Source organism: Pan troglodytes, chromosome 12 (assembly GCF_028858775.2).
Source record: "Pan troglodytes isolate AG18354 chromosome 12, NHGRI_mPanTro3-v2.0_pri, whole genome shotgun sequence".
NCBI classification, from domain to species: domain Eukaryota; kingdom Metazoa; phylum Chordata; class Mammalia; order Primates; family Hominidae; genus Pan; species Pan troglodytes.
The window spans coordinates 114,571,826-114,716,004 of NC_072410.2; the positions used below are offsets into that span (position 1 = coordinate 114,571,826).

Consider the following 144,179-nt stretch of genomic DNA (forward strand, 5'->3'; position numbering starts at 1 on the left):
ATATCACTTCTCAGTAACCTTTTTCATGCAATTTCAGGCTGTTTCCTGTAAGCTGGATTTTAGAACATCCTAGGCCTTTAGGATATTAGGCTTTATGGAATACGTCAGGTTCTAGAAAAAACGATCATGAGCAAGAGTAATAATGACTCCTCACTAAACAAAAACAAAATAAAACAAAACAAAAAAAGAAACTTAGGACAAAAGTTTCTCAGTGAATACTCTTATTGTTATGCTGTGGCTATGACTCTCTTTATCCCTAAGGATGTTTTGCTTTAAAATTTATTTTTGTCTGATATTCATAGAGCTAATTTCATTTTATTGGTAGTAATACTTGCCAGAAAGACCAAAAATCTTCAAGCTATGAGTTTTGTTTTAGTTAATGCAAATTTGCATTGATTTGAGTAGAAAGCCTATTTTTCATTGTAAATTCTCAAAGCCTTCCCCTGCTCTTAGTCCAGTCTTCTCAGCACCAAGGGCGGTCCCTGTGTGTTTTTGGGTGTGGGATTTACTTCCCCTATACCCTTACAATGAGGATATAATATTTTGGGATCCCAGACTTATGGAAGAAGCCTCTCCTATTGGACTCTCTACTTTTTAATGGGACCTGGGCTTTTTCATAAAGGCTGTGAAAATGAAAGTTCACCAGATTTGCTTTTAAGGCAGAAATTATTTCATTGCTCTTATTCCTCGTTACCAACTTTCCCTTAGATTTTGACCTGATAATTCCTTATTATGTAATAAAGATGTTTTTAAGAATTTTAAAACATTTTAATCCAGAATTTTTAGTGTTTGATCAAAATACTCAGCCTTGCATGTTACTGGAAACAGAAATCCTAGAGGTAATTTTTTAAACAAAGAAAATTTTGATAATGGTGAAATTTTAGCATCTACTCACTCTGCACATGCAGGGAACTCATTTAATTGGTATGATGCAAATATACACTTTGAAATTGGCATGATGCACTATGGGATCCTGAGGCTCCATCATGTTCATTTTAGTTCACTTTATGAGAGAGAGAGAGACTGTTTCACATTTATTGGATGGTGTTTCCGAACAATTTCAACAATTGATTTGCATTATACAGTCGAGACAATAAAATTGAAAATAAATTAAAGCCACTTAAACAACTGTTTTGTGGAATAAATATGTAAAATTTGAATATTTATGATGGTAAATCAGATTAAGTTGCTGAATACTTTTTTCTAATCTTTCATCAATGATGCAAAGCTCTCAGGAGTAAGTTTATCAAGTTTTTGTAGTGTGTTTTGATTAAATATAAATAAACTAATCACATTTTTATGGTTACAAAATAGTTCATTAAATGGGGAGGCAGTGATTGCAGACTTTTCCTCTGGAAACACACAAGTTAGCAATGTAGATTTGCATTCCACAAAGGCTAAGAAATGATAACAGGTTTTATATAGCTGATGAGAAAGCTTCGTGTTGACTTTTAATAACCATTACACTGAAAACTAAGTGTTAATGTTTTGAACTTTTTCCAGAGAACCTTGAGTTGTTGAACTCATTAATTCTTTGGGACCATCTTACTGATGTTCAAGTTTGTGAAACAGGCTTTCCCTTTAAGATTTGTTTTCCTCAAAATACAATGTATGATATTTGGGAGAATTTGTAAGTTTTTTACTAGGGAATATAAGAGAAAACCCATGATTTATTTTAGTGTCCTTTTACCTTAGACTATTGATGCTTCAGTTTTGAAGTGGATTCTGCACTCAAGAAATGTACCATTGAAGAATGGGACTGGTGGGAAGGTGAGGAAATGGAAACTCTGCAGTTAAGTAACTTGTCCTTGGTCTTCTACCTGATAAATGGTGGGACACTTTTCTGCTCTGCCAAATGACACCTTCACTTCTTGGATCCCCTCCAACTTCCTAAACCCCTTCCCTTCCCTTCCTTTCTCCTCCATCTCATGTCCCTAAGCAGACAGAGGCACCCAGGTAACGACTTCATCTTTTCACCCATATCTTCCTATGCACATTCCATACTTGAGATCAATTGCAGCAGTGGTGGTTGAAATTTATTCATCTAATCTTCTCTTGTAAATTTCCCAGGTAATCAGTCCATCCATGATCCTAGCAGAGCTGTTCCCTGATGGGGCACACTTATTAGAAGAAGCAAGTGAATGTAAAGGAGGATGGACTATAGAGGAGACTGCGGTGCTCTCCCCAGATATTTCTTCAGGGCCAACACATCCATTGTTGAGTTGTGACAGACAGGAGCTGGGGGTGGCTTGCCTCTTGCTCTGGGAATTGCCCTCAGCCATAGGGAACTGCCTTACTCAAGGGTCAGTCACCTTCTTGAGGTTGGCTCATGTTCAATTCCTGGCTGATACAGGAATGCAAAGGACCAGTCCTTGTCTCAGCTTGGAACAAATCTGAAGGCCCATCACAACTTCAGAGATGAAGGGTGGGAGCTGCCTCCACTCCCACCTATCCCCTTGTAGCTTCTCTCCATGGCCAGTGTCTTGGAGTGTGCCCTGCACTCCATCCCCCTAGCGCTCCTTGGCTTTGCCTCTGTATGAAGACCTGTTCTTCAGTTTCTACTGCACGTTCCCATCAGCATTCAAACTCCTCTCAAGTAAACCCAGGACCCTTGTTTGACCTCCTGTGCCTCTCAAGCTCCTTACAGGAGACCTCTGCTGAGATGCCTCACTCTCTAATCCTCTCCAATCAACGCAGGTTGGAAGCCTATACTTCATGAAGCTGCTCTGTGAAGGTTACCTCTACCTTAACAAATCCTGTGCAAAGTTCATTCTCTACATCAGTGGTATCTTTCAGCAAAGTCTGGCACAGAGCTCTGCTCCTTTCTTTTAGAAATAGTTTCCCCGATGGATTTGTGGGACACAAACAATCTTATGGGTGCTGTTCTGCCCGGGTTCCCTGGCCACTCTTTCTCTCATAGTGACTCCCTGCATTAATTTCCTATTCCGCTGTGAAAAATCACCACAAACTTAGTGGCTTAAAACAATGTGAATTTGATATTTTACCCTTTTGTAGGTTAGAAGTTCAACAGGGATCTTTCTGGGCTAACACCAAGGGGGTGGCAGGGCTGTCTGTGTTCCTGCTGGTGGTTATAAGGGAGAAATTCCTTCCTTGCTTTTTCCAGATCCTAGAGGCCACCTGCAGTCCTTGGCTTGTGACCTCTTCCTCTATCTTCAAAGCTAAGAGCCTAGTGTCTTCTCTCCTCTTTGGCCTCTGCTTCTGTCTTACATCTTCTTTCCCTGCTTTGAACTCTTCTCCCTCCTCTTCTAAGGGCCCTTGTCAAACAGGCGCCCACCCAGGTGATCCAGGATAATCCTCCCCATTACAGCATCCTGAGCTCATCTGCAAGGTCCGTTTTCCCACATAATAGAATGATTCACAGGTGCTGGGGATGAGGACGTGGACATGCCTTGGAGGGGTCATTATTCAGCAGGCCACAATCCCTCTCCCTAAATTCACCTCTTAATTTTGGAGCACCCCAAATTTGGTTCTCTGCTCACTTCTCTTCTCCATCCACACTCTCTGAGGAGAAGAGCTCACCAGGGACCGTGGCTGTAAATGCATTCTTTGAGCTGGGGTTTTTCAAATTCTATCTCCACTCCGGACATCGCCCCTGAGTTCCAGGTTTGTATTTGTATCCACCTGTGTGCATTGTCTACCCAACAATTCCCGTGGATGTTTAATAATGATCTCAAACTCAAAATATCTACAAAAGCCTCTGAATTTCTCCCCCAAACCTGTTTTTCTGCACCCTTCCTATCTCTGTTAATGGCTCCACCATCCACTTTGTTACCTGAAGAAAAAACTAGGAATCTTCTGGATTATTCTAATTTACTTTATCTACCTCCTGCATCTAATCTATGAGAAAAGTACCTCAGCTGCCATCACTGATTCCACGCTTCCTCCACCTCCTGCCCGGGCTTGAGAAGCAGCCACTCAACTGCTCTCTTTGTTTCTGCTTTTCCCATCTGAGGTCTACCTTTCACCCAAGATTGAGGTTTTTGTTGTTGTTGTTGTTGTTGTTTTGAGATGGAATCTTGCTCTGTCACCCAGGCTGGAGTGCAGTGGCATGATCTCAGCTCACTGCAACTTCTGCCTCCCAGGTTCATGCAATTCTCCTACCTCAGCCTCCTGAGTAGCTGGGATTACAGGTGCCCACCACCACGCGCAGCTATTTTTTGTGTTTATAGTAGAGATGGGGTTTCACCATGTTGGCAGTGCTGGTCTCAAACTCCTGGCTTCAAGTGATCCACCCACATTGGCCTCCCAAAGTACTGGGATTACAGGTATGAGTCACCCTGCCTGGCCCCAAGAGCTAAGTTTTAGTAACTACTTTTATTAGCAATAATTTAAAACCTTCCAAAATATACAGAGAGTGATAAAGTGAGCATCCAGGTATTTATCACCTAGATTTAATGTTGTTAACATTTTATTTTATATCATTATCTTTTTAAACAAAGAAATGATCACATGCTTGTGAAGCCTTCTACTTTTTCCTCCTTAATCCTGTCCCCAGCTCTCACCAAGGATAGATGGCATTGTGTGATATGTTTTTACACTTTACATAAGTGTTTTGTATTCGATGTTTCTGGCACTTGATGTTTTTAGAATTATATTTGAAGTGTATACATGTTAATGTACATAGATTGGCTTCATTCACTTTAATAACTATCATTATATAAACATAGGACAACGTAGTTAATCATTTTCCTGTTGTTAGGCATTTAATGGTAAAATTCACTGCAGACCACTGCAGGGAACATCTATGTGCCTAAATCTTCGTGCACAAGTGTGAGAGACAGTAGAAAAATTTGAAATTTTAATGTAGCTAAGTTTATCAATCTTTTTCTAAAATGTTAGTGCTTTCATAACTTGTTTAGGAAAGCTCTTCCCAACTCTATGAAGGCATTCAATTAAATCTTCTAAAATTTTACTTTCTAAATTGAGGTCTAATCATTCTGGAATGTGTGTGTGTGTGTGTGTGTGTGTGTGTGTGTGTGTTAGATATGGTTAGCCAATTGTTCATCACAATTTAATGAATATTCTAGTTTTTACCCACTGAATTTTAAGGCTGCTTCCATAGAGTACCATGTTTCTAAAAGACATAGTACAGCAGCGGTCATGGAGGCATACAGCCTGGCTCCAAAATCCGGCTCCATGACTGATGAGGAGGTGAGTGTGCCGTCTTTGACTGCTTACACACACTCTCTGCATCTCTGCCCCAGTTCCCTGCGCTTGTAAAAGGAGAAACTATGAGTAACTACTTTTTGAGTATTAAACGAGCAATACTGCACTTTGATTCCTTCATGCAGAACCTGGCACTAATACTCCGTGAATGTTAACTATCTCATTTAAAGTATTATACTTTTTATTTTAGGCAAGTCTGCTTTGGGGTTCTCTATTTTGTATCATTGGTTTAGTATACCATATCTATATCAATGATGAGCAATTCAAGTACTATAGCTTTATAGTAATCTTGATACCTGAGAGTAAACGTAGCAAACATTGCTATTGTTCTGCTTGCGCTGAGAAAAGCAATATTAAGATTTTGATTGCAATAGTATTGAATTTATAGATTATTTTGAGAGAATTGCATAGATTATTGAGTCTTTCCACATGTAAACGTACACTTATCAACTTACTTTGTCTTCATGCCTTTGAAAAATGCTCTCTATTGTTCCTCATAAATGTCTTACCCATTTTTTGTTAGGTTATTTCCAGGCAACTTATAGTTTGTTGCTACTGAAGAATTTTTATGTTGTTACTTAAACATTATTTTATTTTGTTTAACTTAAAAATAGTGTTTGTTTTTTACTGCTATTGATTTTTTGTTTTGTTTTGTTTTGTTTTTGAGAGAGAGTTGTGCTCTTATTGCCCAGGCTGGAGTGCAATGGCGTGATCTCAGCTCACCACAACCTCTACCTCCTGGGTTCAAGTGATTCTCCTGCCTCAGCTTCCCGAGTAGCTGGGACTACAGGCATGCACCACCACGCCTGGCTAATTTTGTATTTTTAGTAGAGATGGGATTTTTCTGTTGGTCAGGCTGGTCTCGAACTCCTGACCTCAGTGATCACCTGCCTCAGCCTCCTAAAGTGCTGGGATTACAGGTGTGAGCCACTGCGCCCAGCGTATTACTGCTATTGATTTTTAAAACTGGTTTTGTGCTCCAGCAACTTTATATTTAATAATTTACTTGTGGTTTTCTCATACTTTTTCTAACATTTTTCTCGATTGCTTTCCACACATTTATATTTTTATGTATAACTGTGCGATAATAATTATTAATGTTTATAGAGGTTTTTTTAAGTGCTAGATACTCTTCTCAACACTTTGCATGCATTAACTCTTTTCATCCTTGTGACAACTCTATGAGGTATGTTGTATTATTATTCCTATTTTATTGGTAGTGGTAAAGGAAAAAATAATTCAGACATTTGTTAAAACAGTAAAGAAGACTTTATTTGGGGTGATACAAATAGGTGTCAAGACTGTGGCAATTGGGAGAGAGATAGGGCTCAACCGTGAATACAGCAAGACATTTGGGGCTTTATGGCCAAGGAGCAGAGTGGGAGTGGGGTGGAGCGTAGATAGAAAATGACTAAGAGGAGACATCAAGGGTAGGGGATTCTTGCTGAAGGTAGGTGGAAGACTCAGACATCACAGGTGGAAGATGAGGAACTGATCACATATGGAGGGTGATCAGATATCAAGGCAAGGATTCCCAATAAACTGACTTAGTGGAATTCTTGCTATGACTGGAAGAGGTGGGCTAAAGGCAGGGCCCAAGGATGAGGCTCAATTGAAAAGAGGGCTCAGAGGAGCTTGACTGAAGTTTGGTGTGGAGGGAGTCTGCCAGTAAGCAACTGAGGTGCACAGAATTTAAATCTTGCCTGAGATGACACAATAGTAAGAGCCCAGCTAGGTTTGAAATCCTGATAGTTTGGCTTTAGGGTCAATGTTTCCCACCCATCTCATGAGTAGCAGTGGCATCTGTAGGGACTATTGCTTTGTGACATGGTTGGGCTGTGTCCCCACCCAAATGTCATCTTGAATTGTAGCTTCTGTAACTCCTACATGTTGTGGGAGGAAGGAGGGAGATAATTGAATCACGGGGATGGTTTCCCCCATACTGTTCTTGTGGTAGTGAATACGTCTCATGAGATCTGATGGTTTTATAAGGGGAAACCCCTTTTGCCTGGCTCTCATTCTCTCTTGCTTGACGCCATGTAAGATGTGCCTTTCACCTTCTGCCATGATAGTGAGGCCTCCCCAGACATGTGGATTTGTGAGACCATTAAACCTCTTTTTTTTTTTTTAAATAAAGTGCCCAGTCTTAGGTATGTCTTTATCAGCAGCCTGAGAATGGACTGATATACTTTGTTACTGATATTGATGGGAAGGAGGTCAGTTTGCACTATTTAGGATGATATTGTGGAAAGTTTGGCTAAATACTATATCCGTAGCTGAAGAAATTCTTATATATTGCTCAGAAGCTTTTTTTCTTAATCTTAAAGGAATTTTGAAATTTATTGAATGCTTTTTCTGCATCGAATGAGCTAACCTTATAACTTTTTCCCTTAAATCTGTTAATGTGGTGAATTCCACTGATACATATTTTTTATATTGAACCATCCCTGTATACCTAGGAAAAATCATAAGTCAAAGTAGAAATAAATTGGTTGTATATCTTAAATATCTTACTTTAGCTTTAACGTTTGAAACATAGTTCCAAGATTTTTGCTTTTGTTTTTTCCTTTAAAAGAATCCTTGAAAAGCTATTGACCAAGTATCTTTGTGAATACAAAGCGCTCAATTCTCATTAATAATAATAATAATGATAATTAGCATTATCCTTTGCTTAGAAACAAAGATAAGAACAGAAGTCAGTGATTATTTGCAGCATAAAGTTAACATAATGTTTAGTTAATCGATGTTGATTTTGCATTTTATCATCAAAACGCTGAGTAAAGGGCAAAGAGCTTTCCTCTAATGTTTCAAGATTTGTTGAATTAGTTCCAATGTCTACTGACCATCATGTGGAAACTATAAAGGGTGCTCTCTTGTTGTTTCTTTTCTTTCATGGAAATTGTACAAGCTTTCTGGGTGTGTAGGTCTTGGTGATATAATAATCAGCTGAAGGGACTGGTTGCTGTGTGTTTGGGGTTTAGAAGACCTGAATAGGAGGCATCTCTCTGCTGTAACTACTCCTATTTGTAGTGTGTGCTTGGCTGTAAAGTAGGGGTGACCACGCCACCACCCAGCCCCACCTGCAGCTTTTGCATAGATTGAATGAGATTGGGCACTAATATCCCTTAGAAACACTCTCCAAATGGGATACGTCCCCCTTGCCTTGGGGGTGGTGAGGACTAGGGAGGAAAGCCAGCAGCTTAGCTTCATGGCTGAGGACAGTTAGACCGAGGGGTGCTTCCGTCCACACTCCGACCGTGACTTCTCACAGCAGCTCCGCCTCTGCACAGTCTCTGCTCCTGATCAGGCAGGGACTGAGCCATGCCATATCACTCATTTTGCAAAACGTGTTCTGAGACTCAAGTCCTGGTCAGGCTATACTTGCTCCTTTGGTTGGGGTCAAATCCTGTGAGTTTTCCATACTCTGGGATGATCTCTCTGCTCTCTCCCTACTCTTCTTCTCCTCTCCCTCTAAAGCGCATTTGCTGGTGCAACTGTGGCAGGGTGTCCTTGTGTCAGGAGTGCCACCTTTGAGCTGCCCCCTCGCTTCAGGGCCCCAGTTCTTCCTGGGCCTGATTCCTCTCATTCTGACAATGTTCCATTCTCATTTGGCAGCTGGGATTCTTATAAAGGGGCTCAATTGCATTAATGCCTATGTTCCGGTTTTGTTTGTTCAAAGGGAAAAAAACTAAAAGGAAACGCATTTTCGAGTTGCACATCATGATCAGGCACAGAGTCCAGATACACTTGGAGTAGCAAGCATCCATCCTTGTGGAGACGCACATGAACCAGGACTCTCTGCACCCACCCCTCTCAAGTTTTATTTTCTGACGGCTGGAATGTTCCAGGACACCTGCCATCATGGAGGGTTATCCAGGACCTGGAGGATACCTGCTACCTGTGAGCTTCCTCTCAATTGTTTTATTATAATTTTTGTTATTACAGGATTAATTTGTTTTAATGGGGACGTTTGTCTTCTCGCTGTTTGTGTACGTCATAAATCTGAAGGGGAAAATACAGAAACAGAAGGGCGTGTGTCTTTACAAGTGTGTTTGGAGGCAAACCAAATGGTACATTTCTTTTCAGATGCTTTCTGCTTTGCTTTCTGAGTTTTGGTCCAGGACTTTTGGAATAAAAATAGGATGCCTTCTTGTTATAAGGACTGCTAGTGTGGCTCCTCCATGGGCTGGCTGCATGCGTACGAAAGCCAGCTCCTGGGCTTGGTTGTGTTGACTCATGAGCCACCAAGGGATTTATGCCTTGGCCCTAAAGAATAATGTAATGCAGGTTTTATTACAGTGAAAGCTTAACATTGATGTTAATTTAACAGTACAGTCAACTTTCAGTTATCCATGCTGTTGAAAGATGGGGTGGCATGGATCATTCCAATTAATGAATGGCCTGGATTATTCTTTTCCCTTCAATTCATCAGACTTGCTGCTCTCATTTTGCTACAAGGGACTAATGTTGAAATGATCATGAAAGTCGATTTCTGGGAAAGCAGGTAGGAAGGTCATGGTGTGCCGTGGATTTTGTGAACCCCTGTAGCTGTCCCAGGCCAGCTGCTAAGACTCGGTGGAATAAGTGATTCTCCATGGCTCAGTCTAACCCAGGTGTCGTGCAGAGGAAAATAAAAAGTTTTAATGCAGACCTCAACTGCAATGTGTTGTGGTTAAGAGAACAGTGTAAATTCTCTTCGGAGTATATGCTGTTTTCTTTTTAAGCAAAATTCCTTCTTGGGATGAAAGGCATAGTTTGGAGGAAAACCATAAACGGAGATAAAAGTACCCCATTTTGCACGAAGAAATGAGTAATTGAGGGTGGAGATGGGAAGGAAAGGCCTGTGGAGGTGAGCAAACATCTTTTCTTACAGAGCTGATGGGATTCTTGAGAACAAGGGCATCTAAAAGTCAAGGTACATGTCCCTGGCAGTGAAGGCCCCTGATGTAACAAAAGCCCTTTATTCCAAATCTTTGGCCAAGTGTGCTGCGAACAAAACCTTAGCATTCATTGGTGTGATGGTGTTTGGGGACAGGTCAGCTGGAGCTGCTCTGGGTTTGTTGTGAGGCAGAGGAACGACAGTCCCCAATGGGGTCAGATGAGGTGAGGTGTGGGCAAGAGCCACCCCTGGCAATATCAGTGACTCGAATTAAAAGGCATCTGGGGAGGACTTGGAGCTGTTCCCTGGGCATGCAGGAGGGAGGTCAAAGCCATTTCATGCAAGTCATCAAGGACAGGGTGAAGTCTGTGGATTTATGCCTTACATAGTCTAGACAGCCAACCAACAGGAATGGTAGCCAGTTAGTTATTTGCTGACTTTAAGCCTGACTTAGAACTATGCGAATGTCTAATGAATCCTAGAACCTTGTATTCAAAGTGTGGTCCTTGGGCCAGGGCAGAGGCGCCACCTGGGAGCTCATTAGAAGAGTGGAATCTCGGCTGAGCGCAGTGGCTCATGCCTGTAATCCCGGCACTTTGGGAGGCTGAGGCGGGCGGATCACCTGAGGTCGGGAGTTCGAGACCAGCCTGACCAACATGGAGAAACCCCATCTGTACTAAAAAATACGAAATTAGCCAGGTGTGGGGGTGCATGCCTGTGATCCCAGCTACTCGGGAGGCTGAGGCAGGAGAATCGCTTAAACCCGGGAGGTGGAGGTTGTGGTGAGCCAAGATCACGCCATTGCACTCCAGCCTGGGCAACAAGAGTGAAACTCAGTCTCAAAAAAAAAAAAAAAAAAAAAAAAGAAGTGTGGAATCTCAAACCTTTGGAGGCCCGGCTTCATGTAAACAAGCCAGCAGCCCATCCCTGGAGACTCCAGCCACACGTGTGAGCCTGAGAAGGGCTGGCCTGGAACATACCACACACAGTGCTGGGGAGAGGTGGGTGTGGAAGGGGGAAGTGAGGGTCATCCTGGGGCAGTCAAATCAGGATTTTCAAATGTTTTCCTGGTATGCTGAGTGGCTCCCCTCTCCCCAAGTGCTGAGACGCTGGCCTCCAGACCAGTGCTCCTCATGCGCATCCAATCCTCTCCTGGATTCCTCGGTTCCTCTAGCTCCTCTCTAGAGGTCCAGCCTGCAGGGGGAGATATTTGTTCTCATTTCTCTTTCTTTTCCTCCCCCTTGAAATCCAAGTGTGTTTGTGTGGTTACCTTTACTGTTTAGCTCACAAGGCATCATCGTAAGAGAAATCCAGAAGGGTCACCAGGGACCTTGGACTCTGATGAGTTCTGACGTTGGAGTGGTGGTGGTGTGGCCTTGCCTTGGGATCAACTTGACCTGTCTTCCTTGGGAAGGGGAATGTGTTTCCATCAGTGTATTGTGTTAGGCAGGGATATTTCTGAATGCATGGGATAATGTTATGGGTGTGTGTTGTGTTGTGTTGTATTGTGTTTCCCATGTAGCTAAATGATAGGAAGCAGTTGAATGACTTTTGGGGTGCCTGCTCAGTTCATTGTTTCTTATTTTGGGGAGGCTTCATGGCCCACTGGGCAGGCAACTGTGGATATGTCTGTACTATACGACCCTTTTCTCCTGACAAAGGCTGATTCAACCTGGCCTTATGTGGGATAATCTGACACTTAGGGGACCTGAGACTTGGAACAAAGGGCCACTTTGATTGGGAATGACTGCAGCTGAGTCACAGTAATCCTGCGATCTGACTTCTGTCTGTGCATCATGTGGAATAGGACTGTATTTGAGAAAATAGCATCAGACTCTTCATGTCCTTTAACTAGGCTGGGTGCCTGTATTTTTCATCCATGGAATATATGAGGCATGTTTATTACATGCTGGTTTCTGTGCTAGATCCTAGGGCTATCTAGCCTTGGCTCTCATGAAACTTACTATCCAGGGAAGAAGATAGACTCTAATCAAATAACCACTGAAATAAATGTAAAACCATAGCTGCGATAGCTGATGTGAGAGAAAGGGTGTGCAGTGCTGGGAAGCAGTGTAAGAAGGAGAGTTAACTTAGGGAGGGAGACCAGGAAGGATCCCTGGGAAAGGGACAGTTGGAGGGAAGTCCAGAGGCAGACTAGGGACCCCTGAGAAGTGCCGGCCGGGGTGAAAGTGCTCTAGGAGGGACGAGTGTATGCAAAGCCATGTGTTAGAAGAGATGAGAGCGGACCAGCCTGGCTGAAGCCAGGGCACCAAAGGGGAGGGACTCTGGGTGAAGTAGGTGGGGACCATTTTAAGGACCTTAGCTGCTGTGGTTGATTCCTACTAGTAATGAGAAGCCTTGAAAGTAATTTAAGCTGAAGGTAGTGGCTGGTGGTGACTGATGGGATGTGTCCCAGAGCTAGGGAGGATTGGTAAGAAATAAGTAACTAAATATATAAAATGATTTTTGTAACTTGGAGAGAAAGATGAATGCAGGGCCAAATCACCCACCTTTAAAAAGGATCAAGGCAAATTGTGGGAATAAATCTGAATTGCGCCCCTACGTATTGATGGCTATGAACACACTTTAGAAAGGGGATAGAAGGGGCTGGGCACGGTGGCTCACACCTGTAATCTCAGCACTTTGGGAGGCCAAGGCGGGTGGATTGCCTGAGGTCAGGAGTTCGAGATCAGTCTGGCCAACATGGTGAAACTTCTTCTCTACTAAAAATACAAAAAAATTAGCCAGGCATGGTGGCATGCACCTGTAATCCCAGCTACTCGGGAGGCTGAGGCAGGGGAATTGCTTGAATCAGGGAGGTGGAGGTTGCAGTGAGCTGAGATTGCGCCACTGCACTCCAGCCTGGATAACAGAGCGAGAGTCAAAAAAAAAAAAAAAAAAAAAAAGGACAGAAGGTTGAAATGCCACATGCTGTAACTATAGGCTGTGGAAAAGACACACAAATGGAGAGTGCAGTGAGAGACAGCTTTCTCAGTGTTAGCAAAATCACAACTATATGGGCTGCATTCTTCTTTTTTAAGTAAAACGGAAAGAAATTTTGTTTCGCCAGGATATCTGCAACTTTATTTCTCGAAGCAAAAGTCAAGGTCTGATAATCGCCTCAAGATGATGGTTTGTGGCTTAGTAGAGCCTCGCGGCACCCTTGGCTCTAGTGTTTCCTTTGCGCTCCCTCTTGCAGTCACCTCAATTTACTGATTTCATTAGGAGATAAGGGGGACAAAGATGGGTTATAATACTTGAGAAAAATGTAAAACCATTAGCAGGTCATTGTTGAAGTCAGAACATGCCCTGTTAAGCTTCTTAGGCAACCCGTGGCAGCCAATGATACGGGGATTAACCTGTCCGGTGTGTGTGCGTGCATGTGAGTGTGCAGGCCTGCATGCGTGCACAGGCCACGCGCCCATCTGCCATGAGGAACTTACATACGATAAGCTCTGTCAGTGAAGTGATGAATACATGGGTGATTGACCAAAACAGTTACTTTTTACTTGCCTTTCTGTTTTCTCTCATTCTAAGTTTGAGGCTCCAGTTAAACATGCATCTGTTTGGCCTTAGGGCTGTATTTGGGTGGGCAGGCAGGAGGCTCTCTGAGCTTGGTTCTGCTAACCAGCTGGGTCAAAAGGTATAATTGGATATGACGGTTAATTTTGAGAATCAACGTGATTGGGCTAAGGGATGCCCGGGCAGCTGGTAAGCATGACTTCTGGGTGTGTCTGGGAGGAGCTGAGACTGAGTAAAGAAGACCTGCCCTCCCCAGTGTGGGCAGGCATCAGCCAGCCTGCTGACAGCCTGAACCCAACTTAAAGGGGGAAGAAGCAGGGGTTCTCTCTTCTCGGATAGAGCGGGGACGTCCGTCTTTTCCTGCTGTCCTACACTGGTGCTCCTGGTTCTTGGGCCTTTGGACTGAGACTGAACCACACCCCCAGCTTTCCTGGTCTCCAGATTGCAGACGGCAGATCGTGGGACTTCTCAGCCTCCACCGTGTGAGGCACTTCCCAGAATAACCCTCCTCTTCTCTATTTATAATCTATCCTATTCGTTCTGTTCCTCTGGAGCACCCTGGCTGAAACACTGGATGACCACCGCAGCTCCTGTGTGGCCCGCCCAGTGGCCAGAAGGTGACACAGTGACACCGTGGGGTGTGATGTGGCATCTGAGAGGCTGCCTCGGTGGCTGCTCCTCAAAGCTGAAGAAGCGAGCAGAGGGTCGGTCTCGCCTCATCTTTGCCCCGCGGAACGAGATAAGGGATGGGCCGGCTAGCTGGCGGAGGGCGTGTCCTCACTTGAAGTCTTGAGACTTAAGAAACAAAACTGAAGATATGTTTTAACACTGAAGGTTGTTGGTGCTTGTGGGAGTTTAAAGAGCAGGAAGGGAATCTTCCTCCGTCTCTGTTGTCCTTGTTTATTTTTGGTGCAGGCAGTGTAACAATTTGCCAATACCTGATATGGACGTTTCAGAAGATTGTGGGTTGAGGGGTTTTCAATACTTGTTTGAAATTGTTGAAATTGTCTGAATTGTTACGATAATTGTATGGAAGCATTATGCTCAGAGGAAGGTGGGGAGCTGCTGTGTTTTCGAGGGCAGGGCAGGAAGAAACAGGCTGCAAGTACAGCAAGCAAAGGGTGAGGCGGGTGGACAGTTGCGGAGTCTCGGGTGGGGGCTGAAAGCCAGGCCCCCTCCTCACCTTTCTGAGTGGGGCTGGCTGAACCACAGGGCCACAACCGTGGGCTTCCTGAAGGCCTGCTTTTCTTGAGGGTGTGATTTTATGAAATAAAATTATTTCAATTATTCAGCTAGCCATTCATTTACTGCTTTTAAATTTGTGAACTTTGGAGCTGAGATAATAAAACCTAAGACTGAACCTTCACCTTTAGCAGCACTGTATCTTCTAAAAATCAACACTGATACTAAAATATGTGGCTTCTAGTTCTGCCCAGGTCCATGTGGCTTTGAATAATTACCACTCTCGGCGCTTGTCCATCTGTAAACGGGGAATAATAGCACCAAACCTGTTTCTCTTGTGAGAACCAAAAGATAATATACATATACAAAATGCGCTGAAAAATCTCCAGTGCAATGCCAGCCTGAACTGAGAGATTTATTATTAGGCACATAAGAGAGTAGGCATACAGAGGTCTAGAAAGCTCACCTGGGCTGGGTGCGGTGGCTCATGCCTGTAATCCCAGCACTTTGGAGGCTGAGGTGGGCGGATCACTTGAGGTCAGGAGTTCAAGACCAACCTGACTAACATGATGAAACCCTACCTCTACTAAAAATACAAAAATTACACGAGTGTCGTCGTGGGCACCTGTAATCCCAGCTGCTTGGAGGCCGAAGCATGAGAATCACCTGAACCCGAGAGGCAGAGGTTGCAGTGAGCTGAGATCATGCCACTGCACTCCAGCCTGGACAACAGAGCGAGACCCTGTCTCAAAAAAAAAAAAAAAAAAAAAAAAAAAAAAAAAAAAAAAAAGAAAGAAAGCTCACCTGTCTTTATTTTATTTTTTGCATTATGGACATTCTGTCTGTGAGTCTTTAGTAAATATACGACTATGCAGGTAAAGTCAGGGCAAGAGTCAAATTTTACATAACAACTTGAAAGCACTTTCTGGGGATTTGTCTCCTAATAATATACGACTATTTCAGTCTTCTGTTTGTGTTGATTTACCGGAGTAGAGTTGCCAGATAAAATACAGGATGCTAAGTTACATTTGAATTTCAGATTAACAACAAATATTTTTTAGCATGAGTATGTCCAATATTTGAGACATACTTATACCAAACAAAGTACTTGTTATTGATCTGAAATTCAAATGTAACTGGGTGTCTTGCATTTTTATTTGCTAAATCTGGCCACCCTATACTGGAGGTCCTTACAGCAGACACCTGAGAGAGAAATCCCATTTTCACATAAACTGCTTTTTTTCATCTTTTTTTTTTTTTTTTTTTTGAGACAGAGTTTCGTTCTTGTCACCCAGGCTGGAGTGCAATGGTGCGATCTCAGCTCACTGCAACCTCCGCCTCCCAGGTTCAAGCAATTCTCCCAAGTAGCTGGGATTACAGGCGCCTGCCACTACACTTGGCTAGTTTTTGTATTTTTTAGTAGAGATGGGGTTTCACCATGTTGGCCAGGCTGGTCCTGAACTCCTGAGCTCAGGTGATCCACCTGCCTCGGCCTCCCAAAGTGCTGGGATTACAGGTGTAAGCCACAGTGCCTAGCCTTTTTAATCTTTTTTAACAGAAATGGGAATCAATGAATTTATGTTGGCATGTTTGGTAATTTTTTTGCACCTCTCTTCTTTATTTGCAAAATGGAGAGACTATAGTTGTCCTCAGTCTTGGCTGCACATTGAAATCCCAAGGGGACCATTTACAGCTTCTAATGCCTAAGCACCAGAGTCCAAATACATGAGGATCTTGGGTGGAACCTGGGGGCGTTATATTTTACAGCGCCTCCAGGTGATTCTCAGGCATGCAAGGCTGAGCCAGTGGTCTCTTCGGCGACGCTGTGGGGGTTAGGTGATGTAGCATCTGTAAAACACTTCACAGACTATCAGACATGCAATTAGAATGCAGCAAATGGCCCATGCCTTGCTTTGGGAAGAGGGTCCGCAGAGTAGGAGAGGAAGAGTAGGAAGAAAAGCGCCCCAGGTGGGTGGCAGGCTGAGCAATGCCCCATGCAGGAGTTCCAGGTGGATCTTATGGATCTGTGTGACTGCAGCACAATTTGGCAGGTGGGGGTGGGGGAAGAAATGTGGGAAAGGTGGGCAGAACCAGTCATGGAGGCTTTGAACTTGGGCTTCATCTTGTAGGTGATCAGGAGCCATGGGACAGGATGCACATACTTGAAGGAAAGCATTTTCTAGGGGAAGCCAGGGTGGGGAAACCTCCTTACATCCGTGCAGGAGTCCCATGTCTCATGGGCTGATGCGGGTCACGTGGGGTTTGTGGAACATAAAATCCCCAGGGTCGGAATCTTGTCTTGCTCTATGTTGTATCCTTAGCACTAGAACCACGCCTGGTACATAGTAGGCACTTGGTAGAGGGTATCGATTGGGAGAATACACGAAGGACAAAAAATCCAAACGAAGGAGAAGCTCGGCAGAGGCAGCGGGGGACTGCAGGACCAGCCCTGTCAAAGCAGAATCCCACTGAACTGCTGGTGCCCCTGGACAAGCCATATCCCTTCTTGGCCTCTGTTTCTGTCGCTTAAATGGAGGGCAGGGTCCTTCTAGCTCTAATGTCCACCAATAATTAAATGCTTCTGATCCTGAACGAGTTCATGACCTTCTTACTGATGCGCCAGGTCCTAGGTGGAAACTCCATCAGAAGCCTTCGTGTTTCCCTGAGTTCTGGAAGCCCGGCCCCAGGAGGCAGAGTTGGGGCAACTCATCCTGGCTGCTGGGAAACCCAGGCTTGGATGGAAGGCAGCTTGCCCCTGAGGCTGGTGACCTTATTAGCAGTGGTTGGACCAGATCCTCCAAAGTCATTTTCACAGTTGTAGGTCCAAGTGCTGTGATGGTGGGAGGGAGGTCTTCCCAGGCAAGGAAGGGGCACTGGCCGGGGTGGGGAAGTCGGGCTCCTAGTCCCAGCTGCTGTGCCTCCCCTCTGGGCAAGCCATCTTACCTGTTTGCATGTTAGTTTCTTTAGTTGTAAAACGAGGAATTTATATTAAGTTAACTCTAACAGACCGTTTTCGGTTTTCAACTCCTATGATTTTGTAGCATGCTCTCGGGTTTCTTTTATCTTTATCTCCGTGTATCTTTGTTTCTAAAAGATCCAGGCCTCGATGACACCTTTTCCTCCCTAGTACTTTCAGCCCACGAGAGAATCTAAAAGCTGACTCTGCACCTCCGGGTGCTGCCGAGCCTTTTGCACAGAAAGAAGAGAAAGCTGGATAGTTTTTTTTTTTTTTCTTTTGCTTCTTCGTTAACAGATATTTTTAGCTTTTCTAAAAGCTTCTCATTCTGAGCCTTAAAAAGAAATAAGAACCTGTTCCAAAAATGCAAATTCTCTGGCAAGAAGCAAGAGGGGTGTTTTCAATCTTCCCTGAACGATTGTTTTCTCTCCCACAGACCCTCGTGGTGCAGCAGAGGGCAGCTGGGGTGCGGGAGGAGGTGGGAGGGTGAGGCTGCGGCCAGCAGGAGCCGGGCCTCAGGGTGCCAGCCTGGACCGGGAGCATGTGCTGGGGGCTTGCTTTCCGCAATCAGGCACTTTTTCAAGTTGGTCCTGAACGGTTCTGGACTGGATGGCAGGCTGCTGTGTGTGATTGAGAATGTTGCCTGTCTGAGCCCTGAGATGAGCTGAGGGTTCCTCCTCCCCAGCCAGCGCCAGCCTCACACAGCCCTTGTAAATCTGAAAGTGCTGTTGGTAGCAACCAGGGATGGGCAGAGGCAGCCCTGTCCTGAGGGTGACATGAAAGTGAGAGCAAGCTGAAGCTCCAGTTGGCTTAGTCTTCAAAAGTGTCACTTTCAGATTATATCCCTCAGCTTTAAAATGTCCTTCTTTGAAGTCCATCCTGCTCCGCCCACTATTTGTCCCCGGTGGTCACTTCCTCCTCTGTGCTCCCATGGCCTGGGATTCACACCAGGAAAGAACGCCACGAAGAAGGAATGGTGAGTGGTATCTGTGTCTGCTTCCCATGGGGATGGGAAATGGAGAGAGAACTGCCCAGTGGGATTGTTACTTCGCCCGGCACCTTGCAGGAATCTTGCAATCACTTCTCATTTACATTTTTTATTCCCTAGCATCTAGCTCATAGTAGATGCTCACTAATGCACTAATGCTGGATTGCCATACCTAAGATTTTTCTTGTGTATCTTTCAAAACTAATCCAAAGGTTGCTTATATTCTGAAATAATAATCTGTCCTTGAATCTCTTTGAATAACAACACAATTTAGTTCCCATTAGGTTAAATTCAGGGAATATTGTGAATGCAGCCTTTGAAAGGAGACCTTTAATATACTTAGGCTTGCAATTATTTTGCAGAAAGTGATTATATTGGCATCTTGATATAAAAATGATGGATACCACCCTCTGTCCCTTACACACTCAGTTCCGGTTCTCAAAAGTTAGTGATGGAGATGGGAGACAGTCTGGGTGTGTGCTGGGGAGGCAGGGTGGGCAGTGAGGCAATGTGGCCACTTTCAGATCCTTCAGTCTCTTCTTTTTATAAGTATAGCTTAGCTTCCTTGTAACTGAAAGCAGAGAATGATTCTGGTTCTTAAACTGAGGCTTAGGAGACCGCTTTATCTATGCACAGTTGTTTCTAAATATTAGGAATAAAGCCAATTGGGATGAATACTTCTTACACTCACTACAGGAAAATGCTGAGGCATAGACATAGGATCTGAATTCAAAACCGTCTTTAGGACTGAGGAGAAATAACAGAAGTTCTTATGTTACTAACAGCAATGCCCGTGTTTCCTGATTCTATATCTTGTTTTGGTAGGGTGGTCAGAACATTAACATGGATATCCTTATTTGCAACCTGATTGCTTCCCAGAAACTATGTTAGTTGCTTTAAATACATCTTCGTAACAATATTCCAGAATAGACATTATTATTGCCACTTTCTGGATGAAGAACCTGAGACTCAGAGAAACTGAGGAACTTCCTGGGCCTTGTCCTCAGGTCCTCCTGAACACAGGGCTCAGGTGCCTTGCTCAGTTTCTTTGATGATCCTAACGGACTCCAGCGTCACAGATGGGAAAGCTGGCAGGGAGGGAGAGGTGATGTTTGCCCAGGAATGGGGAGTGGAAGATAGAGGACTAGATGTATAGACCTCAGTGTATTGTGCTTAGAACAAATCCTATTGTCCATTAAACTTTATCATAATCATGCATGGTAGATGATATTATCTTCCATTTACAGGTAAGAGCTTTGGCACACACCCCCAGACATTTATATGAAACCCCAGAAAGCCATGCCCAGGAATAAAAAGTAAACCGGGTGTATTAGTCTACTCTCACGCTGCTAATAAAGACATACCCAAGATGGGGTAATTTATAAAAGAAAGGGGCTGGAGAGGCCTCACAATCATGGCGGAAGTTGAATGAGGAGCAAAGTCACGTCTTACATGGTGGCAGTCAAGAGAGTGTGTGCAGGGGAACTCCCATTAATAAAACCATCAGATCTCATGAGACTTATTCACTATCAAGAGAACAGCATGGGAAAAACCCACTCCTCATGACTCAATTACCTCCCACTGGGTCCCTCCCACTGCATCTGGGAATTATGGGAGCTACAATTCAAGATGAGATTTGAGTGGGGACACAGCCAAACCATGTCACCCAGGGACTAAGGACAAAACCAAAGCAGACTTCCCTAAGAAAGCTGAAATCCAAGAATTGACAGGATCAAAATGACCCACTGGTATTTATCTGCCTGCCAGGAAAACACCCTACCTCATTACAAAGAAGGCATAATTCAGAGCCTCTGCATTGTATCATCCACAATGTACATTACACAATAATAAATTACTAGATGTAAGAAGAAGTAGGAAAAAGTGACCAAAAGTCAAAGTTTAAAAAACAGTCCATGAAAGCAAATGGATGCAGTTAGAAGACAGACTTCAAAATAACTGTGATCCATTTGTTAAAGGAAAGAGATGAAAAGACAGACAACATGGAAGAGGAGAGGGAGTATTTCAACAGAGAATTGGAATTATATAAAAAAGAATCAAATGGGAATTTTACAACTGCCAAAGGCAATATCTGACATTAAGAACAATGTCTAACATATTGCAAAGGAAAGATCTAGCATTCATTGGATGGCTTTAATAGTAAAATGGACACAGCAGAGACAGGAAAAGTGAGCTTGAATTCCTCAAAGCAAGTCATTGCATTTCCAGATTGAAGCACACAGAAAAAAAAATAAGAATGGGACAATAGCAGAAGAGATTATAAGGGAGTTGTTGGACCCAGTCACAGGATTAGCATTTATAACTTTGGGATCCCAGGAGGGGAGGAGAGAGATGTGACAGGCACAACGTTTGGAAAAACCTGATGTACAGGAATTCCTTGTTTTATTGTGCTTTCCTTATTTAACTTTCCAGCTATTACATGTTTTACAAATAATTGAAAGTTTGTGGCAACCCTGGGTCAAGCATGTCTATTGGCCCATTTTTTCCAACAGTGCGTGCTCACATTTGTCTCTGTGTTACATTTTGATAATCCTCGCAATATTTTAAACTTTATTTATCATTATATATGTTATGGTGATCTGTGATCGGTGACCTTTGATGTTGCTATTGACATTGTTTTAGGGCACCACAAACCAGGCCCATATAAGATGACCGACTTCATCCATCAATGTCATGTGTGTTCTGACTGCTCTGCTGACCAGCCACCTCATCTCTCTCCCTCTCCTAGGGCCTCTCGATTCCCCAAGACACAACGGTATTGAAATTAGGCCAATTAATAACCCTACAAGGGCCTCTAAGTGTTCAAGTGAAAGGAAGTGTTGTATGTCTCTCACTTTACATCAAAAGCTAGAAATGATTAAGCTCAGTGAGGAAGGCATGTTGAAAGAAGAGGCAGGCTGAAAGCTAAGCTTCTTGCACCAGTTAGCCATGTTCCAAATGCAAAGGAAAAGTTTTTGAAGAAAATTAAAAGTGCTACTCCAGTGAACACTGAAATGATAAGAAAGCAAAAGAGGTTGAGTGCTGAAATTGAAAAAGTTTTAGTGGTCTGGAAAGAAGACCAGAGCAGCCACAACATTCCCTTAAGCCAAAGCCAAATCCAGAGCAACGTCTTAATTCTCTCCAATTCTATGAAGCCTGAGAGAGGTGAGGAAGCTGCAGAAGAAAAGCTTGAAGCTAGCGGAGATTGGTTAATGAGGTTTAATGAAAGAAGCCGTCTCCAGAACATGAAGTGCAAGGTGAAGCAGCAAGTGCTGATGAAGAAGCTGCAGCAAATCATCCAGAAGATCCAGCTAAGATCACTGATGAAGGGGGCTCCACTAAACAACAGATTTTCAATGTAGATGAAACAGCCTTCTCTTGGAATAAGGAACTATCCAGGACTTTCATAGCTGTAGAGGAAAAGCCAATGCCTGGCTTTAAAGCTTTAAAGGACAGGCTGACTTATTAGAGGCTAATGCAGCTGGTGACTTTCAAGTTGAAGATGATGCTCATTTGTTATTACAAAAATCCTAGGGTCCTTAAACATTATGATAGATCGACTGTGCCTCTGCTCTATAAAAGGAACAATGAAGCACCTCTGTTTACAGCATGGTTTACTGAACGTTTTAAGCCCACTGTTGAGACCTAGCACAAAAAAAGATTCCTTTGAAAATGTTACTGTCGATTGACAATGCACCTAGTCACCCAAGAGCTCTGATGGAGGTGTACACGGAGATTAATATTGTTTTCATGCCTGCTAATGCAACATCCATTCTACAGCCCATGGATTAAGGAGTAATTCTGACTTTGGAGGCATATTATTTAAGGAGTACATTTTGTAAGGCTATAGCTACTGTACATAGTGATTCCTCTCTGATGGATCTGGGCAAAGTCAATTGAAAACCTTCTTGAAAGGATTCCTCATTCTAGATGCCATTTAGAACATTGGTGATTCATGGGAGGAGGTTAAGATATCCACGTTAACAGAAATTTGGAAAAAGTTGAATCCAATCTCCATGAATGACTTTGAGGGGTTCAAAACTTCTGTGGAGGAAGTAACTGCAGATGTGGTAAAGATAACAGAAGAGGTAGAAGTGGAGTCTGAAGATGGGACTGAATTCCTGCAATCTCATGATGAAACTTGGGTGGATAAGGAGTTGCTTCTCATGGATAAGCAGAGAAAGTTGTTTCTTGAGATGGAAACTAATCCTTGTGAAGGTGCTGTGAACATTGTTGAAATGACAACAAAGGATTCAGAATATTCCATAAACTGGGTTGATAAAGCAGTGGCAGAGTTTGAGAGAAGTGACTGGAATTTTGAAAGAAGTTCTACTCTGGGCAAAATCCTATCAAACAGCATCACTTGATACAGAAAAATCTTTCATGATAGAGAGTCAATTGATGTGACAAACTTCATTGTCTATTTTAAGAAATTGCCACAGCCACCCCAGCCTTCACCAACCACCACCCTGATCAGTCAGCAGCCATCAGCATTGAGGCAAGACCATCCACCAGCAAAAAGATTACAACTCACTGAAGGCTCAGATGATTGTTAGCATTTTTTAGCAATAAATAAAGTATTCTTAAATTAAGGTGTGTACATTTTTAGGCATAATATTATAGCAAACTTAATAGACTACATAACTTTGATATGCACTGGGAAAGTAAAAAATTAGTGTGACTCTCGTTATTGTGCCCTTAACTTTATTGCAGTGGTCTAGAACTGAACCTGCAATATCTTTGAGGTAATGCTGGTGTTTATAATGTAACATAGAAACTCTGAATTATGTTACATTCCTTTAAATAGGCCTGCATTTCACTCTGAGTGTGTTTTAAAGGTAATGTCAATGCGATTTACTGGCAGGTAAGATTGGAGTACGAGAAGAAAAAAGAGGAGTCAAGAGAGAATCTAAATCTAAACTCTTCGGCCTGAGCAACTGGAAGATAAATTTCCATTAACTCAAAAGACTTCAAGTGGGGCACAGTGAGGGGTGGAAGATCAAGCCTTAATTTTGGATAGATTATATTTCAGATTTCTATCAGATATCCAAGTAGAGCTATCAAGCAGATAGGTGGCTATACACATTTAGAGCTTCCTGGAGAGGTTCATAGTGGAGATACACAATTTTAGAATCCTTGGCACGTGAGACCAGGTGAGACAAATGTATACTGAAGGGAGATGAATTCCAAGGACTGAGCCCTGGGGAAGTACCATGTTAAGATGTTGGGGGATAAATTTAAAATCGGCAAAAGAGACTGAAAAGGGGTATCCAGTGAGAAAAGCAAAGGCATGTGGTGCCCTAGAAGGCAGGTGAGCAAAGCGTTTCCAGGAGTAAGGAGAGGTCAACAATGTCAACTGCTACTTTTGTGACTGCATTCCATGGTGGCTATCAGCCACCTTGCCAGGGGCAACTGCAGTGTGTGAAGAGGGTGCAGGTCTGAAGACATAGGGGAGGATGGGAGCTGAGGATTGATGCCCTTTGTTTAGAACACACTCTCAGGAAGATTTCCTGAAAGGGAAACAGAGAAAGGGATGAGAGCTGGAGGGGCAAGTGGTGTTGGGAAAAGACTTTCTCAGGATGAGAGGAGCAATATCGTATTCACGCCGATGTGAGTGTCCTAGTGCAGATGGAAAAGGAATCATATTGTGGGGAGGGGTTGTTGCTGGAATGATGTCCTTGGATGGGTGAGGTCTGGTCAACAGTTTTGAGTTTTCTGTTTTCTTCACTGCTTGCGTTCTGTCAACCTGTCCTGCTATTCACTTCTTAATGTAGTCTCTCGCTGTTCCAGACTAAACTCCATCCTCTCAATGTCTTCCCATCTCCTTATAGTCAGTACCAAAGAGTCAAGGGACTTGATCACAGATCCAATATTTTTAGATGTAACCCAGAGGCCCAGGAGAATGCTGCCTTCCCTGAGATACCCAGCTAAATGGGGCCTGAGCCACAGGGCTAAGATCTATGTCCAGAGAGTCATGAGTTAACCAGCAAAAGCTCACGAAAAGTTTCCTTAGAGAGCCACAAACCCCACTGATGGCTCCAGAGGGAAGTAATGACTTGGATATCCATGATCTCCTTCATAGAGTCTTGACTTCCTCTTGGCTGAGGCAGAGTTCCCACTTCCTGTCCTCTGCCTTCCACTCTACCCATGCCAGCCTCCCAACACTTGCCATTGATAAATCTTGTTTAATTGGTCCTCCTGACATTATTAACTTATTAGCTGTTCCACTTAGAAGAAGCTAGAAATGAACCCATCATCTTCAAATATCAAATACAAATTTATATCAAATGGGGATTGAGCCAGCTCTCCCTCAACTCTTTTGAGACACAATGAAGGAAGATGCTAGAATCACGTGGGTGACACATACCTTTTACGTCTGTCATCAGAGTCATCATTAAATTGAATAACTCTACCGAGAAAGGGGCCATAGGAAGGCAGTCTCATTCAAACTATGCTTCCTTTAAAAAGAACCTATTCTTCCATAGAATACCTAGCAGTGTTCTAAATATTGCTGTGTTTAGAAGAAGGTCATTGGCTAGCAGACCAGAGAGATGGAATGAGCATAATGAACAGAATGAGAGACAGGTTCAGAGGCGCTTGTTCGACGTTTTTTAAGCAGTCACTGTGGACCAGATCTTTTGTGCATTAGCTCACTGAATGCCCCCTGGACCTGAGAAGGGAAGTGTTGTCTATATCATACAAGTGAGGGAGCTGGGGCTTAGAAAGGTGCAGTAACTGGATCCAGGCCATGAAATTTGTGTCAGACCCAGAATTCAAATCTAGGTCAATCTGACACCAAAGTCCAGAGTGTTCCACAACTAAAGAGAAATGCTCTCAAATTTCCAATGCCGTTCATGTGATCAATGAGGTTCATCTTAGCTTCACCCCAGAGAAGCATGGTATGTTCCATTGTCTGTGGCCTCAAGGAACACAGCTGTTTTCTAGTTGAAGTTGTCTGGATACCTACCATACATTCAATAAGAGTTCAGTCAGGTCTTCATGAAAGATTCATTGTTTTGATCCTAACCCATAGGTTCAAAGAGGTTCACAGAGCCCTCAGGTACTGAGGGAAAGGTCTGCTCAGGGCACTTGATGTCTGCCTGGAAGTATAATTAGGGTCTGCATCCGGACAGGTAGGGGATGGAAAGCGGTCATTCTAAGTGGACGTAAGACTGGGCAGAAGAAAGAAAGCGTCACTCTCTCCTCTGTGCTGGCTGTTTGAAAGGCCTATGGGGAGAAATGGCAAAATATGGTTCTTGAAACACAGGGCAGTGTACACCCACAGCACCGGGCTCCTTACCCTAAGACTAGAATAGAACGTCCTTGGATGATGGATTGTCCTCCTCTTCCTTTAGCCACACGAAAGCACCCAGGAAACTGTAAAGTACCACTAAGGTAAGCCTTCCTCTGATTACGAGCATCACAGTAGTTTAAAGCCATATTATTACGTCATTGGAGATTGTACTTCAGCCATGAGAAATTTAAGGGAATCAGGTATCTCATTTTCTTTTATTTTCTTTCCTTTTTTTTTTTTTTTTGGAGATGGAGTTTTGCTCTTGTTGCCCAGGCTGGAGTATAGTGGTACGATCGCAGCTCACTGCAACCTCTGCCTCCTGGGTTCAAGGAATACTCCAGCCTCAGCCTCCCAAGTAGCTGGGATTACAGGCATCTGTCACCATGCCCCAGTAATTTCTGAAGTTTTAGTAGAGATGAGGTTTTGCCATGTTGGCCAGGCTGGTGTCAAACTCCTGACCTCAGGTGATCCGCCCACCTCGGCCTCCCAAAGTGCTGGGATTACAGATATGAGTCATCATTTTCTTTCTATGATTATCCAGACTTTTATCTCTTTTAACAGTTGTACAATTTATTTGAGTCTTCATCACTATCAATAAAGTATTTTTAATAAAGTATCTTATATATGTATAATTATTTATAAATGATATATCATTGCATTAATGTATAGTGCTTTAAAACATAAGCTAAAATTGAAATCTTAAACTAATGAGCTATCTAGAAGTCCTAGAAGTTTCTTCCTGAAATCTTAAACTAATGAGATATCTAGAAGTCCTAGAAGTTTCTTCCTGTACCTCAATGAATCTCTTTGCAAATTTCTGGAGAACCTTGGCTTAGATCTTGAACCCTAGGAGACTGCCTTCCAAAATGGCAAACATGTTGTCTTAGGGCTGCCATAACCAAGTACCATAAACTGGGTCACTTAAACAACAGAAAGTTATCATCTCAGAGTTATGGAGTCCAGAAGTCAGAGATCAAGATGTTGGCAGGGGTGGTTTTTTTGGAAGACCGTGAGGAAGAGTCTCTTCCATGCCCGTCTCCTGCCTGACGGTTGTTTGCCAGCAATCTCGTGTTCCTTGACTTGTGGAAGTGTCAGCCTAGCCTCTGCCTTCATCTTCCTGTGACATTCTCTAGTAAGGGTATAATTGCTAGTAGGGGGTATAATTTATAAAACAGCTAGCAGGGGCATCATTTATAAATGTCTCTGTGAAGCCCCTCCAACTTCGTTCCCAGTGAGAATTAGTAAGTTCTTTCTCTGTTCTTTTATAGAAAGTTTCCTTAATTTTTCTTTAACTCCTATGTATTCTATCTTATAGAATGGTTGTCCTTGCAGATTTTCTCACAAAATTAAAAGCTTATCAGAGAAGATATGTTTTCCTTGACATTTTTGTGCACTTCCTTTCATCACAAGTCCCTATTTTTCCACATACTGACCCCAAACTTTTTTTTCAGAATCTCCTTGTACGTGGTGGTAGATGATCAATAAGTACATCTTGAATTACATTGACCTTTCTGTGGAGCATAAAATCCTTAGATATAATTAATGGTAACTTCCTGGCCAATTACCTTTGTACAAATAATTGACATTCACGAATTGCCTTTGATTCTCGTGCATGTGCCAGCACACAATCTCTCCCCCTTGTCCAGTGTTATTTTTTCCCACAGTTGTTAAAGGGAAAGTGCAGGCATTGCTGGTACGTGTGCAGGCTCACAGAATTTTACTTAATTAGGCAGAACTTGGCTAACATCTGGGGTGGAGACACGTTTTCCCCACAGAAAATTGCCTTGTTCACTCCAGATGAGTCGTGTCCTGATGTCTTGGCCCGGGAGTGGGTGTTCAAGGGAATTGTGTCCCAGCCACTACCACCACGAAATGCTCTTTCTGTAAGTGGCAGGGATTTGGGATGATGCAGAAGCACCTGCAGTTCTCTACCAGCTTTGGAGGGAGTTATATTTTCCTGAGTGTCATGGAGACTTTAACTTAAACCTTCCACATCCCTGCTTATCTGCTGACTTGGCTGTTAGACAGAGGTAGAATATATGATTAGCATCTTGCCCTATTGTTGCTATTCTTACTTATTTGGCCTTTATTAAATAACTAGTTGTTGCATTGGAATAGGCTATGATTTCCCAGTTTACTACTGATTAACTATGTCGCTTTACATCAGCCTTCTGTCAACTCCAGCAGGTCTCTGTTGCTACATAGATTGTCCAATGTTAAGCAAAAAAAGATTAATTTCTTTCAATCCGTTCTTCACTTTCACATCACAGATCAGCTGGATTCACCACATAATTCTCTCGAGCTTTCACTCCAATGTTTTCTTTGTTGTTATTGTTTGTTTGTTAAGAACAAGGTCAAATTAGGCAATGAGCTGTTCTGATAATAGTAATTGGAATATAGAAGTGATCTATGCCTTCTTGACTGCCTGGTGAAGTCATTTGTTCTAGAGAGCTGGCCATGTCCATGTTGGACAAACTCAGCGTTCCCACGGCAGCATCCAAGACTGTGTCCACACTGGAGCAGTGTGAGGAAGCCACGGAGAATCTCACTACTGTTTCAGTAAAATGGGCATAAAGGGCTTTGTTCTTCTAAGAAAACATCGATGAAATATTTTTAAATGATACATAAACTTTGAGACAACCAAATAAAGTTCTAGCAAAAGTGCCTGACATGTAGTTACCCACCCTTACAAGTACATATTTTATGTCAGACACTTCACAATGATCTTAGTTAATTGTCACAATGAGCTTTCAATACTATTTGATACATGAGGAAATTGAGGCACAGAGAAGTTAAGTCATTTGCCGAAGTTCACATAGCTGGTAAGTGGCAGATCCAGGATCAGAAGCCAGGGATGGGCCAAACCTAGAATCCACTCTGTGTACTCTCCTGGGCCCACAGGCTTCCCGAAGATTTCAGTCTCCTCTGCCTATTCCGACAGGTGAGGAGTTTGCACATCCACATGGATTTTCAATATGGATTGTGTCTAGTGTGGACAGAGATCACCAGCCTGGGGCATGGCTCACTCTTCAACTCTGCAATGTACTGCCATGCTTTTGAGGAGTTGCTTCACACAATGACATAATGGAACCATTCCATTTCCCTTCTATGAATGACCTTTTATTAGCTTGAGAGAGCAGCTTACATACCAGTGATTCAGTATCAAAAAGCAGAATTATTTGTTTTTGAGAAGGCTCACCACCCACCTGCATGTTCCCTTCTGCTAAACCCCCTCCCTCAGACTTGAAGACAGGAAGTTACAGGGGATAAAACATAAGGCCCTTGTTAATTGCAAATTAGCAGTGCCAGGAATATATGCAGATGGCACCTGAGGTCAATTGCTGACAGTGTCCTATTCTGGTTATATTTTTCTTTTCTGCCATGCAACTGTGCAGTAAGCAAAGAGAGGGTGGTCTTAGGTTCTTGTTTAGTTCTGCATTTCTGCGGGATGAAATCCATGTTCTTGGCCTACCACTGTTTTTATTTTTTAAATTCGGTGGTTTTTGCTTTTATTTACTCACTCACTTTAACCAGTTTCAGGCTTTGGTAGTTTCCGGGACACAGGTGTGGCTCTCTGGACATGCATGAGGCATGGAATAGATGACACTTGCTTAGCTAGTAAATATCAGGCTGCATGAATTTGCACATTCTCGAGTGATCAGTTGTGAACCTCCAGTATTGTAATAGACCCATGGGAACATTTGTGCTTTTGCTGACACTCTGATTACATTCATCAAATGATTTTTTTTTCTTTCAAGGCTGGCATTTCAGTAAATTTTTTAAAGGTTGCATGCCAACTGACAAAGTCAATTAATTAAATGCAAAATTCAAAATTGGTAGGAAATAATGATCACTCTACCAAACTGGATGACCTGGGGGAAATAAAAAAACATTTCTGACTTCCAGCTGATGAAAGGAATGCTTTGGTTGGGACTCTGATGTAGAAGGGATTCGATATTGGCCACATTAACAGCTACTTGGAAAATAAGCCTTGCTCCAGGATTTTGACAGAAATGTAGGCTCCACAGCTTAGGACAAGTGACAGTGCAACTGGTGACACCTGATGGACCTCTGCTAGGCTACTGGACCACGTCTTAGCCTGACCTTCTGAAACATCCATCCATCCTCCCATCTTCGTGATTGTGTCCCAGAGAAGAGCTGGGTCAGACCCAGGCCTGTCTGGCTATAAACTCTTAGATCTGGAGGGAGTGGTTGGAGTGTTCTATTGTAGCAACCCGCCTTTTTCTAGGGAAGCAGAAGCCCCTGCTTGGCTCTCCCATGCTGATATTTAGCACAGCCAGCCTGGGGATGGGCATCTGTGTAGGGGGCAGTGTGACCTAGGCCACGGCCAACTCCTGAGCCTTGGTCCTCAGGGAGGCTGGAGGCAGCATAAACCTGCTGATGTGATGCAGCAGGTTGGAAATCTGAAGTCTGTGGGAGCTTGGCTCGCCCTTCCTGGCGCAAAATGAACCCATCCATGCCCACCTCTCACCATGTTAAAAATGGAACCAGTCATGACGACCCATGGGCATTCCTTGTTTGTGGCTCTCCTGTAATTAAAAGTGCTGTGCAAACTCTGAATAATAGCAGGAACACATGTTTAAAATCTGGGCTTTCCTCCAGCCGTGCCCCCCTGAAATGCCCTCTTATACAACATCCCCTTCAAGTTCCCTTTCCAACGTATCTCACTTTGCTATGTGGGTGTATCCTGCCCACCACCTCCATGCTCTGGAGTGTGTCCTCCCACCTCCTCCAGAGTTGATCATCACGGTGGGATTTCAGCCCTGGGTTCAGGCCCACAGGGAGGCTCTTGTGTTCAGAGAGCCTTCCAGCCCACTTTGTTTCTTACTACCTCTGCTTGTATAATACCATTAAGGAGAGTAAAATCTCCTGCAGGCCATTGTTGTGCAAACTGAGAAAATGTGTGCTAAAGCACATATAGGGAAATGCAGAAATGTAAGTATAGATTCCAAATGCCAGTATTGAAGATCCTTCCTGAAGGATATCAGTTCCCTAGATCTCATCCTTCCTGCAGAGAAAGGAGAGAGCTTGGGTTTGGGTGTTGGGGGTGGTGAGGTGATGGAATACTAAGCCCAGCTGCTAATGGCTGAGTTCTTATGAAGTGGTCAAACTTGGGTGGTTTGCACGTGCTTTTGGTAGTCCCCACAGCCACCAGCCAGCCTCCAAAGCTGCAGGTGGCAAAGTCCAGGCACTCCTGGCAGGGATGCTTCGTGGTCTCTGTGGGTAGGTCTCCTGCTGGGGCAATGTTGAACTGAGACTCTCCCACTCCATTTCTGCCTTGGTTCTTTTACCCCCACTTCTCCACCTAGGCATCCAGCACGCTGGACTTTCAGAGAAAAGAAGTGCTATTGTGCACGGGCAGGCCTAGGCTACACAAATAAAGAGATGGGATCGGTATAAAGGACCACACAATCTTTAGGAAAGGCAGAAATAAAAGGGTCCCTACATGTTCCTCCCATCAACTATGCCTGGCAAACAGTGAGAACTTAATAAATACTCAGCTGTTGAAGGACCAAGTTCAGAATCGGGGCTGTGGAGTTTGGGAGGGAAGAGGCAAGAAAAGCCTTTTTGGTGGAGATCAGAGTCTGCACAGGTGCTGAAAGATGGAGAGAATTTGAGAGAAGTGATGGAAGAAGCTTGGCATTGCTGGGCTGGCTCCATCGATTAAATATCTTGGAGCAGGATATGAACTGATGGAGGGTCTTACATTTACTCAAGCCCTTGGGTGAGTCCACAGGTAACAGGGCATGGGGCAGATTGCTACAATCTAGGATGATAAAGAAGGCTTCTTTACTACAGAAGACTTCTGTCAGTGGTGTGCTCGATGGACTACAGTCAAGAGAGGCTAGAGGGTATTGAGGAAGAGAGGGTATTTTCTGCCACAGGTGGGGCTCCTAAAACAGGGAGTTTGAAAATCCAGACTTGGCTAGTGTTACTCTCATTTTTTTTTTTCTTGTAGACTCTGTTACTCATTTGGCTTGGGAACACCCAAGGCCTCCACATTCCCTTTATACTGTAGTTCTTTAAGCAGATTTGATTTATTATTTTTGCCTTTGGGGAGAGAGAGATACCCAACAATCTCTAGGGTCTACACTCCCCTTCTTTAGTGGGTTTTGTTTGCCCCTAGATGAATTTGCCTGATTAGCTTCTCCCAGATGACAAAAGGCCTTTGTGGAGTGCTGACGGGCCATTTAACCCCTTGTCTTCAGTTTCACTGGCAACAAAACCAAGCTGATAATACCTGCTTCCAAGGATTGGTGTGGGGTCAGGAGATCATTGATGGGAAAGTGCTTTTAGCCTTTTCAGGAAGAACAACTTTGCGTGTCACAAAAGGATTCGTTCCTTTGAAGAGGCTTTCCTGTTTTATCCATTTAAACACTCTTTAAAGGGACTTTGAGGGTATCCTTTGAAGGGAAACTTGAGGTGGCTCCGACAAGTCTTTGAGAGTGGGATTCCTTCAGGTCATTTTCTGTAGCTAAAGGGTTGGGGTTGAAGATAATCATAGTAAGACAGGGTGCCTCTGTGGGAGTATTCCCTTGCAGGGATGGGGCAGATTATAGAGGAGGAGGAAGAGGTGGAGGAAGAGGAGGAAAATCTATTTGGGTTTCTTGAGACTTTTACTCTGGAAAACTGGAATTCTAGTGAGGAATCATGGATTCCAACAACTAAAATTATGTTTGCATGCCCAATAGTTATAGTAAGAGGCATTAGCAAAGTGCTTTAGAATGTATGGAATTATTTTTGTTGTTATCACATTTTGATCCTGTTAACAGCTCTGTGGTACTGTTATTATTGGGATCTTTCTTTAACATCCTTTTTTTTAAATGGAGGTACAGAAAGGAAACATAATTTATCATTTGCTCAAGAGGCAGATGTTATCACCCTGTTTCTGTTTCTTCATGTTAAAATTGCCCACCATGTGGCCCGGTTTCCCAAGAGCTTACGAGATGGACCCATACTGGTGAAAATGAAACTGTTATGCCAAGGCCACAAATGTATGAAAAATGACAGGAGAGACCCACCAACACGCATTATCAGAAACAGCATCAGTTCTGGCTGCTTAGCGGCCCTTGGAGCATTTACAGAGGAAAATCATTTACACTTCACAATGACCGTATGCAGCCGATATTTCTACTATCCCTATTTTCAGATTTGAAAATGGAGAATTAAGAAATGAAAAACATCTAGCCTAAGGTCACACAATTAGCAGATGGCAGCTGGATCTGTTTCCCAGGCAATCTTGTCCAGGCTGTTTGCCATGACCACTCTGTTGAATGGGCTCAGGAATTGAGGGTAGGTTTGGGGTGGGAGAGTGTGCCCCCTGGTTAGAGGAGAAACCTATTCAAAGAGAGCTATGCTCCTCTTTTCCTCCTTAGTCTACCGGATGCATCATAAGGTTCAGGGATGAGACGTGGTGGAAGTACTGGAGAGATAAGAAGCTGCTGGCTTCCCTGCCAGCACTGCCTGCCAACCTGTGGGCACGATTTGGTCTTTGCCTTCCTTTTACCTGGCATGTTGGAGCCACGCTCGGCACTGGGGTCTTTTCTCGGTGCACAGGCAGGCTGAGTTACCAGATTCAGGATCAGGAGAGCACCTGTACCCCAGACATAAGCAGCAGAGTGGGCCACCCAGAGCTAAGTGGTAGCGCAGATAATGCATAATTTTTTTGTTTTGTTTTGTTTTGTTTTTTTTGAGATGGAGTCTCACTCTGTCACCCAGGCTGAAGTGCAGAGGTGCAATCTTGGCTCACTGCAACCTCTGCCTCCTGGGTCAAGTGATTCTCTTGCTTCAGCATCCCGAGTAGCTGCGATTACAGGCATGCACCACCACACCTGGCTAATTTTTGTATTTTTCTTAGAGATGGGGTTTCACCATGTTGGCCAGGCTGGTCTCAAACTCCTGACCTCAAGTGATCCGCCCGCCTCAGCCTCCCAAAGTGCTGGGATTACAGGTGTGAGCCACCGTGCCCGGCCAATAATGCACAGTCTTCAAACACTCCCTCAGTTGCATCCTGCATCCTGTGCTCTGAAATGCCTTTGGAGAGATGAGTCCTGAGCACAATACGTTTAGAATGTGCTGGAAATGCCCCCAATCCAGTATAGAATAATCACCCTATATGGCTGCAGTTCAGCTGCTGATAAGGCAGCCCCTTGTGCTGGTCATGTTGTCTTTTTCCTAGTAGTTACATAAAATCCAAACAACTCTAAATGCGCTGCCTACACGGGCTGTATTAAGCTTGGCAAATGGAGTGATCCATTCTTAGTATGCACCAAGTTCGATTGTGTCCTTTGCTGCCTTTCAACACTCAACTTAAACTTGAAAGAAGTTTTTCTCACTGTGGGAATGAAAAAGCACCACTGGAAAAAAAAAAAACAAAAACATCTCACTGGCAAATTAACAGATAAAGGTCTACCCTGCTGAAACAATGCCAAGCAGAGGTAAACATTCAATCTTTTTATCACAGCAAAGGCATTTCTCCTAAACTGGAGCAATAATGTAGGTTGGAACACAGGAACAGTTTCTCCTTTTAAATGTGATTTTCAAGTTTGAGATCTAAAACTACAATTGAAACGGGCACTTACTTGTAAATGACTACCCTATTCTTCTTTAGATTATACCACATTTATTAAATTTTTATGACAATTTATAAAGATGGCCAAGCAATAAAAGTTAGGCCATGATAGCAGAGTGAACTATGAGGCTATTTCTAAATAGCATTTTCAGCATATTAATTGTTGCTTAGATAACAGTCCTATCTCTTCGGGGCCTCTGTTTGGGTTTAACACCAGAGCCAGCAAATTAATCCAGTCATTATATGGCTGAAAGCTGTATCATTTACCAGTTCATTATTGTTCAAATCAAAATCCATACTTTTCTGGATCTCTCCAGGGTTATGAACTAGATAGGGAAGCCTTATCATTCTGCAAAATAATCTCTCGTGGTTCTCTCTCCCCTGCATTAAAAGAAACAGCCCATTACATTACATTAATTTTCATATTGATAGGTCCTTGCTGAAGAGCAAGTTGAGGCGTCACCCTTTCTCATTCCATCCCACCACCTTCTTCTTTGACCCTGCCACCTGCCCGGCAGGTAGAGTGGAAGCCCCGATTCCTTATCTTTCTCCAAATCTCAAGTCACGGACGTGACCCAGCTTAATTTTAATCAAAATAACCATCTACCCCTCTGCCTCCTAATTTTCAGATCGTGGCTACTCAAATATGGATGCAGTTTGTGAACTTGGGTTGCTAAAAGAGTTTCTCTAAGAGCAGGTGCAGGTCTACATGCTGCCGAGTGTTCCTTCCATGCAGAGAGTGGTAGGCAGAGCCAGTGAGCTGCATTAGAGGGGGATTAGGAATCTATAATAAAAGATACTAAATTCCAGTTTCTTACAGATTAGCACATTTTAAACCAAGTGCAGCTTCCCACGCCATGGAACCAATTTTACCCTTATTCTAGCACTTAGCTCTTAACGAGTTTGATTAAACAACATTTTACCTGAACAAATAATGTTGCAAACTTGAGATCAAAATCTGAATTTTTTTTTTTTTTTAATTTAGAATACGAGCAGGGACAGGAGGAGAATTGTTGATTTCCAAGTGGGTTATTGTCTTTCCGACTCACTGAGCAGCGTTCCTTCCTTTTTTTGTTTTCTTCCTGCTCACTAGCATTTGCCACCTCCGTTTTTACCTAGTGCCCATAGGAAGTTGAATGTGGAAGGGTGCAGAGTGGAATCACAAACAACACATGTTTCAGACGGAGCATTTTTCCCTAGAATTTTTCAGCAGCCAGAGAAACACAGTGAGTATTTCGGGTACTCTCTGCATATGATCACTTCACTCCTACAACCCAGTAAGAGGCAGCTCTGGAAGGCTCCAGGGAAGGGAAGGTGCTGCTGGCTGAACACGTAGAAAGCCGAGAGCGGGTGTGTGTTTTGGAGACAGAATCTTAGCACCTTTCTGAAGCTGGCATGTGGTTATCTTAGCTGCGAACGCATGACGCTCAGCTGCTTCATTTGCCTAGGACTCCCCGTTCTAGGACACCACCTACATCCCAGCATATGACTTTACGGCAAGCTTCATTTCTTTCTGATGGAATTAATCATCAATGTGCTCTAGGACTGGGCCTTTCCACATTGGCATGTGAAGAGCATTTGTTTCTTGTTTAGACAGTCCATGATTTTCTCCATGGCTTTGATGGTAAAGCTTTTCATATCAAGCACTGTTCATTATCGGAGTTCCTTTTCTAGAAAGACAATGGGATGAAGACATTTTCCAAAAACACTATTGCAGGGAATGAGATGATGGAGAAGACGATGAGAACGCCATCCCGTGGGGACCAGTTATAATGACTTACATCAGTCTCATTGGAACCATTTCAGAATTTATTCAAATGGCAAAACACTCTTTTTAAGATGAAACAAGATTCAGTTCTGCAACCCAAGTTGGCACCAGTGTGCCGAGGCCCCATTTGATAGTTCTTTGTAAATTAAAGTATTTATAACTTCGCTCCATTTACTGCCCCAAGTTACAAGAAATGGAATTCTACTTGGGTTTCTTGATGCTGTGGTCTCTCATGTTCAGTTTGGAATGGCTGTGGGCTTTGCTGGGATATTAACTGCACCAAGGGGCTTAGACTGATGCTTCTAGTTGGCACTTCCACTCTGGGGCACTGGAGGCCAGCCAAACACATTTTTCTGCTGTGTGTTTTGCTATGAGGAAGTCTCCCTTTCAGAAATCTGCTCTGATGGGTGCTATTATTTTTATTTACATGTGGAGTGAGAATCTACTAAGAGGAAGGCCCAGCAAGATGCATATGGTGTTGGTAAAAATTGTAGACCTGGGCTACATTCATTTTAAAATTGAATTGGATTTTCTCATTATGCACTGGCCTGGAATGTGCTTTACTGAATCAGTCATTTTTGTTCGTTCTTATTTCAGTGGAAATGGAAATCAGGGCATCATGCAGGATCAGAGAATAATATATTTTGTGGTGTTTCATGCACTTGGAAAGGACAAACAAGAACTGGCCAGAATGGACACAGGCTTTTGTTCTTCAGTGCTGCCACTGTTCCAGAATCCGATCAGACAAAGTGGTATTGTCTTCTCTTTCCCTCTCTTGTTGAGAAAAGGAAAGAAAGGGGGCTGGCAGATGGTTTCATGCAAAAAGATAACGTTAAAGAAAGTACTCACTAGGTGCATTCATCTAGGACTTGGTTTCTTCAGACATTAAATGGGCATAATAATTAGGCCTCATAGGGTTGTCATGAAACTAATTGATAGATTAAAGCGAGTTTAGAACGGTGCTGGCACATAAAACTAAATACATGTTAACTGCTATGCTACTGCTACTACTACTAGTACTACTATTACTACTACTACAACTGCTAGTACTATTACGACTCCTGCTGCTACTACTAGTAGTACTATTACCACCACTACTGCTACTACTATTGCTACTACTACTACAACTGATCATCATCACCATAATCATTATTGATCATATCTAAACTGCTTTTTGGAGGCTACAGATGTTTTTACCAGAAGCTGTATAAATCCATGTGTGTCAGATGGCTTCCATTCCTTACTGGCTCCATAATTTGGGGAAATCTACTTAAACTATGTGAACCTCAGTGTCTTCACTTTTAGGTGGAGACAGTAATGGCTCCCATACTGGGAAGCGCTGTGTTGATGTGGCTTAGTGATGGTGGTTACCGCTGTTCTTTCATTCATGTGCAAGCCATTCGGTCATTCTCCCTCACGCTGTGGCTCTCACTGTGATTCACCCCAGAGGCATCCTTTGAGCATCTTCTTTGCACCAAGTATGTTGCTGTTTTTCTCATGTCAGTCTCTGACCCACATCTGCACCTTTACACTTGCCTGAGATACTGTAAATTGGAGTGAAGCTCATATCTATTAGATATTAATTAGTTATATATAGATGATTAATTTTCCTATAATGGCCATGTTTATTCTTGTGAATTTAAGGTGACAATGGGCTTCTTTTGGTTCATAATCATGACAATTATTCTTCCAAATGATCCAAATGTTAACCTGGTGATATTCTTTCTTTTTCTTGTGAGGATGTCTAAGAGTTAAGAGGTTTGATCCAAAGGAGAAAAGCAGAAGATGTAAGATAACCATTCCAACAGCAGCTTTGGGTGAAATTGATTCACATTGATCACCTATTCAACAGAGTACTGAGTATGAGATATGCTTCATGGTGTCTGTTGATTGCCCTGATTAGAGAGATTCAGAGTTAGAGTTCTTGGAGTCTTTGTGTACCTCCTTCTAACTCTTCTCTAGAGGAAAGGGACCCAGCCTGTGGCACAAGTATGTACTCAAGTACTTACAGAGAGGAGTTAGGTGCTGTTTGCTGAAAAGGCACCTCACCATCGAATCATACTTTTGTTCCCAGGGGTTCATTTCAGAAGATATAGCATGACTTTTAGGGCATATCCAAATCCCTGTCAGAATACACCAGATGCATCTTGCTTCTCACTCTCCATGTCTTTTATTTTAAAAATAGATGCTATTGTAGCTTTGGAGTCCCTGACCAAGAAGGCAACGGGGCTGGATTCTATTCCTGGCCCTGCTGCTGTTGTCTTGCTGCCTGGCAATTCACTTGACCTTTCTTCCCTTTCTTTCCCCTAAGGAAGACGCCTGCTGTGGATAGACCCCATGGGGGCGTTGGGAGGGTTTCAGGAATGAATACAACTATCTCAGGCTATAATACGATGCTGCCAGCCACTTTGAGGCTCTGGGATGAAAGATGCTGTGTGAAGGAGAATTGTTATTACATTTTGTTAAAAATATGGATCAAAGGCTGGCTATACAGTAAGTGCTAAATGTTAATTATTGTTATAATATCATAACAAAGCAGATGCCAGAATGCTGGATCCCATGAGAAAATCCATTATAATAAGCCAGTGTGAAATGTACATATTACAAAGATATTTGGCAAGAAGGCAGATTTGGTTTTGAAATCTCAATGAACAATTAAGTAGAATAAAAAATAACTTTTAATGCTATGACAAATGTAAGTGTCTTGACAACTCTTTAACATAAAAATAAGGAGCTGCCTTTTCCCCATACACAAGAGGCAGCATTGTTTCTTTCTTTTTCCCCTGAGCAAAAGATATATTTCCTTGGACATGGAAGAAAAAAGTAATATTTGTCTTTACAATGACCCCTTCAACAGCCCTCTTTATGACAGGTAGATCCGGGAGAAAATTCTCTAAGTTTATAATAGCGCAATGAGCAAATCTATTTTTAAATGGGTTCAGAATCTACTGCCTGTTTCTCTTTCCTTCTGTTTTTTTTTTTTTTTTTTTTTTTTTTTTTCCTGACGTTGTTTCACTCTTGTTGCCCAGGCTGAAGTGCAATGGTGCGATCTCAGCATCTCAGCTCACTGCAACCTCCACCTCCTGGATTCAAGTGATTCTCCTGGTTCAGCATCCTGAGTAGCTGGGATTATAGGCATGTGCCACCACGTCTGGCTAATTTTGTGTTTTTAGTAGAGACGGGGTTTCTCCACATTGGGCAGGCTGGTCTCAAACTCACGACCTCAGGTGATCAGCCTGCCTCGGCCTCCCAAAGTGCTGAGATTATAGGCATAAGCCACCGCTCCTGGCCCAAATGCATGTTCTATTTGATGGCATTACAGAACGGACTTTGATATGCATTCATAAATGCCACCAGCTTTTTTGGGCTCAAGCTTTTCACCTATTTTCAGATCTAAAGTGCATAGTCCATTATGTGATATCAGCTGGAAAAAGGAAGAGAAAGAGGGAGAGAAGGCATAGGAAGATGGATTTAGAAAGAGAGCCCTATCCTAAAAAAAAGACCGCGGTCAAGAGAACGTAATTTTTATATCCTAGTGCTTTTTAAGAATGGATCATGCATGAATTCACCTAGCATGCTAATTTTTTCCCCCAGAATATTGTGAGAAATGAATAACCAACTCTCAGGGGAAAGGAGAAGTCTGTATTTGCACTGGGCTATGTATTACCTTTGAGGAAGAAAGGGAGAGTGGAGGAGAACCGCACACCTCAGAGCAAATTTGCAGTAGATCGTGTACCCTCTGCTGATAGGATTATGACCAGATTATAATTATAATTGCCTTGGCTGTGACTCTGTGTTTATTTGCCTTGACATGGACCCAGCCACCTAACTCATTCCACACTCACTTCAGTTTTTCCCTTTGAACTAATTTTGCAGTTAAAATAACTTCTAAGAATACATCTGTTGACTGGACATGGTGGCTCATGCCTGTAATCCCAGCACTTTGGGAGGTCGAGGCAGGTGGATCACCTAAGGTCAGGAGTTCGAGACCAGCCTGGCTAGCATGGTAAAACCCCGTCTCTACTAAAAATACAAAAATTACCGGGGCGTGGTGGCAGGCGCCTGTAATCCCAGCTACTCGGGAGGCTGAAGCAGGAGAATTGCTTGAATCTGAGAGGCGGAGGTTTCAGTGAGCCAAGATCGTGCCACTGCATTTCAGCCTGGTGACAGAGCAAGACTCTGTCTCAAAAAACAAACAAACAAACAAACAAACAAGAATGCATCTGTTACAGGAAATCAACAAACTCCATATTTGTCAGTCAGTTGGTCAGTTATGTGAAGGGGAGAAGACAGGAAATCAAATATAATAACAAATAACTTGTTTGGGATTAGAGTTGGAATGTGAAAACATCTAGGCTTTTGCATTAAAACAAAGCATTCAGGATGACTCACAATAGAGGCCAAGGGAAACCACTGCCCCTGTGCCTGTGAACTTCAATGGGACAAACCTGCAAAAATGCCTGGTCTCTGGAAGAAGCAGCCACACCAGATGAACATGGGCTTGGGCTGGGACTGGGCCCCAATGGGGCTGGAGGGGTGTGAACAAGGATCCTGCCTTTCTCAGGACATGGTCATCATTTCTGCAGCCCCCGTAATATCAAGGAGTTTCATGAGTGCTTTGGAGCCATTTCTTAAACTTAAGTGGGGAGTTGAATGACAGCCTCAGCACTGCCCTCAGGATTTCTTGGGAAAATGAACAGGGCAGGTGAGATGCAGGTACGTGAAGAGAAGCTAGGGGGAAGGTGGGGGCCCCATCAGGTCCCAGCCTCTTACAGTAATTCCCAAGACAAGGGGCTGAGTAGCAGAGAGTGAAAGCCCTTGAAGAAGCCTCCGTGTCTCTACGCTGGACAGCTCTCTCTTGGCCTGCTCTTCAGCAACTGGTATAAAAATTAGGGCCATTCCTGGTGTTCATTTTAAGTTTGGATTCCTATGGTGTTCCATTCATTTTTACAACCAACCTTGCTTATGAAGGCACGTCCACCAGGTGCCAGGCCAGAGGGACGTAAAGTGAGCTGAGACCCTGCCCTGCCCTTGGCCTGCTAGATACCTAGTGGGAGGCACAGCTCCAGGAAGTCAAGCTCAGAGAAGATTCCTGCAGAGATTCCAGAGCCAGGAGAAAGTGAGGGGCTGGAGGTGAGGAAAGCTGTCAGAGAGCAGGGACCCTGATCTAAGTTTTCTCAAAGGAGGAAGTGCACTCCCCAGGAGGCCAGGTATCCATGAAAAGAGTCAAAGTCTCTAAAATATTTGAAGAGATTTATTCTCAGCCAAATATGAATGACCATGGCCCATGACACAGCCCTCAGGAGGCCCTGAGAACATGTGTCCAAGGTGGTCGGGTACAGTTTGGTTTTATACATTTGAGGGAGGCATGAGACATCAATCAAATACATTTAAGAAATACATTGGTTTGGTCCAGAAAGGCGGGATAACTCAAAGTGGGGGCTTCCAGGCTATTGGTAAATTTAAACATTTTCTGGTTGACAATTGGTTGAGTTTGTCTAAAGACCTGGGATTGATAGAAAGGTTAAGATAAAAGACTGTGGAGACAAAAGTTCCTTTGAAGTCTTGTAGTGGCTGCCCTAGAGACAACAGATGACAAATGTTTCCTATTCAGATCTATAAAAGGTGCTAGACTCTTAGTTAATCTCTTGAGGATTGGGAGGGCCTGGAAGATAAAGATCTAGCTATGTTAACAGAGATTCTTTACAGATGCAGATTTTCCCCCACAAAGGACAGCTTTGCAGGGCCATTTCAAGATACAGCAAATAAACATGTTTCGGGGTAAAATATTTTGATTTTCTTCCTTGTCTTGTAATGTTATACCAGAGTCACGTTGGAAAGTAAGTCACAATATATAGGGTCAAATAAAACTCATCTGATGAGAATGTATGGTTTGTAGGGCATGACTCCCCAGACTCCTTAAATAGGAATTTGGGCAAAATAAAAAAAATCAGAGCTTAGTCCTCATAGGCTAGGGAAGAAACCATGTGGGCAAAGAAAGGGTGGTGAGAAACCACTGTGATTCCAGGGGTGGCAGGAAGCTCTGTGCCCTGATACCATGCCCAGGCCTGGAGGTGGGGGGTGGAGGTAAAATCAGGTTCCAATCAGGCTTAGAATGTGTGTCACAGGCTCAATGGTGTCCTTCTGAATTTATATGTAGGAGTCCTCACCTCCAAGAGCTTAGAATGTGACTGTGTTTGGAGATAGGATGTTTATAGGGCGATCAAGTTAAAATGAGTCCTTTAGGGCGAGCTTTGATCCAGCATGACCCATATCTTTATTAAAAGGGGAAATTTGGATGCAGAGACGGATGCATAGAGGGAAGACGAGTTGAAGAGACGCAGGGAGAAGAGGACCACCTGCCAGCCAGGGAGACAGGCCTGGAAGCCTTCTCCCTCCCAGCCCTCAGAAGGAACTGGCCTGCTAACACCTGGCTCCCCGGCAGCTGGCCTTCAGGGCTGCATGATGACACATTTCTCTTGTGTAAGCCACAGGCTTATGATGCTTTGTTAGGCAGCCCGTACAATGGCGCTGAGCAGCTTGGGCTCTTCACACCTCTCGGTGGATCTATTCCCCTAGGCATCTGGTTACAATGCAGGTTTGGACTTGGCAGGGTTGGGGTGGGCCAGACACTCGGTGTGACTGACAGCCCCCGGCTGCTGCCAGTGCTGTGGGTCTGCTGACCACACCATGAGGAACAAGGCATTAGACCAAAGATTCTAAAACCAAGCTTCACTGAAGAAGCTCCCGGGGAGATTTTAAAAAATACTGGTGTCAGGACTCCACCAAAGATGGATGGCTTTAGAGACTAGGGTCGGGGCTGGGCCCTGGTATTCATCCTCCAGCCCTCTGGGGAGGCTGCTGAACAGGCAGAGTTGAGAATTCCTTGGCCTGGGGGACCCACTGCAGTGTGCTGCCTCGCAAGAGAGTGGGGTTAGGGCTGTGTGAGATGTGTCACCTCTGGTCAGGCCAAGTGGGGATACTGCCACAGATTGAAGCTCTTTCCAGGTTTCCTGGATTTGCCTAAGAACAAAATACGAACAGTACAATTACAATGCGTCAGTTCAAAAAATAAATTAATTAAAAAATTAACAAAACCCCACACTAACAAACCTCATCAACAAGGGGGCATGGCTCTGAAAAAATAGACTGGGACCATCACAGCTGAGGAGAGGCCTAGGGGAAGGAAAAACATTTATACCCTGGGGGAGGGAAAGAAACACTACCAGCCCCAGACACAGTCCTGCCCAAAGGCTGAGGCTTCCTGAGATGGTAGAATGTGCCCAGACTGCCACTCCAGTGGCATCCAGCATCATAAAGTGGGTTAAAAGGAAGGATCTGTAAGACACAGACTCTCTTTGGGGAGCAACACAGAGGGAAGGCCCAAAGCCAAGGGGGAAGACACGAATAAGGACACCAGGGAAAAAGCTTCAGGTACCAGTATCTGCAGCACCCGTTAAACACAGCCTAGCTCTTGCCAGATTAATACAAACCCAGGAGTGTTCCATTTGTTGCCAAAAACTCATGTTTTTCTCACTACAAACACGCCCATGAGTTATCATACCAAATTATTTCAACAACCAACAAAGCCTTTTAAATTATGAAAACCGAGATGAAAATAAGACTTCACCAGCTTCAAGATATGGTTCCTATGTGTTGAGCGCTAATTATATTCTAGACTCACATGGTACTGTCCTTAATCCTCATTTGTTGTAATAATTTTCAGTGTACTTTCTGATAGGGCTTGGAAGGGTGAAGTCACCAGGCAAAAGTCATAGGCGCTACTTGTTGCAGCAGAACTGGAAACCAGATTTGCTGCAGCTGAAGCTGGTGCTGTCACTACCACGCCATGCTGCTTTTTATAGGAGCCTCAGCCCTAGAGGCAGGCAGCCCTCTTGCAATGGGACTTAGTCCATGTTAGAGAAAAACCTGCTTGCTTGAATATAATTATTGCTTTGTTTGGGTGTGTAGATTATTCACTGAAAACAGCCTCGGGAAAACAGGGCCTTCAAAAGAGATAAAAGAAAATACCAGACCAATGGCTCTGGGCATCGGCTGACGCACCTGATAAGAATAGGCTGGTGGCCCCTGCGGAAGAACTCAAAACATTGACCAAGAAAGCAATGATTAACTTCCCACCTGAGACTGCATACGTTTCACGATAATGTTTTGATGATGTTTCCCTTAATTTTCCCTTAAAAATCCCTGATCCAGAGGCATATCTCAGAGAGGTGGTCTTTGAATGCTAGTTCACGGCCTCCCCTGCATTGCCAGCTTCTGGAATGAAGCTAACTTTCCTTTCACCAAAGCTCCTCTCTTGAGTTTTTGGCTTTCAGGCATCAAGTGTCCTAGACCTGAGTTCGTTTATATTATGATAGGGTAAAAATTATGGAAACCCAATTGTGATCCATGTTTTCTCTGATGGGTGGGCGAGGTCACCGTGCTGATAAGAGGAACCAAGCTTGCCCAGACAGCCTGCAAAGAAACAGGGAAACCGACTTGAGCTCCCCAGGGTGGGTGGTTCAGAGGAAGTAATGAACATAGTTTTGGAGACAGAGCAAGTTCCTCTAGCTCTAAGTGACATTTTGTGACACCTCCTGATAAAGAATCAAGTACTTGGGGCTTTCCTGGGAGGAGGACTCTGCACATAGAATTACTGGGTTCCCTTGTCAGAATGGGTGAGGGATTGTCCCAAGCCCATGGGCCAATCCCGGCTTCAGTTAGCTTTTAGAATATTTTTATTAAAAATGCTACTGATGGGAAAATACCCCACAACATTTCCTCAACACTATTGAAGCACTCGTCATTGGGAGTGTGCGTGGCACAGGATTTTAGAACAAAAAGCACGAGCCTTGGGTGTTTGTGTTGGGGAGACCCAGATGAGAACCCGAGGACTTAGAACTCAAGTGTGGGATCCTTGAGGAACAGTCCAGAGTATCTGGGGAGAATTGGGGAGCAGCGGCTACTGGTCCTCTTGCATTGAGCTTTGTTTGCTCTACTTGGTGACTTTCGTCTTCCCTGCTGGACTCTCAGCTGCATGGGGCAGAACCCACCCTGGCTGAGGGGAGGCTGTCAGCCTTGGAGAGTGGTGCCTGTTCAGGAAGGGAGTGCTGAGCCTCTGGCAGGAGAGACCTCCAGCTGACTGTGGGCTGGGGAGGGTGGAGCAGGGTTGGAGGGATGAAATAGGAGAGTGGGCACCAAGCAATATGTTCTTGGGGTATTGTTCAGAAGTGAGCACCACCAGATAATTTTTTTAGGGACAGACTATGTCCTTGTAAAGGGCAGGCTACTCAAGAGACACCACAACTGTAGCTGTGTCAGCTTATGATAGGCTCTCAGGAAAGTTGCCTTTGGCAATGACCCTCACCATGGCTGTATTAGTCTGTTCTCACACTGCTGATAAAGACATACCAGAGACTGGGCAATTTACAAAAGAAAGAGGTTTAATTGGATTTTCAGTTCCATATGGCTGAGAAGCCTCACAATCATGGCAAAAGGCAAGGAAGAGCAAGTCACATCTTACATGGATGGCAGCAGGCAAAAGGAATGAGAGCCAAGCAAAAGGGGTTTCTCCTTATAAAACCATCAGGTTGAGACTTATTCACAACCACAAGAACAGTATGGGAGAACCACCACCATGATTCAATTATCTCCCACCAGGTCCCTCCTACAACAATGGGAATAATGGGAGATACAATTCAAGATGAGATTTGGCTGGGGACACAGCCAAACTATATCAGTGGCCTCAAAGCAGATTTTACTGAACACATATCTAAGAATATCTAAGGGAGCTCAGGGATGGTGATCACCACTCACTTGGCAAAAATTTGTTGTTCATCCACTAAGCAACAGTCTCTGTGCCGGGTGCCAAGGATGCAGGGATCAATAATGGTTCTAGGTTGAACAAAACCTAAAATGTTAGAAAATAACATCAGATTTTGGATATCAGGACAGAGGGACTGTGAAGAAAATCCTACCACCCTTTGTGCATACAGGGCTATTCCCATCTGAACCGATGTTAAGGAAACCAGCTCTCAGAGGCGTATCGTTTGGAGTATATTGAGTTATCCATCTGGTCCAGCTTATGTAAATACCTAGCACTGCTGGGTGTCCCAGGGTCATCTCATGTAAGGATGCAAAATTTTATCTTTGGGTAAATTTATCTTTGGACACTCTGTCCACTATTTCAGTAGCAAAGGAAGTTCAACTACAAAAATCTAGTTTTCTAAAAACAGGGAGTAATCATTATTCTTTTCTTTACAATTCCATTATGCAGAAATCTATCCTGGAGTAGTTTTCAGGGTATTTATTTTTATTTTAAAAAACTACTTATAAAATAAGTGTTTTCTAGGGTCATAGTACATTCAGGGTAGGGAAAGGTAGGGACCAACTCTAGGTTAGATTCTGCAGTATTTATTCCTTTTATTTAAGCACCAATTAATGGGATAAGACCTTTATGTCTCTGGTAAAACCCAAGCAGTGCTTCCTGAAGGATTTGAGTCGTTAATTGGCTTCAGGGTTGAAGCTTAGCAGGGAAGCCACTCTTCATTACACGGGAGTTGCTGCTAGCCAGAAGCCAGATCCCGACAGGAACATCTGACATCACCTCTCAGCCGGGTGCGGCCAGTGCCCAGCTCCGGGTCCTGGCCAGAGTACGGGTGGCTGGCAGGGACGTGCCCTTCCGCACATTGCCCCGACCTCCAGAAGGCTCTCTGCAGTGGATCCTCTGTGACATAGCCTGCTTGAAGCAGGGATCTGAGCTTTGCGACAGCAGCTCGTGGCCAAGAGCCAGTCCAAGTTCTACATGTGGCCACACTCGAGGGCATGCTAATTAGGACATTTGGACTGTATTTTATTAATGGCCTTTGGCAAAAGACCACTAAGAACTCTGATGCCTATACCACTGGCAAGTGAGATTCCAAATTTGCTGTTCTCCCCAAAGCCACCACAGAGAAGCTTTTGGTAAGACTGTGAGCTCTCCCAGATGCACCAATGGCTTCAAAAAGGGGGAAAAAAAAAATCCAGCTTTCCCTTCTGAAACAGATATACTGTTGGCTGAAGAGATTTTTTTTGCTTTGAGAAAATGTCATTGATAAATCCTGAAGCTAAATGTAGAAATTCTAGAGAGAAAAATCATGATTGGATCAGATCTTTTTTTATAAAGCCAAAGAAAATGTACTGGAAAATTCCTAGTAACTGAAAGTAACTTTTGTGAAGTCAGGAACTTCCAAACTAAACACATTTACAAATCCAGTCCTCTGCTGAGTAATTCTGAGCAAAGTGATTTGAGTGTGGCATTCAGTGAAATCTTATTTTTGCTATGCAAATCAGCTAGGGCATTTATGAGTGACAATAACACGAAGTTGATCTGCAAATCGGGTATTAGCTGTGTTGAAGATTTTCCTTTTTGCCAGTCCTAGGAAAGCTTTAGTATCTCCATAGATGAATTTATTTACTTTGTCATCATCTATTTCTTGAGCTCCGGCTGGTTGATAGGCTCTGAGTAAGTGCTGGGATTTGGGCGTGAAGGAAGCAGACAGACCTGCCTTCACGCTTACGTGCTCTGTGGGGAACAGAGACTGGATTCAAAAATAAAATGTGTGCTTTATTCCACAGGCATTTATTGAGTTTCTGTGCTGTCCTATGGAGGAAGGAAAGATGACAGGGTCCAGGAGTGTGGTCAAGGCCTCTCCTGGCTGGCCAAGTGTTGACCCCAGGGTGGAGGTATAGACATGCATGTTGTGTTTCGAGGGTGGGTTTTGAGGATGAAGACCCAACTCACATGTTGCCAAATGCACAGTGTTTGAGGACAGGGTGAGGCTACAGGGAAGGAGGGCCTCGTGTTGGGAGGGAAGACCTGAGACTTCTAGAAGCCCGTGGTTTCCTCTGGGAACATTCCTGTGGGCAGCAGGGTCTGGCTGCTGATGGTCACCCAAGTGTCCTCAGCAACTCCTCCCTCCCGATGCCTGCTCAGCTTGCCTAGCCTGGCCTGCACAGCAGGAGAGGGGGCCAGCTGTCTCTTCCAGCCCCTGGCCTGCTCCTGCTCTTCTCCAGGAGGGGAGAGGCAGAAGCCTGGTGCCTGGGTGTGTTGTATTAACTCCTTCTTTATATGCCAAGAGCCTGAATTCTCCTGGCTCCAGTGCAACACAACTTGATTCCACAACTTGGACTTTTCTCTGGCTTCTCACTTTTAACTGGGTGCAGCTACAGGTGATGGTCTCAACACACAAAGACTAGCAGAGTATAAGTGTGGCCATTCAGCTGTGAGCTTCCAGCCGTGTTATCCTGGCATAGCCCAGGGTGATGTCCTTGCTACAGTGCCATTGAATATATTTGGAAAGAGAGGAGCATGAAGACACATACCCTAGTCTCTAGTTTTGCCCTGAGCTTTGGAGTCTGTCATGTTAGCTGTTGGAGTGGAGGAAGAGTCAGAATGCAATGAATGTGGTTGCCTGGATTCCTGCATTTGCCCAGGGCAGGGTGGGCTGGGGGCTGTATATAGTACGGACCAGCCCACTGGTGGGAGTCTGAGGGACTCAGGCTGGCAGGGGAGATCTCATCTGGACTCCTAAGGACCCAGAGGTTAAGGCAGGGAACAAATCTGAGTTCTGGGGTGATATGGGTGAAACTTGAAGTCCACTGAAATTTAAAGTCCAATGTCCAATCTGTTGTCCAAATAGAGTGGTCCTGGAGCCAATATAGGCATTGGTATTATGGGATCAGAGAGCCTGGAGATGTAGGCTCCAGTGATGTCCAGGGTTGGTGATCTGCAGTAATTCCTGAGGCGAAGTGGGAGAGGGGAGAAGAGGAGTTACTTGAGGCAAGTGACAAGCCACAGCTGGTATTCTTGTGGCCTGCTGTGTAGATAGGCCATCCCAGTTTCTCTTGAAGACTGGCATAGGGAGAACACCGTGTTCTGTCTGCCTGTTCTGTCATAGCCCCTTTCTGACCCTGGCTGCCTGGTGTGTCCCTAGCTGAGAATGACCCTGCCCTTTTCCTTAGACAGGGATAACCTTTCCAATTTACACCTCATTCAATCCTCAGTGTAAATGTTTGCAAGGAAAAAATCAGCTTGTTATTTCGACTGCAGTATTTATACCCACCCATAAAACTACACATGGAAACGACAAACAAATTTATTTGCCATTTTTGAAAATTTGGCCCTTAAAGGGCATTAGCAAGAACATTGTGCCATTAGCACAGATTGTTTCTAAAACACTTGAAAAGATCCAAATTCTACTGAATTTGGGGGCCAAGTAGATTGAAAATTGTATCTTAAATTCCAGGATCTCCATGTAGTTTAGTGTGCACATTAGAAAAGAGAGCCATTTAGAAACGACCTTTATCATGCAAGGAGATGGATCTGAACCTGGATACATGTACATTCGAGTATCCAGTCATCCGTGGGCCATAGAAGGGCCCTTCACAGACACCTCCTGAGGGAGACCAGAGTGCAGTGGGCTGGGACCTCCTGCTGGGGCACTAGGGCTTGGGACAGGGGTAAGGTGGTGTATTAGTCAGTTCTCACGCTACTAATAAAGACATACCCAAGACTATGTAATTTATAAAGGAAAGTGAGTTTGTGAAACTCACAGTTCAGCATGGCTGGGGAGGCCTCAGGAAGCTTACAATCATGGCAGAAGGGGAAGCAAACATGTCCTTCTTCACATAGTGACAGGAAGGAGAAGTGCAGAGTGAAGGGTGGGGAAAGCCCCTTACCAAACCATCATATATTGTGAGAACTCACTATCATGAGAACAGCATGGAGGTAACCATCACCATGATTCAATTACCTCCCACTGGTTCCCTCCTGTGACATGTGGAGATTATGGGAACTATAATTCAAGATGAGATTTGAGTGGGGACACAAAGCCTAACCATATCAGGTGAGCTTGCTCCATGGTCTTCAATGCCTGATGGTGCCTTCTGAAGCACCCATGTCCCTGGGCGAGCACTCAGTGCTCCTGCCTTCCCTTTCTTCAGTAGCTCCTCACTGCCCATGGGAAAAGGCACACATGTTTTCCAACCTGCCACTCTCTACACAAACTCCAGGCTCCCTCTATACCATAGCCTCTTGGGTTGCCCCCCAGACCATGATCTGGCAGTTTCCTTGTCTGGAATCTTCTTCAAAAGTGGGATGACTGAGTCTCCTGTGCCATGTCCCTGGGACCTGCCTTCTGCCCCAAGCTGGGCAGCCAGAATCTCCCTCCTGGGAATTACAAGAGTTGGCTGGAGCCTACCTGACAGGGGCCTGATGCACAGCCACCTGAGGGCCACAGACATGGTTTGTGAAGCTTCCCTGGCTCTGGCCACTCCATGGGGCTCAGTTTTCAGTCTTCCTTCTGTTCTGAGATCTATCTTTATAAAGTCCACTTTTTTCCTTAGCCGTAATAGGTAGTTATTGAGAGCTTATTATGTGCGTTCCTAAGCACTTTATGTATCATCTTTCATTTGTTTAAAAAACTCTTACTACTTTGATATCACAGATGAGAAAACTAAGGCTCAGAAAGGTTATGTAGCTCCCTCAAGCAAACACGGCTGGTGCTTTAATGCTTGGGCCACATGGCCTGTTTAAGTATTTCAATCACGTTGTCCATTTCTGTAGCTTGTAAGCAAAAGGACCTTACAGGATTCATCCTTTCTCATGCCTCCTCTAGGGTGACTTCATGGCTCTAGGTCCCAGCATCTCTGTGCTGGCTTTTTTGACTAGGTCATGCAGCATTGGAGGTTCCCTCCTCTGAACTCCAATAGAACATGGTCCATATTTATTTCATAGCTTTTGTTTACTTTTTATGCCTTCTTCAGTGGTAAAGTCCCTGAGTTATTTATATCCATTGCCTGGAGCAAAGTAGGAGTTTAATTCATATTTATTGAAGGAACGTGCTTTCTTCTTCCCTAGAGTGGATAAACAGGAGGGAAAGAGAAAGGAAAGAGAGCAAGCCGGTGATAACAGTAGACATCTACTGTGGGCCTCAGCTTCATCTGTGCCTTCAATACAGGGCAGGTGCATCGACCTCAGGGTGAGAATTATTTTGTGTTCAATTCCAGTAAGATCAAATAACCTGGCCTGAATTATTGCATTAAAATAATTTAGGAACTATTAATATATGTTGGTGGTCTTACCAAGTCTCAGGAGATACTAGGAAAGAGGAAGTTGGAGTGAGGAGGGAGGTGGCCACTGCTGGAGGATCTGGCTGGGGCCTGAGAGTGGGAGGAGACCAGAGAAGGAAGTGGCTCTTTCTGACTAGAGTGCCCAAAGTCTCCACTGCTAAGTGGCATCAGGGTTCAAGTTCAATAGCAAAGGGGGTGCCACCTGTGAGACTAAGGCCTGGCCAGGGAGGAGCCATCCCTGTGCTGGGAAGGGAGAGGTTGGTGGGAGGGTGTGTGGAGCTTCCGTACTGTATTTGTAACAGGAGTAAAATCAAACTTGGTCCAAGGGGACATTGCAGCGAGCCTGTCAGTCTCTACCCCTGGCATTGTTATCGAGGGGGGAAAGAATGGCTATTTTAAAGGCTGGCTGAAGTTTGTGCTCTTGGCTTTAACACTGTGGTTCTTGGTCACTGGGACCCTTTTAAAATGAAGGTTCCTAAACTCCCGCTAAAAAATCTGTAATCCAGTGGGATCTGCATTTTAGTAGGCACTCAAAGTGATTATGATGTGAGGGGTTCTTTGCAAACCATTTCCCAGAGCCCCCATGGTGAGGACACATTATTGGACAATCTGTGAAGGAGCCTTTTGGTTATTTGATCAGATCATGGTTCTGGGGGAGTCTAGTTCGGAGTGGTTGAGACCAAGAGGATGTAAGTGTTTTGCATAGAAGGAAAACAGGAACCTTCTTGGAGTAGACAGGTTGTTCTGCTATAAAGTAATTTGCATTTTCTTACGGGCAAATCCTAGAAATGGGGATTTCAGTTGAGAATTGTGGTGGGAGGTAGGATAAGAACTCTAGGGGAAAAAGCTTGCTGGCCGCTGCCAACAGTTTGGGACCACAGCCCTGGCGGGGCCAGCCAGGGTCCCCTCTGGAAGCTAAACTTCAGCAGCAAAGACATGGGGTTTTATTTCTGGTCTGTACAGCAATTCTCCTCTTTTATACCCAGCCCTTCACTAAAGGTCTGTTACACATGACAGTACTGGATGAGGGAAGTCTGAGAGTTAAAGGCCTGGATCCCTGCTCACCTGTGGAGCCGAGTGGCAGGGAAGATAGACATAACTGAGATGGTGTGTTTGTTTCTTGAAGCTGCCATGACAAAACTCCACAAACTGGGTGGCTTGACACCACAGAAATTCATTATTTCAGAATTCTGGAAGCCAAGAGTCTAAAATCAAGGTGTTGGCAGGGGTTCACTCTCTCTGAAACCTGAAACCTTTCTGAAGTGGACCCAGTTACTTTCATTTTAGGGTGAAGGACTTTAGTACGATGGTCAAGACAAGAACCGTGGAGTCAGAATGCCTGCATGCAGATCTCATCATCATGGGTAAGTGGCAAGAGCTGGGCGAAAGGCTAATCTCTGGGGCTGTCCGTGTTCTCGTGTGTGAAGGAGAATTCTCTGTTGTCTGTTCCAGCTTCTGGTGTTGCCGGCCATCCTTTGCGCTCCCGTCTTGCAGCTGTGTTGCTCCAGTCTCTGCCTCTGTTGTTACATTGCATCTGCTGTGCATCTATGTCCACATTTCCCTCTTCTTATAAGGACAGCAGTCATATTGGATTAGGGCCCATCCTAATGACCTCATTTTAACCTGATTACATCTACAGAGACCCTATTTCCAAATGAGGTCATGTTCACAGACGCCCGGGATTAGGACTTGAACAGATCCATTTTGAGGGCACACACAATTCAACCTATAACAGAGGGCTAGATGTGAGACGGTGCCCCCTCCTACCCTTCACCCTGTCTCAGAATCTTTAGAAATATTTTGATGGAGACTAAATTCCTGGTAGAAATATCAGCAATCTCTGAAATGACAGTTTGGGTATTTTTTCCAGAATATTATAAGACAAGGTGACCCCAGATGAACTTGGGCCCACTCTGGTTACATATGTGTCATGAGTGCTTAGTGAACTGTGTGTCAAATGAATTACCTAACTTCATTTGTACCATGGCCAACTCTGTGTCATCATTGCAGGATTCAAGTCTGCCTTGTCTGGGGCCAAGCTGAGTTCTCCATGCAGAGAGGTACTTAATAAAGGCTTCCAATGTTTGCGCAATGAAATGAAAGATCTGAGGGGCTGTTAGGTTCTCAGACAAAAAGATTGCTATGCAAATTCAGAGCCTCATTATTTCACCAAAGGTTGAAAAACTAAAAACAGATCTGGTAGCATAGTCCCCTTGGTTGGCAGGAGCAGTGCTTTGGACCCGGGTCACATTCTGATGTCTCCTTGATCATAAACACCTGGTTCCCAAAGCGTCCGCAGTTTGTTTCATTTTTAAAGACCAGGATGGCAAATTTAAAATTCAAATTCTTTTGAACAGCGGAGAGAATGTAGCTATAAAAGTGTTTCAGACCACAGTGTTTTAAATGAAGGTTAATTTTCTGATAAAATAGGAAATGAAGGAAAAATTATCTCCCTGCACGCAAGCATGGTTTAGAATACTATAGCTCAATTAGATGTTCTGATTGTGCAAACAATCAGCCTCATGTCTTGTTAAACTTCTCTTTTTCAAATTATGAAGCTTTTCTATACTAAGATTAGCAGGAATATTAAGGGTAGAACAGATAAAAGATCCATCTGAGCTAGAAGAAAAATTATAACTTAAGAAGGCTCAAAACTAAATGAACTTCCAAAAATCCCATGGTGTGTCCAACATTATTAAAAAATTGTCCAGCATGAAAATTAACTCCTAGACTCAGAGGAAAGAAGTTATTATTCTTTGCTTTAAGATACTGAGTACATTTTACTCAATGGAATTTTGCTTTGCACATACAGAAATACGTTATACATCATGCACGTTAATCAGACCTATGCAAGATATTGTTTGCAAAGTAGTTTTGGGGATAGAGGGTGTTTACTTCACAGGGGCTGGGTTCAGGGGAAAGGGAAGCAAAGACCATTAGAACGTCTTACGTTTTGCTGCAAAGCAATTTTGATACCATAAGTTTTTATAAGTATATGACTTCTGATTTATTCTCAAGCATTTATATTTAACTTTCACTGGGTTGTATCCAGAGCAAAGAGCCGTACAGTCATTTTGTGCTGTGTGTGTCTTTTCTACTTTCAGGGCTTGTAGTAAGGTTACAGAATGTGCTGGCACTTCCCGGAGTTTGTCTATTAAGCGAATGAGTGATGCATCATCTTGGTGAGATATTTGGTCCATTTCGCGCCTCTCTCTTCTCGTTCCCGCCCTCCACATTTGTTTCCCTGTAGCTGGGCCTCTCCTGTTCTGATGGCAGCCGTGCATCCTGGCCACATCTACCTAGGTGGCTTCTCCTGGAATTTCTTCTGGTTATCCTTCCAGCCTTTGTGTCAGCTCTGAGGCCACATTTTTCAGGAAGCTCTATCTGCCCACCAGGCCCCCACTGCTGGGTGGCTCCTCCCTGCTTCCCTGAACGTTCTGGACCTTTGCACAGTTCTGACCTTGCTGCTTCCTGGCTGTCTCCAACCTGAACTCTAAGCTCGATGGGTGTAATGTGTGGGTTGGGCTTGCTCTGGTGTCTCTGGCAGGTGGCACCAGGCCTGATATGTAGTGGGTGCTTGACTGCTGTCTGTTGCTCTTAGAAAAAGTAATAATTGAGTATATTTGGGAGTTCCCAGAGGAGACACACAGAGACTCTCCTTTGAAGATGAGATACACTCTTAAAAAACCTGAAAAATTTGACCCTAAAAGCTCCCTAGAACTGAGAGGGCTATGCAGAGGTTGCCTGGGATGAAGGTTCATTACACTGTGATTCCCAGGTTAGGATGAGGGTTGAGGGGATGAAGACATTTTAGGCAGATAAGTGGCCAGGAGTTTAGCAGATTTCATCACTTTATTTGGGCCAATGCAGTGAATTATTGAAAATAATAGTGGATGAGACTTTATGTCATCTCAGAAAAGGGAGCTAAGAAGCACTGTCCTGTGTACTTTACATCAATCCATCATTTTCTGAGGTGGATTCAGGTATTAGCATTTTATTTATTTACGTATTGAGTTTTGAAAGGAAGACTCACTCTGTTGCCCAGGCTGGAGTGCAGTGGTGTGATCTCAGCTCACTGCAACCTCCACCTCCTGAGTTCAAGTGATTCTCCTGCCTCAGCCTCCGGAGTAGCTGGGACTACAGGTGTGTGCCACCATGTCTCGCTGATTTTTTTGTATTTTTCATTACAGATGGGGTTTTGCCATGTTGGCCAGGCTAGTCTCGAACTCCTAACTTCAGGTGATCCACCACGTTGGCCTTCCAAATTGCTGGGATTACAGGGGTGAGCCACTGCATCCGGCCAGGTACTTGCATTTTAGAGTGAAGGACTTTAGTACAATGGTCATGACAAGAACTTTGAAGTCAGACTGCCTACGTACAAATCTTTTCTCCATGTATAGAAGGTAAGGGCCAGGCACGGTGGCTCATGCCTATAATCCCAGCACTTTGGGAGCCCGAGGCAGGTGGATCATGAGGTCAGGCAATCGAGACCATCCTGGTTAACATGGTGAAACCACATCTCTACTAAAAATACAAAAAAATAGCTGGGCTATGCCTGTAGTCCTAGTTACTTGGGAGGCTGAGGCAGGAGGATCGCTTGAACCTGGGAAGCGGAGGTCGGAGTGAGCCGAGATTGCGTCATTGCACTCCTGCCTGGGTGACAGAGTGAGACTCTGTCTCAGAAAAAAAAAAGAAGGTGAGATCTAGGAAAAGGGCTCATCTCTGGGTGCCTCAGTTGTCTCATGTGTAAAGTGGGATTTAAAAAGCACCATGAAGTTGTAGTATAGCTGAGATGGATGATATAAGCAAACATTTAGCATAGTGCTTAGCAAAGAATGCTCAGTAAATACCTTATTCCAAATTGAGAAACTGAGCTTCAGAGGACTTCAGCTCCTCATGTGATCATTACTCAGCTAAGGAGGAGAGACTGGGTTTTGAATGCAGATTGATCTGTCTTACAAAAGATTGGGGTTTTCCTACTCTACCGGATGGTTTCCCTGGAAACCCACTGCCAAGCCTTTGTTATGTGCACCGCGGTTTGACATTACTATGTGTTCTGAGCCTTCTTTTGACGCCTGCATTTTGCTGCAATGAATTTAGGGATTTCCCCCAAGTCATTTTGCATAATCAAGGATGGCCTGGATGTTGTCTCATCAGAGCCACCTGAAGACCATGGACATTTTCTTGGAAACTGAAACTATAGAAACTATATGTTACTGCTTCTAACTTCTTAGTTTTCAAAAGACATTCTTGGACCCGGCTGCAAAGTCCTATAAATTAAATTGAAATCAGCCACATTTATGATAGGGTTGTTACAAAGCTGTAAGTGTTCTGAATTTATGACTCTGCTCACATTCAGCTGTTCACTCCTTCTGCTTCTAGGTCTTTCTATCCTGTGTGGGACAGAATTTATATTTGTGGGTAAGATCATTATGAATCTTTTATGTACCACAAGTGCAATTTCAAATGTTTGCAAGCATGCAGAACTAGGTCCATGAGATATCTGCTATATTTCATGGATTACGGCTTTGTCTCAATAGTGGGGGAAAAAATATCCCTCAAACCCAAACCCAAACATTGAACTTTGTAACTGGCCACTAACTCTCACTGAAGAGGAAATAATTGTTGGTGAAGCTAAACTTCGACTCTGTGGATGTTGCTTTAAAATTCTCTTCTTTTTCATGTTTTAAAAAATAAGTCCCATGAATGACCATCTTTCCAAATGTCCCTTCCAGCCTTCTAGCTGAGTTCAGTGAGAAAGGAACAATTTGTCTGCATCAGAATTTCATGTGTACTTTTGCAGCAATCAGCATTGAAAGTGAGGACACAACTGAGCAGCTGGCTGGCTCTTTCCTCATTATTTTTTGGAAAGTTGACCCTGAACTTTTGTGTCATCGAAGTCAAACTGCCAAAGAAAATGTAGATATCTGGGGAAGTCTTTAAAAAAAATTATTGTGAAAATGAAACGGTTTTTGTATCTTTTGCAAACGGACAGCTGGAGACCCGGTGCAGCCACACCGGGGACTCTGGTTTTCCTGTCTCCGTGAGCTTTAGGGCGGCAGGGTGAGGCATTATGGCTATTCTGACAAGAAACTGGGAATCAAACACACCACTTGAGTGATGCAACCAAATTAAAAGGGAAAAGAGAATATAATGAAGTATCATTAAAAGCAAATAATGAGATAGATTTTAATATGCACAAACATTTTTTGCTGACTTGGTGCTTTGGAGCACGAGGCTGTCGATTTTGCTGTGTTGTCAGTAGGAAATGATTCCCAAATTAATCCAGGCAACAGAATCATCTGGAGGAACTTTAAAAAAATACACATTTAGGGCCCCATCTCAGACCCACATCAGAATTGCCATAGTCACAGCTCATGTCTCTGTTTTAAGGAGATCTGTAGACTGGTTTGGGAAACTGGAGCATAGTTTTATGGTCACACTTTCTCTGTATCTTTTTGAAAATATGTGCAGATTACTTTGGAGTTACCCTTTTATAGGAGAGAATTCTAGAGTAAGTTGTGCTTTAGGGATTCTCACCTCCCTTCTATACATAGAAAATTGAACCCCAGAAAGGTTTGCTACTTGGTCTAGGTTGCACAGCTGCTGGAGGCAGTGAGGATTTGAACCCAGGCCTTCAGTTGCCCCACCCAGGGATCTTTCAGTCCTGCTCTGTGATTTCTGTGATTTCTTAGTCCTGCTCTGAAGCAGCCCAGTGGACTATAGTGAATGCAGACAAGCCCTGCAGGTTATCGAAAATTTTTCAGTTTTCTAGGGAAACACAGTACTACTCAACATCTGTCAGGCAGTGTGTGGACTACTAGTTGAGATGGTTCAGTCTCAACAGTGGGTCCTGCTGTATTCCTTTTAATAACATACCTTTGCAAAGCTGGATTTTTGGAAGTGGCTTAGATAAAAAGTCCCTATTGTGGAAAAATCAGTATGAAACAGGAAATGAGAGTAGCAATGTCCACTCTGAGTCCAGGGATTGAGAAGTTGTGTGGGGCCCTAAGGATATATACAGTTATTAGTAAATAACTATTTTAGAATGAAATAAAAATGGCCTCTTTTCTTTCAATTTGTGTATTATTTTTCAAATGGCTTCTAGCTTCCTAGGACATACACGCTTATAACCGAAGAAGTACTTAATAAGGGGAACCATTAGAAATTTCTTTTGGCACAAGGGCACTGTGAACAAATTACAGAGATCCTAGGGCACTTTGAGCAAAGAAAGTTTGAGAACTGGGTCATGCTGCCTTCCACTGCACACACTGAATTTTTACTTGGGCATTCCAAAGCTTTGGCTTCATTGGTTTAAAAAAACTAACAAACAGATGACATCTTCTCTTCTCTTGGTATCATTGGCCTCACCATTTATTTCATGTCACTTAATTGAAGGCAAATCTATTTATGAATGTTTCAGATGACAGTAGTTTTTGTGACAGCAGCAAAACTCCTGAAAATGAGTTTCTCCTGAAATGAGGCTGTATTCAGAGTTCTTGGAGGAGGAGCAGGTTGCTGAGAGCACGAATGAATAGAGGGCAGTTCATCTAGCCAAAATATCTGCCCTACTGCCTGTTGGTCTACCATTATAACCCCATTCCTATGCATTCTGCTGATAGTAGGGTCTTCAAGAAACTCCACAGAAATGCAGAGGTTTCTTGCCAGTCAAGTCTTGGTAAGCTTTAGTTGTTACTAAAGAGTCAGACTGGAGGAAGAGGATGCAGTTTACCTGATTCTGGAGGTAGAAAATTCCAGGAGGGTGTGGGGCTCAAGGGTTGTCCCCCTAAAGGTTTGCTGAAAAATCACTACCATGAGGCAGATTAACAGGAGAAAAAGCGTACACATTTATGTCACATGTATACACGGGAAACTTCAGAATGAAGCCCCAAGCCCAGATGAGGTACAGAAGCTTCCTGAGGTTGCAAAAAGAATGTGGACTCAGAGCATGGCCTAAAACAGGTTATGGTGGTAAATTAGGATTTAGTGGAAAGACAGATTGTGAGAAGGAAAAGGAAGATGCCTGTGTGGCAAAGGTGGCCTTAGTATGTAGACAAAGCCTCTCAGGTAGTAGCCCTCAGAGAGAGTAGATGCTGCTTCTTTTCAGGCTTTTAAAGGTGACAGACTCTCAGTTTTTCTCCTAGATCCAGGAAAGACCTAGAAAGAGAAGGCCTGGCCACATCACTGGAGATTCTCTACAGATGCAAGTTTCCCCCACCTCAGTCTGCCTGCCCTGCAGCAGCCATTTCAAAGTATGGGATAAAATGGTTTGATTTCCTTCAAGGAAAACTCCAATGGAAAGATGGACAGCCTGCTTATGGAGCAGTTCTACCTATGAGTGGTTGGCTTTGTCATAGGGAAGTAGCCACATACAAGGGCCATAAAGCTGAAATAGCCACATGCAAGTGTTTGAAGGGGAAAAGCAATTGTCCTCATGGAGAGCTCTGATTCTGGAGCTAATTCAGATTTTGCCAAACGATTCATTACACTTTTTAGTTATCTCGTTTAATAGATAAAAACAACTTTTTCCACTTACTGTTTTTACCTTTCTTGAAGCCTTTTTTTTTTTTTTCCTGGTCTCATTTAGTTCTTGCCACAACCCTTGGGAAGTAGGAGGTCAGGGTTATCCTTCCTGATCTTAACAGACAGGGGCCAGAGCGGGTAGATGACTTGAGCTGATTAAGGAGGAAAAGCAACAAGACCTTAGACTTGGTCCCTTAGTCCAGTGCTCTTTCCTCTGCCACCTCTTTATGGGTGTAAGAAAATGTTAAAGATGAGTGTGATTATGAACTTAAAAGATAAACAAACACTGATTCTGGGCTCTAACGAAGCTAGGGGCCATCGCCCAATGCTGCAGTCACAGTCAGGGCCCTTGGTTCAGCCCTCATGCTCCTCTAACGCCCGTTACCTTTTTTCCTGTTTTTTGTTTTGTTGTTTGTTTTGGGACAGGGTCTCACTCTCTCTCTCAGGTTGGAGTGCAGTGCACGATCTCTGCTCACTGCAACTTTCATCCTCCTTGCTCAAGCCATCTTCCCGCCTCAGCCTCCTGAGCAGATAGGACTATAGGCAAACATCACCAGGCCTGGCTAATTTTAAAATTTTTTGTAGAGATGACGTCTCACTATATTGCCCAGGCTAGTCTCAAACTCCTGGGCTCAAGTAATCCACTCACCTCAGTCTCCGAAAGTGCTGGGATTACAGGCATGAGCCACTGCACCCTGCCCTTCCCCATTACTTTGACTATTGCTATTTATTTATCACCTATTGTGTACCAAGCATATTGCATCTTCCCTTTTAGGTTCCTTAAATACAATCTTAAAATGTGATCATTGGCACAGAATTCAGCTTTCTGAGTTACTACATTTCCCAAAACATGAGGTTGAAAGGGACTTTCTTCACAGAGGCAGGCAGTGTGTCTGTCTGTCTGTCAGAGCTATATGGGCTCTCCCAGCTCCACAAGGTCCTCCCCATTTATGTGCCCTACAGGTGTAAAATCAAAGGAGGGGCAAAATTGTTTTGTTGTAGGAGAGACGAGCACATGAAGGAAATGTCTGCACAACTGGAGTGCCGAGAGAACAATAAAGCCAATCCCATAGAGAGGAAGCACACAGGGTGTCTCCATGTCTCCAATGGAATAAATCATTTGCAAGGGCTGTGGTTAATGTTCGGTCTGAACGAGGACCACACAGCTGGGACACTCTGTACTTTTGATCTGGCCTTTCAAGCTTGGGTGATGCCAGGAAATTGCATTTAATGGACTGAATGAAAGCTGCCGTATAGAAAACGAGAAGAGATTATTATAAAAACAATAGAGACCATTTCACCGCCCTCACTGCCTCACACCTGTTTTTTGCCTGGGGTCCGTGAATCTGGGCTTTGGCAGGGAGACTGGGACTCCGGGGCCACAAGGCCACAGCCTGGTCAGCTTGTGGTTAGAGACTTTCTCTGCACTGTACTGGCTGTGTCAGAGAAGCACGACATACGTGCCTGCATTGTCTTCACTGGGCAAGTCATTTCAGTTGCAGGAAGCCATGCACCTGCACTTCTTTGCCTTGAAAATAACTCATCTGCGGAGAGTGATCAGTCAGCCTTGTCAGAGCTCAATCATTTGGCTTTATGCTCATGGCCGCACCTGACCCTTGGGCACCGTGGGTGTATAAATAGCCTCAGAAATGGTGCTGCTCTCAAGCCCTGTCTTGCAGGACTTTACCTGTAAAGGAAAGCTTTACCTTTTCATGACAGGACTTGAGAGCTTATTTCAACAAAAGAAGAGGGAGAGAAAACCATCCTACATCCCCTGAACATGGAAACATTTCAACCCTGATGACCACTGGTTCCCACAGTGGTCAGAGGGACCTGAGGAAGAGTTTCCTTCCTTCCTCTCAGTGTGGAGCTGACACCAGGGTGGAATTTCCATAGAACTTACAGCACTGGGGGCAGGTGCAAAAGCAGAAGGGTGTAGAAACAGCTGCTTTGACTGGAGAGAGGAGAAATGCTTGTTAGCTTCCTATTTCCATATGACTGCGTGTCATCAGGGCTGACATGTTTCCGGGACAGAAATTCCCTCTTGTGAGAGAAGTATTGACATGAAATAGTTCCCCATGATTGGGGCGAGTGTGCTGATGATAATAACACAGAGGTGATTTGTTGACACCATATGCAGTGCGTTGGTGCCCAGCTGTGTTTGATCCTCAAGGAATTCTTTGACATAGAGAAAGCAAGTGTCAATGTCATGTCCCATTATTCAGAGGGCAACGCCGAGTCTTAGAGTATTACAAAGCAGGTCAAAGAAAGGTGGATTTGGAGTTGAAGGGCAACCAGTTGATAGCTGCACAGAGGCTAAGTTACATGACCAAGGTCCTTATCTGGTAGAGACAATTGACTTTTGGCATCTGTGAGTTCTGCACAGAGTACTACCTATGGATATTTAAATCTTCAGATGAAGGTGTACTTGATTACTCGCTCAGCTTCATAATTTACCCTTCTTTAAAAATTCCTGGGCAAATAGCCACTACTATAAAAAGTCCCCCAGACTACTCCGGATTTCAATTTCTGATGAAGATCTTTTTCCCTTTCATGTGCTTGGCCAGATATGTTTGGGGTAAACGTTATGAAGGTATTTACTGATTGGGCCCTGCTATTTTAGGGCATACGGAAAGGGAATGAGACTTTTTCCCTTCATCATATTCTACTGGCATATAGTATATAAAAATTGAAAAGCTACATTAAGAAGGCACCATTGGCTGGGCGCAGTGGCTCACGCCTGTAATCCTAGAATTTTGGGAGACCGAGGCGGGCGGATCATCAGAGGTCAGGAGTTCAAGACCAGCCTGGTCAACATGGTGAAACCCCGTCTCTACTAAAAATACAAAAATTAGATGGGCGTGGTGGCACATGCCTGTAGTCCCGGCTACTCGGGAGGCTGAGGCAGGAGAATCGCTTGAACCCGGGAGGTGAAGGTTGCAGTGAGCTGAGATTGCACCACTGCACTCCAGCCTGGGTGACAGAACGAGACTCCATCTCAAAAAAGAAAAGAAAAAGAAGAGGCACTATTGTAGGTACTGAAAAATGATTCAACAACACATCAGGCCTGGTCTTGGCCCTTGCTATAGAATTAATATGGAAACAGTTTGGGTGTGAAAAGTATCTTAGACTGATGGACTCTGTCATTTTCCCTTCTGGGCATCAGTTCCCATTTATGCATCTATGAAGGTAAGAGCAGCTGCCAACTCCCAGTGGTTTCACACTTTAAAAGTAGATAGGATGCCTATTTGTACAAAGGCCAGTTGGGTGTTCTTGTTGCTCTCCAGACTTCCACATGGTCATTCAGTAATCGAGCTGGTAGATGAAGAAAGAATTGAAGAATCTGTTCACATTTCATTGGCTGCAATGAATAACATGGCCATACTTAATTGCACATCAGGCTGGTGAATACATACTAGTTTTGGCCAGGAAGAAGGGGAAACAGATTCAATGAACAATTAGTCAGTTTCTACTACTTCACTTTTGAAAATGAGGGGTTGGAATAGACCTTTTAAGTACCGTTTTAGATCTGAATTCAACTACTGCAAGATTCTGACATTTCTGCCCTTCATAGCCTAATGACTTTGTGTGAGCTGATCTGTATATGGCATCACAAAGATGAAGTATATTCTCAGCAATATTAAAAATGAACAGTACTAGAATGGTGAAACTGGACAAAAATGCTTCTATCAAAATTGTTTAGTGAGCCCATACACATCAATGATCAATAAAATATTTTAAAGGGATGAAAAAAACCCAGGCAGCCATAGTGAAATAATGGGGCCCAAACTTACTATTCTGCTCTAAACAAGTAGAAAATTGAATCAACTCTATGAAACAACTGTTGTCAGACCCTGGAGTATAGACTGCAGGTAACGGAAACAAATGAGGTGAACCAACAGCCATGGATTCCCGCCTGGAAGCACTTTCTCAACCTCAGTGTAGGGAGAGGATTCCAAGCAGAGAATGGTGGTGTTGCTGAGCTGAGAAGACAGAGACCAGGGCTCAAGGTGGTGGAGATGCTGGAACTGGTGGGACAGGGTACCAGAAGGAGCCATGCAGGGAAAGAGTGCCAGAGATCTGTGCTGGTTTTCTCTTGGTTCCCTTGCTGATCACTAAAGTGAACATGCAGAGGATGAAATTCCATGATGCCAGGCAAGAAGGACAGGGAAGATGTAAACTCTGTGATTCCTAGAGCTGGCATAGGTCTGGGAGATGTTCAGATTCTATCTAGCCAAAGTCAGTAGGCCTCACTGAATGCTTGGGGCATTCAGAGATACCAAATGCGTCATGCCTTAGTAGTAGGTCATAGCTAGCCCTAGAATAAGTGCACTTGAAAAGAACATGTATTTTTAGTTGTTGGGTGTAGTGTTCTATGCATGCTAATTACATCACATGTTTATGTATTGTTCATATTTCCAGTGTCTCTACTGATATTTATGGCTGCTTGTTTCATCAGTTACTGGGGTGTGTTTCACGGTCTTTAACTGTGATTGTGAATTCATTTATTTTGCCTTTAGTTCTACCAATTCTTAAATTTATATATTTTGAGGTTATATTATTATGTGTGTTCACATTTAGGGTTGTTATGTCTTCTCGTTGGATTGATCCTGTTGTCATAATGAAATGTACCCTTTGTCTGGTATTTCTGTGATTAGAATAGCTTTTTTAAAATTAATGTTTACATGGTATATTTTTTTTCCATTTGTTTATTTGAAACTTTCTGTTTCTTTATACTTATGTATGTTTCTTATAATCAGCATATAGTTGGATTGTGCTTTTTGTAAATTCAGGCTGATGATCTTTGTCTTTTACTTATGGTATGTAGTGTTTTTATACTTGATAAAATTATTGATTATTTGACTTGAAATCTATTATCTTGTGAAATGGATTTCTGTGGCATTTGAGTCAAAAATATGTTTAGGTATATTTATTAAAGCGTTTAGTTTACCCTAATCAATGTAGTAGAATCATCCTTTTAAAGAAGAATTATTCATTTTAAAGTAATTTGTGAAATGAAATATGCTATTATTAGATGGCATTTTATCCCTGATGATTGACAGGTGATTATACTCTCACATAAATATATACCCTTTTGCTTTGAAGCCTGTTGTTTGACTCTGTCCAATGCCTGCTCCTATCCCATGGAGTCTGCCAGTCTACTCTAGGCAGGGTGGGGTTCCTTCTCTTCTGTCTCTGCCCTCACATCTCTTCAATTATTGCATCTCATTACCTCTTGGCAGAGATCATGTCCTATCACTCATATCTCAGTCCCTGATACAGAGATGGTTCTTCACAATTTTTGCTGAATAAATGATTCATGCAGGGCAAGTTTTAGATTGACTCCAATGTCATGTGCTTTGACAGAAAGAGTATTAAAGATCTGCTAAGGTGAGGAGAGGCCTTAGAAGGTCTAAGACGATCCTGAATTTCTCATTCTTCAAAGGATTCTTAAGAAATTTGGGTTAAGCCAGGGATTGGACTGTTCTCTTTTGTTGACTCAAGTTCATAGATGAGGTCAAGAATCAAATCAGTCTCTTCTTTGGTAATGATAGACAATTAGTTTGGGAAAGACTTTTTTCATGAGTCTTTCCCATCATTTATCAATTTTGAAGTCTATGAGTAGCTTTGAATACAAAACTGCATGTGAAAATCATTGTGTCTACTATTGAATAATTGACTAATCTGTCACTCACAGCTCCTGAATGAGGTTCCTGTCTAATTGCACCTGCCAGTTACTGATTGCACCTGCAATTAGGCAATTGTGGGGGCAGTTTTTGTGTTTCTGTTTAATTGCCTGGGCCAAAATGGAGAGTACCTTTTACAAATCTGGCCTATTATCTCATTGTGAGCCTTTGCAAATACAAGGTGACCCCAGGAAGAGATGGAGAAAATATATAGTTTTATTTGCTGCACACCAATTAATGTCAGTAATCTAGTGCCAACATTCCTATACTTTTCTGGTTTAGTAAGAAATTTACATATATTGGAATCCATCAATATCCCAGAATAAATTTATACTTCAATTTGCTACTATTTTATTATGACACACATATCAAAAGTAGTTCTAATTCCTAAAAAGTTTCTATATACATTATACTTGTTAAAGAACTTTTCAAGTGGTTACTGAGGTTCTGTTGTTCACGAGGAAGAACATAAGACCCCTTTTGTTGTTGCCTTTTTGGTCTTATTTACTGTCTGGCAGATGCAGAGATGTGCTGTTCAGATTCCCTTTAAAAAATGGACTTGCTGGCTAGGCACGGTGGCTCACACCTATAATCTCAGTACTTTGGAAGACCTAGATGGGAGGATTGCTTCAGCCCAGGAGTTTAGGACCAGAATGGGCAACACAGTGAGATAGCTAAATATTAAAATTAGCTGGGCATGGTGGCTTACACTTGTAGTCCCAGCTACTTAGGAGGCTGAGGTGGGAGGATTACTTGAGCCCTGGAAGTTGAGGCTGCAGTGAGCTATGATTGCACCATTATACTCTAGCCTGGTGACAGAGCAAGATCTCAAATTAAAAAAAAAGAAAGAAAGAAAGAAAAAGAAAGAAAGAAAGAAAGAAAGAGAAAGAAAAGGACCTGCTTCCTGAGGCATAGAGTGTGGCTAACTCATAGTCTCCAGCTGCAGCTGCTTGGAGGTTTGCCTCAGCTTTGCTGAGTCATGCTGTTCTCAGGGCGGCCCTACCGGTTGCCCCTGCAAAGTTGTGGTAACAAGAAAGAACCGACTCTGCCCCACATGGGACTTCTCAAAGACACCCTTAGCCCTGGATCTCCCTGGCAGAGACTTTGTTTCATCATTTGTCGTTGCTCTCTGCCAGCTCCCCTGCCCAATCCTGCGTCCTCCCTTTTCTTTCTTAATAGGTGTCGGTCTCTAACAAAGCGAATCGACTCTCAACCTCCATCTGGGCATCTGCTTCCTGGAGAATCCAATCTGCAGCCACCATCAAGTAAAGATAAATTAGGAATAGCTCAGAGGATGTTTATTTTATTGAATTATTTCAGACCCAAGGCTTCTCTCCAAAAACTGTTTTCAAGGAAATCTATTTTTCTGTGAGATTATATAAGAATTGCCTCTTTTCTATTTCTTTGTTTTCATTCTTTTTTCTCACCACCAATATCAAGGGATACCATGTGTAAAATGATTTAAAGAATGCATGTTAGTTTAGAATCTAAATTTCAAAGGATTTAAGTTTCTACTTCGGTAATAATTAGTACTATTTATAGGGATTAACTCCTCCACACATTTCTAAGTGAAATAAAAGTTAGCTCTAAAGAAGTACTACAAGTTGGAAGAGACATTTTACCTTTACGTTATCACATCATCAAAGCAATGTGGCTTTCATTTTATAAATCTTATTAAGTTTGCTTGCCTTTTCATATTAGCATTTATTACGATGCTGGATAATGTTACTTGGCGAAACTTGTACTTTCTGTCTGCCAAAATCTGCATTACAAGATCTACATAAGCACCATTGTACGTAGTGTTTTCACACTCCCAAGAAATATTAATGTTTGGGACTTGAGAATAAGAAGCTGGAATTCCTTAGAATTCTAGGGAATCCCTGAAATTGTAAGTTAGTCTTTATTTTTTAGTAATATTTTATATAAATATTTTAAATTAATTATAAGTGATCATACTAATAAATAGTAAATCATTTTTAATAGTGCTATGATAAAACTTTCAGAAACTTTCTGCAAACAAAAGATATGATAGCAAATGCATGGTTTATTATGATTATGAAGTGATGTATTGCTGACAAGATGAAATATTTTCATAACTGCAAGAGTGATCTCTTTTTGATAGAACCATTCCATAATAGAAAACATTAAGAGAACTTTAACACAAAATATACGCCAAATAAAAATTATTTAAAAGTGGAAAGATATTATCAAAATATTAAATATCTAAAAGTTGCCATTCTTAAAAATAACATTTTAAAACACTCAAAACATCAATTGCCATGTGCAATAGTTTTGATCCATGTTTTGTAACAAATACCTAAGAGGCACACAGTTTTTTTCTATTTCATGTCGAGTTGGTCGAATTATAAATGTGCCTCCCAAAGCACCCTCAATTTGGTTATTAGGGGGCATGTTGCTTGTCTCCTATTTTAACAGTGAAAATAGTTTGTCTACTGGTCCTCATTTTGGTTTTGCCTTCGAAAGCCATCTTACTTTTGCTAATCTGAATTTCATATCAATTTCTGATTTCATGTAGAAGTATTCCACATTGATGTCTTATCTTTGCATTTCTCCTATTAAAGTATTCACAAAGAACTGTAGCCTCTAGTAAATATTCAAACATTGGAAAATGCTAAGGAATATCTTGGGGTATTATTCCAATAATGTAACACTTGGATCTCCCAGCATTTTTAACAGAACTACACAGAATCATGTCAGTGTTGCAAATTTAAGGATTTATTTTGCTTCCAAAATTTGTTATTTCTTAGAACACCAGTCATCAGATTTGTGTAAAGTGTACTCTGTGTATAAAGGTATTAATATTTATTTTGTTTGTAACAATGACACACCATTTGCAGCAGACAGGGCCAGAACTCACTCCTATAGTAACAGCTATGAGCAAAACCAACTGATTACATTACCTTGCGTCTCAGTTCTTTGCCCCCACCTGATTTCCAGAAAGTTTGACCCTAATGTTGGACTCTACATAAGACATTTTCTGCTCTTGTTTTTTAACTTGAATCAGTGGCTTCCTCTGAACAAATAATGTCTTGATTGCTAACTCTATTTCTTGTAGGAACATTATGATAGTTCCTCCAGCTTTCCTGTTTTCACAACTTATTTTTCTTAGGACTTGGGATTCAGAAATACATACATTCCCTGAGAAAAGCAGGAAAGGAATCCTGCATAGAAACATCGATGGCTATCTTTCATTGAGTAATGGAGTTTGTTGGGAATTCCAGCAGGAGAAGAAGACTGGGTTTTTCTCCCTTGATACTCTGCAATGATGGGAAAGAGCTCCTGCAAAAATCGGAAGTATTTACCGACAGGGGAAATGGTGTCTCTGCACCTCTTTGCATCTCAGTTGGGCTTGTGGCAATCACAATTAATGCTACCTTATGATGTCAAAGCAACTAAGATTAAAATTCTTGTTCTTTTTTGGTCAACCAAACTAATTAAAAAACAATCAAAAGGGTTGAGCTAGAAAGGGGAGTGGGATGATTAGCAAACTGAGAGTATCAAGGAGAATTGCTCTGACAGAGGAAGCATTCAGCAGAAACTCTTGTCAATGCTGTAGGGAAGAGAGGAAGAATTTGGCAATTTGGTGAGATGGGGTGGCAAGGACTGTTAGGGGAGGCTCAAACCCTAGGCATTTGCCCTTTCACGGTCCAAGCTTTTCCTGAACCAACACAGTGTCCTCTCAGCACAAGAGGAAAAAGGAAGATGATGAGTGAGTCCACACTGAAAACTACTTCCTGAGGTGAGAGCTGCAAGGTACGGAACACTCTTCATCCAAGGCATGGCTCACTTAACCTCATCCCACACAAACAAGAGCCTGCCAGGCAAGTCCCTCCTGAAGGGTTGAGAAAATATTTTCCTTTGATATAACATACATGTGTCAATAAAAGAAAAGGCAACTTCTTCTGAGCTCCACGGACATTGTCTTGTTGTAGTTCAAGTGCGACCTCATAGTCACGTGCTTGCCTACCAGGCAGACCCTCCAGAAAGGTTCTGATTGCCAACATGTGTGTGCACGAATTTTATATGTTAGGAAATTGAATTTTTGAAACCCAGTATCTCAAAAGATACTGAGGAAAATGTTGTCTCCGTGAGTTGGATGAATGGCGCTCTGGAACGGATATATTCTTTTTTCTACTTGGGTCTTGGAGCTTTTCCTCATCATTCTGAAACCAAATGTCATTGGAATTTTCTGGTAGGTAAATGTATTTTTGCACATTTAGATCTCATCCTACAGTCGCACATTTATAAAATCAACATGTATATATGAGGTAAGGCTGATATTCATTTTAAAGTGGTTTGTTGGCCCATTAATATGAAGTTATTTGAGTCAATACACTGTAATTATGAGTCACATACATGGGTTGGTAGAGTATATATTAGACAGTTGATTAAATTACCCCAAATATAACAGGCTAATTTGCCATATACTGTATTATAGTGATGCAGTATTGGAGGTGATGATATGTTTGTGAACATGTAGAAAGCACATTTTTTGCTTGCAACTAGTAATTTACTGCTCACTCAAATGCCATAAATACTGGTTTTAGCAAGGGAAAAATCATGGACTTTATCTCTGGTCTAAACTGTGACTTGAATTTTAGACCAGAAGGCATTTTTCTATCTTTGCGAATTATAGTCTAACCGGTTACTTGCATGAGTCCACCCAGGCTGTAACTTTCCTGAGCAACAGGGCCAGGAGAACTGGACCCTGGTTCTGGCTCTGGGATGACTTTTCCCTGTGGCTTTGAGCCCAGCACTTGGCCTTCCTGGGCCTCTGCTTCATCTGCTGGTGTTCAGATGATCTCCGTGTTCCTTCCAATTCATCAATTTTGCAATTCTCTGATCTGAATTCTATCTTGGAGCAAACATCTCATTCCCTAGAAGATGAGCCTCTGTGATCCCAAGCCTTATCACACATAATGTTTAAGATGCGACAAGAGGAAAGGAGGCTAACTGCAAATAAGCCACACCAGCCCGGCCCAGGGTCATTTTGTATCTGAGGCACATTCATGTAAATTATCTAACCAGACATTTACAAGCGTATTTTCCAAAAAACCGGTAACACACTGGGTAGCTCGCTTTGCACCGTTGTTTTTCCCAGTTCATGGGAATACTAATAAACACAGAAGCCCCTGGAACAGACACCTGCAGGGGCTTCCTCTTAGCCTTGGCTGTTTCCTGAGGCAGAAGAGTAGGGGCTAGTTTCTTGGCAGGAGTCGAGTGTCTCCTGCCCTTTCCTATCCTGGCCTCCAGAGAATGGTGTTCTCTGCAACGTGGTGTGAGCCAGGCCTGGGAGGGGCAGCTGGCCTGGACTGTGGATGCTGTCGACCTCTGGGGTCCAAAGAGGAAGACTCGAAATAGAACACATGCTTTATTCCAAAAGTCCATTTGTTTTGTGCCAAACCAGTTAAAAGTGGATTTTTAAAACAGATTATCTCTGACATATGATAGTTTCTCTCTAAGTGATTATATAGAACCACGAATCCATCCATCTGTTCATTTATTTGACAAATATTTATTGAGCACCTGCTAATGTCAGGTCCTCTGCTCAGTGATAGCCACAGAGGTTAAGAAGGGAGGGCCAGCCCCTGCTGCAAGGGTTAATTTCACGTGTCAGCATGACTGGGCCATCTCACCCAGATGCTTGGCCAAATACCAGTCCAGATGCTGCTGTGAAGGTATTTTTAGATAAGATTAACATTTAGATCAGTGGACTTTGAGGAAAGCAGATGACCCTCCGCAGTGTGGGTGGGCCTCATCCAATCAGTTGAAGACTTTAAAAGAAAAAAAAAAAAACCTTGAGGTCTTCAGAGGAAGGGGGAATTCTGCCCCCAGAAGGCCTTTAGACTCAAGGTGTGACATCAGCACTTCCCTGGGCCTGTCTTGCAGATCCTACCAGCCTCCAAATCACATGAGCCAATTCCTTAAAACCTCTCTCTCTCTCTCTTTTCTTTCCCCTCTCTCTCTCTCCCATCCTATTTGCCCTGCTTTTCTGGGGAACTAATACACCTGCCCTCACAGAGCTTACCATCCGGAGAGGGAACAGAGAACTGAAGGCAGGCGTAGCAGGGATGGTGAGGTTTAGACACTCACACAGGTGTCACACAGTGACACCTCCGAAAAACGAGCAGAAATTGGCCACGCCCCACAGAGGGGAGCAGTTTCCAGTCTGAGGGAATAACACGGGGAAGATCTGGAAGACCAAGGAGACCTGGGTGTCCAGCAAAGCAAGAAGCAGAGGAGGGAGGAGCGAGCAGCTCTGGAATCCCGAGCTCGAGCCCGCACTCCCTGGGTTTCTCCCTTTGAATGTGCGCCTGGGCTTCTGAGGGTTATAAATAACTGATCCCTCTCAATAATAATGAAAACCACTGTACTAATAACAATAGCTCCTGTTAACGGAACAAATGACCCTCTATGAAGCTGTTCTAGGGGCTTTACAAGCATTGCCTCATTTAATCCTAGAAGTGTAGGGAGTCGTCTCTTTTTAATGAGTGAGGAAACAGGTCTAGCGAGGTAAAGTGACCTCTCCAAGCCAGTAGCTGGCTGAGCTGAGGTAAGAATGCAGGGGGCCTCTCCGGCTGCAGAGCTGGGGCTTTGATGGACAGGTGCACGTTGCTACTCTCTTTCTTCCGCTGCTGTTTCTGTGCTGAGTGGTGCCAGCCCTGCTGCCACAGAGCACCTGAGGTCCTACCCCTCTGTTACATCCATTTTCTCATCTGATTCTTGCAAGGACCCCAGCAAGTAGGAGGGACTGCTGGTATCATTCCCCATCTCACAAGTGAAGAAACTGAGGCCCAGAGAACGGAACGTGGCGGGTGCCAGGTCCCAGGGCGGATGCTCACTGCGCCTGCGCCGGCTGTGTTTCCCACCCCCCCAACCCAGGCTGCCGCAGTACCTACCAAACCTTACTGTGTGCGTTGAGATCAGAAAATGGGCAATTTTCTCAGCTCCTCAGGCTCCAAAGTGCTGGCAACACGTGAAGGAGGTCAAATTGCCACCAGTGGGACGAACACACTTTTCATAGTTCTGCGTGAAGGAGGTCAAATCGCCACCAATGGAATGAACACACTTTTCACAGTTCTGTCTCTTCCAGCCTGCTGAGGATGTGGCTGCCAGGTCTGTTTTGGGGAATTTTCTTCCCTCTCGCTGTGCAGTTTCCCTTGTTGTGGGTTCAGCTCCATCATCCTTCTGGTGCCGTCCCTGCTGGTCCCTCCCTCTGGTCTTCCCTTCATATCAGCTTTTCTTAGTTGGAAGTCCCCTTTGACACAACGCTCATGTGGTTTGATGCTTTAAAAAGTCTCAGCTCTGGTGAGTTTCTTCTCCCTCCAAGAAGCCTTCAGGGCTTTTCGAGGGCTCCCCAGAGTCTAGCTCAGAGCCTGGCACACAGAGAGAGGTGGAGTTTGTGTTTGTGGATTTAATGTGATTAACATGATTGAAAACATGGGTCAGTCACATTTGGAAATGCCCCAGTCTCCTAATAGTGTTTCAAAGGGAGGCAGGCAGGGAGGCCCTTGGGGCCTGGTAAAGTATCCCAGTGGAATCCTTCCAGGCCCCTGCTGTGCATGTCCCCGATTCTTGTCCAAAGCACAATAGGGATTTTAGTGGGTGTGATAACGGCCCTGTGATTCAGAGGCTCGGCTTGAACACAAGCAATTTCCTCTATTCAATTCCCCACCAGGGAGGTTTCCTGGTGAGAACATGGAGTTTGTTTGATAACACCCATCTTGATTTAGTACTTTTTTATTTAAACCCTGTGCAGGGAGCCTGAGCTCACAACTCCTGTCTTCTGAAAAGACTGCTGAAGCGCACCTGGATTTCTTTTGCAGCATTTGTAGAAAGGGGCCTAGCCACGGTCATTGCTACGTGGAATTGTGCACTAGGGTAGGAAAGAAGGACTCATTGGTGTGCTTGGATGGCTGTGCATGGAGGAAACGAGAGCTGGCGTCTGGTCACTGCTGTGGACTGAGATGCGTCCCTTGCAATTTATACATTGAAGTCCCAGCCCCCAACATGGCTGTGTTTGGAGATAGGGCCTGTAGGAGGTAATAAAGGTTAAATGAAGAGTTAGGGGTAGGACCTTCATCCTCCAGGACTGGTGTTCTTATAAGAAGAAGAGACGCCAGGGTTCTCTTTCCATGCATGCACAGGGGAAAGGCCACATGAGGCCACAGGGAGAAGGTGGCTGTCTATAAGACAAGGTGTCAGACCTTACCAGATACCAAACCTGATCAGGGACTTCCAGCCTTCAGAATGGTGGCAAAATAAATTTCTATTGTTGAAGCCACCCATTTGTGGTATTTTGTTATGGCACCCAGGACAAACAAACATGGTCGGTAATCATTGTTCTTGGGACAGTTGGACAGAACTTGTGAAACTAGAGGAGCAGTGAGAAAAGAAAGAAGCCATCAGTGTCACTGGCCTGTGTATTTGTGGCAGCCCTGAGACCCTGGGATTCTCATCCTGGAGCTTTTAGAACAGGGGATTGGTAATCTGGAGATGGTCCGTGAACTCTCAGGCCAGGCCTTCACAAGAGACGGGGAGATGGAGGCACAGGGCGCGTGGACGAGGCTCCAGGCAGCCCTGGACACTACCTGCCAGGGCCAGCTCCTTCCACTGCCCCCATGAAGGGCCAGCCCTTGAGTCATTGTTTGGCCTCTAATGAGCCAACTCTGAGTGCAGATTCAGAAAACCATCTGTAGCTTCAGCCCTCAATGACCTGAAGCCACACGGAAAGGAGAAATAGTGATTCTACAGCTCACGTTTGTCAGGCTTTTAGCTCACATTTACAGAGTGCTTTAGAATGTACTGAATGCCTTTCTTACACACTATCCATTTAGCCCTCCCAGAATCCTCTGTAGCTAGATAGGGGTGGACGATGCAGTCACTCAGGTCTGTCCTACTCCCAAGGACATTGCCACTCACATTGCCCCATATTGCCTCCCACTTGGCACTAGGCTTTGTTAGACACACTCTCCTCTCCTATGAGGCCAAATCCTCATGTCTCAGTGAAACATTCTAACCTGTCCTTCCTGCACATCGGTCACTGGCTGCTTCCATCGGCCCCGGAGTTTAGTTCAGGTACTCCTGCGGACTTTCCTGCATTATCTGTTGTGCCTCAGGGACCAGGTAGGAAGGTGCTTCTGGAGCCACAGTGCTGAGCCAGGTGCCTTTTCCCTCAGGGAGCTAAAAGGGCCCACATAGCGCAGTGGGAAATGGATTCCAGCTGCTGGGAAGCTGGGAGCTTCTCAAGGAAGAGGCAGCGCAGGAATTGGTCTTTGACGAATAGCAGAATCTGAACAGCAATGGAGGAGAGACCAGAAGGTGAGAGTCCAGGAGGGGCACCGTGTGGGCTGTGCACAGAGGGCAAGGGACCCCATGGGGCCCTGACTTGCTTGCTCCTCTTGGGTTGGTTCATGGGGTGAAGGGCTTGGGGCCTGGGCTCGCCTGTTGAACTGCAAAGAGGTTGAGCAGCATGGCAGTACTACAGGCCCTTCGCCCCTCCAGCCCCCTCCAGTCATGCTCTCCTCTCTGCCCAAAGTCCCTCTCTCCTGCTCATTCTGTTTCAATTGTTTTTGTTTTTGTTTTTTTTTAATTTTAGTTTTATTTTGTTTTTAGACAGGGTCTTGCTCTCTTCCAGGCTGGAGTGCAGTGACATGATCATAGCTCATTGCAGCCTTGACTTCCATGGGCTTAAGCAATCCTCCTGTCTCAGCCTCTAGAGTAGCTGCAACCTCAGGTGTGTAGCAGTAAACTTGGCAACTTTTTTTGGGGGGGTACAGACAGGGTCTTTTTATGTTGCCTAGGCTGGTCTCAAACTCCTGGCCTTGAGCGATCCTCCCACCTTGGCCTCCCAAAGCGTAAGCCACCGTGCCTGCTCTCTGTTTCAATCTTAATCCCAAAGCCTGGTCCGTCCTCTGTAGCCAGGAGCTCTTCTCTGCACCTCCAAGTTGGGATAAATAAATGCCACTGCTCTGCACTCACATCCACTGAGCACTTCCCACACTTCTGATATTGCAAATGCCAATTAGATAGTCAGGGTACACGGGCCAAACAAGCTCGGCTGAACAGAACCTGTTTAGGTAGACTGGGTATAAAAAGCAACTTGTAGGAACTGTAATTCTGGCATCTTACGGGTACTGAATCCCAAAATGGATTTAAGGGCAACAGCAGCATATGAAACAGTTGGGGTGAATGAATAAAACACAGCAAAGCAAATCACCCCTTGGCATTAGTGTCAGACAGAACCGAGTGCACATTTGGGTTCTTTTGCTTATTAACAAGAAGACTGTGAGGAACTTCTTTTTGTAGCCTTAGTTTTTTTTACTTCATGGAATTCTTGGGTGTACAGTGCCCGGCCACAGCTCCCTAAATGGATCTATTCCTACACGGATGGGCTGCTGTCTGTTTCTGCAGTGCCAGGATGCCTTCTTTCTGGCGCATCCAGACGGTGACCTAAACCAGCCTGTGAACTGTGCTCAGTTATGTGGGGAACGTCCTGGAGCCAGTTATGTCTGGTGCACCGGCTGCTGGCCCAACTGTGATGAGGTTAAATATAACATCGATGACTTCACGGGAGCCTGCTGGAGCGGCTGTGCCTCCTGGCACGGCGCCTCCTCTGCCCACTGTCCTGTCCACTGGGCACAGAGCGGCCGGCCAGCGGGTGCAGGTCCTCATCTGCAGAGCCTCTAAAGGACCTTCCTGCTCTGAGATGTCGGGATTCCCCCACAGGCTAACGGGAGAAGGCAGACATCAGAACTGTGGTTGCCATTTCTTCCCTTATTTCAGACCCAAGTGTGTGGGCATCACGTCACATATGTTCCAAAGAGTGGTGTGGGCCTTCTGTGAGGGTTAGAAATGGCCCGGTCCAGGGCAGTTCTGGAGCTTGGGTATGGTGGCGGATGGCAGGGCTGGAACCAGAACCGGGTTTCCGGCCTCCTGGTCCTGTGCTGGGCAAGGCACAGTGCCAGGGCAATCCCACCTTGATGGCACCATTACTCACCCCTAGAGTTCACAACACCAGCTCAGGGCCTCGTCATGGTTGCCGCCAGCATTCCGTGCCAGGAGGAGGGACATGGGCAACTTCCTTCCTGGGAGAGTTTTTTGAACAAGCTGAGCTGACCGGGAAGAGTCCCCCATGTGGTTCTTGGGTCTGAAATAAGTAAAATAACCCCCACCACTAGCCCTAGGAAAAATAAACAAACAAACAAACAGGCAAAATATCCATTACAAAATCTAAAACCCTCCTTTCTTGAAAACGATACTCCTGCTATTGCTGTTCAAGGACCACCTGCGTGCCCCTTGGGGCCCACTGAGCACCTGCCTTCATTCTCTCCTTCATTTACAGACTCGGTCCACCCACACAGCTCACAAACCCAGGTCATCTAGGGCCCTGGATGATGGAGTCCACAGAATAAACCCCACATTCTCCTAGTTGCCACCACTCACCACACCCTCCTGTCCTTATCTTTATTCAACTCAAGAGACCAGCAGTTATCGGGCAAGGTGCAGAGGTTGGTACCGTTGGCTTTTGGGCTTCTGTAATGTGCTAGTCTGGGTTCTGCAATTAGAGTCTAACTTCCGAGAGGGTGGAGACTTCTTTTTGTATCCACATCCCACAGCATCCCAATGAAGAGGGATTTTATGAAATCTTTATTTAACGTTTTAATAATTATTATATAATAAACAAGAAACTTAAAAAAATTAAAAAAACAGTTGTGCTGTATACGTGATGCAAAGTTTTACCTGAGGAAAAGAAGCTTTATTTCTAGTGAGGAAAATAGTGTAATAGTCACAGCTACCATTTCATGTGACACACTCGTGACCTCTAATAATCTCAACAATCTTGCAAGATATGGATGATTATCCCATTTTAAAGATGAGGAATCTGAATTTCACACAGAGTAGCAAATACAGTGAGTTGTTGCATGTCTTCAGACTCCAAAGCCTGTGCTCTTTCCCTGAAGCCATGCTACTTATTATTTTGTTCTTTGTGTTCATCCACATTTAGATTTAATGTAGAAGATCAATGCACACGTAATTTTGGTGCATACAGAAGCGCAGATAGAAAAGCTAGATCTTATTCTCTTGGGAAGGACACACACTCAGGAAGGGTGGTTAGCAAGTCAAGAGAGTAAATGACAAGCACTAAATGAGAAGGACAGAGAATGTGTGTTGTATAGAATCGTTCTGTTGAATACTTGTGCTTTTTTTTTTTTTTTTTTGAGAGAGGATCTCACTTTGTTGCCCAGACTGGTTTTGAACTCTTGGCCTCAATCGATCCTCCCACCTCAGTCCCCCAAAGTGCTTGGATTACAGGTGTGAACCACCACGCCTGGCATCTGTGCTCCTCTCTAAAACTAGTGGTGCAGCTAGAAACTGGTGCCAGGAATGTTTGCCAGAACTGGATTTTCACGTTCCCTCTCTCTTGCAGGCAATTTTGACCTAGTGATCTTATAGTTTTATCTCAGAAATATGGCTATTATAATTTGCCCCACCCCATTCAGCTTGATTGTTTCAATTTTAGCTAATAGAACAAATCATTTTGAGAGAACTGATCTATACAGCTCTTGCTTTGGGAGTGGTGGGGTGCAGACGCTTGACCCAGGCTGAGCCAAGCCAGCATAATGAGAGACAACACCCATTAGATTTGCTGATTTTCCTGAACTCTGATTCTAACAAAAAGGCAGGATAACATTAATGATTAGGGCATCCACTTTTACTAAATGAAATAGCCTCCCTAAGAGTTCTACTCATCAAAATCTTGGGAGTCGGAGGTCACACACCTGCACATCCTAATGAGATTCATTAACGCCAGGAGACCAAGGCAGTTTGCAAAGGGACGTTATTGTGGCTATTCTCTCCCTTGACAAAGGGGTGGCTTTGTCAATTTGCCTTCCTTCTGTCCATGCCTATCATTAAAATAGAAGTGGGGGCAGGGGCTGGAGGGAGAAACCCTCCACTAACTGCTTCCTGGAACTTGAAGAGGCTCAGCTGTTCCATGGACAAAAATGAATTCAGCACGTGGCACATGGCTGGATGGATATTCCTCACGACTTGGAGAGACTGCCAATTCAAGCGGAGTCTGCATCCTTCTAGAGGCACAGAACACTCAGGGAATGGTGGTGGCTGTTCTGACAGCATGTTCCTTTTTAGTGTGAAGCCTTCGTGTGAGTCTTTGAGAAGAGTGCACGCTCCCCACAGCTGGTGTGACTGTGCTTCAAACATTGCTCTCCACCCATGAGGATGCATGGGACCCACTAGGGCATGTGACTGTGACCACATCACACACGGCCAAAGAATGTAAGCTATTGGAATAAGCTGGGTAGTTCGCAGGCAAGGAGTATATGGTTTGTGTCTGTCTGTGTTGAGGCTGTGACAGCACACCTCCATCTACCCAGCACTGTTAGAAAGTGTTCAGCCAAAGCCACCTATCCTGTCTTTGTGGATCTGATTGAGTTTGCCAAGTTAATATGGGAATGTCCTGACATTACTGTGTATGGGATTCCCATAATATCAAAGATTTTCAGTTCAAGGGATGGCAGTGGAGTGGAGCAAACAGACAACACTGTTACTCACACTTTTTGTTTAAAAAGCTTTCAGGAGCTATTAGTCTTTTGACTGCTATTGTTTTTCTCTCCTATTTGTTTCTTTTTGTAATAAAAAAATCTTAAAAGTAATATATGCTCATGGCATATATTACTGTGAAAAGTTCGGAAAACTATGAAAAAATCCAAGAAAAAGTTATTTATGATCCCACCGTCAAGAAAGGAACAACCATAATGAATGTTTTGGTTTATTTATTTCTAGTCTCTTGAAGAGAGAGTTGACTAAGCTGTATATGTGTGAGTGTGTGTAAATCATTTTTACTATGGGTACAATTGTATTACTGATTTAATTTTGAGTCCTGTTTTTGAGTAAGGCTTCCTATATTATTAAACAACTTTGCTAACATATTTTTTTTCTGGTTTAAAACATTTTTTTTTCTGGTTTAAAATACCATTTTCCCTGCCACATGTTTATTTTGAGAGGAATTAAAAACAAACCTACCTACCTTGATGGAAGCTTTAGTTCGAATGTAAACTAGCAAACTAGCATAGTTATTTTAAAGCAACTTTTTTTTTTTTTTTTGGCCTAGGGAGAGGCTATTTGTTTTTGCTTACATGAAATAAAATGTGTTATCCTTTGTAGCTTTTTCTGGCAGGGGAGCAGGGAGATGCAAGATTGTGAAATCCTAGTTTTATTTCATTTGATGATCCTTGTGGATGAAATTTTAAAATCAGTCTATTTTTTTGGATAAATGCATTACTCTTTCCCAAATCTAAACTTTATTTGAATTTCTCAATGGAACTCTCCTCATCATTTTCTGTTCTTCATCAAACTGTTTTCTTTTTTTTAAAAAGTGATCTTTGTAGAACATAAATTTCCTTTATCATTTAACATGTCTAAAACCCAGGCAAGGCTTCTAAAATCCAGTAGAAGGGTGCACCTGCTCCTTCACCTTCTCCTGTGATATTTGACAGCCTTTTTCTCTCTTTTCTCCCTTACACACTTTTGGCTGGAGCATAGTGTTTCCAAGTAGGTGTGTCCTAACCCAGAAGCCTTGGTTTAAGGACACTTTCGTTATAATGAATGAGCAATGAGCATATTCAAGGCCATGCAATTAGATTTCAAAATAACAACTTTAGATTTTTAAAAATAAAAGATACCATCCCAATGGAAATGACATGATTCCAAATACTATGGTATAACATTTCTACATTAGTAAAAAAAGAAATTAAAGATACAAATAAAGAAATATTGGCAAAGAGAAATAGAAAGTAGTGCAATTTAGGCAGGAGCCAGCTCAAATAGAAAAAAAAATTGACCAGAGATAAAAACATTGAAAATGACCAGAGAAGAGTTTTCTCTTCTCCAGAAACACCTGCATAATGAATGCTAAGTAATGAGAAAAAGACTAAGCCCCAGGATTAATCAGCTTTTATATATTTATTATAAAATAAGACATGCATTGAAATAGAGTTTCCATAATAGGAGGCTTGTAGTCAGCATGACCACACATCCTGGTTTGCCCAGCATAGTCTCAGTTCTTGCCTCAAGTCCTTGAATAATTATTAATAGCATTGTCTTTCACTCTCGACATGTAGCAGTTTAGACATTGAGTTATGTGGTCCTCTGTAATAGCAAGACTGAAATGTTTGTGATATAAAAAATAACAAGTATGCTGGTTATTGGTATATATACAAGGTGTTTGGAATGTAGGTGGAAGTGGCAAAAAAAATCAACATATAACATCAACAGCTCAGGTCTGCAGTAACATTGAAAGGTTGACTGAGTGAGGATTTCAGCAGAACGTGGGGTATAGAGCGGGGTGTAAATGAATAAGAAGAACAACTTGTATGATTATGATGTATTCCATTTATAGGGCAATAGACTTTGCATATACCTACACTCATGTGGTTTCCTTTGACTTTGGGTGGCCTAGGAGGCGGTGATATTAAGTTGATAGTGATGGAGGAGATGCCAGCCCACTCTCTGGTTTTGGTGGTGCCACACTAAAAATGAATGCCATGCCCTTATTGGTTCTGGATGGGCGGAAATGAAAACAGACTGGAACATGTTCAAAGAAGGATTGGGGTTTCAGAGACAAAACTCTATTGGGAGATTCTTAGGTAACAAAATCTCATATCAATATTGACTCATAACTAATGGATACCAACAGCTGTAGCTTTGAAAACAACTTAGGGTCCCGCTTTTAGTGAAGATGAAAGGTTTACTCAGATTTGTAGAAAAAGGGCCAAACCCAGAAAAGTAGCTCCTCATGGGAGTATTTTCAGATGATGGGACTGGTCATCAGGAAAAAGATGACTGGTACCCAAACTCAGTGAATGTGTCTGTTGGAAAATCAAATTGTTTCTGTAGCATTTTTCTTATTTATTTTTGCTCTCTATTATCCAATCAGCCAATTGGTCTTTTTTCCCCCTACAGAAGTAGTTGCAACAAAAACATTCAAGTGCAGAGGGTTAACATTCACATGTTTACATGTGGGAGAGGGTATCAATTAGTTGTTGTCCAAGATGAGCAATTGACCAAGTGACTAGGGTGTCAGTTACTACTAACTGGGAAGGGTTTTACTTTCCACTGGCGGATAGATAGGTTCGATTATCCAAATTTGCTATGTTTGGAAATGACTTCCTGGCAAGTGGCCCAGTGATGCTTGCATTCATCCCAAAAAGAGCTTATATCCCTGGCAGTTTGCTACTTGATACTCTGGAGGAGAAATCAGGACAGACTGACACTGTGGATTCACTGGTGACTCAGTTTCTCTTTCTGAGTCATCCAGGAAGACTGTCTGAGAGGAAGGGAATGAGGGTGCAAAAGGCAGCATGAGGAAATCCATTCTGAATCACTGTTTAGAGAGAGCACTAGGAGAAAGATTGGAAATGCTGAAGGGGAAGTTTCTGGGGTTTCATCTCACAATGTACAATGGAAACCATTTTCTGGGTCTCTCCACAAAATCATTAGCAGAATTTCTAACTTCCCCAATGGGATATTGGGGAAAAATGGAACTTAGTCTTGTTTTCTGGTTTCAGCTGTAGGAGGATGGGTTGAAAAGTTCAAATGAGCGAATGTATTTGGAGTCATTGAAGCTCTGCATAGAGCCTATCCTAGCTTTTGGTTCTGCTGCCTGTTGACCATGTCATTGCTGGTCTCATTGGCAGAGTCTTCATGCTTTTTTCTTTCTTGGGCTAAAGTAAGACTGCTGCAGAATCGAGGGAACTCTGAGGTCCGGGCCCTGAAGGCAACTGCAGTCTCTTCACTAGACAGTTCAGTGGTTCTTCTGATTGTATTTTCATGAATCACTCTGCATCAAAGCAGATTTTAGTACAATAGTTCAAGGTGGTCTGTTATACAAGTTTTAGAAGAAAGTTGAATGAGAATAAGCTGTAATAAGTAATATCAAACTTACTTTTAAATTTCATGTTAGTCCAAACAAGTAGAACTGATTTTCTTAAGACACGAACCAAATTGTTTTACTCTTTTAATTAGTGAGTTGATTAATAGACATTTCTGTCTATGCCTTACAATTTGAAATTTCTTGTTATCAGATTGTAGCAAGCTTCTGAATTTTCTAGACAACTCCTTGGAGGTAGAAATTTTGCTAAGGATTTTGTGGAGAGACCCAGAAAATGGTTTCCATTGTACATTGTGTCATGAAACCTCAGAAACTTCTCCTTCAGCATTTTCAATCTTTCTCTTGGTGCTCTCTCTAAACAGCGACGGGTCCACATTCTTTGTTTCAGAATGGATTTCCTCATGCCCCTTTTTGTACCCTCATTCCCCTTCTCTCAGGCAGCCGCTGCATTTGGCCAACCTGTACCTCCTCCTTCTTCCAGGTCTCTCCTTCGCAACTAGTCACTCTACTTTTCATATGGAACAATCCAGTTCTTTCTTGACTTTTCAGTGTATTTCCTTCCAGCCCTCACCTTTGCTCCCCGTCTGTCTCAGAAAACAGAGGGCCATCCTTGGGACTCAATGTCTTGAGACTGGAGAAGGAGTATTTAAAATAATGAAGAATTTTTTTTCTTTTTCTTTTTTTTTTTTTTGAGACAGAGTTTCACTCTTGTTGCCCAGGCTGGAGTGCAATGGCGCGATCTCCACTCACTGCAACCTCTGCCTCCCGGGTTCAAGTCATTCTCCTGCCTCAGCCGCTCCAGTAGCTTATATTACAGGCACCCACCAACATGCCCGGCTAATATTTTTTGTATTTTTAGTAGAGACAGGGTTTCGCCATGTTGGCCAGGCTGGTCTCGTACTCCTGGCCTCAAGTGATCCGCCTGCTTAGGCCTCCCAAAGTGCTGGGATTACAAGCATGAGCCACCGCACCCGGCCAATAATGAAGAATTTTAAAAAAATTCCTCTTACAATAAAATGGCTTGATGACATCGTTGACCCCCAGGACTGAGGAGCCATTTGTCCCAAACATCACAAAATGTAAAATTCTGTGGAATAAGAAAACCCTAATTGATATTGCAATTTTAAAGCATTTTATTTATAAAAAGAGTGGGGAAGGGTTTATAACTGTTATTTACTTTCCTGGCCTTTGATAGATATTCTTTTTCTAGTTTCTTCTGGTGGTTTACAAAATTGTTTTTTTTTATATTTCTACATGCCCCGAGTTAATAACTGTCTTTTAAATAGTATCTCCTATCAAAAGAAGGTTGGGGAAATAGAGAAAAAGGGAGAGGAAGGAAGGAAGTATAGGTTTACAACACTCAGCATATAAATGACTCATAATTGAAATATCAGCCGGGTGTGGTGGGTCACGCCTATAATCTCAGTACTTTGGGAGGCCCAGGTAGGTGGATTGCTTCACCCCAGGAATTTGAGATCAGCGTGGGTAACATGGTGAAAACTCATTTCTACAAAAAATAGAAAAATAAGCTGGGCATGGTGACACACACCTGTAGTCCCAGCTACTCAGGAGGCTGAAATGGGAGGATTGCTTGATTCCAGGAGGTGGAGGTTACAATGAGCCATGATCATGCCACTACACTTCAGCCTGGGCAGCAGAGCAAGACCCTGTCTCAAACAAAACAAAACAAAACAAAACAAAACAAAACAAAACAAAACAAAACAACCATAATTGAAATACCTCATGCACTATGTGATAGCGAAATTTATGGAAGTCAATACCTCCTGTCCTTATGCAGGACTCAGTCTTGTGCTATGTGAGGCCACGCAGTGGAATGGTTTACAGGGTTCAAGAATGAAACTCCAGAGTTTGGATATCTCTTCAAACACTTAATGGCTTGTAACTCTCAGTTAATTACTTAATATCTCTCCTCCTCAGTTTCTTAAAAATGAAGATGACAGAATTACCAAGTTGTGTGGCTTCAATGGGAAAATAGATTAAAATGCTTAGAAACATGTGAGCACATTGTAAATGCTTAATAAATGTCAGCTGCCATTATTTTCATTATAGGATACAGCTTTAATGATATTTTCACAAAGCAAACTGAATGACATGCTTCATGAGGCAGAATTGAAATGACAAGCACTAGATCTACATTATCTCCAGGTTTCTTGAAGAATTCCAGAAGAGAGCCAGGCAGGGCACCTGTCAGTGGTGGAGCGTGGGTTTAAGACATGTTTGAAAGCATGGGCAGAGCCCTGCACTGTGGAATTATTTGCTAAGCTTCAGTCCGGGATACCTTGCTCTATGAAAGTCACTCTGCAGTGCCTGTCCCTGCCCTGACATGTTCAACAAAGATTTCAGTGTCCACTGTCCACCACGCACTTCTTTGGAGTAGGAGACACAGAAGTGGTCAACATCTACCACATCTCATCTCAGCTCTCTTGCCACTTGCATTCTGGCAGTGGGGTCTGGGGAGACAGCAAACAGACAACTATGAAGTCTGTAAATCTTTTGTGTTTTAAAAATTTATGCTATTTTTATTGAACTTTTTATTTTCAGAAAATTGTATATTCCCATGCAGTTGTAAGAAATAATACAGAAAGATCACATGTACCCTTGACACAATACACACATTTTAATTTCTCTGGGATTAATGCCCTACACTACAATTGCTGGGTGCGTGGTAGGTGCAAGTTTAGTTTTATAAAAAACTGCTAAACTGTTTTCCAGTGTGGCTGTACAACTTTACATTATTACCAGCAACACATGAGTGATCCAGTTTCCCCACATTCTCTCCAGTATTTGGTGCTGTCACTATTTTTTTTTTAACCATTCTAATGGGTATGTAGTGATATTTCATTATGATTTTATTTTGCATTCCCCTGATGGATAATGATGTTAAGCATCTTTTCATGTACTTACTTGCCATCTGTATATTGGTTGCAGTGAAATATTTGTTCATGGCTTTTGTACATTTTCTAATTGGATTTTTTCCCAGTCAGTAGCTTGTCTTTTTATCCTTTTAACAAGGCCTTTTACAGAGCAAAAGTTTGTACTTTCGATGACATCCATGTTTACCATTTTTTTCTTTTATAGATCACGCTTTTTCTGTCTAGTCCAAGAAATCTTTGCTTAGCCTGAGATCCTAAAATTTTCTCTTATTGTTTTCTATACATTATATAGCTCTGTTTTTCCATTTAAATCTGTGATCTATTTGGATTTAAATTTTGTATAAGCTGTGAAGTTTAGGTTGAAGATGTTGTGGGAATATACTTGATTTTTGCATGCTTATATTTTATCTTGAGACTTGCATATTAGTTATAGAAGATTTTTGGGGATACTTTGGAATTCTTGCCTATAGATGGCCAATTACTCTAGCACCATTTGTTTAAAAAAGCTACCCTTCCTCCATTGAATTGCTCCTGTACCTTTGTCAAAAATCAGTTGGGCATATTTGTGTGTATCTGTTTATCTATTTACTATTGTGTTCCCTAGACTTACATGTCTTCCCCTCAACCAATACCACACAGTCATGATTACTGTGGGTATAAAATGTCTTGAAGTTGTATCGACTAATTATTTTCACTTCATATTTTCTCAAAATTATTTTTGCCATTATAGTTCCTTTGCATTTTCATATAAATGTTTTAATAATCTTGTCTATATCTACCACAAAATCTTGCTACAATTTTGATAGCAATTGCATTTAACCTTTATATCAATCTGGGGAGAACTGACATCTTTACCGTGTTGAATCTTCCCATCCATGAACATGGTATGTCTTTCCATATATTTACATCTTCCTTGATTTATTTAATCAGTATTTTTGGTAGTTTTCAGCCTACAAGTCTTTAATATATTTTGCTATATTTGCCACTAATAATATCTTATGTTTTGAGCAGTTGTTAATAATATTTTTAATTTCAGTGTGCACATGTTCATTGATAGTATACAGAAATATATTTGATTTTGATTATTTATCTTGCAGCTTGGAACCCTGCTGAGCTGATTAATTCTAGAACTTTATTTGAGATTCTTCTGGATTTTTTACATAGATAATTATACTATCTGCAAATATGGATAGTTTTATTTCTTCCTCTTTAATCTGTATGCCTTTATTTCCTTGCTTTATTCTATTGGCTGCCAATATTATGTTGAATAAGGTCGTGAGAGTGGACACACTGGCCTTGTTCCCAGTCTTAGGGAACAAAAGCATTGTCTGTCAACACTAAGTATAATGCTACCTTTTGCGTTTTTAAAAATAGATTTTCTTTGTCAAATTGAGGAAGTTTTCCTCTATTCTTATTTTACTGAGAGATTTTATCATAAATAGATGTTGAATTTTGTTAAATGATTCTTCTGCATCAATTGATACAATCCTGGAATTTCTCTAGGTTGTTAATATGGCAGATTACATTGACTAATTTTTGAATGTTGAACATTCATGCATTCTGGTCGTGTATATCTGGAATAATTGGTGATGGTATCATAATTGGTTATGGTATATAATTTTCTTTATATATTGATGATTTCTATTTCCTAATATTTTGTTAATGGTTTTTTACACCTACGTTCAAGAGGAATATTGATTTGTAGTTTCCTTTTTTCCTACTATCTTTGTATGGCTTTGTTATCAGGATAGTAGTAATAGCTCCATAAAATGAATTGAAAAGTATTCTCTCCATTTTATTTTCTGGAAGAGATTGTATAGAATTGGCTTTACTTATTCTTTAACCACTTGGAACAATTTTCTGCTGCAACTATCTGGGCTTAGATATTTCTACTTTTGAAGTTTTAAAAGTACATATTTAATTTCCTTAATAGTTCTAGTGCTATTCAAAGTATGTATTTGATATTGAGTGAATTACAGTGGTCTGTGCTTTTTCAGGAATTGGTTCATTTTATCTACGTTTCTGCAGGGTTTGTAGTGATATGCCCAGTTTCATTACTGACATCAATTATTTATGTCTTCTGTCTTGCTAGAGGCTTGCTAAATTTTATTGGTCTTTTCAAATAACTGTTTCTTTGCTTCATTAATTTTCTCTATGTTTTCTGCTTTCAATATCATGGTTTTCTGCTCCAATCTTTAGTATTTCCTTCCCTTTCCTTGTTTTGAGTTTATTTTTCTCTTTCCTGTTTAGATTCCTGAGGTGAAAGCATATATTATTGGGTTGAGGCTTTTCCTCCTTTGTTATGTAAGCACTGAGTACTATAAATTTTTCTTCAGCACTGCTTCAGCTATGTTCCACAAATTTCACTGCATTTCCATTTTATTCAGTTCAATGTTTTTATTTGTTTCTGTTTTAACTTTCTTTGAGACTTCCTCTTTCACACATGGGTTATTTAGAAGTCTGCTGTTTAGTTTCCAAGTTCTTGAATATATTTCTGTTATATTTCTGTTATTAATTTCTGTTTTGGTTCTATTGTGGTTGGGTTTATGGTCCAGGATATGATCTGTGTTGTTATTATATGAGAATTCCTAGAAAGTATGGGTTTTCTGCTGTTTTGGGCCAGAGTATTGTATAAATGTCTATTAGATACTTTTGATTAATGGTGTTACAGTTCTTATATATCCATAATGATGTTCTGTCTAGTTCTAGCAACTGTCAAGAAAGAGGTGTTAAAGTTTTCAGCTATCTATTTTTCTCCTTTCAGTTCAATCAGTTCTTGCTTCACATATTTCACAACTTATTGTTTGATGCCCACACATTTTTTATTTGTATATCTTTTGGTGAATTAACCATTTGGTCATTGTATAATGCCCCTCTGTGTTCTTGGTAGTTTTATTAGCTCTAAAATCTACTTTTTCTTTGTCTTTTCTTTTTTCTTTTTTTGACAGAGTCTCGCTGTGTCGCCCAGGCTGGAGTGCAGGGGTGTGATCTCAGTTCGCTGCAACCTCTGCCTCCCAGGTTCAAGTGATTCTTCTGCCTCATCCTCCTGAGTAGCTGGGATTACAGGTGTGAGGTATCATGCCTGGCCCAAGATTTACTTTATTTGATATTAATATAGCCACATCTGCTTACTTTTAAAATTAATGTCTGCATGGCATATTATTTCCATTCCTTAATTTCCAATTTACCTCTATCATTATAGGTTACCCACTGATGTAGCTTTAGCAGCTGCTGCCCCAGTTCTCAAATATCCAGGCTAGCTTGGTGGCCCCTTTATCCATGGGTCATTTATTTAATCCACTCTGCCAATCCCTGCCTTTAATTAGTGTTTTTAAACCATTTACATTTAATGTAATTATTCATAGTTTAATCTGATGTCTGTTATTTTATTTTTTGTCTTCTCCTTATTTTCTGCTTCTTTTTTGCTCTTGTCTTTCTTGTCTTGTTTTTTCTCTTCCCTTTAACATTTTTTAGATCTCCTTTTGATTAATTTATAGAGTTTTTGATTATATCTCTTTGTATGAACTTTTTAGTTATTACTCAAATATCACATTTTGTATTTATAACACAGGCTACTGATGTTGACATTTTAACAGTTCAAGTGAAGCGTAGAAATCTTACCCATTATCCCTCCCTATTAATAATATAATTGTCTTAAATATCTTTTCCTACATATATTTATAAGAAGTATATGAGATAGCCTTACAATTTTTGCTTTAACTATCAATCATGAATTAGGAAACTCAAGAAGAAAGGGAAATGTATTTATTCATATTTTCACTCTTTTTAAAATGAATTTCATAAAATCTAGATTGGCAAATTTAGAAATAAAATTTCTAAATGTTGTCATGTCTAATGCTTATTGTCTGCTTATTCTATGCCAGGAAATGTTCCAAGTCCGTTACCTGGACTCATTCATTTGATCTTCATAACAAATTGGGGAGCAGGGTATTCGGAGTGCTGAACTCTCCCCATGCCTGGTCTACAGCTGAGGAAGGGGAGACTTGGCTATAAACACTCTATAAAAAACACTTTATAAAAAATTTCTTCTGAACAATTACAATGATGCCTGTACACTATTTGATCTACGTACAGTTATCTTACTGACAAGTCTCTTTTCCAGATCTGCACAGATGTAGTAAAATGACTTTCGTTGTATCTCAACATTTCTTCATCCCTCATCTCTTTTTTAGAGATGTTGCCTGATGTATTAAGTAGGTCTATTTGCAAGTGAAAGGTGTTTAAATGCAACTGTCATATCTGCTGCCACTGGAAAAACTTGGGTTATTCCACTTGAATTTTGATGATGTTTTTAAATCTAATGTACATTTACCAACTGGTAGTGATGACCAAGATGAGACCTGAACTGTAGGATGGAATTCTGGCACATTAGATTATTTGAACTTTTTTTTTTTTTTGACTCTGATGTCTATTGTCTGATGTGTGATGAGGACATCTCTGAACTTCATCATTCACAGATGATGCTGTGATTTTTACAATAATGATACTCAGGTTCAGCTGAAAAACATTTGAAAACACTGTCCCAAGCCTCAGTTATTTGTCTCTCTTTACCTTTATTGGAGTGTACAAGTTGATCATTTTTCAATGTTTCTGCCTGAATAAATCAAGGTCATCAACCTTTCTCCCTTTGGGTTTAGTCAGTTACCTTTGCTGATTCTTTGATGGCAGCACATGCTGATATAGTTCAGCAATATCTGGAAAGGTGGCTGGCATACCCATTCTCACCATCTCCTACGTGAGAGGCAGCCAGGATGACCCCATGTGAGGAGGAGCTGTCCTTGCTCAAACACCATGCCCTGCAGCGTGAGTGGCTCTCCTCTACTCTCCAGCCACTGGGTTTTCCCACTCCTGGAGCCAACATTCTTGAGCCACTAGAGGACACCAAGTGCCATGTTTAATTACATTTTCTCCTTTCCTCAATGTCTACCCTGGCTTTGAGGACAAAACAAGTTTGAGTTTTATTGTATAGCATCAGTGAATAAATGGATAAAGAAAATATGGTAAATATACATATTAAAATACTATTCAGCTCTAAGAATAGTACTAAATCTTATCCCATTTGCAGCGACATGGATGGAACTGAAGGTTATCATATTAAGTGAAATAAGTCAGGCACAGGGATATTGCATGTTCTCATTCATAGGTGGGAGCTAAAAAAGTTGATTTCATGGAAGCAGAGAGTAAAATGATAGAGGCTGAGAAGTGTAGGGGGGATGAAGACAGGTTTGTTAGTGGGTATGAACATAGAGTTAGTCAGAAAGAATAAGTTCTAGTGTTCAATAGCACAGTCAGGTGAATAGAGTTAACAATAGTGTGTGTGTGTGTGTGTGTGTGTGTGTATATATATATATATATATATATGTATATATAAAATGATTTTTATTATTTGAGATGGAGTCTCGCTCTGTTGCCCAGGTTGGAGTGCAGTGGCATGATTTTGGCTCACTGCAATCTCTGCCTCCCAGGATCAAGAGTTTATCCTGCCTCAGCCTCCTGAGTAACTAGGATTATAGGCATGCCACGAAGCCTGGCTAATTTTGTCTTTTTAGTAGAGACAGGGTTTCTCACCATATTGGCCAGGCTGGTCTCAAACTCCTGACCTCAACTGTTCCACCTGCCTTGGCCTCCCAAAGTGCTGGGATTACAGGCATGAGTCACTATGCCTAGCCACAATATATTGTATATTTCCTAATAGGTAGAATAAAAGATTTGAAATGTTTCTAACACACATAAATGATAAATGTTCAAGGTGATGGATATGTTAATTACCCTGATTCGATCATTGCACATTGTATGTGTGTATCAAAGTACCATATGTACCCTGTAAATATGTACAATTATGATGTATCAATAAACACACACACAATAAACTTGCTGTATGCCTTTGTGAACCAAACTCGAAATGGAGTTTAAGAAGCATATTTCTAGGATAAAACCAGAAAGGCTATTTGAAAGTCCCTGAAGAGAAACTTGGCTTTGAATCAGCTTCTGCATTTTTCTACTTCCATATAATGTGATGATAACATTTCCCTCCCATGATTATGTGAGAATTAAGTGTAAAAGCTGACACTTACTACATGATGATGCATCACGAGTACTGCCTGAAGACCTTTAGTATCCACAACAACTGACATGTTGTGTTGAACACACTCAGACTTCATTTGATTGAATGGACTTACAGCCTACCTTACTGACACAGAGGCCCTCTTAATAGGGAGCTTTCAGGGTGTCCCCTGACATTTTATGGTGATTTATATATTTTAAAATATGAACCTATAGTTATTGCCTTAAAACACTTTAAATAAAACAAGCACGAAGTGGTTTTTTTTTTTTTTTGTAACTGTGGTCTATTCATTTGTCAGATTATTTGCGAGTCAGCTCACAAATAACAATTCACAAATTAGCTCACAAATAATTCACAAATCAGCTCACAATTAATAATTCACAAAGTAGCTCACAAATAATAAACAAGCTATGAATCCATAAATTCATAGAATATGAATGTAGTAATTCTTTAAAGAAAAGATTCTTAAAGTTAGAAAGGACCTTAATGTTTTCTCTTAAGCCATTTCTAATTTGAAGCAGGAATTAGAATCTGTCGTTTTCAGGCACTGCTTCAATACATGCTTCATTCTTGTATTCATTCACTCGATGAGTATTGACTGTGCATGTACTATATCCATGTGATTCGTTAGGCACTGGGTAAAAAGGTCCCTAAGAAACTTAAAATCATGTGAAAGAGCATTTAAAGGTGGCAGGACCTACATTGAGTGTTGTCATGTCTAATGCTTATTGTCTGCTTATTCTATGCCAGGAAATGTTCCAAGTCTGTTACCTGGACTCATTCATTTGATCTTCATAACAAATTGGGGAGCAGGGTATTCGGAGTGCTGAACTCTCCCCATGCCTGTTCTACAGCTGAGGAAGGGGAGACTCGGAGCAATTCACTGCGACAGAGTTCCCACCCAGGCAGCCGGAATCCAGAATCTGGGCTTTTAATGAGGATGCCATAGAAGTTGCTAGAACGTAGTGAAGAAGTACCCAATTCAGCAAAGGGGGCTGGGGGCTGTGAGCTGTCACAGCTTGCTTCTTATGAGGTGGTAGCCAGAAACCAGGTATGGGGAACATGCCTTATACAAACAGGGCATTGGCCTTGGGTAGTTCATGAATGTATTCCTGAAAAATAAGGAAACACAAAATGAAAAGCTTCCAAATGTTATAAAAAGAGGGGAGGAAGGGAGTGCGTGCGAGGAGCCCACAGAACAGTACCCTGTGGGGAGATAAGAGAGCAGTCAGTGAGAATGGCAGGTTCTCTTTCTCATTTCCGTGGCGATGTCACTGAGACATATGCTCCAGCCGTTTCCATTCCTGCCGTTTGCCAAGATCCACCCGCTCCGCCCACCAGCCCCCACGCAGGCCGTTCTCTCCGCTGACGCCCTCACCCTCCTAGCCTGGCGACACTGTCCTCCTCTCAGCGCCGTTTCCTGGGGAGCAGATCCTGGCCCTCCGACTGCGTGCATCCCTCCATTGCACATTTTCCTAGCACCCGCGGGTTTTCCCTCCTAGCATTCCCTGTAACTGTCATGAAGTCACTATTTGCTAAGTGCCTGTTAATAGACTGACTGGTCCTTCCTCCCGATTCTGAACTCTATGAGGACAAGCGCTGTCTCTCCTTTGTTGACCACTGCCCACCTGTCACCTAGGATAGGGCCAAGTTCAAAGTAAGTGCCTGCTGTCAGTTGGAATGTGGCCCCTCCGCACATCCCACCAAAAAAAAAAAAAAAAAAAAAAAAAAAAAAAAAAAAAAAAAAAAAAAATGAAATAACAAGAAAAAGAAAAACAGATATGTTGGAGTCCTAAACCCTGGCACCTTAGAATATGACCTTATTTGGATATAAGATATTTACACCAAGTTAAGGTAAGGGCATTAGAGTGGCCCCAATCCAGGATGACTAGTGTCCTTCTAAAAAGGGGAAATTTGAATCCAGGCACACACACAGGAGGGGGCCATGTAAACATGAAGGCTGAGATCCGGATGATGCTTCTATAAGCCCAGGAACATTGATGGCGGCCAGCGAAGCACCGGGGCTGGGGGAGAGGCCCAGGACAGAGTCTCCTTCACAGCCTGAGAGGGAACCAACCCTGCCCACACCTTGATCTTGGACTTTTGGCCTCCAGACCATGAGATGGTGCATTTCTGTTGTTAAGCACCCGGTCTGTGGGACGTTGTTGTAGCAGCCCTAGCAAGGCAGCATAGTGTCTTCTAACTATTTATGGGATGCAAGAAGGAAGAAATGATGGGTGGAATCACTCAGCCCTTCCCCTTACTTAGAATAAGGGTGCATAGTCAATGTTTGTTGCTAATGCGATGCTTAGCCCGTGCCATGATTGTTTGTTTGTTTGCTTTATTTCTCATTGTTAATTTCAAAATCAGAAGAGTTTAACTAACTTTAGCTCTCAAAAACCCCAAAATGATGTCTAACCTCCACAACATTTTGAATATTTTTCACCCTGCTGGGTTTTTGACCCGAGAGAAGGAAGCAGAAAAAAGATTGTGGTGTCTCCTGAGAACATGTGTGACACCAGGTATAATCATCAAATCTCAAAAATCACATATCGTAGAACCAGCATGCAACTGTAAGGGGAAAATATGAGTCATCCAAGCATTTGCGATGATCTTGTCATGCACGGATTGGTACCTGGCAGGCTTAGTTTTCTCTAGGATTTCTGCCACCAACTGTCACTACATACTTTTCAATTTGCGCTTCCCCATCACTGCCAAGAATGAAGTACCTCCATGCGACTTGTAATTACCGAACTGCTCCCACCACCCCCTCCCCAAATCCCTGGAGGTTAAATTTGCACATTCTGACAAAGTAATTTCTTGATTTTGTTTTCTGTAGGAATCATTGAGGGTTTACTGAACGAGTGCTATTGTAAACAGAGTCAGTGTCAACACCAGAAAGTGCTTCCTGATCTGGCAGTTTAATTGCTCTCCTGATTTCCATGCTTTTCACTTTTTATGAAATGTGACGTTTTCCCTACATCTTGTACAAATACAGGTATGAAAACATTGGGCTGGTTTATAAGTTAGAGCTAAAGTCTAGTTAAATGGCAAAGGTGATTTTTGCAAATAGATACATAGCTTCTTTAAAGCCAGCTTCGAGGTTTCTCAGGCATTCCTGAATGGCTTGAGATTGATGTTCCAGGAGGCAGAACATCGAGGGAAGGCAAGGGATTCTCTGGAATGTTATTCAGTGGACCTGAGCACTCAACTGCCACTTGAAACGTTAGTTTGTCGTTGGCCCTTTGGCCAATGGCACAAGTACCTCGGCTGCACTGGGGGCTGCCTTTCAGCTACATTAACCTGCTTTATAGTTCATAACGAGCCTTGGTGATTGAAGTCCACATAGCCACTGTGGGTTCACCTCTTGTCCAAGACACAGGCATGTCTCTCGACCCCCTGACCTCCCATTCTCTGAGTTCTTGCTTTGCCACCTACATCTGTTCTGTATCTTCAGATTCCCCCCTCTGGCTTTTCCCTGGACTCTTGATCTCAGCCTGTCAGCACACTTAAATGTACATCATCCTTAAAACAATAAAACAAAACAAAATCCTTTTAACAAGACTCCTCCTTGAAGGACAACCCTCTTCTCTCATTTCCTTTCTTGCAAAAGCCTGCACAATGGACATGTCTCATCTTCTCTTTCCCACTTTCCATTCACATTGGCTACTACCCTGCCACCTCCCTGTACCTGCTCTTATTAAAGTAACCACTGTTTCTCTAATTTCCAAACTAGGAGGCTGTCACTCCTCGTCCTCCTTGGCTTCTGAAGCACCTGACAGTGTTGACTGAGCAGCTATGTGCTGAGCTAAGACAAGGGAGTTTGGTAGCTAGTAAAAGGACAAATGGGTATCCGAGGTCAATGAATGGTTCTGAGGTCAAGTATAATTCCCTGCTGGGAATCATTGACAGACTCAACTTCATCTCTTTTTCCCTGAACTGGCAGTTATTTTAGGATTTGTACTCATATCTTTCTCTTCTCTTCTTCATTTTCTTCTCTCATCTTATCTTCTCTACTTACTTATATGTTCTTCCTGGGCGACATCATCATTTTTTTTCCAGCTTCAAGTATATCTTGAATTCCAAATCTTTATTTTTACTAAAGCCGTTGGCTGAACTATAAACCTATATTTTCAAATGCTCGTTGGACATAACTCCAGTAAAGTGTTATAGGCATTTCACCTTAACACACAAAAGGAACTTGATAATATCTTTAAGTTTGTTCCTCTCTTTATATTCCTTTTTTGTTTGAGATGGAGTCTTGCTCTGTGGCCCAGGCTGGAGTGCAGTGGTACAACATCCACTCACTGCAACCTCTACCTCCCAGGTTCAAGTGATCCTGCTGTCTCAGCCTCCCAAAGTGCTGGGATTACAGGCATGAGCCACCATGCCCAGCCCCTGTCCTTATGTTCTTCATTTCAGACGAATGGCAGTGCCACTTTCCAGTATTCTAAGCTAGAATCTTGCATATGTCCCCAATTTTTCTTCTATTTTATTTCTTACCTTCAATGTCATCAAGTTTGGTCAATTCTTCCTCATACACAACTCTTAAAAAATTCATTGTTGCTTTTCCATTTGCACTGCCATAGTTTTGGTTCTGCCCTTAGCATCTGATATGGTTTAGCTCTGTGTGTCCACCCAGATCTCATGTTGACTTGTAATCCCCATGTGTCAGGGGAGAGACCGGGTGGGAGGTGATTGGATCACGGGGGTCGGATTTCCCCCTTGCTGTTCTTGTGATAGTGAATGAGCTCTCCTGAGATCTGATGGTTTAAAAGTGTGGCACTTTCCCCTTCACTCTCTCTCTCTCCTGCTGCCTTGTGAAGATGTGCCTTGCTTCCCCTTTAGCTTCAGCCGTGATTGTAAGTTTCCTGAGGCCTCCCCAGCCATGCAGAACTGTGAGTCAATTAAACCTCTTTTCTTTATAAATTACCCAGTCTCAGGTAGTTCTTTATAGCAGCGTGAGAACAAACTAATACAGCATCTCTAAGGCCCGATAACCAAAACCTAGTCCAGCACTTTTTTCCTCAAGGAAGTGCAAATCCCTTGGGCATCATGTTCAAATGTGGATCATGACTTCGAAGATCTGTGTGGGGCTTGAGATTCTGCAATCTGGCAAGCTCCTAAGGGCTGCTTCTTGTTCCTGGACCTCACCCTGAACAGTAATGACCTCAACAACTACTACCCTTCTCTCAGGCCTCATTCCCTCTGCCTTACCACTTGCCCACCCTCTGTTCCACCCCAGCCTCCACCCTGCACACCACTCCTGCACTCCCAAGTCATTCTCTATAATCGTGACTATCTTCTAAATTCTTAAAGTGGAAATATGATAATGTCACTGTCCTGTGTTAACAGCTTTAATGGGGGTCCCATAGCCTTCAGGATAAAGTTCAAGCTGCTTAATAGGAGATGCAGGGTGACTTTGATTATCTGAAATCCACCTGCGTCTTATCCCCCATGCCCTCTCAGTCTGCAGAAAATGTGTGCACTTTTTTTTTAAGAGAAAAGGATCAAATAATGTGCTGGATTCTCAGAGTGTTATTTGGCTTTGAGAAAGAGGAATGACCACAGTCCTTTCTGCATTAGGAATTTTTTTTTGTTTGTTTTTAGAGTATGATTCAGAGACCAATTTATTCCCAAAGAAAATTGCCATTACATCTATTAAGTTTTTATATTAAAACATTTTCTACCAAGGGATGACTGTCACTCTGAGCAACTGTGCCACTGTGAATGCCTCATGTGTCAGCATAGCTTATTATCTAGCTCTGAGCAGAATGGGAGTGCTGCTGAATTAGTCTTGAGGAAATTTTATAGATGAGGAAGCAGTAGCCCACATAGATTAGACAATTTCCCTGAATTTATAAAACTCAGACAGTGCCAGAGACTAGACTAGACCTTGAATCTTTGGGACTCTTGTCTAGTACTCTTTGCACTGAACCATGAAACACCATCCTTCCTTAGCAAGGAGAGATGGGGTCAAAGTGAGATGTGACAATGAGGAAGTGTGGCAAGTTAAAGCAGCAACAAAGCTACATGCCTCAGCTTCTGGGGTTCTTCCTTCTTCAATATTTCACTTCAGGGGAAGATGTGGCAGTGCTTAGATGCTAACAGAAAGAACCAGGAGACACAGAGCTGGTGTGGCAATGCAGAAAAGGCCCGTGGATTGTGGCTGGAAGAGGTGGCCAGGAGTGCCAAGTGTCAGGGTGGTGGCCTGTAAGCCACAGGTAGGGGAATGTAGCTTCGTAGCCTGGTGAAGAGGGGACAGGGCTGGGGACACGTCCAAGGAGTCGTGTTGGTTGCATTCCAATATTTTGCTGCACTGATGAAGTGACAGGGAAGTGAGTTTCTGCCCAGCATTGAGGAATCACTCACAATTCCGTTGTGCAGGAATGAGAGAAGACGCACTGTGCTGTGGGAGGCGTTGCTCCAGGACTCCAGCCGAGTTTCCGTGACTACAGAGCATGGATATGGAGGATGCGATTCCTCCATAGTACAGGAGACTGATCAGATGACCTTGGGTTTCTCCTTCTGCACCCATTGCCAAGACCATATGTGCTTAAGTGAGGAAGCTGTGAATAAGGGGTGCTTCCCTCATGGCCAATTCAGGGATCATAGATGTAGGTGAGGAGGTACACGGATGACAGCCAGGATCAGGGAGGGCATTTTTAACCAGGCTGCCTCCCCTGAATCTGCTCTAAAGATGGGACTATTTTCTCCGTATTATTTTATAGGATCTTTTATGGCTAACTCATCTTATAGATTAAGCCAGTTGTCAAAATGTTTCTGTAAAGGGTTAGAAAGTAAATTGTAGCCTTTGTGGGCCACAAATTTTCTGTGTTAACAACTCAACCACATTGTTGTAGCACAAAAGCAGCCCACAAACAATCTGTGAATGGATGGGTATGGCTGGGTGTCAATAAAACTTTATTTAGTTTTAAACAAAACAGACGGCAGGTAGAGTTTGGCCCAAGGGATTAAATTATCTTATGGAGCAATTGGCTTTGTATTTAATTTGATACATTGGTTGAAAAACAGAAAATGGATTCTGCATGTATTGATTTTCTACAATGTGCATCTGACTATATGTGTTTATTTGTATGATCTTTGTTAGTCCTAGAAATAAAAAAGGCTTCTATGTGAGTGCTAGTTTAGGCTTTGGCTAATGTATTAAAACATTGCCTCAATGTCTGGTCAATCTTGGTCAAGAGGACAAGGGCTACTTGTAGTTCCTGCAAGAGGCTTCAAAACCTGCCAGCATGGTGAAGGGAGGGATATGTGTTGACTTTCAAAGCTGTAAATTTACTATCAGGATTATTCATCTTTAAAGACACTGATTTATCTTTTGGGGACATTTTTAAAATGTCAAAATAAATAGCACTTGACATTAAAATAAAATAGTATTGAGCACTCAGAGAGGGTGAGTAGGAGAAGCATCTGGACATGTGGAGGCTGGGTTCCTGGTACCCCCGTTCATTACTCTTTTTGGAATGATGGCAAAAGGTGGCCACCACTACATCTTTGGATCTGTTTAATCTCCAGCTGTGAATATGTGATCAATCATCTCTTGGACAACAAAAGACTTTTCCCAGGATGAGCAATGATTTCCATGTGGTTGCAAGGGCTTTATATATGTGCGGTTCTGACAGGGTTCGGCCCTGATGATGTCATCTCTCGACTTGGTGTGACTTACAGTGAGCATGATTCAATGGCTTGCAAAGGAGATCCTGCACTTACCACTTCTACTATTGACTTTTACTAACTTATTGTCTTGGGTGAGTTGTGCCCCAGTTTTCTTCCTAATAGAAATGAGGAAAATAATACTTACAAGTTTGCAAAGCTCCCTGAAATTTCAAGTGTTACACACTATCACAGTGAAAATTATTATAATCCCTTCTCAGTTGCTGCCTTCTATTTACAAACAGCTGACTTCTGCCTCCCACTTCTGGATGAGACATAGAACCAGCACCCAAAGCAGACTCAAAAGTTTTTAAAGGAAACGTGTGTTCCATGGAACATGGAAAATTAGGAGGGCAACCTTCAGAGTGTAAGGAAACCGAGATTACCTGCTGCAGACGTTTCAGGCTATTTGGCTAAAATTCCTTCATGGATGGCAATGTATAGGGTGAATTTAGCTCAGCAAATAAACACTTTTCAATTCAAATGTGAAACTAGGGAGCTATCTAAGGCAAAACCGTTTTTGAAGAATCTTTATTCTCTGTAGTTTCTTGGAATTAAAATTTCTTGAAAGAATTTTATTTTGTTTTTATGCATTTTAAAGCACATCATTGCAAGTACATAAAATCCACCTTCAGAATCCCCACTTCCACCATTTTCAAAATGGATAGGGCTGGCTGAGCACTGGCATGACATTCGTGGGGGTTTTCTAAGTTGCATTCTGTCATGTGCTTGGTGAAATATGGCAAAGCATATGGACGGTGGGTGATTCATCTCCATGTAAGATTTCCTGGGAAAAGCTGGGATGCATTCAGTTTGCAGAATTTCCCCCACGGTAACCCACTGAAGCTTTTGCCTTAATAAAATGGAAGTATTTGCTCTTTCCAATTTTCAAGTGAATGATCCCCCAGTGTGCTTTTTAAATGAATGTTTTTCTCATTTTTTGACTTTGTGTGACCCCATCTCCTTTTCCAGTCTTAATCATGAGGGCATCACCCAAATCAGGCAGCTGGAAGGGGTCTTTTAGTTTACATGTTCAGTGGAGGTGTTGGGGACCAGTATCGAGTCTCTTGCAGTTATAGGTGTCCCTAAGTGAAAGGACATTATTAAAACTGGAAGAATATTTCAACAAATATATTGCAGCATATAGCTTAGTGATGGCAGAAGGTAAATATTTAGGCAGCACAAGCTGTTGATTGCAAAAACTAATTCTGTGGGAGATCAGGGTCAAGTGCACATACTAACAGTCTTTGATTTACAAGCATTATTCAAAAATCGAGCTTAATTTACAAAATGCTAAGTGGTCATGTTTGCTCTTGCCTTGAAGTACACATCTTTCATATTTGACTTCAAAGCATCAAAGACATGACTGGAAGAAGCTTGAGATGTGGAAGTTTTTCCCAACAATATGAAAATGCAAAAAAGCAGAAAATTTTTCTTTAAGTAGTTTGCTATAATTAAGCATTTATTTTACATTCATAAAATGCAAAATGGCGAACCATTGAAAATTGTTTCCTTTAATTTGTTTACTTTTAAGCTTTAAAAATGTTTAATGTCAGAAGAATTCATGCTATTTGGTTCAATGAAAAAATCAGGATACAAATATGTACACTATGTTTCCATGTCTATAAATTTATCAACAATATGAGGTTAAGCCATATGAAATTGCTGTTTTGTATGTCAAAATGTGGTTTGATATAGTATCAAATGGTTCAAACTATATGGACAAGAGAAAAATGCACACACACAGAAGAGAAATACCAAAAGTTTGGGATGATGATTATAGACAACTTAAATATTTTTTCATTTTCTTATCTATACTTTCTAGAATAAATGTGTATTGCTTTTTTATAAGATTTTTTTTTTTTTTTAGATATTCCGGTGGCAAACCTTTCATTGCAAAAAGAATGGGACCAGGAGTTTATTCATACTGTTTGTCAGTGAATTTGAGGGTTTTTAGTCTCTGGTCTCCAGAGTTCTTTAGAAATTACCAGACTTAGTGAAAACACCTTCCCTTTCATGCCCTTCCCTTCTTTTCCCTAAGTTGACTCCCCCAACTTAACTATGAGACACAAGCATCTGGCCCTAAGCAGGTGCTCAATCGATACTTGTGAATGATTGGAGGAGTGAATACATGATGGGAAGAGGGATTAAATAAATATTATGCAATACTTTCTGAAGTTTTGCTGATTTCCTCCCAATTAAACCAACTGGCTTGTCCTAAGAATAGGCTGTGGCTGGATCATAAGTCCATATACAGGTAATGTTAAGAAGAAAATCACGCCTACAGAAAAAGACAAAAGCAAAAAAGACCTCCAATTTAGTTTAGAAGTCTCTTCGCAATTCTTTTGGATAGGATATTATATACCGGGGTAAAAGTCACAGCTCATTATGAATTTCTGGAAGATGTTAGCACTCCTGGCCCCTTAGCATAGAGCATTTGGAAACAGCTTGACCTACAGGGCAAGTGAAGGGTGCCTGGCCTGGGCCCCTACTCCACTTTTGGGTCCTCCACAGACTTGCGCGCGTGCGCGCGCGCGCGCGCACACACACACACACACACACACACACACACACACACTCAGAACTTCAGCTGTTAAGAGAAGCACTTAAAAATACCCCTTCCCAGGGGTAAGTGTTAACTGATATTTTATATGTCCAGTTTTCCTTTCAATGACTATTCACTTCTACTTTGGAAGGAGGATGGAGGGGAAAAAAGATAGAAAGGGAGAAAGAGAGGAAGGAAGGAAAGAAGGGAGGGAGGGAGGGAGGAAGGGGAGAGGAGGGAGGAGGATGGTGGGAGGAAGGAAGGAAGGAGTAAGTAATAGGAAGGGAAAAAGAAGGCAGGGGGAGATTTTTAGCCATGTGAAATTGTTCAGTCTTTTCTTTTAGCAAGTGGTAGTAACAAAAGTCCAAAGGGTAGATATTGATTATTTACCAGGTCACATGATCGATAGAGTATTATTTCCATCCTGTGATTACCTCTAGGTGACGCAGGCCAGCCTAGATGGTTCTAAGCCTCTGAGTAGAGCATGTCCTGAAATTAACTTGAATAACCTAATTTCTGCCTTCAAGTCGATCTCTTCCTACACACTGTGCTAAGGGCAAAACAGAAGTGAAACAAGAAAGATTAACAAGATCTGTGCCAGCTATTAGAGGAGAAGTCATTGTTTGTCTGCATTTAAGGAGAAAAGGACACTATTTGGCAGCGTGGGGTGCCTCTGCGCCGGCTGGAGCTAATGATCCTCGTCAGGATTGAGCTGGGAGGCGGGTGCCCATCGCCTGGCCCTGACTGCTCTTACTGACAGGTGCTAATGGGAGGGGCAGGACACAGCTGCCTGAGCAGGAATCCCATTATCCTTTGCTGAGTATTGATTCGCGCTGTGGGATGCTTCCTTTCTGGCTGTGTTAATTTTCACAATGCACATTTACCTCGTCCTCGGCACACAGAGAGAGTCAGAGGTGCTTGGGGTAAACGTAATGGGCTCTGCCTTCCAGTCTGCAGAGGTTTTGTCTGTTGGGATGTAGGCTTTCTCTAATTATAGTGCCTGCTTCGGGACGAGGTCTGGAAGAATAGCTTTGCCACTAATATAATTGCCTGAGGTGCATAGCAAATTAATCTAATGACATGAGGTGCATTTGGAAAGTTGGGGTATTTTTTGCATCCATAAACAGTAGTTCTTATTTTAAAACTTGGTGTTTTGCACAGAAAATTCAGGAAGTGATCCAACAGTTGAAATCTTAGCCATCTACAGTCATCTGAAAATGTTCACTCTCTTCTTTGTTTACAATTAAGCCTTCTAAAAATTTTTTAGAGCTAATTTAGAGATGATCTGTGCCTTTGGCCATGTTCTGGAATTTAGTGGTTTGTGTTGAAGGGCAAAACATGGGTGGGGTGGGTTTATTGCAGTTAAAATTACTGAGTCTAATGTTTAAAGATGTATCATCACATAGATAAGGCAGATTGTACTCGGAAGAATTACATACTGCAGACTCACCTCTGGGAACTAAAGCGGCATTCCAGTTACCTTCCCTAACTCTCCCTAGCATCAGCCAGTCCATATCATTTACAGAATTTCTACTTGTTAAAGAACTCCTTCTTATTTTGAGCAAAATCCTGTATTTCTATAGATTTTATGTGAGTATATATATGTGTGTGTGTGTGTGTGTTTTGTATGAAGACAGTGACATGGTAGGTAAGTTTAAGACCATGTTTAAATATTTGTACATTTAGTTTAGTTCTCGAATTGTCCCAATTTCTTTCAGCTTATGTGTCTGCTTTCTTAGGATACAGAAAGTGCACGAGGACTTACTTTTGAAGGGATGCTAGTCACATTGGCTGCTTTTGTTTTCCAACCTCTATCTGGTCGTTTCTCTGTGAGTATTCCACCCTCCGCACTGTGCTTGTGTTTCTGCATTAGTGATGGACTAGGGCTCTTTTGATTCCTTTATAAAGACCAAGTGATACAAAGCAAGGAGAGATGGGCCCAGGACCTTGAGAGGAGGCTGTGCTAGCCCTGCCAGCTGTGAGTTCTGTTCTCTGGAATTACATCCCTTGTTCATTTGCCCTGCTTCTGCTTAATGAGGTAAATTCATTCTAGAGGTTTAACTATGTAAAAAGCAGATTTGCTAGGGATAGAACAATGTATATGAGAAGGTCAGAAATGTTTCTTATAATGATGGCATGAACTCCTTCCACTTCCCAGGAAGCTCCAGGTATTTCATATGCAACATTTCCTAGCTTTCTGGAAGAGTTCTAAAGTGATCGGATTTCAGCTTTGCACCCCATTCATTCAATTAGGGCTGTGGAAGCAGAGCACGTCCACTCAAGAGCTGGAGGAAGAGCCAGTCATGGATTTGATGATAATGTCTGTGTCTCCCTAGAACTTGCTGACATAAGAGGCCCGTCTTTTTTAATGCATCATATTTTTCTGGTTATACAAGTTATTATGTAGCTATTGCAGGACATTTTAAAAAATGACAATCATCTATAATTCTGCTATTCAAGAAATAATAACCATTGTTACTATTTTGATAATTTCTGCCCATTTCTAATCATATGATTTCTGTATCCTTTTTATCATTTGCTATTTTGCCAAAAAACATTTCCCTACCACATTAAAAACTCTTGGAGGGTAGAAGTACCAATGACTGAGTAACGTTCAGGGCGAGGAAGAACACTGGGGGAGGTTGTTGCATCTCCGTGAACTCTGAGCACAGTGGGTAGAGGAAGGAGTTCTCCCGGGCAGGTGGGAAACACTGATGGACAAGCTTTCGGAGCCTCTTGGCTTTTAGATTTCTGTCCTCCATTCGATTTTATGAAATGGAAGGTACGGCGGAAATGAATGAGGAGCTGTATAGAGTTAGCATCTCTGAAAAAAGATGATGATTGGTGTAAATGGATGGAAGGGAAGTGCACCTAATGGTCTTGAGAGCTGAAAATAAAGTTGATCTAAAGCCTGAGACATGTGGGCCACAGAAGGGCCAGGTCTCTGGTGGAGTGAGTTGTTGAGAAAGAGCTCAGAGGTGATGAACTGAGGTTTAGAGTTCCAACTCTTGAGGCTCAATCTGCTTCCCCTCTCCAACACGATCCTGCAAGTAGATGATTCATTCAAAGATAAATAGTCATTAAAAGGCATGAGACCTATGCAAACTTACTCCTATCATGAATAGAGAATTAGAATACGAAAAGTAAAGGATATATATATATATATATAATATGTATGCGTGTGTGTATATAGGTATATATATGTGTATATGTGTATGTATGCACAATATATGTGTATGTGTGTATAGATAGACATCTCAGGAAAAAATGGTGCCTTAAAGATTAAGAAATATATGAACACATAGTTCTCTGTGGATTCAAACATATTAATGAAAATGTGATCTTTCTGAGATAAGGACTCAAGGAGAAACATAGGGCCTTTAAGTAGAGATAAAGAAGCAAAGAAATTAAATGAGAAAAAATCATTACAGAAATTAGAAAGTTATTATAAGAAGTTAAAAAAAACATACCTGGCTAAAATACATGCTAGGATATAAGGAGCAAGTTGGAAAGACTGGACAAAATGCAGCAGAAAAAGAAGCGCATTGCAAAGGGTTATAGTAGAAAGCATTGGTAGTTAAGGCAGATCTGGGATATCTCATATAATCACAATCCTACCTGGAAAAGAGAAGGAAAAAATCATGCAAGGTAAAAATCTTAAATGCTGATTTTAAATTTTTGAAAATTTCTTAAAAGATCAGAGTCCACACATGGAAAGGCGACATGCTCCAGATAAAACAAATTCAGAACAAAACTACTCTAACATATTTTACTAAAACTAACAGAAATATTTCTATGGCACACAGGGAAGAATCAAATTTTCCTTAAGGAGAACAAGGCTGGTTAGCCTCAGACCTTTATAGCACTCAAATGTGGAAGAAAGTGGAATAGTATTTACAAAATTCTTAGAGGATGGAAGTACAACTAAAAATGTTTATATGCAACCTCCCTGCTATCCAAGTATACAAAAAACAGACCTGTCTCCTGAGGCATTTATACTCTGAATACTCTCCAGAGTATATACTCTCAATAGCCCTGCCAGAAAAAAAAAAAAAAGCCAAAAGTATGAGAGAACAAACTGTAGACAAACAGAAGATGAAGAGATATGTTAAGGTGAAGGAGGAGAAGGAGTAACAGGAAGAGGGTAAAGAAGAAGGAAAAGAATGAAGGAGGGAAGAGAGGAGAGAAGAGGGGAAGGAGGGAAGAGAAAGGAAAACGGAGGGAGGATGGAAGAAAGAAAAAAAGGAAAAGACTGGTGGTAACATTGAATTCACTGAAATGAAACACGAGGTTTTATGACCATGGAGAGTATGATTACAGAGTAGGATGCAAATATTACAAAATATTATAAGAAATTAAAAGAACATTGAGCTTGGGCAAGGAGAGAAGATGGAGAGATCTGAGGAATAAATAGATGCAAATGACGAGACATAACTGCAACAGAAAGGGTGGTGATGTGCGCAGGAAATGCAAATAAAAATACAATAGAATTGTAAAATTAGTATCTAGCAAGTTTTAACGATAAGCAAAAAACGTGAAGCAAAGAAAATACTATATTATGAAAAAAGTTTACAATGTGTAATGAAGATTAATCATGAACATTAAGGCACCGAATGTGAAAAAAGTCATATGGGAAACTCAACAAAACAAGTAAACTTTAATGTATCTTTGTTAGCTTATGCTGTACCAAATAAATGAAAAAAAGCAAAAATATAGAAGACCAAATAATAATTATAAGGTACATAAAATACATTTGTATTGATGGATCAAATGTCAGGCCACAAAGAAGAAACATTCTGAATGTAGAAACAGTTCGGGTGTTGGCTGAAGACAGTGCTGTGGAAGCTGGAAGTGAGCAGCTGTGGTAGATGCTACTCAGGACCTCTCCATAGTCATTTTTTCTGCTGGCCTTTTTGGTGGAACCTCTGTTTTATTTGGGTGGCAACAGTTGCAGCTGGGCCGCCATCTGACACAATTCTGACCAGTAAGAAACTTCTGGAAAGCTTTCGCGTTCTTGATGCAGGGCTAGCCCTTAATGCTCTCTCCACTTTTGGTTTCTTCCTGCTTGGAAAGCAAATGTGACACCTGGAGGGGGCAGCCACCTTGTGACTACAAAACGAAAGACATGAGGAAAAGTGGCTGCACGCCCACATCTCCAGCACAGCCCAGGGAAGTGATGGCGAGGGGCTTTGTCCTGGGCAAGGCGGCCCAGTCCTCACATGAGTTTAAGGCAACACTGAACTGTGGTTTTCTGTATTGCAGTCGAATGATAACTGGCAGAATAATCCAATGAAAAACAAATCCCTTACAACCTAGAAATAAAACAAAACAAAACCTAAAATGGCAGAATATTTAAAAAATAATTATTATGGAAATACTGTATTTCAGAATTCTGATAAAATGGTGAATGAGGTACTCAGACCAACCTTCTTTTTAAAAGTGACTAAATATCCTAACTAAAAATATATTTTTCTAAAAAAACTGCTGCTTCTTAAGTATATAGATGAGCTGGTAGAAAATTTTTTTTTTAGGCTAGAAAAATAAGCAGGGAGAAAACCTAGGTAAGCCAAGTCAAGCAGTTAGATTTTACCCTGAGAGTGTCTGCTGAACCTGGAGAATTTGAACTTTAGTTTTCATGGCATGGGGTACTAAGAATAGGAGACAAGACCTGGACTCACCCAAGACAGGCCATGTAATAGGAATTTCCTCTCTCATAAACCTAGGACCATTAAAGGAAGATCTTTCAAATGTGTGAGGACAAAACAATAGAGGTCCCCCTGCCCAGTTGTATAATTATTTCATTATATATTACAATGTAATAATAATAAAAATAAAGTTCAGTTTATTTCTAATAAATGTATATATATACAAATTTATTTCTAAATGTAAATAATAAATGTAATGCACTTGAATCATCCCAAAACCATTCCCCTCCTCCTGGTCTGTAGAAAAATTGTCTTCCACAAAACTGGTCCCTGATGCCAAAAATGCTGGGGACCACTGCCTTAAAGGATATAATTCTAAAAATGAAAATTAACAAAATGTGAGCAAAGGTAGGAGCCACAACTTCGAACTATGTTTGGAAGATTTAAAAAAACCAATTTAATTAAAATATAATTATTATCGAAAAACTATGAAAAGAGAAATAATTCATTATGGTACAAAACTTTGAAACAATCAAACAAATGTGGGAACATTTTTTTTAACTTGGAGGGATATGAGAGAAAGAACTAATTTCTTATCTAAAGTAACAGATCATTTTAATAAAAGTGTCAATCATTGAATCAATGTTGGTCTTGCAAGATATCTAATGCAATAAATTCAAATATAAACCTTAATTAATATGCCAAATTTGGATAGTCACTCAGTGTAATTTAGCAAGGTTGTCAATCAGGAGAGCTGCAGCTTGACTGAGATGTTAAGCCAACAAGAGAAGCTTTGCAGAACCTTCTGGGCTGTTGTCAGAAGATGGAACCTCCAGCATATGAAAGCCCCGGGTCCAGGCTTCCCATCTCCTGCCATTTCATACCATTGCAGTATAATTTAATAGATCTGAGAGATAAAGACTGAAATTATACTTTATCGAATACCTTCCTTGTGTAAGAAACTTGCGTCAAGCATTTACATGTCACATCACGTCATTTTCACACCAAAACTATGAGGTAGTGTTATTATCCTCATTGTATAGTTGAAGAAAAGAGGTTCAGGTAAGTTATCTGCCTAACATGACCCGGTTAGTGGTGAGGCTGGAATTCAAAATGAGATATTTTTTCACTTAGAAATTCATTTACAAACATCATATAGCTGTCCTCCTGATATCATGGAACTTTGATTTTGAGCAAAATCAGGAACAATCTCATATTATTCTGCAATCAATTATTGCCAATGGGCTTATTCAAGTTTTAGAGTGAATTATCCCATCATTGGCCTTACATTAGGCAAAGAATTTTGCATCCTATCACATGTTTATTAACACTGTCTTTTCTCTCCCTCTCCACTTACCTCCCCTTATCTCATCAAAGTGGTTAATCATCGGTGACCAAGACCCAGGCTGTATGTTCCTAGATGCCTTTCCCTCCCAAGTTTCTCCCACTATACTTAGTATTCCCATTGGCTTACTGTTCTCATACCATCTATTCGTTAATGCCATTCCCCTTCTTCAGAATCTTCTAGTGGTTCCTTGTGGACTGACAAATACATTATCATTTTATTCAATGTCCTTCATAATCCACCACAATCCATATTTTTAGTTTTCAAGCCCACAACTCACAATCTATTAATCCCTTAGTATATATCAAATACTTTGTAACCACTTTGTAAATTAATGTATTTAATTATTATAGTAGGCCTATATTATGGATATTATTATCTCCATTTTATAGATGAGGAAACTGAGACCAAGAATAAGTCACTTGCCCAAGGTCAGACAGCGAGTATGTGTCAAAGCCAGGGCGTGAACTATGGAACTATTATCCCCAAGCCCCTATTCTTAAATATTATTTATACTACTTTTATGTGTATAAAATAATACAACAATTCTTTGCATTTGTACATTATTTTACCATTCACAAAACCATCTTTATACATTAAAAAAAATCTCATCTTCCCAGCACTTTGGGAGGCCGAGGTGGGCGGATCATGAGGTCAGGAGACTGAGACCATCCTGGCCAACATGGTGAAACCCCGTCTCTACTAAAAATACAAAAATTAGCTGGGTGTGGTGGCACGTGTCTGTAGTTCTAGCTACTAGGGAGGCTGAGGCAGGAGAATCGCTTGAACCCGGGAAGCAGAGGTTGCAGTGAACCGAGATCGAGCCACTGCACTCCAGCCTTGGCGACAAAGCGAGACTCTGAATAAAAAAAAAAAAAAAAAAAATCTCATTTGGTCTCTTAAAAGTCCTTTTTTAAAATTTGATCTCTCAATAACCCTTCAAGGAAATTATTAGCTCCATTTTTCCCCCAGGTCAGAAACTGAGTCTTAGACCTGAACTTAGAGCAACACTAAGAGGTGTCAGAGGTCAGAATATTATCATTTCCTCTAATGAAAACTTTTAACTTTCTACCATTCAGATTTCAGCGTATCTTGGAAGAACTGACCTAAAATGAAAGCCTATATAAAATATATATATATATAAGAAGACAGCCTTAAAATGTGAAAACCAGTGCTGAATTGAAGGAAGGTGAAATCAGCATTGAAGTTGGAGGAATATTTAACACAAAACAATAAAGCAAAAAAATTAATTGTTCTTTAGTGACAGGGATAAAATGGTAACCTAAGGAACCAATGTATTACTTCTATTAAATTCAAAAGTTAGATTCTTTGGAATCATTGCTAGACGATTTTGTGTGTCTGTGTGTGTGCATGTGTGTGCATGCGTGTGAAAGAGAGAGTGATGGCAAGAAAGGTAACAAAAGAGATTATTTCCAGGTGTAATTTAATTTTGGGATGTGCATCGAAAGAATGCAGACTTACTGGCATTGTGACATGCAAGGACTATGGAAACTATCCTGTAATCCTCTGACAAGGGCAGGTGTGTGAACAACAGCTTATAATAATACATCACAGAAAGGTGTAAATGCAGCTAGGAGAAAATGATTAAGTCTAGGAAAACTTTGGAATGCTGCATGGAAGAGAGGCTTTTTTTTTTGTCTATATTCATGAGGGATGTTGGTGTGTAGTTTTTTTTTTAATGCCTTTTTCTAGTTTTGGTATCAAAGCAATGCAAGCCTCAGAAAATGAGTTGGGATGTGCTCCTTCCTTTTTATATTTTGTAAGAGTTTGTGTAGAATTGATATTATTTTTTCTATACATGTTTGATGGAATTCTTGAATAAAACCATCTGAGCCTGGAGTTTCGTTGGTGGGAAAGTATTTTTATTGTAAATTTAAAGTCAACTACATTGAATATAAGACTTCAAATACAGGGTTTTAGAAATATAAAGTTCAAATATTATTCTCCTTTCAGGAATGGTCATTTGTAATTTTCCAGAAATTTGTCCATTTCATCTAAGCTGTCAAATTTATTGTCATGAAGTTATTCACAATATTTTCTTCTTATCTTTTCTATGTCTGGAGTATCTGTAGTGATGTCTCCTCTTTCATTGCTGATATTGATATTCTGTGCATTTTCTGTTTTTTTATTAGTCTGGCTAGAGATTTATCAAGTTTAATGATATTTTCATAAAACCAGTTTGTAATTTTACTGATTTTTTTTGGTCACCAATTTTTAATTTTATTGACTCCTGCATTATAATATTTTCTTATTTATTTAGGTTAAATTGGCTCTTTTTTTCTAGTTTCTTGAGGTAGAAGATGATATCATTTATTTTATTTAAGATCTTCCTTCCTTTCTAATATAAGCATTTGATGCTATAAAGTGTTCTTTAAATATTGTTTAAGTTGTAAGCTGAAATCTAGAAATCTTAATATGTTGGGTTTTTCTTTCAGTTCAAAATATTTCCTAATTTCTTTTTAATTTCTCCTTTGATTCATGGCTTATTTACAAGTGTGTAATATGATTTCCAAATGTTTTGGAGTCTTTCAGTTACCTTTCTGTTACTGATTTCTACTTAAGTTAATTATGATCAGAGAAGTTATTCTGTATAATTTTAATTATCTTCAATTTGATGAGATTTATTTTATGGCTCATCATCTTATCTATCTTTTGAATGTTTTATGTGCACCTCAAGAGACTGGAATACACTGTTGTTTGGTGAATGTTCTATGAATATCAATTGGGTCAACTTGGTTGACAGTTTTGTTTAGTATTCTATATTTTTATTGATTTCCTTTTAATCTATAACTTACTGGAAAGGGAGTATTGAAATCTCCACCTATAATTGTAGATTTGTTTATTTCTCCTTCTGGCTCTATACATTTTGGCTTCATGCACATTGATACATTTTTTAAAAATTTTATTATTATTATACTTTAAGTTTTAGGGTACATGTGCACAATGTGCAGGTTTGTTACATATGTACATATGTGCCATGTTGGTGTGCTGCACCCATTAACTCGTCATTTAGCATTAGGTATATCTCCTAATGCTATCCCTCCCAACTCCCCACACCACACAACAGTCCCCAGAGTGTGATGTTCCCCTTCCTGTGTCCATGTGTTCTCATTGTTCAATTCCCACCTATGAGTGAGAACATGCGGTGTTTGGTTTTTTGTCCTTGCGATAGTTTGCTGAGAATGGTGGTTTCCAGTTTCATCCATGTCCCTACAAAGGACACGAACTCATCATTTTTTATGGCTGCATAGTATTCCATGGTGTATATGTGCCACATTTTCTTAATCCAGACTATCCTTGTTGGACATTTAGGTTGGTTCCAAGTCTTTGCTATTGTGAATAGTGCCACTATAAACATATGTGTGCATGTGTCTTTATAGCAGCATGATTTATAATCGTTTGGGTATATACCCAGTAATGGGATGGCTGGGTCAAATGGTATTTCTAGTTCTAGATCCCTGAGGAATCGCCACACTGACTTCCACAATGGTTGAACTAGTTTACAGTCCCACCAACAGTGCAAAAGTGTTCTTATTTCTCCACATCCTCTCCAGCACCTGTTGTTTCCTGACTTTTTAATGATTGCCATTCTAACTGGTGTGAGATGGTATCTCATTGTGGTTTTGATTTGCATTTCTCTGATGGTCGGTGATGATAAGCATTTTTTCATGTGTTTTTTTGGCTGCATAAATGCCTTCTTTTGAGAAGTGTCTGTTCATATCCTTCGCCCACTTTTTGATGGGGTTGTTTGTTTTTTTCTTGTAAATTTGTTTGAGTTCATTGTAGATTCTGGATATTAGCCCTTTGTCAGATGAGTAGGTTGCAAAAATGTTCTCCCATTGTGTAGGTTGCCTGTTCACTCTGATGGTAGTTTCTTTTGCTGTGCAGAAGCTCTTTAGTTTAATTAGATCCCATTTGTCAATTTTGGCTTTTGTTGCCATTGCTTTTGGTGTTTTAGACATGAAGTCCTTGCCCATGCCTATGTCCTGAATGGTATTGCCCAGGTTTTCTTCTAGGGTTTTTATGGCTTTAGGTCTAACATTTAAGTCTTTAATCCATCTTGAGTTAATTTTTGCATAAGGTGTAAGGAAGGGATCCAGTTTCAGCTTTCTACATATGGCTAGCCAGTTTTCCCAGCACCATTTATTAAATAGGGAATCCTTTCCCCTTTGCTTGTTTTTGTCAGGTTTGTCAAAGATCAGATAGTTGTAGATATGAGGCATCATTTCTGAGGGCTCTGTTCTGTTCCATTGATCTATATCTCTGTTTTGGTACCAGTACCATGCTGTTTTGGTGACTGTAGCCTTGTAGTATACTTTGAAGTCAGGTAGCGTGATGCCTCCAGCTTTGTTCTTTTGGCTTAGGATTGACTTGGCGATGCGGGCTCTTTTTTGGTTCCATATGAACTTTAAAGTAGTTTTTTCCAATTCTATGAAGAAAGTCATTGGTAGCTTGATGGGGATGGCATTGAATCTATCAATTTCACGATATTGATTCTTCCTACCCATGAGCATGGAATGTTCTTCCATTTGTTGGTATCCTCTTTTATTTCATTGAGCAGTGGTTTGTAGTTCTCCTTGAAGAGGTCCTTCACATCCCTTGTAAGTTGGATTCCTAGGTATTTTATTCTCTTTGAAGCAATTGTGAATGGGAGTTCACTCATGATTTGGCTCTCTGTTTGTCTGTTATTGGTGTATAAGAATGCCTGTGATTTTTGTACATTGATTTTGTATCCTGAGACTTTGCTGAAGCTGCCTATCAGTTTGAGGAGATTTTGGGCTGAGACGATGGGGTTTTCTAGATATACAATCATGTCATCTGCAAACAGGGACAATTTGACTTCCTCTTTTCCTAATTGAATACCCTTTATTTCCTTCTCCTGCCTGATTGCCCAGGCCAGAACTTCCAACACTATGTTGAATATGAGTGGTGAGAGAGGGCATCCCTGTCTTGTGCCCGTTTTCAAAGGGAATGCTTCCAGTTTTTGCCCATTCAGTATGATATTGGCTGTGGGTTTGTCATAGATAGCTCTTATTATTTTGAGATACATCCCATCAATACCTAATTTATTGAGAGTTTTTAGCATGAAGGGTTGTTGAATTTTGTCAAAGGCCTTTTCTGCATCTATCGAGATAATCATGTGGTTTTTGTCTTTGGTTCTGTTTATATGCTGGATTACACTTATTGATTTGCATATGTTGAACCAGCCTTGCATCCCAGAGATGAAGCCCAAGTAATCATGGTGGATAAGCTTTTTGATGTGCTGCTGGATTCGGTTTGCCAGTATTTTATTGAGGATTTTTGCACTGATGTTCATCAGGGATGTTGGTCTAAAATTCTCTTTTTTTGTTGTGTCTCTGCCAGGCTTTGGTATCAGGATGATGCTGGCCTCATAAAATGAGTTAGGGAGGATTCCCTCTTTTTCTATTGATTGGAATAGTTTCAGAAGGAATGGTACCAGTTCCTCTTTGTACCTCTGGTAGAATTCGGCTTTGAATCCATCTGGTCCTGGACTTTTTTTGGTTGGTAAGCTATTGATTATTGCCTCAATTTCAGAACCTGTTATTGATCTATTCAGAGATTCAACTTCTTCCTGGTTTAGTCTTGGGAGGGTGTATGTGTCGAGGAATTTATCCATTTTTTCTAGATTTTCTAGTTTATTTGCGTAGAGTTGTTTATAGTATTCTCTGATGGTAGTTTGTATTTCTGTGGGATCGGTGGTGATATCCCCTTTATCATTTTTTATTGTGTCTATTTGATTCTTCTCTCTTTTCTTCTTTATTAGTCTTGCTAGTGGTCTATCAATTTTGTTGATCTTTTCAAAAAACCAGCTCCTGGATTCATTAATTCTTTGAAGGGTTTTTTGTGTCCCTATTTCCTTCAGTTCTGCTCTGATCTTAGTTATTTCTTGCCTTCTGCTAGCTTTTGAATGTGTTTGCTCTTGCTTTTCTAGTTCTTTTAATTGTGATGTTAGAGTGTCAATTTTAGATCTTTCCTGCTTTCTCTTGTGGGCATTTAGTGCTATAAACTTCCCTCTACACACTGCTTTGAATGTGTCCCAGAGATTCTGGTATGTTGTGTCTTTGTTCTCATTGGTTTCAAAGAACATCTTTATTTCTGCCTTGATTTCATTATTTACCCAGTAGTCATTCAGGAACAGGTTGTTCAGTTTCCATGTAGTTGAGCGGTTTTGAGTGAGTTTCTTAATCCTGAGTTCTAGTTTGATTGCGCTGTGGTCTGAGAGACAGTTTGTTATAATTTCTATTCTTTTACATTTGCTGAGGACTGCTTTACTTCCAACTATGTGGTCAGTTTTGGAGTAGGTGTGGTGTGGTGCAGAAAAGAATGTATATTCTGTTGATTTGGGGTGGAGAGTTCTGTAGATGTCTATTAGGTCCACTGGTGCAGAGCTGAGTTCAATTCCTAGGTATCCTTGTTAACTTTCTGTCTCGTTCATCTGTCTAATGTTGACAGTGGGGTGTTAAAATCACCCATTATCATTGTGTGGGAGTCTAAGTCTCTTTGTAGGTCACTAAGGACTTGCTTTATGAATCTGGGTGCTCCTGTATTGGGTGCATATATATTTAGGATAGTTAGCTTTTCTTGTTGAATTGATCCCTTTACCATTATGTAATGGCCTTCTTTGTCTCTTTTGATCTGTGTTGGTTTAAAGTCTGTTTTATCAGAGACTAGGATTGCAACCCTTGCCTTTTTTTGTTTTCCATTTCCTTGATAGATCATCCTCCATCCCTTTATTTTGAGCCTATGTGTGTCTCTGCATGTGAGATGGCTTTCCTGAATACAGCACACTGATGGGTCTTGGCTCTTTATCCAATTTGCCAGTCTGTGTCTTTTAATTGGAGCATTTAGCCCATTTACATTTAAAGTTAATATTGTTATGTGTGAATTTGATCCTGTCATTATGATGCTAGCTGGTTATTTTGCTCGTTAGTTGATGCAGTTTCTTCCTAGCCTTGATGGTCTTTGCAATTTGGCATGTTTTTGTGGTGGCTGGTACCAGTTGTTCCTTTCCATGTTTAGTGCTTCCTTCAGGAGCTCTTTTAGGGCAGGCCTAGTGATGACAAAATCTCTCAGCATTTGTTTGTCTGTAAAGTATTTGATTTCTCCTTCACTTATGAAGCTTAGTTTGGCTGGATATGAAATTCTGGGTTGAAAATTCTTTTCTTTAAGAATGTTGAATATTGGTCCCCACTCTCTTCTGGCTTGTAGAGTTTCTGCTGAGAGATCAGCTGTGCATTTTTATTATATGGCTACACATTTAGGATTTTTGTAGGTTCTTTATCATTATGATATATTCCTGTCTATCCCTGGAATTATCATTATGATATATCTCTTGTTTTGAAATATTACTTTAATAGTAACACAGCCACTCCAGTTTCTTCTGATTAGTGTTTGTAGTATATACTTTTTTTTCACCCTTTTATCTTTGGTTTTGTGTTTAGTTTAGATTTACTGTAGAATAGAATATGGTTGAATCTTTTTTTGTTGTTGTTTTAATCCAATCTAACAATCTCTGCCTTTAATTGGGGAGTGTTTTTTTTTTAATCTACATTTACTGAACTAATGAATATGATTGTGTTTTAAATTACTCTCTTGCTATTTGTTGACTATTTTTTCATCTATTCTTTACTATCCTTTGCATTTTATTAATTGAGCTTTTTAAAAAATTATTCCATTTATCTCTACTGTTAGATTAATAGTTGCACCTTTTTATTGTTCTTTTGTTTTGTTTTGTATTTTCTTTGTTTTAGTGGTTTTTCTAGGATTAACATTATGCAATTTTAATTTATCAAAGCCCATACTCAAATAATAATTTTCCACTTCAGTTTAGGGTGAGAACCTTGCCACAGTATGCATTCAATAATCCCCTTCTTGTGACATCATATTTATACCTTTTATTTATATGTATACCATAAACCTCACAATACATTATTATTATTGCTTTAAACAATTATGTTTCCTAGATATTAAAAGTGGTTAAATGTATTTTTATGACTATCCATGTTTTTCATTCTTAACATTCTTCATTCCATTTTTTTACATCCACATTTTCATTTTGGTATTATTTTCTTTCTTTTTGAAGAAACAGATTTTTTTTTCTTTTTCTTGTAGAGCAGGTCTGATGGTAGGGAATTAGCTCAGATTTTGTCTCAAAAATATATCCATTTAATGTTCACTTTTGAAATATGTGTTTGCTGGTTAAGGAATTTTAGGTGAATACATGTTCAGTATTTTAAATGTGTTTCTTCATTGTATTCTGGCTTGTGTAGTCTCTGGTGAGATGCCTACTATATTTGGTATCCTTGCTCTTTTTTACTTATTGTATCTTTCTTATCTTGCTGTTTTTAAGATTTTCTTTTCTTTTTTTTTAGACAGAGTTTCACTCTGGTCTCCCAGGCTGGAGTGCAAACGGCATGACCCTTTGGCTCACTGGCTCACTGCCACCTCTGCTATTCTGCTGCCTCAGCCTCCAGGGTAACTGGGATTACAGGCGTTCACCACCATGCCCAGCTAATTTTGCATTTTTAGTAGAAACGGGGTTTCACCATGTTGGGCACGCTGGTCTTCAACTCCTGATCTCAGGTGACCCACCTGCCTCGGTCTCCCAAAGTGCTGGGATTAAAGATTTCCTTTTCTTACTAGTTTCTAGTTTTCAGAAATATGTGACTTTGCATGCCTTTTTTTTTGTGCTTTTTGCTTGAGCTAGTTTAGCTTTTAAGAACTTCAGATTTCTAGTTTTCATCAAATTTGGTAACAAAAAAGCCTTGTCACTGTCCCGTAAGTCACTTACAATCAGTTTTTTACTTTTTATTCCCTCTTTTTTTCTTTTTAATTTTGGATAGTTTCTACTGCTATTTCCTTAAATTCACCTATCTCTCCTTATTCGTGTTTAATCTGCGTTTAATCAGGTGTGCTTATATTTTATTTAAGTTTTCTTTCTTTCTTCCTTTCTTTCTTTTTTTTTTTTTTTTGACAGTCTCACTCTCTGTTGCCCAGGCTGGAGTGCTGTGCTACCATCATGGCTCTCGGACCTCCAGGGCTCAAGTGATTTTCTTGCCCAGCCTCCCGAGTAGCTGTGACTACTGGTGTGTGCCACCACACCCGGCTAATTTTTGTGTTTTTTTAAAGATGGGGTTTTGCCATGTTGCTCAGGCTGAAGTTTTTAAAACATTTCTCCAAGTTTCATTTGGATTTTAAAAATATATATTTTATTTCCCTCCTCATAGTGGTCATATTTTCTTCTACCTTCTTGAACATATGGCATAAAGTTATATTCGCTTTTTAACATTTTAGCTAGTTCTCTCCTATCTGTCATGTCTGTGTCTGTTTCTATTATTTTTGCTTTTGGTTATGGAAAAACTTAAGCTTTTTTGCAGGCCTGGTAAGTTTTTATTGGATGCTAGATATTGTGAATGTCATGTTGTTGTTTGCTACAATTTGGGGTGTGTGTGTGTGTGTTTAATAGTGATGAATTTTTGTTTTTATATGCCATTAAGTTAGTTGATATCGGTATCATTTTGTGGCTTGCTGTTTCTTTTTTTTACTTGAACCATATGTTATATTTTGTTTAGTGATTTGTCATTGTAAACTCATGCAGATTTCTTTGTCTACTTTTATATAAGTGTAGTATGCACTAGAGTTTTATATAAAGCAAGTTAGTTTTGTATTTTGAAAAAACTCTTTCATTTAAGTGTATTTCAAAATGTTCTTTAAATTTTACTTCAGTTTCAATTCTTAAAACTTGTAAAAATTTTGAAATAATCGTAGTTTCACATGCAGTTGCAGGAAGTAGTGTGAAGGGATTCCATGTGTTCTTTACACAGTTTCTCTTAAAGGTTGCAAAACCTCAGTACAATATCACAAAGGGAATATTGACATCATCATAGTAATATTACAGACTATTCCCAACACATCTTCTTCGGGCTATTTTAAATTGCCTCCTTGGTTTCCTTATTAGCTATAGGGCTATCCAAATTATGCATTTCACTTTTGGTCAGTTGTGGTCATATATGCTTTTTGAGAAATTTGTTTATTTAACCTAAATTGTCAAATTTATGAATAAAGGATTGTTTTTAGTACTCACTTATATTTGACGTCTGCGGTAACAGACCCTCTATTATTTCTGATGTTGATAATTTATGACTTCTCTTTTTTCTTTGTCAGACTGGCTACAGATTTGCCAATTTTATCAATCTTTTCAAAGAAGCAGCTCTTTTACTGATTTTTCTCTGTTGTATTTCTAATTTCAATTTCACTGGATTCAGCTACTATCTTTAGTATTTTACTTCTGCTTGCTTTGAGCATATTTTGCTCTTCTTTATCTGGGTTGAGGTAGGAGTTTGGATTATTGGTAAGTAAAGACACTTCTCTTTTCTAAAGCAAACGCCTAGTAATATAAATTCCTCTCTCAGCACTGCTTTAGTTGTTTGTCACAAAATTGTTACATTGCAACATTTTCATTAAGTTCAAAATATTTTAATTATTTCCTTTAAGACTTCCTCTTTGACCTATGAACTATGTAGAAATGTGTTGTTTAGTTTCTAAGTCTGCCAAGATGTTACTGTCATCTTTTTGTTCCTGATTTCTGGTTTGATGCTATTGTGGGTAATTAACACACTATGTGTGATTTCACTTTTTAAAGTTTGGTGAGTTTCTTTTCCCTCCCTCCCTCCCTCCTTTCTTCCCTTCTTTCCTCCCTTCTCTTTTCTTTCTTTCCTTCCTTTTCTTTCTTCAGTCCAGGATATAGTCTATCTTGGTTTATGTTCTATGGATATTTAAAAACAATATGTGTGCTGTTAGAAAGAATGTATATGGGCTGGGCGTGGTGGCTCATGCCTGTAATCCCAGCACTTTGGGAGGCCGAGGAGGGAGGATCACCTGAGGTCAGGAGTTCCAGACCAGCCTGGCCAACATGGTGAAACCCTGTCTCTACTAAAAATACAAAAATTAGCTGGGCATGGTGGCAGGCGCTTGTAATCCCAGCTACTCGGGAGGCTGAGGCAGGAGAATTGATTGAGCTCACGAGGCGGAAGTTGTAGTGAGCCGAGATTGCGCCATTGTACTCCAGCCTGGGTGATAACAGGGAAACTCCGTCTGAAAAAAAAAAAAAAAAAAAAAAAAAAAAGTGTATGCTTTTTTTTTTTTTTTGTAGGGGGGCAGGAAAGAGTGTTTTTGAAGTGTCAACTAGATTCTGTTAGTTGGTGACTTTGTTGAGTTCATCTACATCCTTGCTGATATTCTATCTGCTTGTTCTAACAATCATTTATATTTGTTTACATATGTCTATATCAAGTGCCAGGATTTTACCAGTTTGAGTGAAGTGAAGAAATCTTATCTTCCTTTACATCTCTTTACTATTCCCTATAATGATATAATTGCCTTAAATATTTCTTCCACATAAATTTAGAACGGCATCAAACATTTTTTATACGTATATATTTTGTTTCAATTATCAAACATGATTGAAGAAACTCAAGAGGAGAAGACAAATGTATTTACCCATATTTCTACTCTTCCTGCATTCTTCCTGATGATACAAGATTCATTCTTTTATCATTTCCTTTTCATTTGAGAACTTCCTTTGGCCATTCTTTTATGATAGTTTTCCTGACAAGTTCTCTTCTTCGTCATCTTTTTTTTTTAAATTTAAATCTACAATGTTCTAATGTCCCACTCCTTTCTTAGGAATGTTTTTGCTGTATATAGAATTCTGTGTTTACATTTTTTTCCCAGAACTTAAAAATGTTGTATCACCTCTCTTAGCTGTCCTTTTCTTTAAAAAAAAAAAAAAAAAGGAGAGACAGATAGAAATTGCTGTCATTCATATTGTTTTTCTCCTGTAGGTGAGGTGTACTTTGTATCTTCTTATTTTTAAGCTCTTTCTTCGACTGTGGTTTTCAGAAGTTAGATTGTGATGTGTCTTTGGATTTTTGTTTGCATTTATTCCATTTGGGGTTTGCTCAGCTAACTTGATATACAGGTTTGTCTCTTTTGCCAAATTTGAGTTTTTTTGCCTTTATTTCTTCAAGTACTTTTTCAGCTCCACACTGCTGCTTCACCCTGGGATGTTGATATTGGGAGTGCTAGATCTTATGTTATAGTCACTTAGGTCCCAGAAGGTATGTTCATTTTTTAATTTTCGGTCTATTTGCTCTCTTGTTCAGATTGTGTAGTTTCTATTTTTCTACCTTCAAGTTCACTGATTTTTTTTTTCTATTTTCCCTCTATTCTGCAGTTGAGAAAATCCACTGACTTTTATTTGGTTGTTATTGTATTTTTTAGTTCAAGCATTTTCATTAGGTTCCTTTTTATGTCTTCTGTGTGTTTGCTGAGGCTTTCTATTTTTAATTTGTTCCAAGCATGCTCATAACTGCTTTTTAAGTTGTTTTTATAACGGCTGCTATAAAATCTTTGTCAGATAATTCTAATTTTTCTGTTGGAGTCTATTGACTTTTTTTCTCACTCAGTTTGAAATCTTCCTGCTTCTTAGTATGATGAGTCATTTCTGATGAAAACCTGGACATTTGGAATATTATGGCATGAGGTTCTGGATCTTCTCTAAATCTTCTATTTTATCTGGCTTCCTCTAACATACTCCTCCAGGAAAAGAGGTGGAGGGTGGCACCATCTCATTCCTGGCAAGGGAGGAATAGAAGTCAAGGATCCCCACTCAGCCTCCAGTGACACATGCATGAGGGAGGGGCTTTCCCCTCCCGTGAGTGTGGGTGGACTTTCTGGCTGTCCAGCAAGCCGCCATGATGCCACCTGGGATGGGAGTGCTTCATGACTGCTCCTCATGTGGCCTCCACTGATGTCAAGCATGGATGGCTTTTTAACCACTGGGCATTGCTAAGATTTCTGATTCATCTCTAGGCCAACGTTGATGCCAACCCCCGGTGGGAAAGGGGAGACGCACCCAGTTATGGTGGGGTGGAGGTGGAAGTCCTGGCTCCCCATGTGGTCTCCACTGATGCTGAGGGAGTTGAGGTAGGGTGCACAGAGCTCATTACCACCTGGCAGGATGAAAGTCCCTACTCTCCTCCTCAAGACAACCCCAGTCAGGGTTTGTGGGTGCTTGGTCACAGCCTGGAAAGGGTACCAGTCTAGAGCCTACTCTTGGCCTTTGCTGTTGTGAGTAGGGGTGGCACCCCATTTTTTCTGTGGTGTTTGGCTAGAATAGAGCAGGCAGTGTCTAAAAGTTTCTGTCTTTCTAGGCTTCCTCTTTCTCGAACCTCTGGAACTGTCTGATGTGAAAGCCTTGGTCTTTGTATAGCGTAGACATCAATTCTTTGTTAGCATATGCCTTGAAAACACTTTTTCTACTTTGCCATTTGTCTTAAAATGTTTGTTGTTTTACTGTTGTGTAAACATATTTATATACATAAAACCTGTATTTGAAGCTAAATATGTCATTCTTCCTTTATGTGTGCATCTTATTATTCAGGCATTTTTAGAAAGTCTTTCTGTGCCTAAAGGTTATAAAATATCACTCACATTTTCTTCTAGTGTGTTTCTTTTGTTTTATGGTTTTTATGTTTTAATCTGTGATCCTGCTAGAAAAATGCTGGCATAAGAAAGGGGCTAAAGATCTTGACTTCCTCTCCCATTTCCCAAATACTTGTCTGACATCATTTACTGAAGAATTATTTTCCGTTGATTTGGAAAGCCACGTTTTTCACTATTAAATTTCTATTTATGCTTGAGACTATGTCTGGGTTCAAGTTTCATATTAAATTCCTCCCTGAACTCTGCCCCTCCTGGTTCTGTGTCTTTACACAATGCCAGTGGCATCCTTCATTAACACCACAGTGTCAGCATCCTTCAAAACATCTCTTTGCCGTGAAATGAGACTATCCCACCCCATCCACCCCACATGTGATTCACGTTATCTTACTTGAGGCCTCAAGGTCCTGCACTGCCAGAGCTATATGGGATCTGAGAGTCGTCCCTGTCATGCCACAGATGGGGAAACTGAGGACATAACATTAAACAACTTGCCTGGCAGCACACAACACATCAACAGCAGAACACAGGCTAGGTAGTTTATGCTTCCCCACAATACGCTTGGCCTCTGCTCCGTCTCCGTTTCTGCAGTGTCACCCATATCCGGGTCCTTGTCCTTCCCTTTGCTGTTTGTGCTGGTCTCCTGTCCTCATCCCACTGCCTTCTAGGATGGTCTTGGTAAAGCAGGAACTGTGCAAGAGAGAAGAGGGGACGGCGTGTTGCCTGTGTGGGAAGTTCTCCCATGCTGCAGCCTCTAGGCCTTTCCTGCACCACGTGGTGGGTAGTCAGGGCCTCCCCAGCCCCAGCAGCCAGGCTCCGGAGGCTCTGCTGAAGAGCAACTTCAGGTGGGCCAGGGGCATTCTCCCACTCACGGTGTGGGTCCCCAGGGATGCCAACTGCCTCAGAACCCATTGTGAGAATGCATGGAGCAATGCTGGCCTCAAGAAGCAGTGGCCAGTACTTAGCGTGGTGGGAATGCTGGAGCGGAAGTGAACTGACCCGCATGGTGGCATGGAAAACGGGCGAGGGCAGATGAGGAGCAACGTGTGCACGTGTTGTGGTGTGTTTCAGAGATCAGAGACACAGACTGTGTGCACGAAGGAGCTGCTGGAGGTGGGGATGTCTGTGCCTGCTGGAGACGGCGTGGGAGAATGGATTTGCAGTGGAGACTAATGAGTATGAAATGTTCCTTTCCGGGCGGGGCCGGCGCACGGGGCGGGATGGCGGTGGCTCTGTTACTGGAGAAATGCTTAGGGCCAAAGTCGGATGTGAAGGAGTTTGGAAACTGTGTCTTTCCATGTATTACCCGTAATGCCCTGACTGCTGGGCTGTGGCTGGGGTAGACTTCGGGACTCACTGACCCCAGAGGCCGTGACATGGGGCTTTTAGGCCATTTTTGAGCAGGTTCCCACGGTGTTACCATAAGGGGTGTTTGGTTCTGGAGAGGAAGACAGTGGTGACTAAACATGGTTGACAGGATTTTCTCATGAAAGCTCATATAAGATCTCCCCTGAGATCTTCTGGTAAGAAGAGAATTTTTCAGGGGGATATAATTCTAGCTTTGTGGAATCGAAGCAATCACTGGAGCAGCAACTTTTCCTGATGATGTGACCTCATGTTTCTTCTTCCAGACCCCATTTCTAATACCAAGTTGGCATGGCCTGAGAAACTTTAGGTGATGTGAATTACTCCAGGTGGCCTTGAATCCTCGTGCATGCAACTCGTGTGACTCCGGCTGTGACTGGAGATGGGCACTATTCCAAATATGCTTCCTTTGCCTCCAAAGATCTGGCCTTTAGTTTTTCTAGGCTGAGGCCTGTCGGGAAAGGGAGTCGAGGAAAGTTGTGAGAAAGCTCGATAACCATGGGCAGAGAAGAGAGCATTCTTCCCAAACATGCTGTTCAGGTAGAGTCCCATGGAACTCATGCTAAGTCTGTCACAAAAACAGGAGCAGGTCTTCAGAGTGCTCCCGATTCTGGGGGAAAATGAGAAAATGAAAATTCCCAGTGGTTCTGTTTTGAGAGTATGTATTTCTTTAAGTGTTAACACAGGGGGATATTGACCAGAAATGGCTGCTTCTCGTAGTAAGTGGTTCCCCAACAGAAACCTTAGAATTCCTAGCTTGGAGTGAGGAAAACAGAAGTTCACCTCTCCCCAGGTGCTTAGAGCGGGGAGGTGGCCTGTTGCCTTGGCTGGTTTACCATTTTTGTTTTCAGAGCACCATCATTTTAGTCATTAATCAGTAACGCTGGCAGGAAGTCACCAGTTGGAGTGAGTTCATGCATCATCTTGGAAAATACTTGCTGTTTTATCTACACTGGAGAAATCTCACAGAAGCAGGCTGTTGCAGTGTCAGAGAAAGCTAGGTCCCGAGCTTGGCTTCCTCACCTAGCTAAGTGGGTGACCTTGATTCTCTCTGAACTTTTATTTTATCATCTCTAAATATATAGAGATGGTAATACTGTCATCGTAGAAACTTTGTTCAGATTAGAACACACACACACACACACACACACACACACACACACACACACACACACACACCCCTAATGCATCCAGCTCCATATAATTGGTACATAGTTGAACCTCAACATATAATTCTTATTATTTATTGCTTTACAAAAATAGAAGGTATTTTGCATAGCTGCAAACTATGTGGTGGATATGCTATTTGAAAGGAGACATTTAGAAACGGCTTCAATTTGCTGGTACTAGATTTTGAATGGATTGAATTTGGAGGTAGTAGGATTTGACGTAGTTTTAGAATATTTGAATCTGGAAGCTAAAATGATAACACCCATTCTACTCTAGAGGTAACCTCTCTATAAAAAGCTACCATGAGTAACAAAGAAACATTGCTGCATATATCTTTTTCATTTTTTTGATGAACAGGATGTGATGCCACTGTAATGGTATTTAGTAAATTATTATGCTCCCATTAAATTATAGTCCTGTAGCAAATAGTTGCAAATTCAATTACGCTGCTTAGCTTCCAGCAATCCTGTATATTCATCAAAAGCTTCTAAAGGTGGCAGTAGCTCTAAATTTCAATGAGGAAAAAGACATATTAGGTAAAACATGGGTCAAAAGTCAATCAGTTAATGCTCGGCTCATCATAGTCTCAGATCAGCTTGGTCACTGCCGTCATCTTTCACTGCCATAAGCCTGCTCTGAGATGTTTTGTCCTAAGGAGACAGACTACCTTCTGTCCTGTTCTTTCCAACCCATCCCACTTTCCAGCTGCCAATGGAGAAGAAGCATGGCTGATCCTCCTCTCTTCCCATGTGGAAGGTGCTGCTGAGGGCAGACCTCCATTGGGAAAAGGCAGGCTTTTATCTGCTGAGCTCAAGGTTAAGCCTGCTATGAAATCTCAAGGGCAAATAATCACTTGGGGATTATAGAACTCAGTAACAGGAAATCTGAGTGTCGGCTTTCAGGGATTCGTGTTTCTTTAGGGAAGAAGGTCTGAATTAAATAGCTTCCCCAAGGAGAGCTAAACATCCACTGTAGACAAAGAGGTCTTCAAAGCAAGGTCAAAGGCAATAAGCAATATTTGCATGATCCAAGGAAGCCACTGTCTGGAGATTGCAAGCTCTTTATAAGAGGGCTGAAGAGCGACATCAAATGAAATGAAAGAGGCTGTGGGAGAAGAAATGAAGTGTGTCTGCTGACAGAAATGTAACCAGAAAAAAGGACTTGGTCTGATGTCTTAGGGTAGTAATGCTAGCAGCAGCTTGGCAGAGTGGAAACACCCTTGGCTGTGGAGTTGCATTCACCCCAGGTTCAAATCCTGCTTTGGTGCTTACAAGTGGTGACCTTGGGCTAGGTCTGCATCTGTAGATGGAAACAGTGTCCCTTCTGTGTTTCTCTTGAGAGGTATCAACAACCTGCTGAAGGCATCCTGGTACGGTGAAAGAGATCAGAGTCTCTGAAGCCAAATGGCTATGGTCTGAATCTTGTCTCCCCTACTTTCTAGCTGTGTGGTTTTGGGCAAGTTCATTTACTTCCCTGTGCCTCAGTTTCCTTATCTGCAATGGAGCACACAATAGTACTTATCTCAAAATGTTGATCAATATATGGAGGATTGATTTTGGGATTCTCTGAAGATACCCAAATCCTCAGATGCTCAAGTCTGTGATTTAAAATGGTATAGTATTTGCATATAACCTACGCACATCCTCCCGTATACTTTAAATCATCTCTAGATTGCTTATAATACCTAATGCAATGTAAATGCTATGTAAATAGTTGTTATACTGTACAGTTTAGGGAATAATGGCAAGTAAAAGAAAGTCTGTACACATTCAGTACAGATTTTTTTTTCCTGAATATTTTCAACCCACAGTTGGTTGAATCACAGATGTGGAACCCACGGATGCAGAGAGTCTATGTATGTGCAATGTACTTGGAACAGTGCCTGGCGTCTAATAATATGACTATATAAGTCTTTGTTTTTATTGTGATTAGGAATATTATTATTATGACTCCTTGAGGAAGTCATATAGTCCTCAGAGAATATTACTTAGGGGAATTACAGAGAAGGAAAGAATGCTTTCAGATAATCAACAGCTGTTCTTCATTTCACAGTACACGGTGACCTGTAGTCCTTTTCTACCTGACAGAGGTGATATTTTCCAACACCATCCATCTAATTGTGATGCACAGCTGGGGACTGAGTTCCATTATGCTTCAGAACCCCTTCCTAAAACATCCATTGCTCTGCAACCAAGATAAAGCGTAACTCATGAACTCATTCCTTGTCTCCAAAAGTTGATTTATTACTGTCAAGGTCAATACAATACTAAAATACCTGGCCTTGAACCACCATTGGGAGTATTTGAGCAACCATGTAGCTGAGACCACACTAGCACAGGGGAGCCAACTGCTCCTTTATTGAGTAGAGAAAAAGAAATCTGAGTGTCTGTAGACAGGAAGAGGCACTGCTGATTCTACAGCTGTATGGTAGGCATGAGCTTTTCACCAATATCTGGTTCTGTCAACAATCAGAGGCATGGGAGAAGTGTGTTCTGCCTTCTTCAAAGTTCACTGTGGGCCTGTGATTTGCTTTGGTAATAACCCAGAGAGCAGAGCCAGGAGATGCATGTCAGTCTTGGGTGAAATCCCTCACTTGCTGGGGTGGGGGCGGTGACTCTGAGCCCACTCTTCCCTGCTTCTTGTGGCAGAAGCACTTATAGGCAAGGTGGGGACATAAGGGCAGGGCATCCTGAAATTCTGAGCTAACCAAAGAGGACTGTTAGCCTGCAGGGGAGATAAACTTCTCTTTGGTAGGCCACTGTTATTTTGGTCTTGTACTTCTTTTCTTTTCTTTTATTTTTTCCCTTTTCCAAGCGGAAGCATAAAGTGATCTATGTTGGCTGATGGCTTATAAATGAGCACGTATAAATAAAAAGGTGATCATTAGGAATTGAAAGACATTTCCTCCATGCTGAATATAGGTCATTTTTTTTGACCATTGTGAAAGTGATGTTCACACCATTACCTAGCTTTCCATCAGCTTTTTGAGAAAATGTTTATTACGTGCTCATGTACAGGAAGGGAAAGTATGAGCTGGTTGTTACAAGAGGAAGGCGGGTTTTTGACACGTTGGTTAATATATTTAAATGAATCTGGTGAAACCCTGGTGAAGTGTCATGGTCCATTCTTTGCTTTCTACCTTCCAGCAACTTGATCAGTGACATCAGGGAAGACATTCAAAGCCATACTTATTACATTTTTGGATCATGAAAAATTGAATGCATGCACCCAGGATTTGTAATAATCTTGCCGTCTAAAATCAATTAGATTCAGATTGAATTGTGCCTGGTTGCATGTCGTGCTGTGCTTTTAATTTGATGGTGTAATATAACATTTCTGTTATCATTCACTGTAATGCTATTTATTATCTCAAAAGATTGATAACCACTTAAGTGTCCAAGTGTAGGGGAATAGTTATATGCATTGTGATTTATGTCCACAGAGGACATTTAATATCATAAGGAATGCTAAAGATATAATGTTAAATTAAAAGATCAACTAAATATGAAATTGTATACAGTATGATTCCAATGTGGTTTTAAAAGGAAAGGACCTGAGTACTAAAGGCAAGGTTTTCTTCTTTCTGTCTCTTTTTTATTTTCCAATAAATTTTTACATGAGTAGGTACAATTTTTATAATAAGGATAACATGCTTTGTACAAGATAGCAAACTTTACATAAGGATTTAAAGGTTAGGGAGAGGGTCCTCTTTCCCACATTTAGTTAGGATCTGCACCAACCTCACTACCTCAACTGGGTTTATCATGCCCAGGATGAGGCAACAAATTTGCGATATTTGCAGTGTTCTCAGTGCTACTGCTGGAGTTATGCCAGCTCTGATATATGAGTTACTATTCTGACATGGTTTAAGGTATTTTCCAGAAAACTGTATGATAAAATATAAGTGCCAGGCTGAACTGACATGGCAGTAGTTGGGGAAGACTTAGCATTCAATTATGTTTTCTATCTAAATATAACCAATGTTTTCCTGAATTAAGGTATTCTTGAATATGCATTAAGAAAGAACACTTGGCTGGGTGTTGTGGCTCATGCTTGTAATCCCAGCACTTTGGGAGGCTGAGGCAGGCAGAACAGCTGACGTCGGGAGTTTGAGACCAGCCTAAACAACATGGAAAAACCTGGTCTCTACTAAAAACACAAAATTAGCTGGGCATGGTGGTGTGTGCCTGTAATCCCAGCTACTGAGGAGGCTGAGGCAGGAGAATCGCTTGAACCCCGGAGGCAGAGGTTGCGGTGAGCCAAGATGGCGCCATTGCACTCCAACCTGGGCAACAAAAGTGAAACTCCGTCTCAAAAAAAAAAAAAAAAAAAAAAAAAGAAAGAAAGAACACTTAAGCATTTGTATTGTTTTAGATAAAATTAATAAGGACCTAAATTTTAAGTGTATTTAGAAAGTATTTTCCAATCTAGACAAAAGAGCGTTTTCAGTAGTTTTTGTTGTTGTGTTGTTGATTCTAATACTGCATCTATCTTTTTCTACCTTTATATACCTTTATAGGAAAATTAACATATAAATACTTCAAATGATATTTAACAATATAGTTCAGAGCTCGTTTGAAGATTGCCTACTCTATAGCTTACGTGGTACAATGCTTGATTTAGCTCTTGCTATTGAATGTTCTTTACTTTAAAAACAGCATTAAATGCAAAAAATTCCACAATTATTCTATTTTTTTCATATAGCATTATAACTGCCATTCTAAATGCAGTCTTCACTGGGCTATGTTGTACTGGAAAATACATATTGTAAAAGGTGGGTGAGTTAGCAGTATACTTTTTTGTTTCTGAGGAACTTGCTTGCATTTTAAATTTGGAATCTTCTAACAACCTTATTCATGGTTTACTCCATTCTCTTTAATAAAATGTATTTGGGAAAATTTACTTTGATTTTTAAAGGGACTCTTCTGATTTAACCTGATTGCTGTGTCGTGTATATACTCTGGTCCACTTGATTTTTTTTGTTTTGTTTTTTTTGGTAGAGATGGGATCTCACTATGATGTCCAGGCTGGTCTCAAATTCCTGGCCTCGAGCAACCCTCCTGCCTTAGCCTCCCAAAGTGCTGGGGTTATAGGTGTGAACCACTGCACCTGAAATTTCTTTGTAACTCATGATTTGAAATAAATATGATTGATTAAAGAAAAGGACATTTCACAACAGGTATATAACGAGCTTTATTGAAAAACATATTAGAGATAATTCCCTGAATTTTCTCAAATACTACCTACATTCATTCATGCACACATTCATTCATTTTTTTGTTTGCTCCTTCAATACACAATTATTGAGCACCTAGAGTGCTCGAGGCCTGGGATACCCTAAATCATTTTGTTAGCTCTTGAAGAAATGCAGATCTTATTCTCAACTATACTTGAGTGTTTGGAGGCACTGAATTACAGCACTGAACTGTTTGTCACAATATTACTGTTAGTGTATTGTAACAATTACAGTGTGTTCACTCTTCTCTCTCCCCGTACTAATTTCCTTCCTTACAGCTGATGGTGGATTAAAGCAGACGCAGAGAGGAGAGGGCAGGATTGTAACCTCAGCCACTACGGACAGGGATGAAGGGAGTGCTGGGTCAGATTCTACGGGGACGTATTTGAGAGACTTTCCATCATGCACCTCTATCATGCATTTTCTGTCATGCACAAGAGTACACTTTTTCAAAAATGAAAAGCAAAGCAAAACAACATACACAGGTCAAGGATACAGGGTTTGTTTGATTTGGGTAGCTATCTGGGAAACAGAGAAAGCAAGTTAGAGGAACTTGGCTTGTTAAGGTGAGATGTGCATATTCTGCAACAATTAGGTTGGTGCAAAGTAATTGCACTAAAAGCAATGGCAAAAGCCGCAATGACTTTTGCACCAGCCTAATAGTTAATCGGTTCAAATCCTTAGGAAACCAATGTCTACCTTCAAAAGGAAATAATTATGGTTGTGAAAGTCTTAGGCAAACATGCTTTGGTGCGATGCAGTGAGATGGTTCTCGGGCCATCTGGTGGGTACAATGAAGTTTCCCTGCATCTTCCTTTTTCCTCATGTAGGGCTCCTGAGTGGCATCCAAGGTCTTGCGTACTGAACTGACTGAGCCTTTCACTTTTTGACTAATTGTTATGGCAACAAGACAGAACATCAATTCATTCATCGTAGCTGCTTATAATATGCCAAAGTATAGTAGAGTGTGAAGCAGGAACATCTTTATGGCAATGGGAGCTTCCATTCTTCCCTCTGCTCTGCGTTTTATAGATAATTTGGGAAGTCACAAGTCTTGGGGAAAAAAGGCTTTCCTAAACCTGTTGGGAAATATCTCTCCCTTGTATTACACATGAATTATTATTTGGAAAAACTGAAAGGCTAAAATATGTTCAGAATTAGAAAACTAGGCAATATTGCTTTTTTCCTTTATTGCCCATGGGGCTGCTGAAATAAATATATTTTATTGGAAATAAAATTTTAAAGAATATTTTGCTTTTAAAAATAAGACGCCTCACCAAAATTCAGAAACTATAGAACATATTTTTTAAAGTAAAAGTTACCCTGATCTTCCTACTAGAAACAATCACTGTTTATAAATGGAGACAACGAGAAAGATATACATGCACATTTATAATCTCATATAAACATTATGTAACTCTGTATGATATCGCAACTAGGGATAGTTACAGAATATTTTGTATTTTTACTGTTCAAATAATTTTAGAAGTAAGAATATTTTCTATTATTTTAAATGCAAATGTACATACCTTATTTTATAAACCTCATTTTATTGGCTGTATAATATTCCATTCTATATTCACAACGGTGCTTTTTTAAAATGTAAAAATTCCCTTTTGGTATAAAATGATAGGTTGTTACTCTTTCTACCTACCAAAGCATTGTACAACTATAAGAAGATATTTGTTAGATCAATTCACTGTGCTAAAAAAAATCCACAGAATTTGGCCAGCAATACGTATCATATTCACCCACTCTCGTCCAAAACTAGAAAGAGTTAACATATGTGCTGCCTCCATCGGCACAGTGTGGGAAGGAACACAGTCTCCTAGTTAACTGTTTTGTGTTTTTTTTTTTAAATCACACCCATAATGCAGCTAGAAGTGAATGTCAGGCCAAGATAGAAGCATTTCTATATTCTAATGAAGACAGCAATAGGATTACAAACAAGACAACTCGGAATACAGAGAACCAAAAGTGAAGGAAAGGATTCCGTTAGACGATCTGTGTCGACTGTTCACCACCACCAAAATGCTGTCATTTTCTAATTAAATACAAAGAAACTATTCTCACTTGGTAAACTATATTTCATTCATATACATGATAGGAAACCTTGTAACTTAAAAGGAGAAACCATATGAATAGTTCCGGTTTGGATTTTCAACGCTGATTTTAAAGAATGACGAAGCTGTTTTGAATTCATAAATATATCTCACTTACTTAATTGTGTCCACAATAGATGAAGCTAAAGTCACACCGCTTGCTGGCTTTACTGATCGCCTGCACTTCCAAAATTAGAGCAGTTGCTGTCTAGACCGACTGACGGGTGTTCAGTTCATGCTGTGATCTCCTTGGCCTGCAGGACCACTCTTTGTGAAAAATGCCATCCCCATTCAGGCTGGGGAGAGGCATTTAATCTTGGTGCTGTTTGCAGACAGACTTTAAAAAGCTGTCCCAAGAATACATCTTTGCCAGTAGTTTAGTATGTCAAACTGAGGACGAGAACCGTGCTCTATTCTTAAGATGCAACTATTTGTGGATTGGGAAGATTAGCCAAAAAGAAAGCTGGAGGTCAGGAAGGTGGCCAGGCCTTGGTGTGGGAGCCCAGCCACCCCTGTGAGATTGGGGAAGGGCACGGTGGCCATGGAAAAGCACCATGGGCCTGGTGTGGTGGCGCACACCTATAATCCCAGCACTTTGGGAGGCCGAGGTGGGTGGATCACTTGAGGTCGGGAGTTTGAGACCAGCCTGACCAACATGGAGAAACCTTGTCTCTACTAAAAATACAAAACTAGCCGGGCATGGTGGCATGTGCCTGTAATCCCAGCCACTTGGGAGGCAGAAGCAGGAGAGTCGCTTGAATCCGGGAGGCAGAGGTTGTGGTGCACCAAGATCGCACCATTGCACTCCAGCCTGGGAAACAAGAGCAAAACCCCATCTCAAAACAAGAAAGAAAAAAAAAGAAAAGCACTGTGAGGAAGGGCACACCCCAGGGTGGCCGTTTTGTGGCTTAGTGAGATGTGACTGCCCAGAATCCTTTGTTTATTTAATAATTGTATACAATTTTTTTTGTGGAAAATAATAACATCCTTATCAGGAGTTGGGGAGGGAGTCCTTGTGGAAAGGAGAGGCCTGAAGAATGAAGTTACAATATTCTTCCCCGAGAGGCTGGGTCCGGTGAGATGAGCGTGTCAGGTATAATGTGGTGTCTTGGAAACTTGTAAACTCTAAGTATGCTGTTACTTTTTTAAAAAGGCATTCAGGCCAGGCGCAGTGGCACACACCTGTAGTCCCAGCTACTCGGGAGGCTGAGGCAGGGGAATCGCTTGAACCCGGGAGACAGAGGTTGCAGTGAGCTGAGATTGTGCCATTGCACTCCAGCCTGGGTAACAGAGTGAGACTCCGTCTCGGGAAAAAAAAAAAAAAAAAAAAAGGCATTCACCATCATCGCCTTCCATTGCCCAGACAATGGAGCAGAGCATGGAGGGTGGGGGCCAGCCCTGGGTGGTGGAATGACCCCGTGCGTGTCTGGCTGTGACACGTGCGGCAGCCCAGTGGTCCACAAGCAATGCCGCCACAGGACCAAGCCTGAAGGTTGACTCAGGACTCGTCATGTGCGTCAAGAAAACTGAGGAGAGGATAATTTATGGCATGTGCTCTGAGATTCCCTTAAATAGAAAAGACCAGCCGTTCAGCCTTTCTCAGTGTGTCCGCTCTCTCCCGTGCCTCTCACTGAATGGCTGGGAAACACAGACCTACAAAAACCAGCAGGAAGAAATTCCGGTGCAAGCGCAATGTCCAGATTATCACACGGTCCCACGTTCCTTCCTACAGACGCCCACCCCGCAGAATGACTGCAAGGCTCAGGGAGGCGAGGGGCATGGAAACACCTGGCTCACTGTCTGGTGCCTGGCTGGGCCTCAGTCAATCTTCCTTTCCTTCCCCAGAGTGAAATGTGACCACTGATACCTCCCTTCATATACCAAAGAAGGAGCTTATTTAATAAACCCCAGGTAATAATTCACTTTAGAATGCACGCTAAATTATAATTTATACATATCTTATTTTTAAACTGAGCACTGCATTAAATTTTAACTTTGAACAAAATGAAAATTAATTAAATTCCTCAGTGTATACTGAGTAGATATTGAAAATGCTCAGAGTAAGGTTCTGGAAATTACGACATTTACAAAGGATAAAACACAACTGGAAGATGGCGAATGGGCTGTTACCAGGTGGGCTGACTAAATTCCCTGCAGTAACTCACTGGTTTAAAAGTGACACTTGTAGCCTCAGAAGATGCTGGAGTTAGAATCACAGAGAATTGTTAGGTATGTTGGAGATAACACATATACAAATGTTTTAAAAAGTCAAAATTGTACTGGATTTTCATTAAATCAGCTTAATTAAAACTATTTGCTGAAGTTATCACAGCTCTGCATCTACTTTCCTTAAAATAATAAATATTTTAAGGGCTGTATTGAACAACTTGCTGTCAACCCCGAAAAAGTAAACTTAAAGAGGCTTTGTGGCCGGGCACGGTGGCTCACGCCTGTAATCCCAACACTTTGGGAGGCCCAGGCGGGCGGATCACGAGGTCAGGAGATTGAGACCATTCTGGCTAACACGGTGAAACCCCATCTGTACTAAAAAATACAAAAAAAAAATTAGCCAGGCGTGGTGGCGGGCGCCTGTAGTCCCAGCTACTCGGGAGGCTGAGGCAGGAGAATGGCGTGAACCCGGGAGGTGGAGCTTGCAGTGAACCAAGATTGCGCCACTGCAGTCCAGCTTGGGGGACAGAGCGAGACTCCGTCTCAAAAAGAAAAAAAAAAGCCTTTGTGTTTGGATGGAGAGGACAGATTGTGTGTGTGTGTGTGTGTGTGTGTGTGTGTGTGTGTGTGTGTGTGTGTGCCTATAAGAGCCGTAAGATGATATGCCAGAAAGGAGGGGGATTTAGAACCTAGGACCAAACTGTCTATGGAACACACTCCGAGACAGAGCTCAGAAACGATGTTCCACCCAGGTCGGACCTGGCAACTGAGAGCCCACTGAGCAAGCAGGGCCTGGAGACGAGGGTGTGGCGCACAGCAGATGCGCTCCCCAACCACCCCGGTATCCCTCCCAGAGGGCAGAGTCATTTACTGTCTCCCACCAGGCCTCCTGCCCTCTTGCCGTAATAGACTGTGGACAGCGTCCATCTGATGGCCTGTTGTGGTACAAGCAGCCCTGGACAGAAACAGGAACTGTGATCAGGGCTCTCGCTGTCACTTTGCACATGTCACTTATACTTTTCTGGATACATGGGTCTCTTCATTCACACAGGTGGGGGCTGGGCTGGTGCTCTCACAGACAGGTCCTCTTGGAGCCGTGAATTGGGGGCGCTGACATTTGGCTGAAGAGCAAAGAAGTCAAGAATGCAATGAAACCTGTGTCTTCAGCATCATTTAGTGGCTCATGTTGCCAGTTGAGTTAGAGAATACACAGAGAACGCCCGGAGAGTTTTTACTGCAGCGTTTTCCAGGCCTTTTCCAAGGCTCAGCTCTTAGCAACATCGCTCTCATTTGAATATCTACTTGAGCTGGAAATATTTTATTATCATTTAAAATACTTGGGAATTCATCATGTTAGGATTCGTATTTCCTGCAATGAGAAAGAAGGGAAGCCATTAGCCTCATTTAAGCACCTACTGTTTTCCAGATCTTGTTCTCAGCAATTTCACATGTATTTCTTTTTACAGCAGAGGGATGGGTGGTGGGGTGAGGGTGATTTCACAGCTCCAACTTGCTCTTTCATTGACTCCCAGATTTGCACTGAGAATTCGAGTTGGGTGTCTGAGAAACTCAAGGACAAAGGGTGTGAGGTTGTGGTGTAAGAGGAATTCTTAGGAGGAAGCAAAATGGTGAATCTTAGCTTCAGTGTAGAGAGAGGCGCAACAGCAAGACAAGCAGACAAACAAAAAAAAACAGAAGTGAAAACCGAGTTCAAAGGGCTGCAAGAGTACGCAGGAGGTGAGGGTAGCTCATGCTTCATCTGGGGAGAGGAGAGAAGTCTTCCTAGAGAGGTGAACATTGAATTGGGCCTTATAACACAAATGAAGGGCATTCCAGCAGACAGACCATGACAGAAAGGGGTGTAGAGGTCAAAGTGAAGCCAGCGTTAGGGCATGAGGTGTTTGGGGAGTGAGATGGAGCCCCCTGGGCCTAGAGCCTAGAGTTGGGGTAGGCCATGCTTGGGAGAGTCCTGTGTCCTCCTGTGACTTGACCCTAACATAATGCAGCCGATTCCGCTGGCAGAGGGAGGGGCCTAGAGAATTAGCAACCTATTTCCCACTCCTGCTCAGTCAGTGCCCTGGGAGCACCCTGCAAGCTTCTCTGGAGTTTGTAAGTGCACCCGAGGGAGCTTGAATCCTAGGAAGTTAAAGAGAAGAGCAGCTTCATTTTGTGTTGCGAAAAAAACTTTTAGAGCAGAATACTTCGTATCTATGTAACTAGTGTCTTTATTATACAGATTTTAAAGCATTTGAAAGCCCTTTCTGAGCAGTACCAGCGACGTATTTAGTGCTCTGTAGCGGAAAGCAGGAAAGTGTGTGCAGCCAGCCAGTAAAGAGCTTTCCCTGGAGTTAGATTGACTCAGCCTGTCCCAGGCAGCCCAGCAGCTGCCCAGGACTGCCTCGGGGGCAAACTGCTATGGGGTAGAAGGCAGGGAGGGCTTCAAGGAGGAAACAGGAACTTGAACTGGGATTGGAATGTGACAAAGTTTAGGTGGGTGAAGGCGAGGAGCAAAAGCATCCTATGCAAGATGCTGCTGGAATTGAGGTTGTGAAACTGGAGACCAGCCCCCCAGCAAGGTTGGGAGGGAGTTGGAACCGGAGAGGACATTGGGCTTAGATGATGGGAGAGTCAGATGGGTGAGCCTAAGTTTGCTGCATTGGCAGCAGTGATGAGTGCAAGTGCCATAATGAGTGTGGCTGCGCCAATGTTTTCAGGGCCAGGCAGCCCTCAGAACCTGGGCAGCACCTTGTGCAGGGCAACAGGGAGTGGTGAAGCCTCCGGAGAACCAGCGTGCAGTGGGGGGTGCACAGACACCAGATGCACAGATTTTCACCTTGTGCTGGGAAAACAGGGCTTTGCAGGTGGTTGTGGTCATTGGACTATGAATTTTTCAACTCTTTTTTTTCTAGGAAGAAATCATTTTAATATTGCAGACTCTTTCCAGAAATGAAATATAAGTGGTTTTAGGAAGTTACCTGATTCGAAATCAGGAGGCAGGCAGGGAGAAGTGGTCAGAGAAGAGGTGATTTCCAAATCCAGACACGAAGTGATAAGGTCTGGATGGGGAAGAGGTGTTCTGTAGGAAGGTGGCAGAAAGGTAAACTGAGAAACACAGGGAAGACATGAATGGAAGGGATAAGTTGAGGCAGGATCTGAAGAAGAGAGAATCTACCAGCACCCAGGTGGTATTCACATGCACAGCGAAGAGCCAGTGTTGAGAAGGAGGTTCTCGGTGATGTTAGTCCATTGAGTGGAGCTGTTTTCTTAGCTTTCAGTGACGTGGGCCCAGAGAGCAGGCGACAGTCAAGGTTGTTCACACTCAGATTTTAAAGTCTTACAATTTCCCATCAACTAAGCCAGCAATTATAAAGCCAGAAGAGTGTTTTACAATTAAATGCTGGAATGTCAGAAAAATCAAAACAAAAGCCCAAAGCCCACCATTTCTTATTATTGCATTTTCTTTATTATTTAAAACATAATTGTGTGCATAGCCACACAGTGTGATATTAGCATGTCTCCAGGAACTGTGAATGAGGTAAGTGAGAAATAAATAAATAAAAGAAGAAAAGTGGAATTCCAGTGAAGAAAAGTGAAGCATCTCTAGCTTCAAAACAAACAAAACGTTTCTCATGATGATTAAAAATAGAAACCTGCGATAAAAATCCAAGAATTTTACCAACCCATGTACTTTTTATTAAGTCCTCAAATAAAAACTTCCGCAAGCTCACAAAAGATTTCCCAAATGCTGGGAAGAGGGGTAAGGTATAAATAGACGTACGGGAGACGCGGATTCCGAGATGGCTCTGAGCATGTTGACAGTATGGTAAACAAACGAGCAGTTGCCTTCATGACACAAACACTGGGACTCGGCTAGTTTTGATTTCTAGCTCTGATTCTGTGTGACTGTGCCACCAAAATTAAGATTTCTCACTTTACATCTCACCATTCTTGATGGGGCCAGAGCTGGTACAACATTACATTCCGTCTAGAACGATTTCACCCTCGAAGCAAAACTGCAACATCTCATATGGCAACATAGCGTTGTTGTATTCATGACTGCCTTTTCTTTCTTCCTTTCTTCTTCTTTTTTTCTTTCGGTAGCAGGAAGATAATGTGGTTTGATGCAATGGCCCAACACAATAGAAGCTAATGAATAGAGCGTGTTGCACTCGAGAGACTGCAGTTCAATTACTGGTGGTGCCAATCAAGTCAGGAATATTAACCATGGTAACCGCAGATTTTCAGCTCTATAGATGTGTCGGGAAGGCAGTTGCCCTGGGAATCACTGGGGTCCTGGAAGGGAGAGGGGCTTGGAGGGACACAGCACCACTGAGCTGTGAATGGCGCCTTCACAGAGGTGGGCACTGACGGGTGACTGCTCTGAGAAGTCCAGGGCTGTGTTCCCAGAGGACTTGCGGGAGTCCAGGAGCAAAGGCACAATGGTAGATAAATCTGTATTGACAAGGAGCTGAATTGCATCCTCCTAAAATTCATATGCTGAGGTTCTAACAATGAGCGCTTTGGAATGGGACTGTTTTTGGAGATAGGCTGGTTGCTGATGTAATTCCTGTAAATGAGATCACACTGGAGCTGGTGTGCCCCAAATCCAATATGACTGGTGTTCTTATAAGAAGGGGACATTCAGACGCGCGCACGCACACACACACACACACACACACACACACACACAACACCATGTGAACATGAAGGCAGAGACTGGGGTGATGTCTCTACAAACCAAGACCACCAAAGATGACCAGCAAACTACCAGAGGCTAGAAGAGAGGAAGAGAGGCCTGAGACAGAGTCTTTCTCACAGCTCCAGAAGAAACCAACCCTGCTGACACCTTAATCTTGGACTTTCAGCTTCTAGAGCTGTGAGAAAATGAAACCCTGTAGTTTAACAGCTCTCTGTGTGTGGTTCTTTGTTACATGAGTTCTAGCAAACTAATACCACCCAGAGCCACTGAATCAGGAGCTCTGGAAGAAGGCCTGAGACCCCGTGTCCAAATTACCCTCAGGGAAGACCTGGTGCCCTCTCACATTTGAGAACTGACACTCTAAGCCACCCATCCCCTTTGGAACGACCTGGGGATGTCCTAAAAACACAGACTTTTATAATCTTCTCGTCATCCTCAGCCTCTGGCCCCAGACACACATGCCTAGGGTGATCCATTCTGCTCCCTCTTGGAATAGCATTCTGAATCCCAGGGCCCAGGTTCCCCTACACTGGGAAGGCAATTGCTCTCTCAGTCACGAATCCTCACTTTTGTGTAGTGTTTCCCAGTTCCTAGCACACTTTGCCATGAATTTCTTATTTGATTCATTTTGGGTCCTGACCCCACGGTGGGGAAGAGTGAGAAGGAGCAAATTGATTGTTCAGCGGTTCCCTGGGAGCCAGGCCTGGAGCACACAGGCCCGCATCCCTCTGTCACCTTTGGGATGCCTGATTTCCTGGGCCAAGCCCTTCACAGTCTACCTCCAACTTACTTTACCTGGTTCACTTTCCAGTCTTCCCTGCTCCCTGCCCACACTCAGGCCTCGGCTGTGATGATAACACAGATATTTGTGAAGGGAGCGCTTGCTCTGTACTGTTCACAGCTCTTCTCAAAAGTCCACATGCATACAAATTACACATCCCCTGAGGTCAGGTTCAGAGTCAGTGACTGCATCGGGCAGGGATTCTGCCTTTCTAACAAGCCTCCAGGTGCTGCTGATGGTGAGGGGATCATACACTGAGTAGCAGGTACTTAGTATCTATTAACTGTTTCATCCTCACAGCAGATCATGAGGTTGTTATTATTATTATTATTATTCTAAATTCTGGGGTACATGTGCAGGATGTGTAGGGAGGTTGGTACTATTATTATTCCAATTATACCGATGGGGAAACTGAGGCACAGGAAGGTGAAGTGACTTGCCTAAGGTCACATAGGAAGTGAGTGATGGAGTTGGAAATTGAACCCAGGAAGTCTGGCTGTAAGATTCAATCTCTTGTTTAACACAAATAGGCGTAATAAACTATTTGTGATTCCCAACACCCCATCAGTTTTCTCTCCTCCATGCCTCTAGTGCAAGTTAATCAGCCTCTTGGGCCCTCAATGTCTTCACCTGTGAAACGGGGCTACACCAATCCCTACCTCACAGTGTAGTTGTGAGGATCGAACAATACAATCAATGAAACTTACTTTTCCTCTTCCTCCTCCTTATTTCTCTTGTTCTGTGGTTAACGATGGGGACTTCCATCCCACTGCCTGTGTTTGGGCTGCCTCTGTGGCACTCCTTAGCTGTGTGATCTTTGGCATGTTACTAAATTTCTCTACAAGGAAATTTCTCTAAATTTCTCATCTATAAAATGGGGATAATAAAATTTCCTTCCTCATAGATTTATTTTGTGAAGGGGGAAGTAGAGAATACGTGTAAAGCTCTTTAGGTAAGCCAAACACCTAGTCAGGTGTTCAAAAATGTGGATTATTATTATTTTCATTCAATAAACACACCTCTTTCAGCCACATCCACACATACTGTATTAGTCTGTTCTCAAGCTCCTAATAAAGACACACCTGAGACTGGGCAATCTATAAAGGAAAGAGGTTTAATGGACTCACAGTTCAGCATGTCTGGGGAGGCCTCACAATCATGGCAGAAGACTAAGGAAGAGCAAAGAGATATCATACATGGTGATAGGCAAGAGAGAACTGTGCAGGGGAACTCGCCTTTATAAAACCATCAGATCTTGTGAGACTTATTCACTACCATGAGAACAGAATGGGGGAAACCGTCACCATGATTCAATTATCTCCAGCTGGCCCCACCCTTGACATATGGGGATTATTACAATTTGAGGTGAGATTTGGGTGGGGACATAGCCAAACCATATCACATTCTCATTCAACTAGTATTCTGAGCACTGTTACGTGTATCATTTTGTTTCAGTCTTACAAGACTCCTGTGATATAGTCATTGTTTCCACTGTAAAGCTGAGGAACTGAGTCACAGAACCGATGTGACTCGCTTGGTGCCTTGCAGTCTGTTGATTTTTGGGATAGACTTGAAAACCCCAATGTGTGCATCTGTTCCTGTTTGCATGACACAATCAGTGGTGTGACCTTCGTGATGAATGACCCGCCAAGTGCAGGACAAGAAGAGCACTGGTGTGTGTGAACTTCATGAAGGCTCTTGGCAACTCGTCTACTTACCTGCCACCTACAGCTACTTATCTGGGAGCTCATTTGTGGCTTCCTAAATCCCTTTCCTTTAATTTTGTCTTACACTGCTTGCTTGCTTTCACATACCTCTCTCCTCCTCCAACTCCAACCGTGGCCCCCTTCATGATACCAGCCATGGTGGTGTGGGCTGGATAGGGCATGTCCAGCTTTGATAACCAATCTCTCCTTGGCCCACATGGACAAATACTCTAGCTCATCCCTGTGAGTCCCCAGAGACAAGATGTTAGGGTGGAAGGGATGAATGGTTCAGCAACCCTGGCTCCTAATAGACCTTACTTCCCCTTTGTCTTCTATGAAAACGGGAGTTGGAGCAGTTGATACGACATTTGAAAACGAACTGCAATTGACTTCCGTTCAGTGTGCACTCATGTTCCACAGGAACTCAGGTGATCTCAGTTCATCACCCAGGTTGGGGGTGAGTCATTTCCCTAAGTGAAACTTTCCTTTCCTGAGGATGGCCACTAGCTTATAGACACTCATTCATTTTGGAGTTACGAGGTTTGGCTCTCCCCAAAGCATTAAATGGCCTGTAGAAGTGTTATTTGTGGAATTTAAGTGAACTCAGATGAATTTTATTTTCACTGCAATAAGCATTTATCACAGGCCTACAATGTGTTTATCAATAGGACACATATTTGGGGGATTAAAGGGACCAGGACACACACACTTCTACGCATATTCGTGCATATATATATATATATGCAATATCTTATAAGGTAGTCCCTGAACTCAAGAAGATTTGCTTCTAGCTTGGAGACCTTACAAAAGAAATAATTGGGGAACAGTCTGTGACATTTTCCAATTAAGGACCTAATGGAATGTATGGCCAAATGCTAGATGATTTGTTAAGAGCTGAAAGGACTGCTTTTCATGAATATATTTTGGAGCACTTTGTCCCTCTGACTGAAGGGAGATTTTATTGGGAAGAGGATGGAGATGTGGAGAGCTATTTTTCTAGAATGGAAGTGGTGGTATTAGGGAAACAATATTGGACTTTCAGGCCAAAGACTTGCATTTCAAATTTTGGTCTGATATTTGTTCACAGTTGGATCTTAAGCAAGTTAATTAACCTCTCTGAACCCAATTTTCTCATCTGTGAGATGGAGTTAATAATATCCACTTTAAGGATTGCTGAGTAGAAGAAATGCAGTAATATATTGTGAGTGGATTCCGTAAACATTGAAGTGCAGTATTCACAGACGGGCAACTCTTACAACAATGACACCAACACGGCTCACCGGGATGTCCAGATGTGGGGATGGTAGGGAGCAAGGGAGGCCAGTGAATAGGTGTCCCTGGCTTTCTCACTGCTGTGCCTCTGGGACACGCCAGGCCTGACCTGGACCAGGGAGGATCAGAGAGGCTGCAGTGTGGACACAGAGCCTGGGGCATGTTGGAGCAGGAGTGGACAAGCGGCATAACTGCACGGTGCTTTTCTAAGGAGCTTGATTTCCACCTGCATAGGGAGTGGACATCTTAATCAGGGAGTGACATTGTCTCACTGTGCTTGAGAAGATGGTTCTGAGAGGGTGTACTGTAAGGCCTAAATGTCTTAGTGCTGCCCTGACATATTTGAACCTGAGAGGACCCCAAAGTCCTAGCTCTGACTTCCCATGCTTTTGCCAGAAACTCTCCCAATGGGTGGGAGGGCCTCCCAACCCAGCTAGAGGCAGTATCGGCTGGACTGGCCGCACTCACCCCATCCTCAGCCTAACAGGTTTCACTTCCTGCTAGCTCACCACATCATTCAAACAAGCCGATCTCACCCTCCCCTGAGGACCAGGGGGACCCCACATTGTTGGTACTATAAAGCCTGCCTCCCGCCTCCTCTGGTTGCTCACTGGGCTCCCAAATGCCGGCCCTGTATGGCCTGCAGTGTCCTCCTCCCCAGGCAGTGAGTAAACATGGCCAGTAAACAACTGTATGCCTCATCTTTCCTGGGTCATGTGTCTTGTGTTTGATGATTCTCGGAACCCTAGGGCAGGATCCCCTCCCGCACCCGTGGGGTGAAGACGGGGCAAGCAGAAGAGAGGGGTTCATCCTTGGGCTGCCCCGGCTACTCTGACCTGGTTTCAGTCACTCATTTCTTGCCTTGTTCCTTGGGGTCAATCCTTGTATGCCCATCCCAGACCCTGGGTCTCTGTCTCATGCCTTGCATGAGAGTTTCTGCCTTGGTTCTCTCCTTGTATACACCCCTCCTTGTATACAACCCAGGTTTCTGTGTCTGTGTTTGCATGGGTGTGCTTGCTCCTTTGACTTACACCATCTCTCTCTCTCTCTGGGAAGCTTCTGCTGTCCTTGATCCTTTGTCAACTCTCTAGTCTCTCCTCCCTTGGCATGTAGCATACAAAGCACAAGCTCGACCTACTCATCTGACACTGATCCCTATGGCCTTGTTTGCCATGTATCTTCTTATTTTAGATAAATTGCTTGTCTGCCAAATTAAATGGTAAACTTCTTGGAGGTCAGCGGTCTGGTTTGATGCCATGTTTAAGAGTGTGTTAAGTTACAGCTTGCAAACTGGCAGTCCCAGTAAGATATGTTTTATATGGT

The 144,179-nt window shown here is 42.1% G+C and overlaps 1 long non-coding RNA gene across 1 annotated transcript; it reads left to right on the forward strand.

Annotated features, from left to right (window-relative positions):
• Positions 1–18,146: 18,146 nt before the first annotated feature.
• Positions 18,147–89,367, forward strand: LOC129143091 (uncharacterized). Its single transcript, XR_008546171.2, has 3 exons — positions 18,147–18,702; positions 52,765–52,841; positions 88,463–89,367. It is a non-coding gene; the product is annotated as an uncharacterized LOC129143091 (long non-coding RNA).
• Positions 89,368–144,179: the final 54,812 nt, after the last annotated feature.